The sequence below is a fragment of the Achroia grisella genome, unplaced genomic scaffold (assembly GCF_030625045.1).
Source record: "Achroia grisella isolate CSIRO2021 unplaced genomic scaffold, CSIRO_AGI_Agris_v1 utg1186, whole genome shotgun sequence".
Classification (NCBI taxonomy): Eukaryota; Metazoa; Arthropoda; class Insecta; order Lepidoptera; family Pyralidae; genus Achroia; species Achroia grisella.
In genome coordinates, this window is record NW_026712592.1 from 3,660,050 (window position 1) to 3,798,429 (window position 138,380).

General features: G+C 31.9%; 6 protein-coding genes and 2 long non-coding RNA genes across 8 annotated transcripts; all 8 read right to left on the reverse strand.

The window, feature by feature from the left end:
• Window positions 1-12,277: 12,277 nt before the first annotated feature.
• On the reverse strand, window positions 12,278-24,069 carry LOC131854500 (trypsin-1-like). Its single transcript, XM_059205631.1, has 10 exons — window positions 23,947-24,069; window positions 20,715-20,764; window positions 19,062-19,115; window positions 18,158-18,284; window positions 16,473-16,535; window positions 15,782-15,864; window positions 15,101-15,283; window positions 14,544-14,745; window positions 13,559-13,722; window positions 12,278-12,472 (listed from the first exon to the last, which is right to left on the reverse strand). The coding sequence occupies exons 1-10, from the start codon at window positions 23,978-23,980 to the stop codon at window positions 12,278-12,280; spliced, it is 1,155 nt and encodes a 384-aa protein (XP_059061614.1). The 5' UTR covers window positions 23,981-24,069.
• Window positions 24,070-33,153: 9,084 nt separating this feature from the next.
• On the reverse strand, window positions 33,154-45,537 carry LOC131854334 (serine protease snake-like). The gene is made up of 10 exons (XM_059205445.1): window positions 45,307-45,537; window positions 41,600-41,649; window positions 39,911-39,964; window positions 38,990-39,116; window positions 37,326-37,388; window positions 36,635-36,717; window positions 35,954-36,136; window positions 35,397-35,598; window positions 34,427-34,590; window positions 33,154-33,348 (listed from the first exon to the last, which is right to left on the reverse strand). Exons 1-10 carry the CDS (start codon window positions 45,338-45,340, stop codon window positions 33,154-33,156), a joined length of 1,155 nt encoding a protein of 384 aa, XP_059061428.1. The 5' UTR covers window positions 45,341-45,537.
• Window positions 45,538-46,534: 997 nt separating this feature from the next.
• LOC131854501 (serine protease snake-like) lies at window positions 46,535-53,609 on the reverse strand. The gene is made up of 6 exons (XM_059205632.1): window positions 53,582-53,609; window positions 53,021-53,106; window positions 52,597-52,776; window positions 51,561-51,762; window positions 50,319-50,482; window positions 46,535-46,729 (listed from the first exon to the last, which is right to left on the reverse strand). The coding sequence occupies exons 1-6, from the start codon at window positions 53,607-53,609 to the stop codon at window positions 46,535-46,537; spliced, it is 855 nt and encodes a 284-aa protein (XP_059061615.1).
• A 788-nt stretch (window positions 53,610-54,397) lies between these two features.
• Window positions 54,398-56,691, reverse strand: LOC131854350 (uncharacterized). Its single transcript, XR_009358048.1, has 3 exons — window positions 56,629-56,691; window positions 56,136-56,192; window positions 54,398-54,529 (listed from the first exon to the last, which is right to left on the reverse strand). It is a non-coding gene; the product is annotated as an uncharacterized LOC131854350 (long non-coding RNA).
• A 4,694-nt stretch (window positions 56,692-61,385) lies between these two features.
• On the reverse strand, window positions 61,386-68,576 carry LOC131854502 (serine protease snake-like). Its single transcript, XM_059205633.1, has 9 exons — window positions 68,511-68,576; window positions 68,084-68,140; window positions 66,509-66,638; window positions 65,804-65,866; window positions 65,344-65,417; window positions 64,909-65,082; window positions 63,923-64,124; window positions 62,887-63,050; window positions 61,386-61,580 (listed from the first exon to the last, which is right to left on the reverse strand). The coding sequence occupies exons 1-9, from the start codon at window positions 68,574-68,576 to the stop codon at window positions 61,386-61,388; spliced, it is 1,125 nt and encodes a 374-aa protein (XP_059061616.1).
• A 123-nt stretch (window positions 68,577-68,699) lies between these two features.
• On the reverse strand, window positions 68,700-72,519 carry LOC131854344 (uncharacterized). The gene is made up of 3 exons (XR_009358047.1): window positions 72,369-72,519; window positions 69,724-69,779; window positions 68,700-69,353 (listed from the first exon to the last, which is right to left on the reverse strand). It is a non-coding gene; the product is annotated as an uncharacterized LOC131854344 (long non-coding RNA).
• Window positions 72,520-77,155: 4,636 nt separating this feature from the next.
• LOC131854327 (serine protease snake-like) lies at window positions 77,156-86,519 on the reverse strand. The gene is made up of 10 exons (XM_059205433.1): window positions 86,402-86,519; window positions 83,315-83,370; window positions 82,407-82,460; window positions 81,473-81,611; window positions 80,727-80,789; window positions 79,940-80,022; window positions 79,190-79,372; window positions 78,453-78,654; window positions 77,867-78,030; window positions 77,156-77,361 (listed from the first exon to the last, which is right to left on the reverse strand). The coding sequence occupies exons 1-10, from the start codon at window positions 86,433-86,435 to the stop codon at window positions 77,170-77,172; spliced, it is 1,170 nt and encodes a 389-aa protein (XP_059061416.1). The 5' UTR covers window positions 86,436-86,519; the 3' UTR covers window positions 77,156-77,169.
• A 3,190-nt stretch (window positions 86,520-89,709) lies between these two features.
• LOC131854503 (uncharacterized) lies at window positions 89,710-105,293 on the reverse strand. The gene is made up of 15 exons (XM_059205634.1): window positions 105,217-105,293; window positions 104,590-104,772; window positions 104,064-104,277; window positions 100,928-101,091; window positions 99,752-99,940; window positions 99,377-99,422; window positions 96,749-96,888; window positions 96,167-96,220; window positions 94,623-94,755; window positions 93,907-93,969; window positions 92,965-93,047; window positions 92,325-92,507; window positions 91,500-91,701; window positions 90,689-90,852; window positions 89,710-89,898 (listed from the first exon to the last, which is right to left on the reverse strand). The coding sequence occupies exons 1-15, from the start codon at window positions 105,217-105,219 to the stop codon at window positions 89,710-89,712; spliced, it is 2,010 nt and encodes a 669-aa protein (XP_059061617.1). The 5' UTR covers window positions 105,220-105,293.
• Window positions 105,294-138,380: the final 33,087 nt, after the last annotated feature.

Sequence of the window (138,380 nt, forward strand, 5' to 3'; positions counted from 1 at the left end):
ATAACTGGAAATTAATCTTGTATTTGTTAAATTATACAACTGATTTAAAGTCAATTTTTTATCTCAGATAAGAGATATCTATAGATAGCTAGAGGAAATTATGTCTACTCGGTGACCTAACATACATAGGCTATATTCCAAATAAGGCATATAAACCTTAAATAATTATGAATTATAAACTCTATTGTGTATAACAATACTGCTTCTGATTCCTGCGACAGAAGCCTAGCTTAGTGCAGGGATTGCTGTTAAATATTTTGTCTATAGCCCTTGATGAAAAGTGTACAAATAAAATATTATAACGATAGATTTTATACTTCATAATATTATCTTTCGCGGGTCCCTCTCGGAAGCCATCTATTAATTGACCTGATTCGATGAAGTTTAGTCCTCAAATTTCCTTCCACTTGTGCTACGGTAGCGCATATCACTTGCGCAGGCGAATGTGGGGTTGTTAATCGATGATAATATATACCATTATCATCGATTAAGAACCCCACTGCCCTTGTACCATTGTCAGGTTAACCTACTAAAGATTCCTTCTGGGAACCATCATGCTAAATTCCTGGTGAATTTTTCTAGATGGGCTAAGTGAGCTGATCGATCGAGCTGATTGATCTTATTATCCTCCACTGATGCCCCGGCAGCGTATACCGTTAGTGGAGGCGGGTGCAATGTTCTATTAACATGCAATATCTCATTATCATATTTGGCAAAAATATATAAAGTACATATCACCTAGGAATGTGTATTATTTTTCTTTCTATGTATTTATACATGTTCTACATTCTTCTGCAAAACATTAATCATGTAAGCTAACGTTTGTGACGTGCTTCTTGTAATTAATTTAAGCGATCGACCTCATGAATGTTAAGTTTCGTATAAAAAGGTCTACTTACGGGTAAGTATCAAGTTCAAGTTAGTCGAAGAACGTTTCGACTTAGTGGTTTACAACTCATATTACGAACATTGTTTCTTCGAATCTGATCGATGCCAAAAAAGTTATGTATCCTATTTGGAGTAGCTTATATACATAAAACATCTTTGCTATTTGAGAAAGGATTTTTAAAGTTTCTTTATATATTATTTGTCTTTATATTTTATTCTATCCTTTCCGAAATTCCCACGGGAGGGAGGGGGGTTGGGGTGGGGAATGTTTGTAATGGGTATTTGCCTAGCATATGGTCACGTCTGAACACGCCGTCTGTACCTTGCATATGACGACGGGAAAACAGCCCGTTTAATATGTAACTCAGGGGGGAAGAAGGATGGTTAGTAACGTAGACTAATAACCCCATTGCTAACAATGAACCATGTCAGCTTGACCTCTACGTGGTTCCCCCTTAAACCCATTTGTCGCGATAAATTTATGGTGAATTTACGATGACCTAGTTAGTCCATTCATTGGGGCAGTTGCCCTACACTCATGGTCATCTTATGTGCCTTATCAGCGTCAATCGTTAGCGCAGGCGAGTCTATCATGAGCTATATTATCCATAAGAATAAAAATATATAAGTCAACCAAATCATATTCAAAATGGGCGAAATACCGAATCTTTTATTTTATATTCCTCATTACCTAGTACACCTCCAATAATTTTCGTCACGTTAAACCAGTAGTACTGTGACTCAAAATGGGCGAAATACCAAATCTTTTATTTTATAATTTTCAGTTCATAGTAGCCCCCAATAATTTTCGTCATGTTAAACAAAATTCCACTTGCTCCGAATCAGTTTTTAAATCAAATTACTTGCAATAAAAAATGGCGCGCGTTCAAAATTACGCGTCACTGTCAGCCGAATTAACTTGTCGTTTTTTGAGACGTTTTGACATACTCAATAGTCCTTTTTGATGTTTTTACTCTGAGGGTTTCAATAATAATAAATAAATAAGCCTGGACAATTAACACAGCACCATCTAGTCCTACGGTAATTTGAGCTTGTGTTATGGGTATGATTTAAATGACACAAATACTTAGATGTTTTTTATAAAAATATACACAATATATATAGAAAACACCCAAACCGATACAAACAGTCAAACTGAATACAGATGATTGCACCATGCGAGGAATCGAACCCACGACCATCGGAAGTAAGGCGGTATGCTAAACCGCTAGACCATCGAGACCGTCAAAACACTACAGTTTGTCATTGCTATAGATGGAGATCATGTAATAACTGTATATCTATCTTCGCATCAGATCCCCTTACATGGTAAACACATCTTCCTACTACACATTTATCTACAACAGTGACATATAGTTCCATTGAATCAGCGTCACTGGTTTTAGTCCTTGTATTAAACACTTGCTTCAAAGAGATTTATAACTGGCATAATGCTTGCATCGAATTTCGAAGACTTGACTCCAGTATTAGACAATTTTCGTCATCTTTGCTTATTTATTTTATTTAAAATTTATTGAATTTATGTAGCGGGTTTAGTGTTAATAGCATTATATAGCAGCCAACCTTAGGGAGTGCAGAGATACTCGAAGGCGGTTTAGTTCATTAAATAAAAATATATAATACTAGCAACTCGCCCGGCTTCGCACGGGTGTACATGTATTATATATATAAACCTTCCTCTTGAATCACTCTATACAAAAAATATCTGCTTCAAAATCTGTTGAGTAGGTTTAAAGATTTAAGATAATACATAAGGACAGACAGCGACAGCGACTTTGTTTTATACTATGTAATGATGATATAAAATAAATATATATTGGAAACAAACTACAGATATAAATAAGTTGATGATGATTATTATTATTACAGTTCTATGAGAAATGGTTTAAAAGGTACGCCTCATTTTTTTTTAACTACACTTGGAACAACTTGAAGTATACGAATATCTCTTTTTTTTAAACTACACTTTGTATGAAGTATACAAATATCTTAGCCTTATCCTCCCTTTGCATAATATATAAGTTACTAAAATATTTTATTTTTCTACAACTTTTTATATAATTGGAATTGTATTAGAAACACTATTTAATAGATTTATATACACTATAGAATACAAATAAATGAATAAATAAATAAATATTATCTTGTTCAATTCCATTACCATTAGCACGTGTGAGACGATAAATATTCAGTGTGGAAAGTTGACCACCGTCACTGGAAGTGTTATTCTCTATTGGTGATCAAATTCTGAGAGTTCATTAGTTCACATTTTATTTTACGACACCGGTTTCGCCTCTAAACGAGGCATCATTAGGCATTGAATGGATATCTGATATACCTTGGGAGCCTAGTATTAACTGTTCGTTATTGCTGGCGGGCACCTGAGCGGATATCTCACCTTACAACAGAAATACACCTCAGAAACGACGAGACTGAAAAATATTAGTTTAGACAGAGGTACCTATACCGACATCTTGTATCTCATTCGTATACTTGAACCTCAATAGTAAGTACCTTCTTTAGCATCGACACTCTTTCAAACTATAACTTTATTACTCCATTATTACGTTATTTATTTTTTTCTACCGACAATTCACACAGCGCCATCTAGTCCCAAGCTAAGCTGAGCCTGTATTAGAAGTATATAACTGATAGATATATAATTTTTCTTTAATTGCATAAATAGTATACATAGAAAAGGTTCAAACCAAAACAAACAATCATACTCATAAAAACAAAAGTTTGTACTGTGCGAGGAATCGAACTTGCCCATCCGAAGTAAAGAACCGTGCTAAACAGCTAGACCATCGAGGCCTTCGAGTACATTACTTACACTGAATCGAAATGAAGTCATTTGTAAGGTTCCGTACAAAGTTTATAGCTATGGAGGCTATAAGAAAATGGCAGTGCACAAGGACAATATATTTAAATACTTAATATATTAAGTTGAGAATGGCTTTGTAGAACCTTAAAGGCATAAATGTAAATTCATATTAATTTCATTTAACGTTTTCATGAAGTTCTAATGAAATTAGATCCTACCGTCCCCTTTATAGAAACTTATTCCTGTTGCAAAAAAAGTATTGGAGTATTTTATTATATTGTTTGGGGATCTACAATCTCATGTAAACTTTCCGATGGTTGCGGGTTTGATTCTTTCACATATAAAACTATTAATGAATATATCTGCTGGTGCATCTGTTCATATACATATAAGTATATATTAGTTAGTTAGTTATACCTATATATTTAGACGTGTTTGCGTCTAAATATATAGGTATAACGAATGGTTTGAGTTCCATAAGTTGACTTTGGCTTTTTAACAATTTATACCTATATACATACATACATAAGCAACGTATTGACAAACTGACTGACAGATCAATATAGAATATGCTAATAAACTTGTATATAAAGATTTATACCTATATATATTTTATTATTATTTCATGTCAGTTTGTAAGGTGTGTACATGCCATTGGTAGTCTGAATTAAATAAATTAACCGTGCCTGTAATTTAAGTTAGGAAGCTTCATTAATTTATCTATGTACAGGAAAGTAAGGAGGAAAAAACAATTTGACGGATTACTTTGAAAGTTGTTGTATTTATATTTTGCTTCGTTCACGAATAAGATTTATGACAGTGAGTTTTTAATACTTGAAGTGAATTAATTGTTTTTTTTGCTTATTTTCCTTGACTTGACACAAGGGTCTTTCTAAAAATTAGGCGAATCGTTGCGATGTACGTAATTGTATCACTATAGTTTGCTATTACTATGATATTAAATTTATATCCGTTTTGGATTGTGACTTCATACCGCCCTCTTTACTAATATTATAAATGCCAAAGGAACTCTGTCGGTCTGGTGCGCTAATACGTCAAACTACTAAATTTGGTACACACATAGTCTAGACCCTGAGAAAAGATACGTTTTAATGCAAAAATAGTTGTAAAAGGTTGAAAGATGAAAGGTTGTATGGAGGTAACAGTATTTTAAAAGTTCTAGTTTCTAAGCTTGTGAACCTATTTTTTAGGCTGTTGATTAAATATAAATAAATAAGACTGAATGTCATCATCTGAATATTAACAGTTTGTAAAAAATTACCCTTGAACATAAATAAGGGATGAAAATTTATCTGGAATCCCACACACTCTCTTGTTACTCGCTCCGGTGAGTGGGTGGTCTTTGGAAGAATTTTACACAAGATAAAAAAATTGGGATTGGAATAGTAATAGTAATAATCTTTATTCAAATAAACTTAATATAAACACTTTAAAAAGTCATATTTTTTTCATTCATTCATTCGGAAAAGACTCATCACTTGTGATGAGTCTGCTATAGGTAATAGTATCTATGTAATATACATAATATTGTGTATCACAGATACTCTCTATATTAAAATATAGAGAGTATAATAGTAAATAACTATAATAGATACTTGAGTAAAAAAAAATCCATCATAGTGAATTTTAAGTTTATTTTCTGGACATAACAGATTATGAATATCAGCATGATGGGCACCACTATGGTAACATAAATATATCATGTCCGTAGCACTTTTAATATAACAAACGATTGCCAATTTCCATGAGGTAGAACGTCGGTCTCCAGTTACATAAATTATGCGTATAAAAAACAACATTGATTTAAGCACAACCTAAAGGCAATGCTTGTGACGCGTTTATGAAAATATGGCGGCGGAATTATCATAGCTTCTTGGGGAGAGTTTAGTAATATGCTATGTTTATATTTTCCTGTGACCCCGCCCGGGGAATTTATGAGGGGCATAAAGGCGAATATTTTAAAAGTATCACCGTTGTGATTAGCATTTTTTTCTTTCGGACACATGTTGATGGCATCATTTGCATGTTAAAAGTTTTGGTTTTAATTTTTTTTTATTTTATCCGCCAAGTTAATTAAGGGCTTTAAGGTTCATTTTTAAGCTTTCTACCGTGTGTACAGTTTACTTGTTTTGATGATAAAATTAGATTATATTCCGTGTAATATTATGAACTCAGTGGTTTAACGAATTAGCACACCGCTGCGCTTCTAATGGTTTCGGGTTCGAGATCCTTGCATGAAGTGCGAGGTAACAAAGTATGTGAAAACTATTTAGTTTCATCTTAAATATTTTTTATTGATATGAAACTCGCATATACAGTAAACACCATCATTATTTTAACATTAATAATATTAGTGTGTGCACCAAAAATCCCTACAAAATTCAAGATTTGTCGAAAAAATCCACCATCTACCTATTCTGATGGTTATATTTCTGTATTTTAATACCGCCAGTTCTTAGTGCTATAATAGTTCTTTTGTTTTAATTTTTCTTTATACATTGTTTGTTTTAGCCAGAAGTTGTAGTGTTTTTATGTTTATATGGGCGTGTTAATAATCATTCACAACTTCCCCCTACTCTAGTTCAAATTCCCCTCCCACATATTTGTTTGCCCCAAATTTCCCGCATCGCCATAAAATCTTCCTAATACTGGGGTAAACCCTCAAGCTGGCATCACTGCCTAGTTGTTAGTATTTTCTCACACATAAGCATATCAATTTAACTTGCTTTCACAATAGATAAGTGTATTAGTTCTACGATTGTTAATAATACAACGGACGGATTCGGGAAGTATCATTATATAGTATAAAACAAAGTCGCTGTCGCTGTCTGTCCCTCCCTATGTATGCTTAAATCTTTACAACTACGCAATGTATTTTGAAGCGGTTTATATATATAATACATATACACCCGTGCGAAGCCGGAGTGAGTAGCTAGTTAACAATAAACTGTAAATAGTTGTACAGTAAGTAATAAAGTGAAAAGATTTTATTTTATTACATAGTAGTAATGTATAAATATCAGAAATATTTGTTTTATTAAAAAAAAATAAAGAAATGCACTATAATTGCATTGGTGGGTGTGATGGTCACAAATATATACTCATATTAATATATAGCTGTTAAAGTATATTACTTTGTTATTATTAAAGATAGGTATGTTTGAATATTTAAATAAATATCTTAATAGTATAATATGTGAATATTTAAGTATTATATAATCGCTATTTAGTGATAATTCTGCCCATTGTTACCTCTGTGTCTTATTGTAATTACATATTTTTATATTTATATTCATATTACTTTATGTAATTGTTTCTTTTCTATGAGAGGAATATTGAAGAGCGTTTTCAGTTCATTTCATTTTCACTATAAATATTTTTATACTTTAACTTTAAATATAAGAATGCCATCACGTGTGAATGGATCTTAAGCCGGCCCATGCGTCGAAACAGCCTAACTTCGACGTACATCACATTTGTTATTCTTTTTTTACGACGCATAAATTTTCGCAGTTCTCAGCTAAATCGGACCATGTCGCTGAAATGAATCTGCATATTTTTTACATATTATCCAACGATATTTGCGAATATTTCCATTGAGTCATGTAGGTATTGGGGTTCTGTAACAAATGGTGACTTCTAAATTTTTCGTATATTTTGTAACTACTCCGTCAGAGTTATTATCATTATTTCGAGTGAAATTACAGGATAAGAAGCATTTCATCTTGATTCTACGAAACGACAACGCATAATCGGTATTGCCTGCGTGACATGATAACGAGATGCTCATGTATATAGGCGACGACCGATTACAAATAAAATCCGACACCATAATCCAAGAAGGAAGTGTCTTGTGAAGGATGAATAGGAAAGCCAACAAGTGAAATGAAAAGAGAATAAGTTAGGTAGAGAAAGAGATTATTTTTAGTATAATAAGACAGTGATCTTAAACCAGTTATCTATAAAAAATTACTGTTGTAATTAAATATAACAATTTATTTTTAATAAGAGTACTAACACATTTGTGTAATTTTAAAGAAAATAAATTAAACAATGACATATAAATCCAAATAAATCGTATTAAGGTTTTAGTTTTAGCATTAAATACTAAGAGTATTCACATTATTTTAAAAAAAATGTGTTGTACTATTGAGAGTGGTATCAAAACAGTTGTACCACGTTTTTTTACTTTATATTTTATATTACAATGTGGATTATAATATGGACCAATAGTAGTGTGAATTTAATAATTAAATAAAAAAAATTACTAAATTAATTAAAGAGATTTAGACAATGAAAGTACCAGGAGAGCATAAGTTTGTCATAGTATATCGGACGAAAACAATACCAGAGAAGCGTGTACGAAGCCATAATCCAGTACATAGTTCCACATACAATTGCAATAAGCATTGCGTCTCGAAGCGAATGGGCGTGGATCATGGGCTTGGGAGAGACTACTGCTATCCGTCTACTAGACAAATCGCTCCCTCAAATGGGAGATTACTGTAAAGCTGGACTGCTGTGACACCGTTGTGTAATACAGATGTCCTCATGAAATATACATTACTTGTTAATTTGGATACAACATTGTTATAAAATATTAGGTATTAGGACATTTTGTTGTAAATATTATCGAATTTAGTTAGTAGTATATTTGTCGAGAGATTTCGACTTGATAATTTATCTAATACATACATATGGATAATGATTGTTTACGAAATTTTTTACAAAAAAATATTATGGATAAAAAAATATTAATGGATTTATAATATCTTGTATAATTCTGCTATTACTAGCATGTAGTCTCACCACGACAAGACTTCCTAGATATACCCGAACTCTATTTATTGCCTGAGTATGTTTCATTCAGAAGCGAAACACGTATAACGATCAACATTGCAATATAAAGGAAGTAACTGCAATGTAATGTAAAACCACTGGCTTCGTGTCTCATCTCGTCGCTTGTTTTTTTAATAGTATATATTTATATATATATCCTATATTATCTATATATTAATACGTTAAGCAAAAACTTTGTACCACTTTTTGGGAAATTTGCGTGAATATTGCAGTGTGAAATTTCGTACACTTATAAATTATGTAGAAAAGGAATGTAGAAATCCAATATTTTTTTAAAATTATGCGTAATAAATCAATAAAAAAGATTACATACATACCACGTACTCGACTCTCGTTTATTGTTAAAGTCTGTAGTCCAATTAATATTATTTGTCTAATATTATTTGTATATAATCTCACTGATTATTAAATTATTTATGATCGAATTTGGACCACTGTCTGGATCACCAATTTGGATGACTATTATTGTATTTATAATTTAACAATAAATACTTACAGGGTGGTGTCACAGGAGGTACAGATAAGCTTACGTCCTCAGATATCCAACTGCGTAGGCTAAGGCTAGTTTTATTGTTTGTAATGCTTATTTTACAAGGGACATTTGTAATATTTATTATGAAACCAGGTGCAACTAATCAGTTATAGTCAATCAATCATTATTACCAAAGGCGATCTTTATATATTTTTTTTGATAAATTTTATTTATCTTATATTATTAATATTAGAAATGCAACAGTTTGTGAGTATGGATGGATGTTTGTTACTCTTTCACGCAAAAACGGAATTTAATGAAACTTTACAGTAATATAGCTTATATCAGAATAACACAGACTATAAATTTCATGCGGGTAAAACTGCGGGCATATCTAGTATTATTATATTTTATTGACGGCCTCAATGTTCTAGTGATTAAACATATCGCTTTACTTCCGATTGTTGCGGTTTCGATTCTTCGCACAATACAAATATTCGTGTAATCATATTTTTGGGAGGACCATTGTTTGTATTGGTCTAGGTGTTTTCTAAGTATATACATATGCATTAAAAAAAAAAATGTATGTTAGAACTGGTATCAGTTGTCTAGTACCTATAACATAAGCTCTGCTTCCCTTGGGACTAGATGACACTGTGTGCCTCCCTATGAAAACCATCGTGGTGAATATCTGCTGATTGTGAATGCTGCTCCACGGTTGGCTATTTAGAATATATGGGCGCCGGATATGGGCGAGAAGATCTCAGGGTTTCCATGCTGTGAGTTAAAGGCCCTCTTATGGAAAGCTGTGTTATTTTGGAAAATACACAAAAAGTTTATGGCAACCCTAACTGCAAGGAATATACTATTTATCGTATTGGTACAGTTGATATATTTATAAAATAGCGAGCGGGCCACAGTTAACAAACGGCCACCCGGCCGTTTGTAGTGATTGCCACAAATTGAAATAGAATCTTTATTGAAATAAACATAATATATGCACTTGTGAATAGTCATATTTTTTTATTCGGAACGCAGGCTCATCACAAGAAGAATGAGCAATAAACTTACCTGTTGCTCTTTTAAATATATATTCAGAATTACAAAGTAGTACCCAAATAGCCTAGAAGATATATATGTATATACATAGTCAATTGAATGACAAAACAAATCAATCATAGCCTGACATAACTTCATCCTAATCCTATCATCCTCCGCTACCCATCAGCGTATATCGTTAGAGCAGGAAGATGCACAATTCCTCCAAGATCATCTATCAATAAATTGTTCTTATTTATCTTCAGCCATTGATAATCCATATAGGGATCCATATCGTCAACCTTGTCATAATTATAGAAGTAGAATGAAGTGGCGGTTGTTTCAAAACATTTATTTAATACTATCTGTGCTCGCGGTTTTACCTGCAGTAAATTTATAGCTTATATGTTATTCTGATACATAAGTTATATTCCTGTAAAGTTTCATCAATTTCTGTTTTGTAGTTTTTGCAAGAAAGAGTAACAATGTTCTATCTATATTCACAAACTTTAGCATTTATAATATTAGTAGATATAACGATTGAGGTTACGTAATGGCAATCAACTTTTGTTTTCGCGGGGCCTTGTTTTTATCCTTTTATATTTGAAATTTCGATGCTGAAGTGTAAGTATAAAGTGCAAAAGTTTGTGCCAATCCGTCATCACGTTTGGTTACATTAATCACTTTCAAACCACGTCGACGTTTAATATTTCACCTTTTTACGTCTGACCTTCGCTTTTTTGAATGATTAGTATAGGGAGGGAGTTGCCGTTACACCAAGTTTTTAAGAGGAGTGTGTCCACGTAATAAAAATAAGATGTAGGTATTCTTAATAAACTTGTTAAAAATAAAATCTGGTTGATATTAGCTGGTATATGGACAAAATTTTATAGAATTTAATTTGTCATTGTAGAAAACACAAAAGTTACTGCTATGAAGTTATATGTTTTGTGTGGAGAGGGCCAAAGGTATGCAGCCTTAAGGATGGAAGATGTACCAAATAGAAGCTGCTCCTCTTAAATTGCTGTGCTTCTTTGATATAAAAGAGATCTAAATATGTCCGTCATCTTAATACAATCTATATTCACGCAAAATTTAATTAAGATCAGTTTAGCTGTTTAGTCGTGAAAAGATAACGGACAGAGAGATACAGTTTTGTATTTATAATATTACATACACACATACATACTTCGGATGGAGGAAGATAATTGCAAGTAAGAGGATCTAGGGGCCCTACTGCTAGCAATGGACCATGCTAGGTCGGTCAGTCGATCTCCCTATGGAAACTGTGATTCATTTCTGGTATATTTGCCATGGATTGACTGACATGTCTTCGTCCTCGCCTTATCATTGTTGCGAGGTTTAAAAGAATAGACAGAGATACAGAAATAGTGACTTTGCCTTATTCTAGTATTCTGAGATAATTTATATTTGCCTACGTATCTTAGCGTAAAGATTTAGGCAGACGTACAAAAATAGCACAATTTACTGTAGCTATTTGAATGGAAAGGAAAACAGACAATCTCGCAAACAGTGAAGAGCGTGGCTCTGAATTCCATTTGGACTGATCCTGGCACTGCACGGATTTAGCATAATCTGCTTCAAGTAGCGACGATTCGTCACGCTTCCATGCCTCATTTGACGGAAGAGATTGCGTTAGGCACTCACATTTTTTTGCATTTCAATACTGGATTTGTTAATCTAGAATAAATATAGGACGAAGAGAAACAATACCGCTTCTGACGCCACGGCTTCGCTGGTTTCACACCGCCTTTTTCTTAATTCACGGTCGCGGGTTAAATTCCTCGTACAATTCAAACACTTTTACTATAATTGTTTGATTGGTTGTATTGAGCTGGGTGTATGAATGGCATATTGGTTGTTTGGTACCCCTAAAATAAGCTCTAATAAATACTAACTAACCCTGGGCAATTCAAACAGTGCCATCTAGTTTCAAGCCTAGCAGAACTTGTGTTATGGCTATTAGACAACGATATAAATATTTAAACAGTTTTTTTGTAATTACATACATAAGCGATAAAACCGCCTCTTGTGCCTTCATACTTTGTTAATTACGCTTATTGTAAATATACTACACTCTTAAACTCGTGAATAAGTAAAAATTAACAATGACACAAAAATTTTTAATACATTTATTCGTTTGCCCATACAATATTTTCGATCCAATCCAGGAAGCTGGACACTCTAGTGTACACTCCGGGTAAGTTTGGCCGAGCGCAGCCGATACCAAAAGACGTGACTCCAATGACATAGTGCACCTTTGCTTCACCTTTATTATATGGTTCTGGTAATGGAATCCTTACTTGCAATGGTCCACCTGAGTCACCCTGTAATTTTATAGTTGTAACGTAAATAATTAGAGTTCGAACAATTTACGCAGGTTCCTCTTTTTACTCATTTTGCAGAGCTTAAAGTCTATATAGAAAATAATCAACCCAATATACACACACATCGTTAAATGCAAATATCAGTGAGTATCAACGCTCGTTCACGCGCGAATCGACTTTACACAGAAAGACACTTTAAAAAATTACCATATATGTAGACAAACTTTAAATGGTCATTTTTGGGAAAGAAAAGAGAACGAGAAAGTTCACGCGTGCCGCCAGCTTACGCATTCCCATCAATCGGGCGTGCTTTAGCGCCATTTTGCAATAACTAATTACCATTGCAAAATGGCGGACTATTCCGCTATTTTGTAGAATAAAAATACAATTTTAAAAGTAAATGATATGACCCGTTAGTGTCATATAAGATGATTACCGTGATTGTGCTTATATGACACTAATAGGTCATTCGTTACAGTCGAAAGAGTGAACACAAAAACTAGTTAACTTAGAATTGCGCACGCTGGCTTTCCCGCGCGTGATGGAACATGTCCGTAAAGGCGATATTGTTAATTATTGAAATAATAGCCCTTATAATATAATATTCCTGATGAATATATGATATTATTTCACGATGAACGAATTGATTTGATTTTATACTCATTCTAACATCCTTTATTGGTGCTTCGCCAGTGTGTGCCGTTAGCACAGGCGGGTGTGCGTAGAAGATGGAATATCATCTTCATACAAATATTTCTATTGACAACGTCTCTGACTATCACATCTGACTTTAGAGTCATGAATGTAAACTTCCTATTTATCTGTACAAATCAATAAATTTGAAGTGTCTGTTTGTAATTTGAAATTAATAGCTTTTCACTAAATGCTTTTGAATATATATAGGATGTTTATATAGAATAGGAATAAACAAATTCTATCTGTCAGATTGTTCTTCTAAACTTCTAAAACAAAAGGCAAAGCTAAATGTAAAACGGCTAGACCGATTTCGATGAGACTTTCATTCGTAGATAGCTAGTGTTTTATGGAGTCAGTTTACAGTTATTTATTTAATTTATACCCAAGTACCTGACATGCGTCAACGCCTCCTTCCAGTTTCCCAGCACAGAGCTGATGGTCCATTAATCCAACCCAATGTCTGTTATTGGATGAACTTAAGTATTGATCACAGGCGTATGAATTGACGATATAGATATCACCTGCTTGCAGTTCAACAGATGTGTTCAGATTACCTGCATTAACATTTTTTTTACATAATAAGCCAACATTCCATACGTGCATTGTTTTATAAGATTAGTATACAATAAAATATATTCTTAAATAGATATATTGATTTGTTTTTGTTTAAATATATAACTGATTCTGGAGATGGGCGTAAATAACTGCAAAACAGTTTTTTGCAAGTAAAATTATTGGATTTGTTTACGATCCAAATCAAATTACATAAGTTCATAAATTACGTAATTTATCCATTTGATCCAGTATTCAAATCATCTAGGAATCCGTATATACATATACATTTTCCTTCAAATTGGTTTAGTTTCATTTAGGTATCAGACACAAGTACAGAATAATTATATATTTCTAGATAGGGCTGTAGAGGTATCATCTGACTTGAATATCAATACTGAACTGGACAGTAGGGAAAAGCTATAATACAAAAAAAATCACGTTCATAAGCGGCTTAAATGTCATTTTTATTTGATTTGATATTGTTTTGGGTTGTCACACGGGTAGTGTGACAACCCAAAACAATATCTATGCTCGGGAGCAATTTAATGCTACGTTTACATTCAGCCGCCGCTTCCCCTGCCACTCGCGCTGCCGGAAATTTTGCCGGGCGACAAGTGTGCGAGATGGCTGAATGTAAACACACGCTGCCACTCGCGCTGCCAGTCCTTTCACTCGCGCACGAAAAACCAACAGACGAGGGAGCGCTGGGAAGCGCCAATGGCATGGGAAGTATCGTGTTTACACACTTCCGTGCCCACTTTCTGCTCACTCGGGCTGAGTGTAAATTGGGTATTAAGAAACTCTCAAGAATTATACTTACCATTTATATAAACCCCCCAACCAGTGACAGTGGCTAGATTTCCAAAACTATCGTCGTTCTTACTCCACAAACAAGCCGGTTGTATGACATTACTGAATATCAGTGCTCCCGATAATTCCATTAAAGCTATATCAAAGTATTGCCTCGGAGGTTTATATTGAGGATGCGGTATGATTTTAGTGATAGATCTGTCAACGTAATCCTGTGAAAAAAAAATATTATCGATTAATTTTATTCTCATATCATTATTTAAGATCATATTAGAAAGGAATCATCAATCAATGAATAGTCACACAAATTTAAATATTTTTGACTCTGTGTGACATTTGGTATGTGACCAAATGTCACTTGTGAAATTCCCTCTTCTAAGTGTGATGTCATTTTAAATATGGAAATGAATAATTTGATACAATAAATAGCACTTTCGAAATTTGAAATACACTATTTAAAAGTATTTCCTTTTCTCTTTTATATTTGGAATATAAGATATGCTTAGCTTAGTATTAGATTTGGGAATTGTTATTATTATTAATCTCTTTCAGATCAGATTTACTTACATTAACACTTTCTAGGTTTTTAACACCGAACCTTATGATTTTAGGTACTAAGTCAGCAATTCGGGAATCTCTTGGAGAGGCTTTTATACAATGACCAGCAGTTAGCACAAACTTGGGGCTTATAAGGGTGCTCCCACAATTAAATAACCATGTGTCAGTGACACTTTTCCATCCTATAGCACCCTGTAGAAGAAATTGCACATTTGAATATACTGTAGTTCTAATATATTTACGTATAGGATATGGAGGCATGATATATGGAGCGGCTGAAGGCCAACTTCCGCTTGACGGATACTTGTTCTCAGAAATGGAAGTTCATAAGAATTGCGAACGGGTATTGCAATGTAAAGTACATTGCAATACCCAACTGACCTTAAAAAATGAGGAAGTTATAATTTTTTTATGTACGTTAGAAATGATTCTAGCTGAACCGATTTTGTTTATTATTTATTTGAAAGCAGATGCTTTCATCTGGTTTTGTTTCAAAATATTTATGGTAGTTTTTAAGTTATCCCTAATAATGAATATCCCTGATTATTGAAACTGAATTTGTCATGGTCTAAACACTATAGATATATTATGTTTGCATAATTTAAAAAAATGTAAAATCAAAAAATCCATTGTGTCTTTTTACTAATTGATGACTAACAAAATTCGTATAAAATATAACCACGTAATTACCATGTGAGGGAATTCCCCAGGTAGTGTAAATCGGCCTCCAATGACATATTTCTTGCCGAAATACTTAGTATTATATTCTAAACCTGTGAATTGAAAATTAGCATTTGATTAGTGTAGTGTTTCCCAAACTTTATTGTGCCATGCCCCACATTTCTAAAATTCTAAGGCTAGCTATTTTACAGAGATGACAAAGTCTCTTTTGGTAAAATGATGGAAATGTATTCAAGAGCTTTAGGATAGTTAAATCTAATCTGTGACTGTAATTGACTGAACTTGACTACTATTGCGGATACATGATTCGATGTTGTTGGTTGCGACGATGTATATTAAAGATGATAATAAACTGACAATATGTACGTAAAAATATTGATCTTATATACTAAATGACAATAGGATTATGTGAGGTGGGGTTGTAAGAAAATTACTTAATCAAACCATCGTCATAAATTTATAGCGAATTTACTACGATTGACTAACTGACCTGACCTCATGCTCATCTCATCCTCTGGTGTCCTGCCAGCGTTAACCGTTAGCGCAGGTGGGCACAATTCTATTATCATCCATAATATTTGTTTTTATATTTGGCGTACATATGTATTTTTTTTAAAAGCAAAACATAGCTCAGAGCAAATTATTTACAATATCACGGTATGTTTCAACAGTTAATTATTAATTAAATTTACATACTTACATGTCTTTGTTCTGTTAATATCATCATAACGGTCTTTTAACTGCCAGATATACTCGTAGCATTCTGTAAAATTATCATATGAAATTATAAAAAAATAATCATAACAATAATCTCACTTTCTTTGATCACTCTGTATATATTTAAGTTCAGAACTCTATTTAATATGATTATATACATGTATAATCAGAGATCATAACAGAGCGATCTACTGTATGAAGAGTCGTGACTCATTAAGAGAGAAATTCAAAGAGGCAAATATTCTAACCGTTGCTTCTCAATTTATATATTCAAATATCCTATATGTTCATAAAAATCTTGACTTATTTCCAAAAAACAGCGATATTCATAATATTAATACTAGATTTAAAGACAAACTTGCTGTCCCCAAGTATCGTTTAGAAAAAGTTAATAAATAGGTCTTTTAAGGGAATAGGTATAAAAATTTACAATAAGATACAAAAGGATATGTTGGAATTACCCTTAAATAAATTCAAAACATCTGTTAAATCATATTTACTGAGCAAAGCCTATTACTCACTAAACGATTACTTGAATGACGAGTGTGCATGGCAATAGTTGTTCATGCACTGAATTTTCATTTAATGAGATTATATTACAATAATAATTTTAAAAAATTTTTGAATTTTAGAGTTTCGTAGTTCACTTGGGTGGTCACATCTTGGTGGGGTCGGTCCCAAAGGTCATGAGTTCAATATGGCAATAAGGAAAAAACTGTATTTATCAATTTCTATTACTAAGTAGCTGTATTCGCGACTTCGTCTGCGTGGAATTTAACTTTATTTTTCTAAAATAAAGTTAAATAAAGTTACTCCTTATTACATCAGCCACCTGTCAAAAAGAGTCCCGTCATAATTCAGAGATTAGCCGGAACAAACAGATAGACAGACAAAAATTGTAAAAAATGTTATTTTGGTGTATGTACCGTATTTATATTCATATGTATGTAGTAAAAAACTACTATTTCAATATTACAAACAGTCACTCCAATTTTATTTATATATATATATATATATATAGGTATAGATCAATTGTCTAGTGATGGAAACACTGACAATAAACAAAAACAATGCTAGAGACGGCGGCAGAATACTTTCTGCTACGTTAATTTCAAGTCGTCATTACATCTCACAGCATTTGATCACGACGTTGATAATTGTTAATGCTTCTGATTATCCCCTTAGGTATAATAGTCGTGAAGGTGTATATTTTTATATACATACATACATATATATAAGTAATAAAAGATGTAAAACCAGAAAGTTTCTGAATATGATCGGATGAATGGATGGACTTACTTATTACTTATGGATGGATGGATTTTGATGAAATTTACTGTAATATAGCTTATATATCAGAATAACATACAGGCTATGAATTAAAAATAAATTATGTAAAGTGGGTAAAATATAATGAGAAATATCAAGTGTGATGCAGATGAAGTTAAGGGGGCAGCTAGTCATAACTAAATACTGCCAACTTATTTATATCGTTAACCGGGTCTTAATACAAATAATTCTGCGGAAAATAAAGGCCTATATTTTATGTCAATAAAACCTCTCACGACTTTTCGGCTAGGTTGCACTAGCCGTGGCCATGAGTCGACTGGAGTAATAATAAAAATGATGTATAGTAAACACAAAATTTTAAAACTAATTAATGCTAACTTGTTACACTTATTCTGCGTCCTGGCGCAGAGAAATCTGGCTGCACAGGCTTAGGATCCAGGCATGGGTTCGGTGGTAAAGTGGTTGTTGGTGGTAAAGATGGTAATTGTCTCTCAGCAATATTCAACTGTAATATAATAAAAAACATCTGTTTATAAAAATATCTTCAAAAAGACCGCGAATTAGGAAAGGCAGAATGCCCTAAAGCTAAGTGGAGCGACTATATACATAGACCTGCGGGTAATAACTATACAAAAATACGAGAGGGCTTAGAATCGTACCTTGAGAGAGACCTTTGTTCCATAGTGGACTGCAGTGGACAGATGATGATGATAATGAATACTAACTTATGGATTTCTATTCCAGAGGACTAAGGTTTCATGAATCCGGTACCCTGTAATTTCACTGTCATATTTCCCACTTTACAAAGCCAGCATCTTCACAGTTGATAAAAAGTGAGGCAGAGATACTCACGTGGATTACTTTGTACAGACTGAAGTTATTGCAGTGATCTATGATTCATCTTTAAAAATACACACATAGAAATTAAAATTATACATTTTATTAATGTTTTTGGGGCTCATCAATTACAAAAAAAAATACTCAGGAAACCATATACTCTCAAACTAAGCGAACATTTTACAATGAAAGCTAAACAAGTACATAACAGAAATATTTAAATAGTTCTATATAAATATTTACGTATTTCTATTATAATGTATAATATATATAACACTCAGAATAATAAAAACAATCATACTAATAAAGAAAAATGTTCATTCGTACGAGGAATTCTACCACGTCCATCCTAACCACGATCAGGTAAAGCGCTGTGCTAAACTGCTTGACCACCAATTTTTTTCTTTTAATATTTCTAATTAATGTAAAATAAAAAAACACTTACAGTAGTCGTTGTATCCAGGGAATCAATGTAGTCATAATTCCACTCCCCGTCATGCTATAAAAAATGTTTTCTCTTTAATCTTTAAACATACTTAAAAAGCGAATCTTATGATATAAACTTAGTTAGAGCATGCAGTCTGCATATCGTGATTATAATATAATAATATCCCTAAACAATTCACACAGCGCCATCTAGTCTCAAGATAGACAGAGCTTGTGTTATAAGTACTAGACAACTGATAGATATATTCATAAAACATCCAGACTAATACTGTTTGTATTAGTCTGGATGTTTTATGAATCATACTTTAATATTTATATCGTGCGAGGAATTGAACCTGCGACCAACGTAAGTTTAGCGCTGTGCTAAACCGCTAGATCACCGAGGCCGTCGATTGATTTTGTATCGGCCGTTGTATCTTATTATTGTTTATATAAAGATGATATCATGTTCATGAAGGTCAAACCTATTATTATTACATGTGGTTATTAAAATATAACGATATAATAGGTATATATTATAAATACTCAACTTTTGTGCTTTGTTTTGAAATATGTCGAAAGTACAATGTGATCAACATTTGTAAATAATATTAATAATATATTCAAGTAAATTTTTATGGAATATGTCAGTTTGTATCTCGAATATTCTAGTATTAATATATGATTGTATGTGTTATTTTAATTACCATTTTAATATATTATAATACATCACACTTACTTGACATTTATCATTCTACTATTTCGCTCAATTTGCATAATATCTTTTAAATTATATTCTATATGTTATTCTGATGTATAAATTATATTTCTGCAAAGTTTTATTAAAGTCCGTTCAGTAGATTTTGCTTGAAAGAGTACCAACATCCATTCATCAATGCTCATAAATTTTCTTGTTTATAATATTAGTAAGATTCTGTTTCATTTTCATATATCTCTCCAACCTCACAAACTTTCGCGATTATAATATTAGTAATAGATTTTCAAGCAATAGAAAACATTACTAACATTTTCAATAACATTATTATGTTGGTGAAACCCAATAAAATATATTGTGAACTAGCTACTTGCCCTGGCTTCGCCCGGGTGTACATCTATTATATATATAATCCTTCCTCTAGAATCACTCTATCTATTAAAAAAACGCTTTAAAATCCGTTGCGTAGTTTTAAAGAATTAAGCATACATAGGAACGGACAGACAGCGACAGCGACTTTATTTTATACGAGTATACTTTATATTATATAATGATGATTTAGACTAAAAAGGTCTATTACATTATTAATAATTTGATTATACTCATTTATATCCTTATGGAATGTGTCAGAAGTACGAAAATAAAAGAAAAAAAAGAATTTACAAACTAAAACTTTGTAAAAATAATGTGAATATGTTGCACATTGTTTTATACTATGTAGTGATGACGTATCATTACATACAAGGAAATATTACTGAGATTGAATGTTCTTTACATTGATATTATACTGTTAGGTAGTGTCACGATCTACCATGAACACAAACGCGATCTCTAGTCATTCAATTTCGAAAATTCCAATAAAGTAGTTTACAGTTTCTTACATACATTTTCAAGCAATTCAAATATTATTTGAGAATGTTTAATGAAACTTAGCTTAAAAAATTAATGTGAACTCACCCTTTTCAACCTTGAAAGTTTTGTTCCTTGCGTAACATGTATGACTGCAACTGAAAATTTTACATTTAAGTAAAAAAAGTAGTTTTATAGATATAATGTACCTGATGTAGTTGACTGTTGAGATATGATTACATATTGTAATTGATGATATCGTGATAAACTATTTATGGTTGATTGATGTTTTTTCAAAAGTTTTATTAATAACAAACAAAAAACCTTAAGTGCAATGACTCGAGTTTTTATTGTTTTGTGATTAACTAGCTACTCGCCCCGGCCACACGCGGGTGTATATATTATATATATAAGCCTTTCAATAGAATCACTCTATCTATTAAAAAAAACCGCTTCAAAATCCGTTGCGTAGTTTTAAAGATTTAAGCATACATAGAGACAGACAGTAACAGCGACTTTATTCTATACTATGTAATGAGTACTTAACTATCAGCTATATAGATAAATTTTTTTAATGCAATAAATAGTATACTATATTATTAATCGTATTAAAAAATCAGTAATAAACTAATTAAAAATATATATGTTAATATTGCTCATATCTCGTTATAATGAGATCTTAAACATGATGCATAATGCATCATGTACAGAAACGAACCTATAAGTCTGTTGTCACGATTTTTCCTAGGACGAACTTTAAATTCCTTAAAAACATTATAATATTTAAGGCGCAGTGTGCAAATTGATCCAACTTCATTATCATTACATAGTACTAGTATAAAACAAAGTTATTGTCGCTGTCTGTCCGTTCCATGTATGCTTAAATCTTTAAAACTACGCAACGGATTTTGAAGCGGTTTTTTTTCATAGATAGAGTGATTCAAGAAGAAGTTTTATTGTATAATACATATACACCCGGGCACTCGCCCGCGTGTATATGTATATAATAGTTATTACTTTCCTTAAAATGTTTTTTACAATAAAGATTGTCAGGCAGTGTATAATAATAATATTAATACTATTCAATTAGAAACCTGTTTTATGTTCAAATGCTATATTATCCGCTATATTGTCGTAAAACTTTTATAAAAAATTTACCTAACATGCTACGTTTAATGGTAAAGATCACAGGACATCACTATACCATACTACTTTTGTAACGAATAAATATTATTAAAACGTATATAAATATAATAGTAATAATAATGACCTCGGTGGTGTAGCAGTTTAGCACACCGCTTTACTTTAGTTGGTCGAGGGTTCAATTTCTCGCACGGTACAAACATTTGTATTCATGTGTATGATTGTTTGTATAGGTCTGAGTGTTTACTATGTACAATATATATGTAATGCGTCTATAAATTACGTGAGATGTTTAAGGGGAGGGGGTCGAGTAAAATCTCATTTAATCTTACGTTGGAGAGGGGGGGGGAGTTCTTTCTAGCTAAGTAACTTGGGTCTAGATGGCGCTGTATGAATTGTCTTGATATTATTATTATTTTTAATAGACCAATATGAATCAAGCGATATTGATTTTATTTGAACTAAATCCTAATATATACCCATTTATGTATGAATATCAGGTTATATGATGCTGTGATAACTATTAGCGATATATTATACATAGAAAACATCCAGACCGATACAAACAATCATACTCATGAATACAAATGGTCGTGCCGTGCGAGGAATCGAACCCGCGACCATCGGTCATAAAGCGGTGTGCTAGACCGCTAGACCGCTGAGGTCGTCGTTTAATATAAAATATTATAACTTGTTAAAAATGCCGTTGTTATATTAAAATGAGACCACTTCTATTGTTATTTATGTAATAAACAAGATACAGGTATCGTAAAATCCAGTTGAAATCATAGAAACTGGTTTTAAGGTATGAACATTTTTTAATGTACTATTATATATCACTTGTTACACTTAAGTAGTAGCCACGTGACGTGACTCATTTATGAATTGCAGTAATAATTTTAATTATATTGATTGCTCATAAATGTCATATTTATAGTGAGTACTCTCAGCTATTGTTAATAAACACGAATTAAATTAGATTGCCTACCTCAAATAGATTTGTGTAGCTACTATATAAAATAATGATTAGTCGGAAACTCGACTTATTATTGTTTCCACATAAAAATTTTAACTCTCATTTCATTCCATTAGGGATAGAATTTAGGATGATCTGATACATTCTTTAATTGAAAATCTTAAAATATATTGTACCTACTGGGAATTCAAGATAACGGAGATAAAATATTATCAAATAAATAACAGTCAGGGGCATTGTTAACAAATACTGTATATTATTTGAAAACTTTCTAATTGTTATACATACAATGCGAAAATTATAATTAAAAAAAAAATGGTGTTAAACAAAACGCATTACTGTAGCAGCAAAATTAGATAATACAAACAGCGCAGTGATACACAATGATTAAAAAAAGAATTATGAAAATAGGTTGAGATTTAGATGTCCTAATATACCAAAATACAGTTGAATATAGAATCCCTTTTTATGTCAAACTAGCTGTTCCCGCAACGTCGTCCGCGTGGAATTAAACTTTATTTTTCTAAAATAAAAGTAGCCTAAGTTACTTCTTATTACATCAGCTACTTTCAAAAAAAAGTTCAGTTCAGTGATTAGCCGGAACAAACAGACAGACAGACAAAAATGTGAAAAATATTATTTTGGTGTATGTAACATATTTATATTCATATGCATGTAGTAAAAAACGGTTATTTCAATATTGCAAACAGACACTCCAATTTTATTTATATGTTTAGATAAGTTAACGATAAGTGGCATCCGTCGCCTATATACATGAACAGCATCAGTCTGTAATAATAATAGCCTTTATTATCAACCTTTCTTACGTAATATTTATCATAAGTGAAGCGGAGGTATCAAATGTGTCTGATGAGTGAGGAGTGCTGAGAAAATACGGAGATAAAATAAAATGCGACTAGTATGACAGCGATATATAATATAATAGAAAGGTAACAAAGACAATATGTCAAAGAATATTATTATAAAATTTAAAAATGGTATAAAACCTATCAAGGAGTTCGCTACAATAAGCTTACTTGACACCGGTGACATGTAAATCTCGTGAGACCCTCTCTGTGCAGTCATTCCAGACTTTGATGTCATGCCTCTGTACCTTATAATTACACTGCCAAATCTCACCCTCCAATCAAAATACAAAGCACCTCCTTTTTGGGAATATTTCTAAAGTATTGCGAGAAATAATATAAAAAATATATTTACCCATGAAATGTAACTTAGCAATTAATATCAGCATGTTGATTGTTAGAATTGTTAGAATGCGTTTTAGACTAACACGTATAATATTTTTGTTAAATTAACGTTGAATAAATATGTGCGTCATACACAACAACTTAAACTTGAATGACAAGATTGTACGTTAAAATTAAACAGGAAAAATGTCAAGAATAAGTTTCAACAATAGTTTCGAGTGCCTGACAGATGGTTGCTTGCATGTGAATGTGGTGAGCAATTAGTAGATTTACTGTGGGTTTAATAAACTTTTAGTCTGTTATTCAAAGATGTTAAAAAATCTAGTACATTTGTTTTAAGTATTCAACTTACATTATTCTCTCGAGCTATATATTCTTTATTTGAAGCAAAGTGATGATACTTAAAATAAAGTATCATTATTTGAAGAATTACGGCAATTAAATTATTTGAAATCATAAATAAATAAACCTGAACAATTAACACAGCATCATCTAGTGCCACGGTAAGCAAAGCTTTTGTTACGGGCACTAAAAAACTGATATGAATACTTAGATATTTTTTTTGTAAATACTTAGAAAATACCCAGACCAATACAAACAGTCATGTATATGAATACATGGTATGCATCGTGCGAGGAATCGAACTCGCGACCATCAGAAGTAAAGCGCTGCATGCTGTGCTAAACTGCTAGACTACCGACGCCGTCGTAAATAATAATATATTCAAAGCTAGTTATTATTATTTTTTAACATGGCTAGCTAGTTGTTATTACGTAGCCTACCTGTTTAATCAACTTGGACTTGCTGATCTTATTGATTCAAAGTAATAAACGGCACATAAAATGTTGTGTATTTTTTATATTATCAGTAAGCAAAAAGTATCAACCTAACTTTGAGGGCCTCGGTGGTCTAACGGTCTAGCACACCGCTTTACTTCCGATGGTCGCGGGTTAGATTCCTCGCACGGTGGAAACATTTGTATTAATGTGTATGGTTGTTTGTATTGGTCTGAGTGTTCTGAAAATTATGTACATTTATAAAAAAATAATAGTTTATATCACGTAATTTATAGCCTAGATGTTATTCTAATGTATAAGCTAAATTACTGTAAAGTTTCAACAAAATCAATTTAGTACTTTTTCTTTGAAAGAGTAACAAATATCTGTCTATACTCACAACCTTTCGTGTTTATAATATTAATAAGATGCATGAATGAAACCAAAGTTTTAAAGAAGACGTTTATTCATTTGCCCATACAATATTTTCGATCCAATCCAGGAAGCTGGACACCCTAGTGTACACTCCGGGTAAGTTCGGTAGAGCGCAGCCGATGCCAAAGGACGTGATTCCAATGACGTAGTGCACCTGCGCTTCACGTTTATCGTATGGAGCTGGTATTTGGATCCTCACCTGCAATGGACCTCCCGAGTCACCCTGTAATATATACATATATATTAAAATCATAGAGGAGCGAAGAGCGAGCGAGCTGTGTCTGTTTTTATATAAAAAAACAATATGTATAGGTGATACTAGTGTTACCTACTTATGCTAATGAGGTTAAATTATTCATTAATTAGAATGACATAAATAGAATCTTACACATAAAATTCTCGTGTCACAATGTTACTTACATAATCCACATAAACGGCTTGACCAGTTTTTTTGAAATTTTACTATTACTATCTATTTTTCATACCCCTATGTGATAAGGGTTGTCCACTGGACAGTACATGGACAATGTCCACCCCTAATAACCGTTTTTTTTTCGCTGAATTTTTTATAATTTCACATAAAAATACAACCCTAAACTTTCGCCCTTCTATCATCAACCCCAATTTTTTAATAGCAGTTACCATACTCCTAATATATAGACCGATTTTTTTTTAATTTTAAATGCGTACTCATAAGGTCTGAGAATCGGTTAACTATCTATTTTTCGTATTTCTAAGTGATAAAGGTCCACCCCTAACTGTTTTTTCTTCGCTCATTTTTTTATAATGTGGCATAAAAGTACATTGACAACCCTGAACTTTCATTCTTCTATCATCAACGTCTATTTTTTAATGCTGGTTTTATTTATATGGCAAAACAACGTTTGCGGGGTCAGCTAATAATATACATATAAAAATTTACACACTTGTATGCAAGCAGAATATACTGGACAATATATTAATATTGTATATACCTAAAAGCACTGTATTCTGCAAATAAAAGTGCTTGATTTGATTTGAAAAAAGGTTTTATACATTTTGTCTATCTTTTTTTTTTATACTACTATGGTGGCAATCAAGCTTACGGCCCATCTGATGGTAAATGGTTACCGTAGCCTATGAACGCCTGAAACAGCCTAACTTCGACGTACATCACATTTGTTATTCTTTTTTTACGACGCATAAATTTTCGCAGTTCTCAGCTAAATCAGACCATTTCGCTGAAATGAATCTGCATATTTTTTACATATTATCCAACGATATTTGCGAATATTTCCATTGAGTCATGTAGGTATTGGGGTTCTGTAACAAATGGTGACTTCTAAATTTTTCGTATATTTTGTAACTACTCCGTCAGAGTTATTATCATTATTTCGAGTGAAATTACAGGATAAGAAGCATTTCATCTTAATTCTACGAAATGACAACGCATAATCGGTATTGCCTGCGTGACATGATAACGAGACGCTCATGTATATAGGCGACGACCGATTACAAATAAAATCCGACACCATAATCCAAGAAGGAAGTGTCTTGTGAAGGATGAATAGGAAAGCCAACAAGTGAAATGAAAAGAGAATAAGTTAGGTAGAGAAAGAGATTATTTTTAGTATAATAAGACAGTGACCTTAAACCAGTTATCTATAAAAAAATACTGTTGTAATTAAATATAACAATTTATTTTTAATAAGAGTACTAACACATTTGTGTAATTTTAAAGAAAATAAATTAAACAATGACATATAAATCCAAATAAATCGTATTAAGGTTTTAGTTTTAGCATTAAATACTAAGAGTATTCACATTATTTTAAAAAAAATGTGTTGTACTATTGAGAATGGTATCAAAACAGTTGTACCACGTTTTTTTACTTTATATTGTATATTAAAATGTGGATTATAATATGGACCAATAGTAGTGTGAATTTAATAATTAAATAAAAAAAATTACTAAATTAATTAAAGAGATTTAGACAATGAAAGTACCAGGAGAGCATAAGTTTGTCATAGTATATCGGACGAAAACAATACCAGAGAAGCGTGTACGAAGCCATAATCCAGTACATAGTTCCACATACAATTGCAATAAGCATTGCGTCTCGAAGCGAATGGGCGTGGATCATGGGCTTGGGAGAGACTACTGCTATCCGTCTACTAGACAAATCGCTCCCTCAAATGGGAGATTACTGTAAAGCTGGACTGCTGTGACACCGTTGTGTAATACAGATGTCCTCATGAAATATACATTACTTGTTAATTTGGATACAATATTGTTATAAAATATTAGGTATTAGGATTTTATTTTGTTGTAAATATTATCGGATTTAGTTAGTAGTATATTTGTCGAGAGATTTCGACTAGATAATTTATCTAATGCATACATATAGCTACTGATTGTTTACGAAATTTTTTACAAAAAAATATTAATGGATTTATAATATCTTGTATAATTCTGCTATTACCAGCATGTAGTCTCACCACGACAAGACTTCCTAGATATACCCGAACTCCTATTTATTGCCTGAGTATGTTTCATTCAGAAGCGAAACACGTATAACGATCAACATTGCAATATAAAGGAAGTAACTGCAATGTAATGTAAAACCACTGGCTTCGTGTCTCATCTCGTCGCTTGTTTCTTTAATAGTTTATATTTATATATATATCATATATAATCTATATATTAATACGTTAAGCAAAAGCTTTGTACCACTTTTTGGGAAAATTGCGTGAATATTAATTCGTGTGTAACGAACATTTTTAACTTTACAATTTTTTGATTTATGCTCGCAATATGTGGCATAATATTATGTTTTTTTGTTTTCCTATCAGTATATTTCATACTTAATAATGCCATATAACTCAATTGACAAGATTTTTATAAAATATTTTTATTATGCTATTTAAAACCAAAAATGTACCCTTGGGGCTAAAATTAACAAATCGGCGGGGTAAGTATAAACGTTTAACACGTTTATACTTACTTATATACCTCAGATATGGTGGCTAGTATTAACAAGGTATCCGACTGTATACCTATGTTTTATGTTCTTTTTTCTTACATTTTATTACATAATGAGAACATACAAACGTAAAACTACTCGAGGAACCAAATCCTTAGAGGTCTACGAGTTGGCTGCGAAAGAAGTTATGGAAAAAGGTAGAAATTATACACATGTCTAATATGTAAGTGATTTCACACATGTCTAATGAGCCGGTTGGACCATCAGGAATGCAGAGAGATGCTGGTGACTTCTCGGTTGAAACTGTAAGACCTTTAACTAAAAGCTCCACCACGAGCTCCATCTACTCGTAAAAGGGCCAAAAAATCTGCCATTCTCGCCGATACGCCCGAAAAAAAGCTCTGGAAGAAGAACACCATATTAAAGAACTGAAAAAGAGGAAAATAGCAGAAAAAAAACAGAACAAAGAGAACAAAAAAGATGAGGGAAAGGGTAAAGGGTAAAAGCAAGGCAAAGGGAGATAGAAAAATAAATAAAGACGAGAAAATAGAAAAGGCAAAGAGAAAAGTATTAAAAGAAAGTAGTGATTCTGAAGAAGACGAATCTCTTTGTATTGTTTGTGGTATTTCATATAGTGATTTCTCAGGTGGTGATTGGATTCAATGTATCTCTTGTAAAGCCCAAACTAAGTGCATTAAAGCTTAGCTTGCCTGAATTGTATTTCGGACGATGATGAATATGAATAGATAATTTGTATGCTCAATATTCTTAATCGTTAATATTTTTATAAGTATTTGCTGATTTTAATAAAAGTGACCAAATATTGTTGATTATTTATAATACTTTAAAGAATTTATAAGTTTTTGTTCATGTTTAAATATTCTGTAATTTGTAATGTCAATTCATATGAGAAAATGTGCTCTATACACTTCTATATTGATTTCACTTTCTTTAATAAAAAATAATGTCATAGATATATTTGTTTTTTTCATATTCGTTAGTATAACATGACGTTAATACTTACCTCAGAGCTGTTAATTCTAGCCCCAAACACGGGGTAAGATTTAACATACGACTTATTTAAGAAAAAAAAATCTATTTAAGGCATCGTTTATTTTACGTTCGATTTAAGTTAAAAATATGATACCTGAATAGTTACAGCACATGTGACCTAAAGATCAGGTCTAAACGTTGGAAAATTTCGGAGGTACAATGAAAAATGCAATTTTTGTTAATTGTGGCCCCGGTCTCCCCTACATACATATAGCTAATGATTTTTTACGAAATTTTTTACAAAAAAATATTATGGATAAAAAAATATTAATGGATTTATAATATCTTGTATAATTCTGCTATTACTAGCATGTAGTCTCACCACGACAAGACTTCCTAGATATACCCGAACTCTATTTATTGCCTGAGTATGTTTCATTCAGAAGCGAAACACGTATAACGATCAACATTGCAATATAAAGGAAGTAACTGCAATGTAATGTAAAACCACTGGCTTCGTGTCTCATCTCGTCGCTTGTTTTTTTAATAGTTTATATTTATATATATATCATATATAATCTATATATTAATACGTTAAGCAAAAGCTTTCTACCACTTTTTGGGAAAATTGCGTGAATATTGCAGTGTGAAATTTCGTACACTTATAAATTATGTAGAAAAGGAATGTAGAAATCCAATATTTTTTTAAAATTATGCGTAATAAATCAATAAAAATGATTACATACATACCACGTACTCGACTCTCGTTTATTGTTAAAGTCTGTAGTCCAATTAATATTATTTGTCTAATATTATTTGTATATAATCTCACTGATTATTAAATTATTTATGATCGAATTTGGACCACTGTCTGGATCACCAATTTGGATGACTATTATTGTATTTATAATTTAACAATAAATACTTACAGGGTGGTGTCACAGGAGGTAGAGATAAGCTTACGTCCTCAGATATCCAACTGCGTAGGCTAAGGCTAGTTTTATTGTTTGTAATGCTTATTTTACAAGGGACATTTGTAACATTTATTATGAAACCAGGTGCAACTAATCAGTTATAGTCAATCAATCATTATTACCAAAGGCGATCTTTATATATTTTTTTTGATAAATTTTATTTATCTTATATTATTAATATTAGAAATGCAACAGTTTGTGAGTATGGATGGATGTTTGTTACTCTTTCACGCAAAAACGGAATTTAATGAAACTTTACAGTAATATAGCTTATATCAGAATAACACAGACTATAAATTTCATGCGAGTGAAACTGCGGGCATATCTAGTATTATTATATTTTATTGACGGCCTCAATGTTCTAGTGATTAAACATATCGCTTTACTTCCGATTGTTGCGGTTTCGATTCTTCGCACAATACAAATATTTGTGTAATCATATTTTTGGGAGGACCATTGTTTGTATTGGTCTAGGTGTTTTCTAAGTATATATATATGCATTTAAAAAAAAATGTATGTTAGAACTGGTATCAGTTGTCTAGTACCTATAACATAAGCTCTGCTTCCCTTGGGACTAGATGACACTGTGTGCCTCCCTATGAAAATCATCGTGGTGAATATCTGCTGATTGTGAATGCTGCTCCACGGTTGGCTATTTAGAATATATGGGCGCCAGATATGGACGAGAAGATCTCAGGGTTTCCATGCTGTGAGTTAAAGGCCCTCTTATGGAAAGCTGTGTTATTTTGTAAAATACACAAAAAGTTTATGCCAACCTTAACTGCAAGGAATATACTATTTATCGTATTGGTACAGTTGATATATTTATAAAATAGCGAGCGGGCCACAGTTAACAAACGGCCACCCGGCCGTTTGTAGTGATTGCCACAAATTGAAATAGAATCTTTATTCAAATAAATATAATATATGCACTTGTGAATAGTCATATTTTTTTATTCGGAACGCAGGCTCATCACAAGAAGAATGAGCGATAAACTTGCCTGTTGCTCTTTTAAATATATATTCAGAATTACAAAGTAGTACCCAAATAGCCTATAAGATATATATGTATATACATAGTCAATTGAATGACAAAATAAATCAATCATAGCCTGACATAACTTCATCCCAATCCTATCATCCTCCACTACCCATCAGCGTATATCGTTAGAGCAGGAAGATGCATAAAGATGATCAATAAATTGTTCTTATTTATCTTCAGCCATTGATAATCCATATAGGGATCCATATCGTCAACCTTGTCATAATTATAGAAGTAGAATGAAGTGGCGGTTGTTTCAAAACATTTATTTAATACTATCTGTGCTCGCGGTTTTACCCGCAGTAAATTTATAGCTTATATGTTATTCTGATATATAAGTTATATTCCTGTAAAGTTTCATCAATTTCGTTTGAGGTTACGTAATGGCAATCAACTTTTGTTTTCGCGGGGCCTTGTTTTTATCCTTTTATATTTGAAATTTCGATGCTGAAGTGTAAGTATAAAGTGCAAAAGTTTGTGCCAATCCGTCATCACGTTTGGTTACATTAATCACTTTCAAACCACGTCGACGTTTAATATTTCACCTTTTTACGTCTGACCTTCGCTTTTTTGAATGATTAGTATAGGGAGGGAGTTGCCGTTACACCAAGTTTTTAAGAGAAGTGTATCCACGTAATAAAAATAAGATGTAGGTATTCTTAATAAACTTGTTAAAAATAAAATCTGGTTGATATTAGCTGGTATATGGACAAAATTTTATAGAATTTAATTTGTTATTGTAGAAAACACAAAAGTTACTGCTATGAAGTTATATGTTTTGTGTGGAGAGGGTCAAAGGTATGCAGCCTTAAGAATGGAAGATGTACCAAATAGAAGCTGCTACTCTTAAATTGCTGTGCTACTTTGATGTAAAAGAGATCTAAATATGTCCGTCATCTTAATACAATCTATATTCACGCAAAATTTCATTACGATCAGTTTAGCTGTTTAGTCGTGAAAAGATAACGGACAGAGAGATACAGTTTTGTATTTATGATATTACATACATACATACATACTTCGGATGAAGGAAGATAATTGCAAGTAAGAGGATCTAGGGCCCTATTGCTAGCAATGGACCATGCCAGGTCGGTCAGTCGATATCCACGCAGCGACTACCCTATGGAAACTGTGATTAATTTCTAGTATATTTGCCATGGACTGACTGACATGTCTTCGTCCTCACCCTATCATCTATCATTGTTTCGAGGTTTAAAAGAATAGATAGAGAAACAGAAATAGTGACTTTGCATTATTGTAGTATTCTGAGATAATTTATATTTGCCTACGCATCTTAGCGTAAAGATTTAGACAGACGTACAAAAATAGCACAATTTACTGTAGCTATTTGAATGGAAAGAAAAACAGACAATCTCGCAAACAGTGAAGAGCGTGGCTCTGAATTCCATTTGGACTGATCCTGGCACTGCACGGATTTAGCATAATCTGCTTCAAGTAGCGACGATTCGTCACGCTTCCATGCCTCATTTGACGGAAGAGATTGCGTTAGGCACTCACATTTTTTTGCATTTCAATACTGGATTTGTTAATCTAGAATAAATATAGGACGAAGAGAAACAATACCGCTTCTGACGCCACGGCTTCGCTGGTTTCACACCGCCTTTTTCTTAATTCACGGTCGCGGGTTAAATTCCTCGTACAATTCAAACACTTTTACTATGATTGTTTGATTGTTTGTATTGGGCTGGGTGTTTCTATATACAAAAAAAATGGATATATAAATGGCATATTGGTTGTTTGGTACCCCTAAAATAAGCTCTAATAAATACTAACTAACCCTGGGCAATTCAAACAGTGCCATCTAGTTTCAAGCCTAGCAGAACTTGTGTTATGGCTATTAGACAACGATATAAATATTTAAACAGTTTTTTTGTAAGTGCATACATAATACATAAGCGATAAAACCGCCTCTTGTACCTTCATACTCTGTTAATTACGCTTCTTATAAATATACTACACTCTTAAACTCGTAAATAAGTAAAAATTAACAATGACACAAAAGTTTTTAATACATTTATTTGTTTGCCCATACAATATTTTCGATCCAATCCAGGAAGCTGGACACTCTAGTGTACACTCCGGGTAAGTTTGGCCAAGCGCAGCCGATACCAAAAGACGTTACTCCAATGACATAGTGTACCTTTGCTTCACCTTTATTATATGGTTCTGGTAATGGAATCCTTACTTGCAATGGTCCACCTGAGTCACCCTGTAATTTTATAGTTGTAACGTAAATAATTAGAGTTCGAACAATTTACGCAGGTTCCTCTTTTTACTCATTTTGCAGAGCTTAAAGTCTATATATAAAATAATCAACCCAATATATACACACATCGTTAAATGCAAATATCAGTCAGTATAAACGCTCGTTCACGCGCGGATCGACTTTACACAGACAGACACTTTAAAAAATTACCATATATGTAGACAAACTTTAAATGGTCATTTTTGGGAAAGAAAAGAGAACGAGAAAGTTCACGAGTGCCGCCAGCTTACGCATTCCCTTCAATCGGGCGTGCTTTAGCGCCATTTTGCAATAACTAATTACCATTGCAAAATGGCGGACTATTCCGCCATTTTGTAGAATAAAAATACAATTTTAAAAGTAAATGATATGACCCGTTAGTGTCATATAAGATGATTACCGTGATTGTGCTTATATGACACTAACAGGTCATTCGTTACAGTCGAAAGAGTGAACACAAAAACTAGTTAACTTAGAATTGCGCACGCTGGCTTTCCCGCGCGTGATGGAACATGTCCGTAAAGGCGATATTGTTAATTATTGAAATAATAGCCCTTATAATATAATATTCCTGATGAATATATGATATTATTTCACGATGAACGAATTGATTTGATTTTATACTCATTCTAACATCCTTTATTGGTGCTTCGCCAGTGTGTGCCGTTAGCACAGGCGGGTGTGCGTAGAAGATGGAATATCATCTTCATACAAATATTTCTATTGACAACGTCTCTGACTATCACATCTGACTTTAGAGTCATGAATGTAAACTTCCTATTTATCTGTACAAATCAATAAATTTGAAGTGTCTGTTTGTAATTTGAAATTAATAGCTTTTCACTAAATGTTTTTGAATATATATAGGATGTTTATATAGAATAGGAATAAACAAATTCTATCTGTCAGATTGTTCTTCTAAAACAAAAGGCAAAGCTAAATGTAAAACGGCTAGACCGATTTCGATGAGACTTTCATTCGTAGATAGCTAGTGTTTTATGGAGTCAGTTTACAGTTATTTATTTAATTTATACCCAAGTACCTGACATGCGTCAACGCCTCCTTCCAGTTTCCCAGCACAGAGCTGATGGTCCATTAATCCAACCCAATGTCTGTTATTGGATGAACTTAAGTATTGATCACAGGCGTATGAATTGACGATATAGATATCACCTGCTTGCAGTTCAACAGATGTGTTCAGATTACCTGCATTAACATTTTTTTTACATAATAACGTAACCTAACATTCCATACGTGCATTGTTTTATAAGATTAGTATACAATAAAATATATTCTTAAATATAAGATATATTGATTTGTTTTTGTTTAAATGTATAACTGATTCTGGAGATGGGCGTAAATAACTGCAAAACAGTTTTTTGCAAGTAAAATTATTGTATTTGTTTACAATCCAAATCAAATTACATAAGTTCATAAATTACGTAATTTATCCATTTGATCCAGTATTCAAATCATCTAGGAATCCATTGATATATATACATATACATTTTCCTTCAAATTGGTTTAGTTTCATTTAGGTATCAGACACAAGTACATAAGAATTATATATTTCTAGATTATTGAGTTTATCATCTGACTTGAATATCAATACTAAACTGGACAGTAGGGAAAAGCTATAATACAAAAAAAATCACGTTCATAAGCGGTTTAAATGTCTTTTTTATTTGATTTGATATTGTTTTAGGTTGTCACTACCCTCTATGCTCGGGAGCAATTTAATGCTACGTTTACATTCAGCCGCTTCCCCTGCCACTCGCGCTGCCGGAAATTTTGCCGGGCGACAACTGAGCGAGATGACTGAATGTAAACACACGCTGCCACTCGCGCTGCCAGTCCTTTCACTCGCGCACGAAAAACCAACAATCGAGGGAGCGCTGGGCAGCGCCAATGGCATGGGAAGTATCGTGTTTACACACTTCCGTGCCCACTTTCCTGCTCACTCGGGCTGAGTGTAAATTGGGTATTAAGAAACTCTCAAGAATTATACTTACCATTTATATAAACCCCCCAACCAGTGACAGTGGCTAGATTTCCAAAACTATCGTCGTTCTTACTCCACAAACAAGCCGGTTGTATGACATTACTGAATATCAGTGCTCCCGATAATTCCATTAAAGCTATATCAAAGTATTGCCTCGGAGGTTTATATTGAGGATGCGGTATGATTTTAGTGATAGATCTGTCAACGTAATCCTGTGAAAAAAAAATATTATCGATTAATTTTATTCTCATATCATTATTTAAGATCATATTAGAAAGGAATCATCAATCAATGAATAGTCACACAAATTTAAATATTTTTGACTCTGTGTGACATTTGGTATGTGACCAAATGTCACTTGTGAAATTCCCTCTTCTAAGTGTGATGTCATTTTAAATATGGAAATGAATAATTTGATACAATAAATAGCACTTTCGAATTTTGAAATACACTATTTAAAAGTATTTTCTTTTCTCTTTTATATTTGGAATATAAGATATGCTTAGCTTAGTATTAGATGTGGGAATTGTTATTATTATTAATCTCTTTCAGATCAGATTTACTTACATTAACACTTTCTAGGTTTTTAACACCGAACCTTATGATTTTAGGTACTAAGTCAGCAATTCGGGAATCTCTTGGAGATGCTTTTATACAATGACCAGCAGTTAGCACAAACTTGGGGCTTATAAGGGTGCTCCCACAATTAAATAACCATGTGTCAGTGACACTTTTCCATCCTATAGCACCCTGTAGAAGAAATTGCACATTTGAATATACTGTAGTTCTAATATATTTACGTATAGGATATGGAGGCATGATATATGGAGCGGCTGAAGGCCAACTTCCGCTTGACGGATACTTGTTCTCAGAAATGGAAGTTCATAAGAATTGCGAACGGGTATTGCAATGTAAAGTACATTGCAATACCCAACTGACCTTAAAAAATGAGGAAGTTATAATTTTTTTATGTACGTTAGAAATGATTCTAGCTGAACCGATTTTGTTTATTATTTATTTGAAAGCAGATGCTTTCATCTGGTTTTGTTTCAAAATATTTATGGTAGTTTTTAAGTTATCCCTAATAATGAATATCCCTGATTATTGAAACTGAATTTGTCATGGTCTAAACACTATAGATATATTATGTTTGCATAATTTAAAAAAATGTAAAATCAAAAAATCCATTGTGTCTTTTTACTAATTGATGACTAACAAAATTCGTATAAAATATAACCACGTAATTACCATGTGAGGGAATTCCCCAGGTAGTGTAAATCGGCCTCCAATGACATATTTCACGCCGAAATACTTAGTATTATATTCTAAACCTGTGAATTGAAAATTAGCATTTGATTAGTGTAGTGTTTCCCAAACTTTATTGTGCCATGCCCCACATTTCTAAAATTCTAAGGCTAGCTATTTTACAGAGATGACAAAGTCTCTTTTGGTAAAATGATGGAAGTGTATTCAAGAGCTTTAGGATAGTTAAATCTAATCTGTGACTGTAATTGACTGAACTTGACTACTATTGCGGATACATGATTCGATGTTGTTGGTTGCGACGATGTATATTAAAGATGATAATAAACTGACAATATGTACGTAAAAATATTGATCTTATATACTAAATGACAATAGGATTATGTGAGGTGGGGTTGTAAGAAAATTACTTAATCAAACCATCGTCATAAATTTATAGCGAATTTACTACGATTGACTAACTGACCTGACCTCATGCTCATCTCATCCTCTGGTGTCCTGCCAGCGTTAACCGTTAGCGCAGGTGGGCACAATTCTATTATCATCCATAATATTTGTTTTTATATTTGGCGTACATATGTATTTTTTTTAAAAGCAAAACATAGCTCAGAGCAAATTATTTACAATATCACGGTATGTTTCAACAGTTAATTATTAATTAAATTTACATACTTACATGTCTTTGTTCTGTTAATATCATCATAACGGTCTTTTAACTGCCAGATATACTCGTAGCATTCTGTAAAATTATCATATGAAATTATAAAAAAATAATCATAACAATAATCTCACTTTATTTGATCACTCTGTATATATTTAAGTTCAGAACTCTATTTAATATGATTATATACATGTATAATCAGAGATCATAACAGAGCGATCTACTGTATGAAGAGTCGTGACTCATTAAGAGAGAAATTCAAAGAGGCAAATATTCTAACCGTTGCTTCTCAATTTATATATTCAAATATCCTATATGTTCATAAAAATCTTGACTTATTTCCAAAAAACAGCGATATTCATAATATTAATACTAGATTTAAAGAAAAACTTGCTGTCCCCAAGTATCGTTTAGAGAAATAGGTCTTTTATGGGAATAGGTATAAAAATTTACAATAAGATACAAAAGGATATGTTGGAATTACCCTTAAATAAATTCAAAACATCTGTTAAATCATATTTACTGAGCAAAGCCTATTACTCACTAAACGATTACTTGAATGACGAGTGTGCATGGCAATAGTTGTTCATGCACTGAATTTTCATTTAATGAGATTATATTATAATAATAATTTTAAAAAAATTTTGAATTTTAGAGCTTCGTAGTTCACTTGGGTGGTCACATCTTGGTGGGGTCGGTCCCAAAGGTCATGAGTTCAATATGGCAATAAGGAAAAAACTGTATTTATCAATTTCTATTACTAAGTAGCTGTATTCGCGACTTCGTCTGCGTGGAATTTAACTTTATTTTTCTAAAATAAAAGTAGCCTGAGTTACTCCTTATTACATCAGCCACCTGTCAAAAAGAGTCCCGTCATAATTCAGAGATTAGCCGGAACAAACAGATAGACAGACAAAAATTGTAAAAAATGTTATTTTGGTGTATGTACCGTATTTATATTCATATGTATGTAGTAAAAAACTACTATTTCAATATTACAAACAGTCACTCCAATTTTATTTATATATATAGGTATAGATCAATTGTCTAGTGATGGAAACACTGACAATAAACAAAAACAATGCTAGAGACGGCGGCAGAATACTTTCTGCTACGTTAATTTCAAGTCGTCATTACATCTCACAGCATTTGATCACGACGTTGATAATTGTTAATGCTTCTGATTATCCCCTTAGGTATAATAGTCGTGAAGGTGTATATTTTTATATACATACATACATATATATAAGTAATAAAAGATGTAAAACCAGAAAGTTTCTGAATATGATCGGATGAATGGATGGACTTACTTATTACTTATGGATGGATGGATTTTGATGAAATTTACTGTAATATAGCTTATATATCAGAATAACATACAGGCTATGAATTAAAAATAAATTATGTAAAGTGGGTAAAATATAATGAGAAATATCAAGTGTGATGCAGATGAAGTTAAGGGGGCAGCTAGTCATAACTAAATACTGCCAACTTATTTATATCGTTAACCGGGTCTTAATACAAATAATTCTGCGGAAAATAAAGGCCTATATTTTATGTCAATAAAACCTCTCACGACTTTTCGGCTAGGTTGCACTAGCCGTGGCCATGAGCCGACTGGAGTAATAATAAAAATGATGTATAGTAAACACAAAATTTTAAAAATAATTAATGCTAACTTGTTACACTTATTCTGCGTCCTGGCGCAGAGAAATCTGGCTGCACAGGCTTAGGATCCAGGCATGGGTTCGGTGGTAAAGTGGTTGTTGATGGTAAAGATGGTAATTGTCTCTCAGCAATATTCAACTGTAATATAATAAAAAACATCTGTTTATAAAAATATCTTCAAAAAGACCGCGAATTAGGAAAGGCAGAATGCCCTAAAGCTAAGTGGAGCGATTATATACATAGACCTGCGGGTAATAACTGTACAAAAATACGAGAGGGCTTAGAATCGTACCTTGAGAGAGACCTTTGTTCCATAGTGGACTGCAGTGGACAGATGATGATGATAATGAATACTAACTTATGGATTTCTATTCCAGAGGACTAAGGTTTCATGAATTCGGTACCCTGTAATTTCACTGTCATATCTCCCACTTTACAAAGCCAGCATCTTCACAGTTGATAAAAAGTGAGGCAGAGATACTCACGTGGATTACTTTGTACAGACTGAAGTTATTGCAGTGATCTATGATTCATCTTTAAAAATACACACATAGAAATTAAAATTATACATTTTATTAATGTTTTTGGGGCTCATCAATTACAAAAAAAAATACTCAGGAAACCATATACTCTCAAACTAAGCGAACATTTTACAATGAAAGCTAAACAAGTACATAATAGAAATACTTAAATATTTAAATAGTTCTATATATATCTATCTATATTTACGTATTTCTATTATAATGTATAATATATATAACACTCAGAATAATAAAAACAATCATACTAATAAAGAAAAATGTTCATTCGTACAAGGAATTCTACCACGTCCATCCTAACCACGATCAGGTAAAGCGCTGTGCTAAACTGCTTGACCACCAATTTTTTTCTTTTAATATTTCTAATTAATGTAAAATAAAAAAAAAACTTACAGTAGTCGTTGTATCCAGGGAATCAATGTAGTCATAATTCCACTCCCCGTCATGCTATAAAAAATGTTTTCTCTTTAATCTTTAAACATACTTAAAAAGCGAATCTTATGATATAAACTTAGTTAGAGCATGCAGTCTGCATATCGTGATTATAATATAATAATATCCCTAAACAATTCACACAGCGCCATCTAGTCTCAAGATAGACAGAGCTTGTGTTATAAGTACTAGACAACTGATAGATATATTCATAAAACATCCAGACTAATACAAACAATCATACTTTAATATTTATATCGTGCGAGGAATTGAACCTGCGACCAACGTAAGTTTAGCGCTGTGCTTTAGCACAGCGCTAAAGCGGTTTACCGCTAGATCACCGAGGCCGTCGATTGATTTTGTATCGGCCGTTGTATCTTATTATTGTTTATATAAAGATGATATCATGTTCATGAAGGTCAAACCTATTATTATTACATGTGGTTATTAAAATATAACGATATAATAGGTATAGATTATAAATACTCACCTTTTGTGCTTTGTTTTGAAATATGTCGAAAGTACAATGTGATCAACATTTGTAAATAATATTAATAATATATTCAAGTCAATTTTTATGGAATATGTCAGTTTGTATCTCGAATATTCTAGTATTAATATATGATTGTATGTGTTATTTTAATTACCATTTTAATATATTATAATTCTTCACACTTACTTGACATTTATCATTCTACTATTTTGCTCAATTTGCATAATATATTTTTAATTATATTCTATATGTTATTCTGATGTATAAGTTATATTTCTGCAAAAGTTTCATTAAAGTCCGTTCAGTAGATTTTGCTTGAAAGAGTACCAACATCCATTCATCAATGCTCACAAATTTTCTTGTTTATAATATTAGTAAGATTCTGTTTCATCATCATTTATATATCTCTCCAACCTCACAAACTTTCGCGATTATAATATTAGTAATAGATTTTCAAGCAATAGAAAACATTACTAACATTTTCAATAACATTATTATGTTGGTGAAACCCAATGAAATATATTGTGAACTAGCTACTTGCTTGCTATAATAGATATACACCCGGGCGAAGCCGGGCTTCGCCCGGGTGTATATCTATTATATATATATACACCTTCCTCTAGAATCACTCTATCTATTAAAAAAACCGCTTTAAAATCCGTTGCGTAGTTTTAAAGAATTAAGCATACATAGGAACGGACAGACAGCGACAGCGACTTTATTTTATACGAGTATACTTTATATTATATAATGATGATTTAGACTAAAAAGGTCTATTACATTATCAATAATTTGATGATACTCATTTATATCCTTGTGGAATGTGTCAGAAGAACGAAAATAAAAGAAAAAAAAGAATTTACAAACTAAAACTTTGTAAAAATAATGTGAATATGTTGTACATACATTGTTTTATACTATGTAGTGATGACGTATCATTACAAGGAAATATTACTGAGATTGAATGTTCTTTACATTGCTATTATACTGTTAGGTAGTGTCACGATCTACCATGAACACAAACGCGATCTCTAGTCATTCAATTTCGAAAATTCCAATAAAGTAGTTTACTGTTTCTTACATACATTTTCAAGCAATCCAAATATTATTTGAGAATGATTAATGAAAGTTAGCTTAAAAAATTAATGTGAACTCACCCTTTTCAACCTTGAAAGTTTTGTTCCTTGCGTAACATGTATGACTGCAACTGAAAATTTTACATTTAAGTAAAAAAAGTAGTTTTATAGATATAATGATGATAGCTGATGTAGTTGACAGTTGAGATATGATTACATATTGTAATTGATGATATCGTGATAAACTATTTATGGTTGATTGATGTTTTTTTAAAAGTTTTTATTAATAACAAACAAAAAACCTTAAGTGCAATGACTCGAGTTTTTATTGTTTTGTGATTAACTAGCTACTCGCCCCGGCCACACGCGGGTGTATATATTATATATATAAGCCTTTCTATAGAATCACTCTATCTATTAAAAAAACCGCTTCAAAATCCGTTGCGTAGTTTTAAAGATTTAAGCATACATAGAGACAGACAGTAACAGCGACTTTATTCTGTACTATGTAATGAGTACTTAACTATCAGCTATATAGATAATTTTTTTTAATGCAATAAATAGTATACTATATTAATAATCGTATTAAAAAATCAGTAATAAACTAATTAAAAATATATATGTTAATATTGCTCATATCTCATTATAATGAGATCTTAAACATGATCCATAATGCATCATGTACAGAAACGAACCTATAAGAGTCTGTTGTCATGATTTTTCCTAGGACGAACTTTAAATTCCTTAAAAACATTATAATATTTAAGGCGCAGTGTGCAAATTGATCCAACTTCATTATCATTACATAGTACTAGTATAAAACAAAGTTACTGTCGCTGTCTGTCCGTTCCATGTATGCTTAAATCTTTAAAACTACGCAACGGATTTTGAAGCGGTTTTTTTTTCATAGATAGAGTGATTCAAGAAGAAGTTTTATTGTATAATACATATACACCCGGGCACTCGCCCGGGTGTATATGTATATAATAGTTATTACTTTCCTTAAAATGTTTTTTATAATAAAGATTGTCAGGTAGTGTATAATAATAATATTAATACTATTCAATTAGAAACCTGTTTTATGTTGAAATGCTATATTATCCGCTATATTGTCGTAAGACGTATAACAGAACAATGATAATACCGTAACATTACTATATGATCATAATTGTGTAATGAAATATTTAATTAGTTGATTTTTATTAATGTAATTAGTAAAGCAAAGAAGCTAATGGCCCACCTCATGGTATGCGGTAACAGTTACATATGTATATATATACCTACATATATATCACGATGGACATCACTATACCATACTATTTTTGTAACGAATAAATATTATTAAAACGTATATAAATATAATAGTAATAATAATGACCTCGGTGGTCTAGCAGTTTAGCAAACCGCCTAACTTCCGATGGTCGCGGGTTCGATTCCTTGCACAAACATTTGTATTCATGTGTATGAATGTTTGTATGGGTCTGGGTGTTTCCTATGTACAATATATATGTAATGCGTCTATAAATTACGTGAGATGTTTAAGAGGAGGGGTCGAGTAAAATCTCAATTAATCTTACGTTGGAGAGGGGGGGGGGGGAGTCCCGGATAATATCAAGCAATTTTTTTTGTGATTGAAACAAAAAAAACTATTTTGGTCATTTTAATACGGATTGTACATGCTTAAGATTTAATCTCGTAATACGATTAAGATAAATAAAAGCAAGAAATATTTTTTTTTATTTTTATAATCAATGCGTTTACATAAGAAACCCACATTTCGAAAAATCTCACGTGAGATTGGGAGATGGGGGAGGGGGTTGAATAAAATCTCACGATATCTCACCAGGGGGGAGGACGGACACAAAATTTAAAAAAACACCTCACGTAATTTATGGATGTATGTATGTATGTACGAAAAAGAAAATATGTATTTGTATAGTGATACAAATTAATAAGTAACTTGGGTCTAGATGGCGCTGTGTGAATTGTCTTGATATTATTATTATTTTTAATAGACCAATACGAATCAAGCGATATTGATTTTATTTGAACTAAATCCTAATATATACCCATTTATATATGAATATCAGGTTATATGATGCTGTGATAACTATTAGCGATATATATTATACATAGAAAACATCCAGACCGATACAAACAATCATACTCATGAATACAAATGGTCGTGCCGTGCGAGGAATCGAACCCGCGACCATCGGTCATAAAGCGGTGTGCTAGACCGCTAGACCGCTGAGGTCGTCGTTTAATATAAAATATTATAACTTGTTAAAAATGCCGTTGTTATGTTAAAATGCGAGAATAAAAGAGAGACAAGATCCAGGTATCGTAAAATCCAGTTGAAATCATAGAAACTGGTTTTAAGGTATGATCATTTTTTAATGTACTATTATATATCACTTGTTACACTTAAGTAGTAGCCACGTGACGTGACTCATTTATGAATTGTAGTAATAATTTTAATTATATTGATTGCTCATAAATGTCGTATTTATAGTGAGTACTGTCAGCTATTGTTGATCAACACGAATTAAATTAGAATGCCTACCTCAAATAGATTTGTGTAGCTACTATATAAAATAATGATTAGTCGGAAACTCGACTTATTATTGTTTCCACATAAACATTTTAACTCTCATTTCATTCCATTAGGGAAGAATTTAGGATGATCTGATACATTCTTTAATTGAAATCGTAAAATATATTGTACCTACCGGGAATTCAAGATAACGGAGATAAAATATTATCAAATAAATAACAGTCAGGGGCATTGTTATCAAATACTGTATATTATTTGAAAACTTTCTAATTGTTATACATACAATGCGAAAATTATAATTGAAAAAAAAAATGGTGTTAAACAAAACGCATTACTGTAGCAGCAAAATTAGATAATATAAACAGCGCAGTGATACACAATGATCAAAAAAAGAATTATGAAAATAGGTTGAGATTTAGATGTCCTAATATACCAAAATACAGTTGAATATAGAATCCCTTTTTATGTCAAACTAGCTGTTCCCGCAACGTCGTCCGCGTGGAATTAAATTTTATTTTTCTAAAATAAAAGTAGCCTAAGTTACTTCTTATTACATCAGCTACTTTCCAAAAAAAGTTCAGTTCAGTGATTAGCCGGAACAAACAGACAGACAGACAAAAATGTGAAAAATATTATTTTGGTGTATGTAACATATTTATATTCATATGCATGTAGTAAAAAACGGTTATTTCAATATTGCAAACAGACACTCCAATTTTATTTATATGTATAGATAAGTTAACGATAAGTGGCATCCGTCGCCTATATACATGAACAGCATCAGTCTATAATAATAATAGCCTTTATTATCAACCTTTCTTACATAATATTTATCATAAGTGAAGCGGATGTATCAAATGTGTCTGATGAGTGAGGAGTGCTGAGGGTTTTAATGAGGAAAATACGGAGATAAAATAAAATGCGACTAGTATGACACCGATATATAATATAATAGAAAGGTAACAAAAATAATATGTCAAAGAATATTATCATAAAATTTAAAAATGGTATAAAAACCTATCAAGGAGTTCGCTACAATAAGCTTACTTGACACCGGTGACATGTAAATCTCGTGAGACCCTCTCTGTGCAGTCATTCCAGACTTTGATGTCATGCCTCTGTACCTTATAATTACACTGCCAAATCTCACCCTCCAATCAAAATACAAAGCACCTCCTTTTTGGGAATATTTCTAAAGTATTGCGAGAAATAATATAAAAAATATATTTACCCATGAAATATAACTTAGCAATTAATATCAGCATGTTGATTGTTAGAATTGTTAGAATGCGTTTTAGACTAACACGTATAATGTTTTTGGTAAATTAACGTTGAATAAATATGTGCGTCTTACACAACAACTTAAACTTGAATGACAAGATTGTACGTTAAAATTAAACAGGAAAAATGTCAAGAATAAGGTTCAACAATAGTTTCGAGTGCCTGGCAGATGGTTGCTTGCATGTGAATGTGGTGAGCAATTAGTAGATTTACTGTGGGTTTAATAAACTTTTAGTCTGTTATTCAAAGATGTTAAAAAATCTAGTACATTTATTTTAAGTATTCAACTTACATTATTCTCTCGAGCTATATATTCTTTATTTGAAGCAAAGTGATGATACTTAAAATAAAGTATCACTATTTGAAGAATTACGGCAATTAAATTATTTGAAATCATAAATAAATAAACCTGAACAATTAACACTGCATCGTCTAGTGCCACGGTAAGCAAAGCTTTTGTTACGGGCACTAAAAAACTGATATGAATACTTAGATATTTTTTTTGTAAATACTTAGAAAATACCCAGACCAATACAAACAGTCATGTATATGTATATGAATACATGGTATGCATCGTGCGAGGAATCGAACTCGCGACCATCAGAAGTAAAGCGCTGTGCTAAACTGCTAGACTACCGACGCCGTCGTAAATAATAATATATTCAAAGCTAGTTATTATTATTTTTTAACATGGCTAGCTAGTTGTTATTACGTAGCCTACCTGTTTAATCAACTTGGACTTGCTGATCTTATTGATTCAAAGTAATAAACGGCACATAAAATGTTGTGTATTTTTTATATTATCAGTAAGCAAAAAGTATCAACCTAACTTTGAGGGCCTCGGTGGTCTAACGGTCTAGCACACCGCTTTACTTCCGATGGCCGCGGGTTAGATTCCTCGCACGGTGGAAACATTTGTATTAATGTGTATGGTTGTTTGTATTAGTCTGAGTGTTCTGAAAATTATGTACATTTATAAAAAAATAATAGTTTATATCACGTAATTTATAGCCTAGATGTTATTCTAATGTATAAGCTAAATTACTGTAAAGTTTCAACAAAATCAATTTAGTACTTTTTCTTTGAAAGAGTAACAAATATCTGTCTATACTCACAACCTTTCGTGTTTATAATATTAATAAGATGCATGAATGAAACCAAAGTTTTAAAGAAGACGTTTATTCATTTGCCCATACAATATTTTCGATCCAATCCAGGAAGCTGGACACCCTAGTGTACACTCCGGGTAAGTTCGGTAGAGCGCAGCCGATGCCAAAGGACGTGATTCCAATGACGTAGTGCACCTGCGCTTCGCGTTTATCGTATGGAGCTGGTATTGGGATCCTCACCTGCAATGGACCTCCCGAGTCACCCTGTAATATATACATATATATTAAAATCATAGAGGAGCGAAGAGCGAGCGAGCTGTGTCTGTTGTAATATATAAAAAAACAATACGTATAGGTGATACTAGTGTTACCTACTTATGCTAATGAGGTTAAATTATTCATTAATTAGAATGACATAAATAGAATCTTACACATAAAATTCTCGTGTCACAATGTTACTTACATAATCCACATAAACGGCTTGACCAGTTTTTTTGAAATTTTACTATTACTATCTATTTTTCATACCCCTATGTGATAACGGTTGTCCACTGGACAATATATGGACAATGTCCACCCCTAATAACCGTTTTTTTTTCGCTGAATTTTTTATAATTTCACATAAAAATACAACCCTAAACTTTCGCCCTTCTATCATCAACCCCAATTTTTTAATAGCAGTTACCATACTCCTAATATATAGACCGATTTTTTTTAATTTTAAATGCGTACTCATAAGGTCTGAGAATCGGTTAACTATCTATTTTTCGTATTTCTAAGTGATAAAGGTCCACCCCTAACTGTTTTTTCTTCGCTCATTTTTTTATGATGTGGCATAAAAGTACATTGACAACCCTGAACTTTCACTCTTCTATCATCAAAGTATATTTTTTAATGCTGGTTTTATTTATATGGCAAAACAACGTTTGCGGGGACAGCTAATAATATACATATAAAAATTTACACACTTGTATGCAAGCAGAATATACTGGACAATATATTAATATTGTATATACCTAAAAGCACTGTATTCTACAAATAAAAGTGCTTGATTTGATTTGAAAAAAGGTTTTATACATTTTGTCTATCTTTTTTTTTTATACTACTATGGTGGCAATCAAGCGTACGGCCCATCTGATGGTAAATGGTTACCGTAGCCTATGAACGCCTGAAACACCAGGGATATCACTTGCGCGTTGCCGACCCTTAAGAAACCTTAATATACCCTTCTTGAAAAATCCCATGCTGTAGTCTCGTGGGAAAACCTCGGCAGGAAGTTCATTCCACAATCTAAGTGTACGCGGGAGGAAACTCCTCTGAAACCGCACTGTTCGGGACCACTTAGGTTCCAGTGTGTGGGGATGAATTCCATGTCGATGGCGAGCGGTGCGGTGGTAAAAGGTGGCTGTCGGCATCATGTCGAACAATTCCTCAGAACACAGTCCATTGTACAATCGGTAGAACACACAAAGCGAGGCGAAGTCTCGCCTCAAGCTGAGTGGTTCGATACCGCCAGAGAGATTGAGATCATCGACAATTCTCATAGCACGTCATTGAATCGAGTCAAAAGAACCGAGCTGGTACCAGATGCTCCCGCCCAAAGATGAGAGCAGTACTTCATGTGTGGCCGAACCTGTGACTTATATAAGAGAAGTCTCTGGTCCGCAGTGAAGTACCGCCTCGCTCTATTGAGCACACCGAGTTTCTTGGACGCCAGCTTTACCTTTTCTTTCAGGTGACTGCGGAACTCAACAGTACTAGAGATGTCGACACCGAGAATCCCAATACTCTTAGAGATGGTAACGGACGTGTTCTGGAATTGAGGAGCCACAGCAAAAGGGGTTTTCTTAGCGGTGAACGCGTAGGCTTGTGTCTTAGTAGGATTGAATTGAACTAAGTTCAGTCGCCCCCAATCGGAGACTCTGGTAAGAGTACTCTCGATTTCAGACACAAGCTGTTCGCGTTTTGCCTCCACAATGGAAAGAGGGATATTAGCACGGCCCGTGTAATATGCGTCCCCGGTACTGTCATCCGCATAGCAATGAAGGTTAACTGTGGTTAACAGACAATTGATATGCAGCAAAAACAGTGTTGGAGAGAGAACAGAGCCTTGCGGGACGCCAGCGTTAATGTCCATGCTATCGGAGCAATCACCGTCTACCACGGTTTTGATGCATCTGCCAGACAAAAAACTAGCGACCCATTTGCATAATCCCTCTGGTATTCCGTACGAGGGCAATTTCGATAGAAGACCTTGATGCCAAACCCGATCGAATGCCTTCGCTATGTCAAGGCCGACTGCCAACGCCTCACCTTTACTCTCTATGGCAAGAGCCCAGCGGTGTGTGATACGCTAAAAGATCACCAGTTGAGCGATTATGGCGAAAACCATATTGACGATCGCTCAATAGATCGTGATCTTCTAGGTATCCAAGGAGCTGTGTATTAATTACACGCTCCATCATCTTGGAGAGTAGAGATGCAATAGCGATAGGCCTGTAGTTCGATGGGTTTGATCTGTCGCCCTTTTTTGGCACAGGGTGCACAAGGGTGATCTTCCATGATTGCGGAAATTGCCCAGAGGAGTATGAAAACGCGAAGAGGCGCGTGAGTACGGGACACAACTGAGGAGCACACTTCGAAGATTTACGTCGTTATTTAGGTATAATGAACTATTATTGTTACTAAAGTGGATAACGTCTTAAATTTTACAGTTAACTTTTATAAATTTTTAGTTTGTTTGTAATATATATATATATATATATATTTTCTCTCAAGGGGGGAATATCTATGGGACACAGTCACCTAGATACATCAAAATAATAATTACATTTAATAATGTCTAGTAAGACAAATTCAATATTGTCTACTAGGCACTGCTGTATCTAAACTGTGTCACCCCACCTTACATTTTCCTATTTTTATTTAGTATATAAGATCATTATTTCTATGTACATATTGTCAGTTTATCATCATCTGTAATATACATCGTCTCGACCAACAACATCTTATTATTCACCCGCAACATTTAACACCAATGCCGGTATGCCGTCTGGCCCATTCGACTTGATGACACCAAGAGACAGTAACTCTCGCCGGACTCTCCGTTATGTTACGGATATTTCCGGCATAGAGCTACCACACCATGGGATGATAGTAGGTATGGTGTCCCTAGCGTCTAGAGTCGAATTTGAGGCAAAAAGAGCGCACAACAAATCGGCCTTCTCTTTTGCACTAAGTACCAAGTTATCATCCGGCTTCCGCAGTGCTGGTAAGGACGACTGACAAAAGTTACCTTCGGCAGCTTTGGCAAGCGACCAAAAGGCACGACTTCCAGAAGGATGTCGTGCTAGTCGCTCTCCAATTTTGCTGACGAAGTCGAATTTGGCTCTAGCAATTGCCCTCTTACTAAACCTAGATGCAGCATTTAAATTCCGCCTCGCATCAGATACGCCAATATCATTGTTAGAACGAGCCGTGGTCCAAGCCTGAAAAGCAGTTTGTTTAGCCTGTCTGGCTTGTCTGCAAGAACTATTAACCACTATCTGGGTAACTGTGCGATTGTGTACATTAATTACATGAAATTATTTAATTTAATGATTATAACAGCCTTCCATTAAATGCATTTAATATTTGTTTTATTATTCCTTAAACAAATGCCATGCCTAGGTATATATAGTTTTTGGATATTAATCCCAGACAATATTTCTCTTTTATCCTTACAAAGTAATGGGTAAAAGCTATGTTATATTATAAATATATAAATTTAATTTAATAGTTGTACAACTATTAAACTAAATTTAAAAACAACAGTAATGAAAACTGTTGGAAGTTAACAAACGGTAAATTGTACCTGACAGGCGTCAATGCCACCCTCCAGCTTCCCTGCGCAGAGCTGATTGTCCATAATTCCAACCCAAAGTCTGTTGGATGAGGTTCTTAACAGCTGGTTGCAATTACTGGAGTCTATTATGTTTATGTCACCAGCCTGTAGTTCAAGCGATGTGTCGAGATTACCTGATGTAATAGAACAAAATGTAAAAAGATAACTCCATCCCCCTTCTGATTGAGTTACTAAATGTGAGCACCATTTTATGACTAAACGGCTGATCGTGATGAAATTTAACTTGAAGATAAAATATATGACGAAGACGAAAGATAGTCTACTATCTTTCGTCTTAATGAATAGTAGACAAATTTGTATTCACATATTTCAACTAAAAAACAATGCTACAACAATTATTTAAAAGAGTAATGTGCAAGTTGCAAGTTTGTTGCTCTTCTTATTGTGATGAGACAGCTTTTCGAATGAGTGGTACATTAATGAAAATAACCATAGCTATTCAAAACTTCTTAAATCTGGAATGAAGAAACTTGTATTTTATTATATTCTTCGTTTACTAGTACCAGACTGTAAAAAGTGGTCTACATGATGCCAGTTCAATATATTTCAACTGCGAAGTAATATTGTAAGTGTATTTCGGTTGTAGAATGCAGGTTACCCAAATAAATTATAGGACAAGAGGCGCATGAGTAATGTTACAGGTGTCACATGATAACCTGATTTTTGTAGTGCTGTACATATATAGACGATGGTTACTGCTTACGACCAGTTGCGCCGTAAAGTTGTTTTGCAGATTTGTAATATACAAAAAAATTAACATATATAAGGAAAAAAAATACCGCTAGCTTTGTTATGAATATTTACATTTGTAAGATGTAAATAGAATATAGATTAACTGGAAGAGATAGATGCAATAAAAGAATAATTAATAAATAATAATAATAGTCACTATGTTCCGTATTTATAAGATCCCGACATTTCGATGGTATTACCATCGTCAAAATCGTAAATACCAAAACTGCATCGCGGTAGACTTTGTAAACAGTCACCTGCGTGGATATCTCGATCTCACCTATTATGGCCGCCTAGCCTCTCTGATTACATCTACGAGTACATCTATCCAATAGAGACTACAATAGATTCGCCCCCAGCTACGTCATTATTAAATAGACCCAGCAAAACGAGGGTCTGTTAAGTATATCGTTCATCACAACACTTAAAAAAAAAAAAATTGAATCAAAATATTTTTACCTTTTTCATAAAGGCCCCATCCTGTTACTGTAGCTTGATTACCAAAACTGTCGTCATCTTTGGGCCATAGACATGCTGGTTGTGACACCTTAGAGAAATCTACTTTAAAATCAACTTCCATTAACGCTATATCAAAATATTGTCTCGGAGGTTTATACTCAGGGTGCGGTATGATTCTAGCGATATTTCTGTCAATGTTATACTGAAAAAAATAATGGGCGGACTACGATAAGCTATATCATAATTAGTATAATTACCGAAGTGGAGTCTCACCATTTTTGCCGCCAACCAGCTTGTTTGTAATCTGTGTTTCGGTAAAAGATCGTCATTGTGGTCGGAGATGAAATTATTTATAGACTCCGAGTACGTAGATTGCAGTAAATTATTATCATTAAATACTAAAATTACTGTGTACAGGTAAGAAGAATGTATCGATATACAATGAAGTGGCGGGTAGAAGAAGTAGGTGAGACAAAGTATAACTTTATGACAATGAAATAAATGTAAGGGTCGAGAATGTAATACTCTATTCGTAAAATAAAATATATTAGTTCAGATGTAATTATAACTTAACAAACTGGTAGCAGTAAATAAGATTTACAATTATACACTAATTGTATTGTTATATAAATTATAATACTAGTAATAATAAAAAAAAATTACAAAAAGAAACGAATTAATAAAAAATCTGTATGTGATTAATTTATATGCCGTCGAAGTGGGAGCGAGAGATATATCAGAGAAATATCTCTAAAAGATCTTGGCTTGTCTTGAATTGCAGAGCGTTCTATATATATACTAGAACGTGTATGTAAAGCTGGGCTAGGAGACTCTTACCAGATTTGGCAGCGCAGAGAGAGAGAAACACGAGCGGTGAATGTACGCCAAAAATGTGGCTCTTAAACCTACACCCAGGTCACAAGTCCTAAGAATTGCTCGGAGTTTCCCTCTCTGCCACACCATCGGCCGCCATCCATAATCCGTGAATCCATGAAATGTTAAGAACTTCGTTTCATAACATATATTACTTACTTACACTTGAGTTGAGGTTCGTAGACCCAAATCTTATCATTTTAGGAGTTAGGTCAGCAATTCTGGAATCTCTGGGAGATGCTTTAATACAATGTCCAGCAGTTAGAACAAACTTGTGGCTAATTAGTGTGCTCCCACAATTAAATAACCATGTGCCAGTAACACTTTTCCAGCCTATAGCGCCCTGTGGAATAAAAATCATTACCTTTAATTACAATACTGGGTGTACGGAGTTCCTAGTCGAATTGGATGGTAGGGAAAGTGGTAAAACAATAGTTCATTACATTCTTGTACATTACATTCTTGTACATAATTTGCGTATCCGTATGCGTTTCTATTTAAAGAAAATCTATCCATGCATCATAGTCGCATATAACAAAGTACACGTTCGGTAATCTTAATAAATTAGTAGAAACCTCAATAATTACCATGTGAGGAAATTCTCCGGGTTTTGTATTGTAACCTCCATAGACAAAGGGGCGGCCCCAACCATGCTTAATTCGAAACTCATCACCTGTAATTAAATTTATTATTCAAATATTTATTTCCCACTTCATACCCGTGTATACGTGAGTATATCTGTTGATGGTGATCAAACTACAACAATAAATCTTACTAATATTTCAAACGCCAAAATGTAATAAAATCTTAAATATGAAAATTGACGGAAATATAGCTTATATTTCAGAATAACACATAGGCTATAAATTTCATTTAAAGACTCTTACCAGAATTAAATTAAATTAAATTAAAATTTAAAGTTAAAAATGAGGTAAGGTGAGTTATAAGTATATATTTAGTGTATAGTGAGGGAGTCAGAAGAAAGGTGTTCTCAGTATACTTATCCCAGGATGACAAGGAATGCCTATGATCGCATACGTACATCTTTTATTTTGATCCTCTTTGTGCACTCGATCTTTTAACTGCCAGATATATTCGTAACATTCTGTGAAATTAAAAAAAAGCATTGAGAGCACAGATCAGCTTACTTCTCTGTGCTGTGGTTGAAATCGTCATTGTTTAGCGGTAACTGCTCCGATACGTCGATAGTTCGTGAGTTCATACTGGCTGACTTATATAGTTTCATATTTAAAGAAATATTATAATAAAATTTACTCCCTATTTTTAATATTCTTATCGATTTGAAATTGAATTTGAATCTCTTAATAGAACTGTGACTGAGGAGATATTTTTTTTTTTTTCTAAATTCGAAATTTAAGTGGCCACAAAATTATATTGCAATAATTAAATCAATAATTTTCTTTGTTTTACATAGTTAAAAATACGGAGCATCCTTTTTATTCCAGTTCTTATTTTTAATTGTTTTTTTTTCTAAATTCGAAATATTAGTGGCCACATGTAATTATTTGCGGCCAGTATTATCTAGCGCCCTTTGCTTCAGTAAGCAAGCCGGTGATACAACCTGTTTAGACTAAGGAGGTTCGGATACGAAACAGGGGCTACTAGTAGCAATGCACAATATTAATTTGACAACCACGCCTTTTTGGACCATCATGGTACCATTCTTAGGGAATTCCTCACGATGCATCAGATCATCCATTAGATCTTTGCCTTGACTCCATCCTTATTTTATCATCCTCCAATGGAACCCCGTCAGTCAGGAGTATACCTGTTCCATAAGTACTTCTGTAAGTTTGAAGTGATGCACTATATTTTATTCATCCATACATAAGAACATATTAATCGTAAATCTAGATATTTGGCTGATAATGAATTGGAAATGAAGTGACAACTCAATTTTATTATGTCTGTATGAAGCGAGGTACATTACTTGTTACACTTTTTCTACGGCCTGGAGCGGTGAAATTTGGCTGGACTAACGGCGGTTCAAGACACGGAGAGACAGCATCAGTTGTTGTAGTTGTTGTTGTGGTTGTTGTTGGCTCGGTAGTTAATTGTCTCTGGCTAACAATTAACTGTAATAAATATGTTAATATAATAAATTAATCCCAGTTATTCATGCTGATGTGATTGCATAATTATGTGTAGGTAGGTAGGAGCTGATATAAATATAGTATTAATTTTTCAAAAGAAGACTATTCGCTCTATTTATCGTATGGGTTCTAAGGAGTCTTTGCGAGAATGCTTTAAGGAATCAAATTTTCTCATGGTTGCATCTCAGTACCTACAATTACAAAAATATGATGTGTGCCAGGAAAAATATTGTCAGTTGTAAAAAAGGTAGTTTAGACCAATAAAAGCTTACGTAAAAATAAGAAACTGGTTTTATCTAAATGCCATTTAACTAAAGTTAGTACGTCGTTTTATAGAAATTTCGTAAGGTTTTACAACGAACTGCCTATATCTTCCAGAAAAAAGATTAAAATGTTGTATAAAACACTTTATTTGTAAAGAAACATATTATAAAATGATAGAGTTTATAAATGATAATAATATTTTTTGTAGAATAAAAGCTTAATATTCATAGCTGCTGATTATATTATCTGATTGTACAAAGAATGATCAGGTAGCGGTTTCTATGTTGATTTAGCATGTTTCCTCCTTCTTTAATGAGTATTTAAAACAACATTTATTGAAAGAGTAACATGCAAGTTTTCTTCTTTCTTCCTCAATCTTCTTATGATGAGTTTGCATTCCGAATGAGTGGTAGAAGTAATAAAATATGACTAGTTAAAAGCTATTATATTAAGTTTATTTGAATAAAGATCTTTTCTATTACTATTTATACTGATATCTCAGATGATGTGGTTAATAATAATCGACATCATGGTATAAGCAACACTTGATATACTGTTTCAATCTAATGCGACGTATAGCGAGTCTTCTCTCGGATTAAATTTGACTTTGTACAAAGTCGTCTGCGTACCCACGTACTGTATCACCTATTTCAGCCACCAAGCAGCTTGGTTTGTAAATTGTCTTTCAGTCGAAGAGCCGAGATAAGGCGATGCATGAGATCTTAGTCTTCAGGAATACCAAAAAATGATGTTATGGGCCTGATCACGTGATATCGTATTTAGTAATTACTAAAAAATATGTTGGTGTTATCATTCATATATATGTATATAGGCGATGGTAGCCACTTAACCACCTGATAGACAGTCAGGTTTTTTTTAACTCTAGTACAACAATATTTGTTTTTAGAGTTTCTGTTAACAGAGAGTAAGTTAGAAATATAAGTCAACACTCATAATATTTTACACACGCGTAGTTTTTTCAAATCCTAACTTTTGGTGTGAATGTCGGTAAGTAAACCCAATCATGACGCTTTCTATTGCGTAGTATTATTTATATCATTAAATGTGAAATTAAATATAAAGTATAACAAATGTAAATATAAACTAGAAATAAGTATAATGGCAAAGCTTAACGTTAATATTAATCATATTGTGTATAATGTGTTACATCATACATCGCTTATTATGCTAAGAATCAAAGTTCTTTTTTAAAAAAAATAGAGATGTAATTTATTTTTATAATTTTTTTTGTTGATTTGCAAAGTCCCTGTAAGAGTCTAATTGCAAAAATATTTTTTTTTAATATGCATTTTGTTTTACTTACTGGCGTTGTGTCTAGCGAATCAACGTAACTCCAGTTCCACTGATATTCATCTTCATCCTGAAAAAGTATATTGTTTTTTGGATTTCTAAACTGATAGTCATTGTACTGTAATACATTTGACAAGAATTTTGAGAAGTTTCGCGTATACCATACAGGTATAACGTAGTTAATCAAATATTGTTGAAATATTAATTTCCATACTAATTCATAATGATGTTAGAAATATGATATGACGTGCCTTTTTGTCTATTTATTTGTTACCTTTTTAGATCTAAACCAGGTTGAATGGATGTTGATGAAATTAATATTCTATCTTTCATAGCAAAAAGTAACGGATAGTGTCCATCCTCGTAATTATATCCATTTATTGGTGAAAAGGTTACAGACATACAGAAACATATACAATATTTGTATTTGTAATTCTGACTTCATATAGTATTAAAAAACACATTAATGTGTTTGTTAATACTATATGAAGTTGAAATAGACTTACCCGTTTGGCTCTAGAAATATTTTCGTTTGTCGCATGTATGATTTGTATTGCAGCCACTGTAAATATCGATTACAAAATTAAAAAAAAAAAGAAAAATATCTTTATTCATGTAGGTCCATTACAGACTCTTATGATATGTCGAATCTACCGTCAGTTAAGAATTATTTGGAGATGAGAAGAACTGAAAAGAGACTCAGCTCGTATTCTTTTCAAATAATAGTTGTACATGTTTACAATATACAGATACTTTTTTAAATTCAAATTTGGGAGAATAGGGTGACCACCAGCATATGCTATTGTAAAAGCAAATAGTCTAATCAGTGTTCGTAACCCGAACAGACCAGTCCCCACAAGCAGCACCTATTCACAAGTATGACGGATGAGGCACCCATCATTGCACTCATACCATATTAGAGGGCGTACATTAAACAATTGGAGTGTATTCTCTGCATTTACGCTCTCGTCTAGGTCTGCGCGTAGAGCTCATAAAGTAGCAGTAGTAGACTACTAAAGTAGCCAGCCAAGCTTCTCTTAGAAGCGCAAAACTCTCCTGGTGTCTTCACAGGCAGAAGCCTGCTGAAGCCTGACCGGTCGCTCTGTGAACAGAGCGACTGTTCCGAGGGTTTGTGTTCCGTAGTATAATATAAAATACTTTTAATAATATAACTTGGCAAGTTATAATAAAATAATTGACAATATTTTCCTAACAGAAAACTAGAAAACTATTTTTGTTCTATAAGGAAATTTTTAATGCACTTAGGTATTAACTAGTATAATTTTCCTTATAGTAAAACAGCTAGTTTCATTTATATATGTGTATTATATATATATGTATTTCATCTTATCAATATGCATTATAAACATTTATTAAAGTCTATCTATTGATATCACCAGATAGACTAAAAAACCAATAATAAAAATGGCTACAATATATGATGACAATTTAAATGAGAAGTCTACTAGCGAAATCTCTCTACAATCTTCTAAGAGATCTTGGCCTATCTAGAACTGCACTGAGTTAGATTAAAGCGGACTAAGTAAGAGCCTGTTCTTATCAGATCTGGGTGGGCAGGGAGAGAAACACGAGCAGTGAAAGTGAGTGTAGACGTACGTGGGACAGAGCCCCCTAAACCTACATACACCCGGGTTACAAGTCCCAAGAACTGCTTGGAGTTTCTCTCACTGCCACACGATGAAGCCGGCTTTGAATCGTTCTGAAAAGTTTTATACTTACCCGATAAACATATTAGGTTTGAAAATAATTAGAAAATAGTCACTTTATTAAACAGCGATAAATTTAATCTATATTTATAATATTCGTATTCTAAAAGCAAATTTTGGCTCAAATTGCATGAGATATTAAATAAATTGTAAAAAATATGGTGTGTATATATATTATATACAAGAATAAAATTTGTCGCTTCTTTTTTAAATACAAGTATTGTTTTTAAAACAAACACTTTTATGATTTTTTTATTTTATTCTATTGCGCATAAGGAATACGGGTTCAACAAAAAAAAATAACAAATAGTTTAGTAAAAGTATTTATAATATTGAAACTATAATATTTACCTATAAAATATATCCTCAGCATAAACATGGACATGACGGTTTGCACTAGCGATCAACAAACTTATGGTTTCTTTATGTTAATTTTCAGTACAAGCAAATATGAGCGCCACAGATTAAATCTTAAACTTGAATGACAACATCGGATATTAACAGTGCTTGAACAGGAAAAATATATAATATTGAGCATCAAACACGGTATTATTCAATAGACAGAAGCCCACAAATACTTGAACTTCTTTTTTTGTGATTTTGATTCCTGAGATTCCTGATTTTTTATTATCTATCTATTTAAACGCTTTAATTCTGATCATCTATTAATATACAACTTTGAAGAGTTTGTTTACAATGCACTAATCTCTGAAATTATCAGTCAGATAAAAAACTATATTGTATTTGATAGGCCAATTGTTCAGAAAAATTATTAGATATTAGAGAAATCAACTTAAAATAAATAAAAGCAATAAAATGCTATTATTATATTAATCGTAATATCACTTCATGATCTTGTTGACGCATTCAACTCAAAATGTCCTGTTCGTATTATGTATGTATAATTTGTTTACGTACAACAAAGATGTTATATTTATAAATACATTAGTATAATGCCAGATTAGGCTTTTCATTCAGTCAATCATTTTGTCTTACTTTAAAAAAGAAAACCATTCAATGCTGAAGTGAAGGAATGAAGAAAATATTTTAAAGAATGTGTTACATATACATGTAGATGGATAATATGAAAGATCGTAAGAAAGGAAGTAAATAACATGATGACCTCGGTTGCCTCGCGGTCTAGCATACCGCTTTACGACCGATGGTCGCGGATTCGATTCCTTGTGCGGCACAAACATTTGTATTCATGAGTATGATTGTTTGTATCGGTCTGGGTGTTTCCTATATATAACATGTATGTATTTACAAAAAAAATCTATGTATATGTATCAGGTATCTAGTACCCAGAACACAAGCTTTAGCTAGCTTAACTTGGGTCTAGATGGCGCTGTGTGAATTGTCCTGAGATTAATATTATTATTAAATGTTTGCAGCGTGCAAGGAATCTAATCCGTAACTATCGGAAGTACAGCGATGTAGTAAATCACTAGATCACCGAGATAGTCGATTTTTAATAGGATTGAAAAACAATAGTATTAAAACTTTTTCAAAGTTAACAAACTGTAAATTGCGTTCCTTACAGGCGTCGATACCACCATCCAATTTCCCAGCGCAGAGCTGATTGTCCAGTAATCCAACCTAATGTCTGTTGGATGAGGATTTTAACAGCTGGATGCAGTTATTAGAGTCTATTATGTATATGCCACCAGCTTGTTGTTCATCCAATGTGTCACGGTTACCTGATATTATTGAAGAGATGTAGTAAATGTCGTATATGTGGGAGAGAGAAAGAAGCATTATATTGTCTTTAGCGCACACTGCTGGCATCATGGGGCCATTGAGCTGTAAATGGCGAGTGAGAACAAAGGTTTGTATTGAGGATGAGGTATGATTCTAGAAATATTTCTGTCAGTAGAATCCTGGGGAATCTTTGTTATATGCACTTTAATTTATACATATATAACTATTATATAATAGTAGTATATTTTCACGACTTTTATACCCGATGGAGTAGACAGAAGCATTATTAATTGCTGCGGTCGCCCGTGGTGTACGGTGTTAGAATCAAAGGGTGGTTTGATTGAAAATATATTGCATTTGAATAGCATATAATAACGTGAAGTCCGTAGTGCTGTTCATAGCAACTTACCATCAGAATGGCAGTCAGCGTGATTGTCATTTCAATTACTTGTGAGGCGCTCAATAAAAACAATAATATAATTGCATTTAGAAGAATTTGTCACTAGTCGGCACTTATCGGCCCGCAGTTTTCCGAACGCGAACACGTTTGTATGTATACTCGTACACTAACGAATTTTATATCGCTATCTTTACTAACAGTTTACATTTGATTTTTATGTATATTTGATTGCTTGTTTGTAATGAGTAGATACAGTATACGATTGACAGATTAAAAAAATCTTACACCTGGAATATGCTAGATTAGCAGTGAGTACAGTGTTTATAAAAAAACAGATTATACAATTAATTATATCGAAATCATAGAAACTATTTTTAGGGTATGAATATATTTTTTTAATGTGTTACCAATTTAGACGAAGGCGGGACAAATCCCGAAAAAAAGAAGTAGGACCGTGACGTGACTCATTTATGAATTGCAGTAATAATTTTAATTATATTGATTGCTCATAAATGTCATATTTATAGTGAGTACTCTCAGCTATTGTTAATAAACACGAATTAAATTAGATTGCCTACCTGAAATATTTTTTCATTCTTTCTTTCTTTCAAATAGATTTGGTGTGAAGCTTCTATATAAATACTAGACTTAGCCCGTGGTATCGCTAGCATAAATTACCTTAATTTAGAACTCACACTGCACCTACTGAGGTGTTTATTTAAAAAAAAATTACATAAGTATATATTTATTTAGTAGACTTTCCTACTAAATATTGTTTTCACATAAAAGTTTGAACTCTTATTTCATCCCATTAGGAATAAAATTTAGTACAATCTAATCTAGTCTTTAAATGAAAATCTTCAAAAATAATGCATTGGGATTTCAGGACAACTGATATAAAATAAATAATAATTAGGAAGATTATAATCAAATTGGATAATACAAACAGCGCTGTGAAACATAATGATTAAAGAATAATTATGAAAATTCGATGAAATTTAGATAGCTTAATATACCAAAATAAAATTGAATATAGAACCTTTTTTATATATAATAAGTTGACGATAAGTTGCATCCGTCGCCTTACAATATACATGAACATCATTAGGAACATCATGCAGTTATGTAAATCTCACCATTATATCAAAATACAAAGAGAGCTGCTTGGCGGCTTTATCATGCCAAGAATAAGGTTCAACAATAGTTTCGAGTACCTGGCAGATGGTTGCTTGCATGTGATTGTGGTGAGCAATTAGTAAATTTACTGTGGGTTTAATAATTTTTTAACTTTTAACTTCAAAGAGGTTAAAACATCTAATAAATTTATTTTAAGAATTATTTGAAAGAGTACCAAAAATCCATCCATATTCACAACCTTTCGCGTTTATAATATTAATAAGATGTATGAATGAAACCAAAGTTTTAAAGAAGACGTTTATTCATTTGCCCATACAATATTTTCGATCCAATCCAGGAAGCTGGACACTCTAGTGTACACTCCGGGTAAGTTCGGTAGAGCGCAGCCGATGCCAAAGGACGTGATTCCAATGACGTAGTGCATCTGCGCTTCACGTTTATCATATGGAGCTGGTATTGGGATCCTCACCTGCAATGGACCTCCCGAGTCACCCTGTAATATATACATATATATTAAAATCATAGAGGAGCGAAGAGCGAGCGAGCTGTGTCTGTTTTAATATATAAAAAAACAATACGTATAGGTGATACTAGTGGTACCTACTTATGCTACTGAGGTTAAATTATTCATTAATTAGAATGACATAAATATAATCTTAGACATAAAATTCTCGTGTCACAATGTTACTTACATAATCCACATAAACGGCTTGACCAGTTTTTTTGAAATTTTACTATTACTATCTATTTTTCATACCCCTATGTGATAAGGGTTGTCCACTGGACAATATATGAACAATATATGGACAATGCCCACCCCTACTAACCGTTTTTTTTTCGCTGAATTTTTTATAATTTCACATAAAAATACAACCCTAAACTTTCGCCCTTCTATCATCAACCCCTATTTTTTAATAGCGACAGCTAAAAAGCTAGTAATGTATAAAAATTTGGGACCTCTGTATGCAGGCTGAATACACTGGACATTGTATTAATATACTGTACTAATAATAGTGCTTTTAGGTACATATAACCTAAGAGCTCTTTATTAAAATCTATTATTACTAAACTATTTTTCAATCAAACTTTTCAATATAATCAAATCAAACTTTTATTTGCAATAAAAGTTTGATTTGATTTGATTTGAAAATAGTTTTTAGGCATTTTGTCTAAATGTGTACATTTATTACATGAAATTATTTAATATAATGATTATAACAGGCTTCCAATCAACGCTTTTAGTATTTGTTTTATAATTCCTTAAATGTCATGAGATACATGCACAGATTATTTGTGGTCGGCGTAATATGTTTTTCTCTTCCATTCATCCCTGTTCGCAGTCATCGCGTTATTTACTTCCTTTCTTACCATATCATCTTCCACACAGTCCATCTATCTCTTTTTCGGCCTTCCTCTGCCCCGTATAACCATCCACATTCATATGTAACACCTTACTTAAAATATTATTCTCATTCCTACGCATAACCTGTCCATACCATGATAGACGATTACTCTTCAACCTCTCTGACACCGGTGCCATTTTCATACTTCCTCTAATGTATTCATTCTTTATCTTATCAATTCTTGTTACATCACACATCCCACATCACATCACACATCATATATAGTATATAGTACTTGGATATACACATATAATACCAGACAATATTTCTCGATTACCTTTACAAAGTAATGGGTAAATGCTATACATATATATATATAGCTAGCAGCTTAAAACTATTAAATTTAAAAACATCAGTATTGAAAATTATTGGAAGTTAACAAACGGTAAACGGTACCTGACAGGCATCAATGCCACCTTCCAGCTTCCCTGCGCAGAGCTGATGGTTCATAATTCCATCCCAATGTCTGTTCGATGAGGTTCTTAACAGCCGGTTGCAATTACTGGAGTCTATGATGCTTAAGTCACCAGCCTGTAGTTCAACCGATGTGTTTCGGTTACCTGATGTAATAAGTCAAATGTGGGAAAGTAACTCCATCATTATTCTAAATGAATTAGTGCTACCATTTCATGACTAAACTTGTTCAGATCGTAATGAAATGACATGTAGACATAATGTATGACGAAGTACATGTACATAGGCTACCTTTTATTATAATGAATAGTAGGCAAATTTGTATTCACACATTTCAACTTAAAAACAAAGTTACAATAATTATTTAAAAGAGCAATATGCGGTTGTAGAATGCAGGTTACCCAAATAAGTTATAGGACAAGAGGCGCATGAGTAATGTTACAGGTGTCACATGATAACCTGATTTTTGTAGTGCTGTACATATACATATATAGACGATGGTTACTGCTTACGACCATTTGGGCCGTAAAGTTGTTTGGCAGATATGCAATATATAAAAAAATTAACATATGTAAGGAAAAAAAATACCGCTAGCTTTGTTATGAATATTTACATTTGTAAGATGTAAATAGAATATATATAGTTGATTAACTGGAAGAGATAGATGCAAAAAAATAATAATAAATAAATAATAATAATAGTCACTATGTTACGTATTTATAAGATCCCGACATTTCGATGCTATTATCATCGTCCTGGTTTATATTATAGAACTGCATCGCGGTAGACTTTGTAAAAGTCACTTGCGTGGGTATCTCGATGTCACCTATTATGGCCGCCTAGCCACTCTGATTAGACGAATATATCCATCCAATAGAGCCTACAATAGATTCGCCCCCAGCTCGTCATTATTAAATAGACCCAGCAAAATGAGAGCCCGTTAAATATGTCGTTCATCACAACACTTAAAAAAAAAAGAAAATTGAATCAAAATATTTTTACGTATATATTTATGTACCTTTTTCATAAAGACCCCATCCTGTTATTGTAGCTTGTTTACCAAAACTGTCATCAACTTTGGGCCATAGACATGCTGGCTGTACCTCTTTATTAAAAAATAGTTCATACTGGAGTTCTATTAACGCTATATCAAAATATTGCCTCGGAGGTTTATACTCAGGGTGCGGTATGATTCTACCGATATCTCTTTCATAGGCATCCTAAAAGAAAGAATGGGCGCACCACAATAAGATATATCATAATTAGTATAATTACCGAAGTAGAGTCTCACCATTTTTACCGCCAACCAGCTTGTTTGTTTCGGCAAAAGATCGTCATTGTGGGCGGAGAAGAAATTATCGATAGATTCCGAGTACGCTGATCGCAGTAAATTATTATCATTAAATACTAAAATTACAGATCAGAAGAAGTATCGATATGTAATGAAGGGGCAGGTAGCAGGTGAGATAAAGTATATCGAACATTATGATAATGAAATAAATGTAAGGTTAGATAGTTGAATACTGTATTGGTGTAATTTAAATCTATTAGTTTAAGTGTAGTTTTCTAACTTAACAATTGGAGTAGCAGTAAATAAGATTATAATTATACATTGTATTGTTATATAAAAAATATATATTACAAACTATAAAACTAATTAATGAAAAATGAGTATGTGGTTAATTTATATGCCGTCGAAGTGGGGGCGAGAAGTATATCAGAGAAATCTCTCTAAAAGATTTTGGCTTGTCTTGAATTGCAGAGCATTTTATACTAGAACGTGTATCTAAGCTACACTAGGAGACTCCTACCGGATTCGGCAGGGCAGAGAGAGAAACACGAGCGGTGAATGTATGTCGAAAATGGGGCTCTTAAACCTACACAAGTCCCAAGGTCACAAGTCCAATTGCTCGGATTTTCCTTCTCTGCCACCAGATCAGTAGGCATCCGTACAGTGAATCCATGAAATGCTCAGAACTTCGTTTCATAACACATATTACTTACATTTAAGTTCTTAGACCCAAATTTTATAATTTTTGGTATTAGGTCAGCAATTCTGGAATCTAAAGGAGATGCTTTTATACAGTGTCCAGCAGTTAGAACAAACTTCTTGCTAATTAGTGTGCCCCCACAATTAAATAACCATGTGCCAGTAACACTTTTCCAGCCTATAGCTCCCTGTGGAATAAAAATCATTACATTTAATTACAATACTGGGTGTACGTACTTCCCAGTCGAACTGGAAGATAGGGAAAGTGGTAAAACAATATGATTTGCATGAGATTATGACAGTGTCATATATGAATAAATTATTTTGATTATGAGAGAGTAAGAACAATAAATTCTTGTACATAATTGAAGGAAATCTATCCATGCATCGCATATAACAAAGTACAGGCTCGATAATCTTAATAAATTAGTAAAAACGTCAATAATTACCATGTGAGGAAATTCTCCGGGTGTTGTATTACGACCTCCTAAAACAAAGGGGGCGTCCGAATAATACTTACTACCTGTAATGAAATTTGATCGTTTAAGTGTTTATTTTACTTTTTTTATTTGTTTTCCACTTCATATACGTGTGTATTTGAATATGCCATCTGTTGATGGTGATCAGACGACAACAATAAATATAGAAATTTAAGAAGTGATTTAGTACTGTAGTATTTACTACTTGATCAACAAATTCATTGGTAAAATTGTTGGTGGTAGCGATTGCCTTGTGTTAATAAACCACCTATTTTATAGTGAAATATTAACACGGAAATAAATTAAAGAATTATGCAAGGTGAGTCATATGTATATAGTATATGTAGTGTGGGAGTCAGAATAAAGGTGTTCCCAGTTTACTTATCCCTGGATGACAACGCAGAATGAACGCCTATGATCGCATACGTACATCTTTTATTCGCATCTGCTTTATCCACGCGAGCTTTTAACTGCCAGATATATTCGTAACATTCTGTGAAATTAAAGAAAAGCATTAAGAGCACAGATCAGCTTACTTCTCTGTTCTGTGGTTTTGTGCGTCATGGTTTTGTGGTAATTGCTCCGACACGTCGATAAATCGTGAGTTCATACTGGATGACCCGATTACTTCGTATTTTTAATATTCTTACAGATTTTTTAACCTCTTAATAGATCATCAATCTAACACATCCATTATATATTTTTATTAATTTCTAAGATTAACAAATATATTAACTGGTGGTAATGGATTATTAGTAAGGAGAATTACGAGCCAGTGGGGCTACTATTGGTAGTAATGCACAATATCAAGTTGACAACCACGCCTCCTGGACCATCGTGTTCTTAAGGAATTCCTCACGATCCATCAGATCTTTGCCTTGACACCATCCTCATTTTATCATCCTCCAATGGAACCCCGTCAGTGAGAAGTATACCTGTGCCATAAATACTTCCGTAGGTTTGAAGTGATGCACTATATTTTATTCATCCAGACATAAATACATATTAATCGTTATTTAAACTATTGCTGATATATTGTAATTAATATCGTTTCTAAATTTAGATATTTTTCTTAGAATGTATGAAAATGAAGTGACAACTTAATATTTTTTATATCTGTATGAAGGTACATTACTTGTTACACTTTTTCTGCGGCCTGGAGCGGTGAAATTTGGCTGGACTAACGGCGGCGGAGGACACGGATAGACATCATCCGTTGTTGGTGTTGTTGTTGTTGGAGTAAATTGTCTCTGGCTAACAATTAACTGTAAAAAATATGTTAATATAATAAATTCATCCGAGATATTATACTGATGTGATTCCATAATTGTGTGTAGGTAGAATGAGTGACCACATCTTGCACTACATCGTAAAATATGTAGATACCACCGTTAGTTATATATCGATTAAATTATTATAGTTCTACGCACTATGAAATACATCTAAATGCATCTTCACTTTCACGACAACGGCTAAACTTGTCTACTTCAGCTATTTCTATAGCATTATGGTGTATGGTATTTTATTATGTTGTAAAGTAGCTGATATAAATAGAGTATGAATTTTTCAAAAACTATGCTTTAAGAAATTAAATTTCCTCACCGTTGCATCTTAGTACAATTACGAAAATATCATGTATGCCAGGAAAAATATTGTCAGTTGCAAAAAAGTTAGTTTAGACCAATAAATATTTGCGTACTAATAACAAACTGGATTTACCTAAATGCTGTTTAACTAAAGTTTATAAGTCGTTTTATAGAAATTGCGTAAGGTTTTTCGACGAACTGCCAGTCTACCCTATATCTTCCAGAAAAAATGACTAAAATGTCGTATAAAAAACTTTATTTGTATAAAAACATATTCTAAAATTGTAGAGTTTATAAATGATAATAATGTTTTTGTAGAATAAAAACTTAATATTCATAGTGCTGATTATATTATCTGATTGTACAAAGAATCATCAGGTAGCGGTTTCTATGTTGATTTTGCATGTTTGCTCCTTCTTTAATGAGTATTTAAGACAACATTTATTGAAAGAGTAACATGCAAGTTTTCTTCTTTCTTCCTCAATCTTCTTATGACGAGTTTGCATTCCGAATGAGTGGTAGAATTAATAAAATATGACTAGTTAAAAGTTTATTTGAATAAAGATAACTTCTATTAATATTTATTTGAAATCACGGTTTTTGGCCTGAATGTCCGTAAGTAAACTATATTATGTAGGTTTTTATTGCGTGGTATTATTTATATCATTAGATATAAAATATTTAATAAATGTAAATACAAACTAGAAATAACTATAATGGTTAAGCGTACCGTTAATGTAAATAGTATTGTGTGTTGCAAACTCTTTGCACATTTTTATATGTTTATTTTTCTATCGATTTTAAATGTATTTTAATTTAGAATTGTCATATATTTTTATTGTCACTTTTTGCCTACAACCGTTTGTACAAGTACCAATCTTCATTATAAGTATTTACCATTTTCTATCCATTGTTTGATTTACATGACACATACAGTTCACTCATTCTATCACCTTCATTTTGTATAATGTGTTACATTACCTATGCCGCTATGAAATAATTTTCTTATTAAAAAATTCTAGAGATGTAATATATTTGTATTTTTTTGTTGATTAATTGTAAAAGTGCCTGCAAAGGTTTAATTGCAAAAATAAATATTTTAATATGCATTTTATTTTACTTACTGGCGTTGTGTCTTGTAAACTAATAGAACTCCAGTTCCACCCATATCCATTTTCATACTAGAAAAGGCATTGATTTTTGGAATTTTAAACTGATAGTCAATATAGGTCATACATACATTTCGTTAGCTTAGTAAACATGAATTATTGTAATCTAACTTTACATACTAAACCAGAATCATATTATAAATGTCACTACATGTCTGTTTATCTATTTGTTTGTTACTTTTTTAGAATTAAACGAGGTTGAATGGATATTAATGAAATACATTTTCAGATCAAAAATGTAGATGAAGTCACGTGAAAGTGTCCTTTCTCGTGATTATAACCATTTATGAGTGAAAACAGACAGAAACATACATTTTTATTTATAATATTAGTAAGGATGTGTTTTGTAAGTACTATGCATATGAAGTTAAAATACACTTACCCGTTTGGCTCTAGGAACATTTTCGTTTGTCGCCTGTACGATTTGTATTGCAGCAACTGAAAACATCAAATAACAAATTAAAAAAAATTAAAATTAAAATTATTTATTCATGTAGGTCTATTAAAGACTCTTATGATATGTCAAATCTACCGTTAGTTCGGAATGATTTCGAGATGAGTGGTAGAATTAATAAAATATGACTAGTTAAAAGTTTATTTGAATAAAGATAACTTCTATTAATATTTATTTGAAATCACGGTTTTTGGCCTGAATGTCCGTAAGTAAACTATATTATGTAGGTTTTTATTGCGTGGTATTATTTATATCATTAGATATAAAATATTTAATAAATGTAAATACAAACTAGAAATAACTATAATGGTTAAGCGTACCGTTAATGTAAATAGTATTGTGTGTTGCAAACTCTTTGCACATTTTTATATGTTTATTTTTCTATCGATTTTAAATGTATTTTAATTTAGAATTGTCATATATTTTTATTGTCACTTTTTGCCTACAACCGTTTGTACAAGTACCAATCTTCATTATAAGTATTTACCATTTTCTATCCATTGTTTGATTTACATGACACATACAGTTCACTCATTCTATCACCTTCATTTTGTATAATGTGTTACATTACCTATGCCTCTATGAAATAATTTTCTTATTAAAAAAATCTAGAGATGTAATATATTTGTATTTTTTTGTTGATTAATTGTAAAAGTGCCTGCAAAGGTCTAATTGCAAAAATAAATATTTTAATATGCATTTTATTTTACTTACTGGCGTTGTGTCTTGTAAACTAATAGAACTCCAGTTCCACCCATATCCATTTTCATACTAGAAAAGGCATTGATTTTTGGAATTTTAAACTGATAGTCAATATAGGTCATACATACATTTCGTTAGCTTAGTAAACATGAATTATTGTAATCTAACTTTACATACTAAACCAGAATCATATTATAAATGTCACTACATGTCTGTTTATCTATTTGTTTGTTACTTTTTTAGAATTAAACGAGGTTGAATGGATATTAATGAAATACATTTTCAGATCAAAAATGTAGATGAAGTCACGTGAAAGTGTCCTTTCTCGTGATTATAACCATTTATGAGTGAAAACAGACAGAAACATACATTTTTATTTATAATATTAGTAAGGATGTGTTTTGTAAGTACTATGCATATGAAGTTAAAATACACTTACCCGTTTGGCTCTAGGAACATTTTCGTTTGTCGCCTGTACGATTTGTATTGCAGCAACTGAAAACATCAAATAACAAATTAAAAAAAATTAAAATTAAAATTATTTATTCATGTAGGTCTATTAAAGACTCTTATGATATGTCAAATCTACCGTTAGTTCGGAATGATTTGGAGATGAGAAGAACTGACAAGAAACTCAGCTCGTATCCTTTTCAAACAGTAGTTGTACATGTTTATAATATACAGATTCATTTTTTAATTCAAATTTGGGAGAATAGAGTGACTACCAGCATATGCTATTGCAAAAGCAAATAGTCAGTGTTCGTAACCCGAACAGACCAGTCCCCACAACCAGCACCCGTCACGAATATGATGAATGAGCCAGCCATCATTGCACTCAACCATATTAGAAGGCGTACATTATACATTAATATTAATTTATTAACAATATTCCTTAGTATAACAAAAATGTAAATATAAATTGGAGTCCATTCTCTACACTTAGGCTTTCGCCTGGGTCGTTGTGTTACTAAAGTAGCCAGCCAAGCTCCTCCCAGAAGCGCAAAAATCTCGTGGTGTTTTAACAGGCTTCATCGGATGTAACCTCACCGTTCCGAGGATTTGTGTTCCGTAGTATAATATAAAATACTTTTAATAATATAAGTTGGCAAGTTGTAATAATATTTGACAGTATTTTCCTAATAGAAAACCAGATAACTATTTTTGTTCTATAAGGAAATTTTCAATGCACTTATTAACTAGAATAATTTTCCTTCTAGGAAAAAAGCTAGTTTCATTTAACTTATCTATAATATTTCATGTTATCAATATACATTATAAATATTCATTGAATATCTTGAATATCTACATCGTGATATTACTAGAAAGACTAATACACCAATAATAGAAATGGCTGTAATATTAGATTGTAATTTAAATGCAGTCGAACTGGGAGCGACAGATATACTAGCGACTTCTCTCTATATTTTTTTAAAAGATATTCGTCTATCTATACTGCGATCTATTCTAGGACATATACTAAAGCACTCGCCTGGAATGTGTATTATAGCACTAGTAGGCTCATGTAAGATTTGTCTATGCAGGGAGAGAAACACGAACAATGAAGGTGAGTGTCGACGTAAGTCGGCAAGAGCCCTATAAACCTATACCCATGTTACAAGTACGGGGAACTGCTCGGAGTTTCCTCTCTGCCACATGATGGAGCCGACTCTCGCATTTAAATCAGTTTAGTAGTATTGACGTGAAAGCGAGACAGACAGACAGACAGAGTTATTTTCGCATTTATAATATTATAAGGATAATCTTATAGAATTATTTGACATTGGTAAAAATGGCGCCAGTATCGGAGAGGTTAAAGAGTAATCGTCTATCGTGGTATGCACATGTAATGCATTGGAATGAAGATAATATTTTAAGGAAGGTGTTACATATGAATGTGGATGATTATTGATAGAGATATTCAGTGGATTACGTATACAGTTGTAAATATAATTTATTTCGTTCCGATTGCAGTTGCACGTTAGACACAAACTGTTACTTAGCAACAATACTTATTTTAAATGTGATGGATTATACTTTTTCTACTTCAATCAATGTGCCTAATACGGTCCCTTAATCCATTACATTTAAGACATTCTACATCTCTACATTTAAATAACATACATAATATAAAACAATATACAGAAGAGTAAACAATAGAACTACTAGCAAAAAACATATCCAAAATTAAATCTGTTAAAATACTAATAATTTCTGTTGGACCTATACCGCCCCCTTTGATAGAGATATTCAGTGGATTACGTATACAGTTGTAAATATAATTTATTTCGTTCCGATTGCAGTTGCAAGTTAGACACAAACTGTTACTTAGCAACAATACTTATTTTAAATGTGATGGATTATACTTTTTCTACTTCAATCAATGTGCCTAATAATTATAAGGGATAGCAAGGCCAAAAAAGTGATGGATGGACTGTGTGAAAGAAGATGTGGTAAGAAAAGGAGTAAATAATGATATGATTGCGAACAGGGATGAATGAAAGAGAAAAATATATAAAGCCGACCAAAAATAAATGAGAAAAGGAAGAAGCAGATGACGATACGTGAAAGTTATCCTTCTGTTCAGATTATAGCTTCCCTAGAGTTCGCCACCGAATGCGATTCTGCACTTGTCTTTCCAGGTATGGGAACAATTAACGAGGGTTAAAATCTCAGTTAGATTATTGCGTGACATAATTTTCTTTGTGTCTATTCTGCATACCAGTTTATACTTACCCGATATACTAAACAATAGATTTGAAAATTATTAGAAAATAATCACTTTATGACTAGTGAAAAACTTAAGCTATATTTATAATTTATTAATTCTAAAATCAATTTTGGCAAAAATTGCATGAGATATTAAAATAAATTGTAAAAAATATAGTCTGTAATATACAAGATAGTCGCTTCTATTTTAAATACAAATATTATTATTCACTTCTTTATTCGAATAAACTTAAATTAAGCACTTTTATAGGGTTAATTCTTTTATTCTACCGCACATGAAGAATACGGATTCAACAAAAAAAAAATTAACAAATAGTTTAATAAAAGTATTTATAATATTGAAATTATAATATTCACCTATAAAATATATCTTCAGCATAAACATGGACATGACGGTTTGCACTAGCGATCAACAAACTTATGATTTCTTTATGTTAATTTTCAGTACAAGCAAATATGAGCGCCACAGACTAAACCTTAAACCCGAATGACAAGATCTGGCTTTAACGGCGCTTGAACAGGAAAAATACTCGTCGTACTGCATCAAACATGCAACTATTCAAAAGACAGAAGGCTACCAAAACTTTTTTCTGGGATTTTGATATCTTGTTTTTTTTTATTTATCTATTTAAATGCTTTAATTCTGATTGTCTGATTAATATATAACTTTGTACATTTTTTTTGAAATGCTGAAATTATCAGTCAGATAAAAAAACTATATTGTTTCTTATAGGTTTATTGTGCAGAAAGATTACTTGATGAAAAATGAAAATTAAAAATGTTTATTTCTTTAAAAAACAATTCGGTTACAATTACATAGTATTGGCATGATCTAGTAAGCATAGAAATACCTGTATCAGGAAAAAAGGTTTAAGATATTAGGGGAAAACGTAAAATTAAACAAAAGTAATATTGTGGAATACTGGCTCTCATAGAAATTTATAAGATTAAAGAAAAAAAAATACTTTATTGTTCTCCCCCAACTATTATTTAATTATTAAAAAATGATAATATTTTAATAATAAACTAACGTAGTATTTATTTTATAATCCATATAATTCATATAATCTATATGTTAATGTTATAATTCTAATATGAATTCACATTCAACAAATATGATTTTTTAATTGAAATCAATAGAAGATAGAAGTAATAATATTTTTTATAATATTCGAGTTCAAATTTTAACAGTTCTAAATAGTCTCATACTTTTTTAATCTATCTAATAAAGAGGCGTGTAAGAGTCAATATACGCGGGAACTTAACCGGACATACAGGCCGTTCTTGTACAAACTTGTATAGTCTCTGACTGCGCGGCAGTAAATACCCACAATATAACTGTACGCACTGACCAGCAATCACTGTTAAAGAACAATTGTCTAGGTATAAGATCTTCGGATAGCAGAGAACTCTTACGGGATATAATGAACGCCATGATACGCCGAAATAGTTTGTACAACAGTGCACAGACGGTATCTTCGTCTAGGAAAAAATAATTATTCAATGAAGAAAACGGCTCTGCGCCTTAAAATGTGTGTTTCTAGTTTATAATATTAACAATAACAGAAGACGGGGCGCGCGGCGGACGTATATTCTATTTTTTCCTCTTTTTTATTTAAAAGAATTTTCGCTTTATTTGCGGCCAGTTATATATTCCTGAATTCTAGTGCTTAATACGACCGAATTTTAGGCTATCGATGACAAATAGATTATAGGTATCTAAAGTTAATCAGTTAAGTAAACTATTGGTATGTGGAATTCAAATTAATATCTTAACGGCCTGACCACTATCAATGATTAAATCTTTCGCTTTTTAGTTAAGAGGACTATTACAAAATGATGCCGGTCAACTTTAGGTTTAATCGTATGGATTTACGCACACACACAGTAATACACGCACACAGACGCAAATAAACGTGTAGCGCAATCGGTGTGGATTTAGTATGAACCATTTTGATCCTTGTAATATTTTAATTAATAATGTGATATGTTTTTACTTAACTGAGTAACATAAACTATTTATTGGATTTTTTTAAATAACGTGATTTATATTAATTATCAAAGTGCTAATAATGACCATATTTTTTTATTATATTATTCCTAGAGGGTTGAAGTCAGGATGCTGGCCGATTGTATAACTAAAAGCCAAAACCTTAAGTAATATGAGTAACAAATAATTGGGATAAGGACAGGAAGATGAAATTACTATAACATAAATGTACTAATTAATTCTTATTATATATTAATTAAATTTATTTATTAATAAATACAAGATAATTTATTATAAGAGTCGGATGCATTATTGCCATATTCACTTGTTCTAAATATTAAACTTAGGCAAATAATTATTTTATTTATATATAATAGTTGTGTTTTCACGCCTTTGTTTCGATTTAAAGTTCCCATCCTTATATGTATATTAGGTGTGTCCGCGACTTCGTCAACGTGGTATAATGAAATTTACCAAATAAAGGAAATATATTTAGATTATAACCCAAAAAAGTTTCATTGTTTCACTTAAACAATGACGATACTTTTATACAACCTGTCATCTCCGCTTTCAATCCCTTACAACCCTTTTTCGCACTATAAAGTAGTCTATGACCTTTCTCAAGGTATACTATCTGTGTATATGTATATCTATCTATATAGACTATCTGTGTATATATATATGGCAGTGAATTTACAGGGTACAGGGGAATAACACCTCAGGAATAAAACCTCACATTCTCAGGAATGGCAATGCTTGGGGGACCGTCAGCTTGTTTGCCATTCTAAGTTGTATAAAAAAAGCTTCAACTGCTATCATTGCTGTTCCTGCATCATTGACGTCGCCGCATGATTGGCTGATATTGCAGATTCTCGTTCTTGGTTGGCCGGATCTTGATTCTTGACAAATAATTACGTGTTAATATCAAAACTTTTTATAGATTATTACAAGACGCCTCATTGCTTATATGGAATGAAATCACCATGAGCTATAGAGACTTTGGCCAGAACCTTAAAAGACCTTAGAAACACCTCTGCTCTCATTGGCGGGATTACTTTTATACTTTTGCTGGAGATTTCTGAAAGACTCTCTGTGTCATTAACATCGTCTCCCTTATGGACTTTAATTGAAAGTTTAAAACTACTGACAAATATGAGAGCCCATTTTTATGGAAGCACAGATAGTGATTTCCTACACTAACTGCTCAAACTTGAGGAAGGAATTCTCAAAAGCATGATCCAATCATGAAATTTAAGCCCGCCGAACATGTGCAATGGCGTCCCATTGGATATGTTGCTTACTAAAGAATTGAAAGACAATTTAATTGTAGACCATTATAACCGGTACGTTAGCTGGGCAACCAGCTCATATACCAAGAATACCGATGATTCCAAATGATCTGCCAATACCATTTTAAAGTTAAAATGTCTTCTACACATGTAATAGATCTATGTATGTTTTGATCTTAAAAAACTACGCAGATTTTGATTCGTTATTATTTAATAGACAGAATAGATAGACTCAAGAGGAAGGTTTATATATAACGTCCCAATACTGTACACGGATCTTTAAACGCGCGATAATCTATATATCCCATGTTCACGCGGGCGAAGCCACCAGCTGAAAGCTAGTCTCTAAATAAAAACATTTATAATGTTGTTGACTTATCACCCAAAGACACATAATTATTAGACTATTTGACATAACTGTACAGTAATGAAAGTCCAACGAGTATAATAACACAATGGTTGCAATTTAGAAATATCTGTATTGTGTAAAATAAAATAAAGTAAATTGGATAAAATATCTCTAAACATTAAGGAATATAATTTATATATAATTTGGTAATTTATTTACAATCCACATTGCATACTAGATTATATAACACAAGACAAATGTACGTAAAAATAATAATGGTATTTTTATAAACAATAACCCTATTTTAATTTAGAAAAAACTACAAAATAAACATAAAGTAAAATTCGTTTACATTTTCTTACATTTTTCTCTCAGATAAGCAGTTTTTTTTAAAAATACTAAAAATGGTTTTTTTTATTTTTAACAATTAATTGCCATTAGTGTGACGAAATACCATGCTCTTGTGCTTTTCATAGTGCAGCAGGGTAGGTAGGTTTTATCTGTAGCATAACTGTACTTTTGTCTTGGCATGCTAAAATAAATATTATATATATATTAAACAACAACTTTAAATTAATATTCGTAGAAATATAAGTATGTATTAGCAAAATTAATTAAATATTACTTAAATTATCAAAATTGTTTAGTCGCACTATAGTAATGTTCACTGACAAATGTTTACGAATGTCTTATCGTAGCGGTGTCGTAAAAAATGGCATAGATCCTACCTCGACGAGCGCTAGCGCAGCACTGAGAATTTACTTTTGGCGCAACGGAATTTATACAACTTTAAATTATTATTATTGTTTATTTTTTTCTTAGAAACTTATATATTTTTTTTATATTTCTAATTTACAAGTATATTAACTTTATTATTATGTTTTTTTTATGCAAAAATTTCGTTGTATTTATGAGAAAATTAGAAATGATTATGGCAAAGTTTTGTTGAAATTTCGGGTTTAATTATGATCAATTTTTTAGATATTTAAGTTGAAAATAAAAAAAAGGACGATGCTGTCTCAATTTATAAAGTAATTATCAAGTTTTAGTAAAGATATCATATCAATTTATGTTTGTTTATTAATGAACGACGACCCCAAACTTCTGTCTCTTAGCGTTTTTGAATAAACTATTTTAGAAATGAGGAAGACTAATAAAGAGAAAATTAACATTTCAAAGATGTAGTTTTTAAGATAAGATATCTATATATATAATTCAGATCAAATCAAAATGTATATCCGACTCTTAATTTCTTAGAACCAGAACCCCAAAGACCCCGCTTTTATGCCAAAAAATGTGAAAGGCCTCTTAACTACAGTATTATATTTGATTCGTGTAACATAAATTATATATTTTTTTTCCAAAAATTAATCTGTATTAGTATATTTGGTAGGTTTGGCTATTTTTAGTATATTTGATTTATATATACTTACATAGTTATTTTTTTATAACTCGGTGTTGAATAGTGTTTGTATGCCTTTTTGTTACACTATTTTTAATTAATAAAACCATGAGATTTCAAGATATATTTTATTGATTCCAAACAATACTTTCGATCCAATCGGTAAAGCTAGACACTCTGGTATATACTCCGGGTAAGTTCGGAAGAGCGCAGCCAATGCCAAACGACGTGATTCCAACGACGTAATGTACAGTCCCCTCACGTTTATCGTATGGTTCTGGTAATGGAATCTTTACTTGCAACGGTCCTCCTGAATCACCCTGTAATGTAATAATAAAAAAATTAAGAAAAATAATTAATCCATTGTTACTTCAATTCATCATCTTAAAAACATATTACGCCGACCCAAAATGAATGGGATAAGGAAGAAGCAGATAATGAGCAGGAAATGCTGATTTCCCTGTTGCTTAGAAGTTATAGAATACTAGTTGTATCCTATAACTATTATTACATTATGGTAAGTAATAATATTAATATATATCGCCATATAGTCCCAAGCTAAGCAGTGCTTGTGTTATAGGTACTAGACAACTGATAGATATATTTAAATATTTTCTTTTACCATAAAAAACACCGATACCGATACAAACAAACGTACTCTTGAATACAAATGTTTGAAGCATGCAAACAATTGAACCCACGACCATCGGAGGTCAAGCGGTGTGATTAACCTCTAGACCAACGAGATCGTCGATTAAGATAATAGGACTGAAAACAAAATGTTATTAAAACTATTTCAAAGTTAACAAACTATAAATTGCGTACCTGACAGGCGTCGATACCACCATCTAGTTTCCCAGCGCAGAGCTGATTGTCCAAAAATCCAACCCAATGTCTGTTGGTTGAGGATTTTAACAGCTGGTTGCAGTTACTAGAGTCTATTATGTTTATATCACCAGCTTGCAGTTCGTCCGATGTGTCACGGTTACCTGATATTATTGAAGAGATGTAGTAAATGTAGTATATGTGGGAAAGAGAAGGAAGCATTATACCGTCTTTAGCGCACACTGCTGGCATCATGAGGCCATTGAGCTGTGAACGGCGAGTGAGAACTTAATGTATGTCTGAGAGCCAATAAGTAGTAAAACAAACAGTACACAAATGTTTGTATCGTGCGAGGAATCAAACGATGCGACCATTGGAAACAGAGCGGTGTTATAAATCGCTATTTTTTTTTAACCACAATTTTTTTCGTAGTAAGACTCACTTAACCATATTTATTATAAAATGAATGATTTACTATTAGATAGACTGCTGCATTAAGCCTAATTCTAAAAAAAATAGAAATCAATATACGTGGTATTTGTAAATAATATAATTTTATTTAATAAGGTAAATAGTATTCATTTACCGTTTCTATAAACGCCCCACCCAGTGACTGTGGCTTTTGATCCAAAACTTTCATGGTTACTGCTCCATAGACAAGCCGGTTGTATCACCTTACTGAAGTCTACTGGACTTTCAATTTCCATCAAAGCGATATCAAAATATTGTTTCGGTGGTTTGTATTGAGGATGAGGTATGATTCTAGAGATATTTCTGTCAGTAGAATCCTGGGGAAATTAATCTTTGATACATGCACTTTAATGTATACATATATAACTATCGTATATGATCGTGGTATATTGCTACCGCGTGGTGCACGGTTAGCATTAAAGGAAGATTCGGTTGAAAATATATTGCATTTGAATTGTTTATAATAACATTACGTCCTTAGTGCTGTTCATTGCCACTTACCATCAGATTGGCAATTAGCTTGATTATCATTTCAATTACTTCAAAAATGGATTAAGTTAGTAAGGAGCTCAATAATTTTAGTAATAAATTCTTTTGGAAGAGTTTACCGCTAGTCGGCACTTATCAGCAAGCTGTATCTATGTAATTTTTTCGCTATCTTTACTAACAATGTTCATTTGATTTTTATGTATGTTTGATTGATTGTTTATAATGGGTAGATACAGTATATCATTGACAGATTAAAAAACACTTACTGTCTATCTGTAACAAGCTACATTTGCAGGGAGTTTTTTATTTAAAAAAATACAATTAATTTTACCGCGCGTAGTGGTAAAAAGTAAATATACTTACACTGGTATCTTTAAGGTTCTTAACACCAAATCTTATAATTTTTGGAACTATATCTGCAATTCTGGTATCCCTGGGAGATGCTTTTATACAATGACCAGCAGTTAGCACGAAGTTGGGGCTAATAAGGGTGCTCCCACAATTAAATAACCATGTTTCAGTGACACCTCTCCAACCTATAGCACCCTGTGGAATAAAATATTATTAGATAATAATAAACTTGTATGCATGTTTACTACCATTAATATTACAAAAAAAAAGTTATGAGCTCCACCTAGTCTCATACTAATCTGAATGTCTCCAATGAAAATCGTTGATACACTGCGGCACTACTGGAGGCCTTTTCATTACATAAGTTCTTTTAAATTATTAATATGTCATGGTTTTTATCCTCCAATTTTTCTTCTAATCACACCGAAGCACTGTTTAAAAAACAAGCTGCTTAGCGCCTGAAATAGGTGAGACTGAGGTACCCATATAAACAATTTCTTATAAAATCTACCTCTAGAGACTCATAAAGTCACGACTTTTTGTTTTGGACTACTCTAATGCTTTTGGCCGCAGTTGGCCTTTACAGATTCACCGGATGATAGGGGGCGAGTGCAGATGGCACTCCAAACCCGCGGATGGACTTATGGAGCGGCTGAAGGCCAACTCCCGCCTGACGGATACGACTTTAATCTGAGGGCACCGCTAGGCGGTGTCGTCAATCCTGTTCGATTTTAATAAATGAATGGAAAATGCAGTATGTACCATGTGTGGAAATTCCCCGGGTTCTGTAACCCGACCTCCGATTACAAAGCGATTTCCCCAAAACTTGCGTCGGTAGTTTGCACCTGTAAATACATAAATATTATAATCTAATATAATGTGAATAATAAATTAATTAAATTTTTATGAATACACACTGGATCTTAATTAAACACATGAATTTTGATAGACAAACAAATTACTAGATGCTACTTTGTTACTTGACACTTCCTAATTTATAACATTAGAACACAGCTTGAATTAGTAGGAATATTGTTCCTATATGTATCTATACATATAAATAAAATTAGAATATCTGTTTGTATTATTGAAATAACAGTTTTTTGCTACATGCATATGGAATAAATACGGTACATACACCAAAATATTGTTTTTACAATTTTTGTCTGTATATCTGTTTGTTCCGGATAATCTCTGAAATGGCTGGACCGATTTTGACGGGACTTTTATTGACAGGTAGCTGATGTAATAAGGAGTAACTTAGGCTACTTTTATTTAGACAAATAAATTTAAATTCCAGCTAGTATTACATAAAATTGAATTTACATTTTTTTAAAGTGCTCAATTGGAATGTTATACAAGCTGACGGCCTATCTGATGTTAAATATTACCTACATACATGAACAGCAGAGTTTACATCATGTTATCATGATGCCTGTGGTGGTACCAATCTTGCATTGCCTTTTTGGAGTGCTAAAATGTTACGTCTTATATCCTGTAGAAGAGTCTACAAAGTCTATCATTACAGTTCTAAAATTTTCTTACTTACATCTTTCATCCTTTTTTATTTGATCTATTCGATCTTTTAACTGCCAGATGTATTCATAGCATTCTGTGAAATGCAGAAAAAAATAATATAAATCAATATATAGTTTAAACAATGTCGCTGTCGCTGTCGCTGTCGCTGGCGCTGTCGCAGTCTGTCCGTAGCTATGTAAACATAAATCTTTACAACTACGTTAAAGAAGAAAGGAGGTTTATATATACATATATAATACATGTACACCCTAATTAATAACATAGGAAAGTAAAGAGATACTTGACGGTTTATTACAGCCCATTAATAGTAATAATTATATAAAAAATAACAAAAACAAAATACTTCATATTGCCATTCAATCAGTAAATTTAACTGCAGGTTTAACAAAATCTACCTTTTTAGTTATCCTAATCTGATAGATGAAGGTAGTTGATTGTTTATTTAGTCAATATGATAATATTAATAGTAGGATAAATCACACACCGTCATCTAGTCCCAAATAGAACCCCTTTATTTGTACTATATAACAGATATAAATACTTAAATGAACTTTATAAATTCATGCATAATATGTATAGAAAACACCCAGATATAAACAATCATACTTGTGAATATACTCATGAGGTCAACATGACATACATTGTTACATTGCTAGCTATAAGTTATTAGTCCATATTAATAAGAATTCCGTTCTCTACTTTGCTATATATTAAATTAAGGTATTATGTTATGAATAGTAAGGTATAGTGATTAACTTGTTGTGCTTATTCTGCGGCCAGGAGCGTGGAAGTTTGGTTGAACGGATGGTGGTTCAAGACACGGAGCCGCTGTTGTTGTGGTTGTTGTGGTTGTTGTTGTTGTTGTGGGTGCTAATAATCTCTGGTTAACGGTTATCTGTAATAAATATCTTATATTAATTCTAAAGACAAGGAAACTGCCCTTTAATTATTTCGCTCATTAATCATGATTTATTACTATTGTAAGGTATAATATTTATTAATTATGTATATTTGAAAAAATGATTTTTAAATCTATAATACTCTGTTATTTAAAATCTCAGCGATTTGTGACCGTTATTGTCATTACATAAAATTAAAAACCTATTAACATTATAATAGGTGAATAATCTAAATATTATAAAAAAGGAATCTTATTATATACATTATATGTACATACATATATATTATATATGTTTATTTATCAACTATTACTAATAAAACGTAGCGGTGAACACATGACATATCGAAAAAAAAATATTCTGCATTTAGTTCAGAAATATAAATAATACGTCGTTGCTAAATTCGAACTTTCAATCTTTAGATGGATCTAAAGATATGAACATCTTCCTTACTACCTCGTAAATATTATCAGGTAAAATAATACGTAAATATCATCCAAAAAATTTTATCACGGTAAATATCCCGTTTACGTAGGTATATATAATGTTATATACGGTTTTTTTTTATGACACAGGGACAAACGATCATGCGGCTCACCTGATGGTAAGTGATTACCGCCGCCCATGAGCACCCGCAACACCAAGGGAATTGCAAGTACGTTGTCGGCCTTTTAAAAAGGAATTAGCTCTTTTCTTGAAGGTTTCAACGCTATATATACCTATGTAAATGGGATATTTAATCTTGAATCTCAAACGATCGTGAATAAAGTTTAAATTACTTTATTACTTACAGAAGGCGTTGTGTCAAGTGAATCAATATAACTCCAATCCCACCCTTCTCCATGCTGAAAGAAGATTATGATAAAATAGAATAAAAGATTTAGTCTGAGAAGAAGAAGTTATTACATATTGAAATTAGATTAAATCTGGAAATAGTACATCTCCCGATATGATAGAAATTTTGAGAAATTGCTTAAGGCTTTGGGTTCCGCTATAGGTATGTATATATGGCCAACCATACTTGATTGCAGTCCAAACTAGATTCTCCTATGTTAAACCGGTTCATTGTAAGCGTTTCAGGACAAACTAGTTTAGCCTAGGTTAATCTAGTTTGACTTAACCACATTGACTTGACAAAAGTGTGTGTACATAAATCGCATACTCGATATTGAACCTCGAAAATGGGGGGAAGAGGATTGTTAAGAATATGAACTAATAACCCCATTGGTAGCAATGTCACGTTGACCTCCACGCGGTTACCCCTGGAAACCATCTTGATAAATTCTTGGTGAATTTGTCACGATGGGTTAAATGACCTGATCTAATGTTCATCCTATCATCCTCCACTGGTGCCCCGGCAGCGTAAACCGTAAGCACAGGCGGGAGCATTCTACCATTACCATAAAAAAATACCTCGAAATATATATATTTTGAAATATCGATTTACAAGTTTCGCTGTGATGTCGATTTTCTATTTTTTTTTTCTTTTCATAATATAATGCTGTTTTTACTAAGTATTTATACCTACTACTATACTAAGTATTCATAATTATTATACTATTATATATATTGATTGTATATATACCACTTTCAGAATGGGGAAAACTAAATTGATATGCTTCGAAATTCTTAATGTCTAGTTAAGGTTAATGCACTATTCCCTTTGCTTCTCATTTGGTCTATATTAAAATACACTTACCCGTTTAACTCTAGAAACATTTTCTTTTGTCGCCTGTAAAACTTGTATTACAGCAACTGAAATTTTTAATAATAAATCTATTATACACATTTATAAATAATATAAAAAAAATTCAAGCTTTTTCGAAATCACGCATCGAATTATACACTATACACTGTCTCTTTAAAAAATAATTCTGAAAGGTTAATTTTTATAATTGTTGATGCTTGTAGTCATACTACCTTCGTTAATACATTGTACACCAGTGCGATAGGTAGTGGTAGTTTTATAATCTATGACTTTATATATGTATATATACCTACTTACGCTACACGTTTTATAAATAATGCGACGTGATTATTCGTAACTGTCACAGAACAGAGAAGCCTTCTGTTCTGTGGTACCAGTAGTAAACAAACAAGAATCGAAATTATTACAATGATATAATTTCATTAAACGTTTAATTCCACATCACTATAATTATAGTAATTACATAACGTCATACAAACAAAAAACATCAATCATAACACGACCGAGGTCATTGAACATTATTTCGCATAAAATTATAGAGCCTTAGAGGTTATAAAATATTGCGTGAGTAAAGTAACAAATACAAAATACTGAATCCACTATACTGTTTAGTTGCTCTTTTGTCTCTTTCGTACTTATGGTATTACTAATTAGTTAAAAATAAATATAGTTGTTTATGTACATGTGTACTTACCTTTATTACTACTTGCCTACATTATTTATAATAGAAACTGGTTTCGTTAGTGTATCTAAATTAAACTGGATTTAGACATCGTTAAGTTTAACGAGTTGAATGCCAGAAACAGGTTTATTTGTTATAAACAATGTAATTTACTAACAAATTACAAGAAGGCGTAACTTATGTACTAGTTGAGCATGTGACTTGGTACTCTTGGTGTTTGAAATAACTTACGTTACATTAGCTTGTTTTGGGATTAGATGGCGCTGTGTGAATTACATTATTTATTTATTAAGTTATTATTACTTTATTTATTTTGAATTGATAGGTAAAAAAAAAATATATGTTACGAAAATGTTCCTACAATGTGACAGTGAAGATCGCATTCACATTAGTTTGTTTCTAAAATAGAATAAACTGCACAGACAAAGAGACAAAAACCTAACAATATATATGTTTTTTAATTTCGTAAAGTTAGCTTGAATTAATTTTTCATATTTCAAAAATGCAATTCTAAAGAAGCACTTAAAAGGTATTGTGGTAATAATATTGTAAAATCTATTATAATTCATAGTTAGCGGTAAATAAATATGACTTTATATATATGCATGGATAGATGATGTAACGGATAAATGAGTCAGTCATCTCGTGTAGTAGATATACCTTCTCAAGTACTCATTATTTTCACATTAATAGCAGTGCTCGATAATCAACTGACGTTTCGAGTCGTTGAATAAAACGATTCAAAAATAAATAACATGTGTCAAGAAGGGTTGCCATCTCTAAAATTTAGAAACCAAGACAAGACGCGTGAGAACCCCGGGTTTTACATGTCACCAAGTTTTTTAGTATATAGTGTAATAAAAAACAGTTATTAATATCATGAATCATCTCTGTATTTATCTTCTGACCTTAAAATTGAATGTAGTAATTTAATAAATAAGGTAACCTAACAAAACAGAATGTTATTACAGTTTGTTATAAATTTATTAATTATGATTTAATAATCAGTTCGATTTTTTACTTTAATATTAAACCTAAAAAATACGTCGGAAGATCCCCGAATGCCCTCTACTACTAGGACAAGTCCAGGAAAGCCGGACGGATGGCAACCCTAGATTCAAGTATCGCGGGTTCGTAGTGAAACTAGTTATTTCCAGTTCTCACTACTCACTAGAAATATTTTTAGTTTTATTAACATCTTGCAAACGGTTTGTCGCAGAAGCAATTGTTGTAAAAATCTATTTTTAATATGTTTAATATAATAATTATTATAATCTTAGGACAATTCACACAGCTCCATCTAGACCCAAGTTAAGCTAGCTAGAGCTTGTGTTATGGGTACTAGATAACTGATACATATACATAGATATATATTTTTTGTAAATACATAAATATTATGCATAGAAATCACCCAGACCGATATTTTAAAATGAGTAATAAATATGTTCATTTTGACTAAAAACAAAAAAATATGTGCTAAAAATTTATACGGAACCACTCCATTAAAAATAGGTATGGTATTAATATTATATAGTTTTGGCAAATATATCGTGTTATATACACCCAAAGAGAATTTCAAAATCATATAAAGAATCTCACTATCACTCTTATTTTTAAACTTTCGTGTTTAATATACATTATTAATGTATTATATATTGTTACCGGGTCTTAAAATTTGAGATAAATGGCTTTATTTATCTTAAAATTATTCGTGTATTATCTGGTGACGAATATGCATGAAACATCTTAGTTGTCAGGACTGTTAACGTATGAGTACTATCACAGGTGTCACGTGATGATATCAGTACGGTATTACATATACCGTCATACTATCCATACAAATACGTATATAATACAATCCATATCACCATCAGGTAGCTTGTCAGCTTATTTGCCATTTTATTCTACCCGGTCCTCATTGATTTCAGTTAATAAAACTTATAAACTTATATAATTGGTCGTAACATGAAGCTAACCTTATTGTGTTGGGGAAAGGGGATTGTTAGTAATGTGGACTAATAATCCCATTACTATGCTAGCTATGTACCATATCAGGTGGACCTCCACGTACTTCCTCTAGAAACCATGATAAATTCATGGTGAATTTACTACAACGGGCTAACTGACTTGACTTCATACTCATCTTATCATCCTTCAATGGTGCCCCGCCAGCATAAACGGTAGCGCAGGCAGGTGCACCATTACATTATCATCCATAAGATAAAACCTTATTGGGTTAAATGGGTTATCTAATACTAAAACTAAAAGAATTGTCAAAATCGGATGAGTAGTACCGAAGAATTTATCCCGAACATCCTAAGTAATAAACTTTACCTGTTTACAACGGTACAATAGTGTCGTATTAGTATAGTAATATAAGTATAAAATATATTCACCTATTAAATATATCCTCAGAATAAACGTACACATAATGAATTGTACTTAGTATCAATGGACAAAGTGAGTCCTGATGTTAATTTTTACTACAAACAAGTATGCGCGTCGCTCGCAGACTAAATCTTGAACTTGAATGACAAGATCAGACATTAAAGGCGTTTGAACAGGAAAAAGGCACATAATATTGTTTAAAATGATATAATTAAAAAGACGGGAAACACAGTTGATACAGTTTTTTGTAGTTTTTAATTGTTGTGGTTTCGATTGATCAAACATTTGTTTATCTTAGATAAACCTGTGGTATAAATAGATTAGTAGAAAGTAAGCTTTAAGCGGTAAGGTATTTATTACCTTAACCGTGGTATAAATACCAATTTATTTAATCTACATGTTTGTTATAATGGTTTTTCAAATGTATATATTAATTATACAAATATCTTTATTAAATTATTTTCTAATATTATTCGTTTATGGCCCAGGTTTCCCCACAACATGCTGCCCACCTTTATGAAGGAAGACTAGTAGCTGTAGGGGTAGTGATATCATCAATGTCGTAACCACAGAGACTGTGCTTTGTTTAGATTTAGATTTAGATGCATTTTGTTTAAATTTAGATATAATTCTTTTATATATGTGCTAGTCTGCAATGTATACAAAATATGGGGACCACTAATGACTACAAAATAATATTAAGTTGCCGGAATTAAAATAAATAAATAAATATCAGCGTGCTATTTAATTCTGTACAATAATAGTATTTTTATTCATTGATCCAGACAATACTTTCAATCCAATTAATAAAACTGGACACTCTTATGTATACTCCGGGTAAGTTAGGTTGGTAGAGCGCAGCCCACATCCACGGTAGTGGGATTTATACTTGTAAAGGTCCACCAGAGTCACCTTGCAATAAATGAATAAGAAGAATAAACTTAGTGAATTAGATTAAGAAAAAAATATGTGACTTAGTGCAATAAGCCCGTTCTTGTTTTTTCTGTAGAAAAAATTAAATAAATATTATAAATTGTGGAGTAGTAATACCACAGATAACGTATAATACTAATCTACAATTACTATGTAATGGAACTACTACGTTAACTAAATATTATTATATGGAAGGATTGGAACAGAATTAGAGTAATGAAAGAGTGGACATATGAGTGAAGTGAGGCACGAATGAGTCGAACGCGGGAATGATTGAGAAGGGAACGATTTTTATTGCTTCTATGAATTAAGTTTTAACGAAATAAAACTTGTAACCACAAAAATTTTATCAATTGGACAAAAATTCAACACAATAATAACTGAACTGTACCATTTACATCGAGTTCCAAGCTAAGTTTGTGAATATTGGAAGCAAAGGAAGAAATAAAAATTTGTTTACTATGCAGGCACATTCCCCGACTATTGTTTTGCAAGCACGACAACAAACCGAATGTGTGTTAGATTTCTGATAATCTCCCGACCTGTAAAAATAGATCTTATTGAAAGAATATTAATAATATGTGTACTTCATTTCACTGTAAAGGGGTAAATTATAAATTACTTGACACGTTAAGGAGGTGGCAAGGAGAACAAAAGTGTGTCAAATACTAGTGAGTGTAATGTTTTTTTATTGATTTAATGTTTTTTATTTATAATTATAAAAATGTATATTAGCATTCTACATTTCTTCTCTGTTTAAACTATACGTTGGGCGAAATTAATAATAGTATCTATGATACAGTCACGGCCTAGTTTAGATAGTGCTCGTAAATTCTCTGTATGCTACATCATCATCTTCTTCTTCCTTATCCCATCTATTTGGGGTCGGCGTAATATGTTTTTCTCTTCCATTCATCTCTGTCCGCAGTCATCCCGTTATTTACTCTCTTTCTCACCATATCATCTTTCACACAGTCCATCCATTTCTTTTTCGGTCTTCCTCTACCCTTATATCGATCCACATTCATATGTAACACCGTCCTTAGGATCTTCATTCCTACACATTACACTCTGTATGCTACATATTTAACAAAAAAATAATAGTTTATAACAAGAATAACTAACTTTAACTACGTAAATTGGTAGCAATAAATATTATTATTATTATACATATGTTTTATATATCTCCCTTTTTACAGGGGTAATACATTCAAACACACGGGCCTTAGCCAAGCGTGGATGAGTTTAAAAGTTATATAAGGATGATGAAAGTGAAGACGACAGAAATTTCCGTACAATACGGCATGTTATGAGAATGATGGCTTTTTGTAATAGGTCTATTGTAGAGGAGGGGATTTGCAACATGTTATAATTCCTGTGGATGACAAAACTATGGGTACTATGTGGATGGTGTGTGCTTTCCATTGTTATTATTATTAATTTCATACTTCTCAGTCCGCGCAATTTTTGTAAAAAGGGGTACAAAGTTTTACTTCACATATTAATATAATAATAAGTTTTTATCTAAATTAGAAATGCCATTTACTTATAAAGTAACACAAGTTGCAAGTTATCATTAACGATATCGACACTGACTTTTTGAAGATCAGCATGTTGGTTTTATTATTAAACTAGTGGTCAGCCGCGGCTATGACTAACTCAGAGCTTTGCGAATTTTTATTTATGTTAATACCTAATACATAATCTGTGTGCAATGAAATGATAACGAAATTTTTTCATTGTTAGAAAAATACGTTAAATATGTAATTAGTATTTTATTAAGGACATACTATTATTTTTATACCTATTAAATATATTTTATAACTTTATTGAAAACTGAACCGTCGAGTATCTCTGTACATGCTAAAGTTGTCTGATAGAGAATGCTAATAGCACTCTAGGAGTAATTTTCCAGAAAATTTGTGTTCTATAACGCAAAATTTTACGTAGATAAAAAATATTATTTTAAAAAGAAAAGCGTAGTCCAAAAATAGCTGTTATTAACTTATTTTACTAACAATACTCGTAACAAGAGACGGCGGTCGTGTATTCTCTTGTTTCTTCTTTTTTATTTAAAGAATATTCGCTTTGTTATCGGCGAGTTACATGTTTCAGAACTTCAATGCGTATCACGACTGGAATTTAACTAATAGTTGATCGATATATAATATTATATGTGTCGAAAATTTATCAATTAAGTAAACCTTAAAATACTTTTAAAGCTATTTAGTAAAATACAGTGTAGTATTTAATTCGTGTAACATAAATTGTAATTGTTTTAATAGTTTATTTTTCTTATATTTCGGTGTTGAATATAGTTTGTATGCCATTTTGTCTCATTATTTTGAATAATTAAAACTACGAGATTTCAAGATACATATTATTAATTCCAAACAATATTTTCGACCCAATCGGTAAAACTAGATACTCTGGTATACACTCCGGGTAAGTTCGGCTGAGCGCAGCCAATGCCAAATGATGTGATTCCAATGACGTAATGTACAGTCGCCTCACGTTTATTGTACGGTTCTGGTAATGGAATCTTTACTTGCAACGGTCCTCCTGAATCACCCTGTAATGTAATAATAAAAAAACTATACAAAAATCTCAATCCATCGTAATTTTACTTCATCATGTTGTTGACACATAAAACTCAAAATGTCCTATTTTTATTATGTATGTTTAATTTGTTTACATACAACAAAAATATTATATTTATAAATGCATTAGTACAATGCCAGATTAGGCTTTCTTTCAGTAAATCATTTCGTCTTACTTTAAAAATAAAAATTTTTTAGGGCAGGAAATGCTGAAGTAATGAAGAAAATATTTTAAGGAATGTGTTACATATAAATGTGGATGGTTATATGGGCATAGGAAGGCCGAAAAGAAATGGATGGACTATATGAAAGATGATATCGTAAGTATGGGAGTGAATGATGACTACTAACAGGGATGAATGGAAGAGAAAACAAATTACGCCGGACCAAAATGATTGGGGTAAGGAAGAAGCAGATAATGCTGATGTATACAACTAGTATTCAATAACTTATAAGACTGGGTCAGTAATAATATCTATCGCCATTTAGTCCCAAGCTAAGCAGTGCTTGTGTTATGGGTACTAGACAACTGATAGATATATTTAAATATTTTCTTTTAATATAGAAAACACCGAGAGCGATACAAACAAACGTACTCATGAATACAAATCTTTGCAGCGTGCAAGGAATCGAATCCGCGACCATCGGAAGTAAAGCGGTGTACTAAACCTCTAGACCATCGAGGTCGTCGATTAAAATAATAAGATTGGAAAACAATGTTATTAAAACTTTTTCAAAGTTAACAAACTGTAAATTGCGTACCTGACAGGCGTCGATACCACCTTCCAATTTCCCAGCGCAGAACTGATTGTCCAGTAATCCATCCCAAAGTCTGTTGGATGAGGATTTTAACAGCCGGTTGCAGTTATTAGAGTCTATTATGTTTATGTCACCAGCTTGTAGTTCGTCCGATGTGTTACGGTTACCTGATATTATTAAAGAGACGTAGTATATGTGGGAAAGAGAAGGAAATAATATATCGTTTTTTGCGCACACTGCTGGCATCATGAGCTGTGAACGGCGAGTGACAATAGTGGTGTATGTCTGATAGCCTATAAGTAGTAAGATGTTTATTTTGCTACTTATACTAGTACTTCAATATTTGTATCGTGCGAGGAATCGAACGATGTGACCATTGGAAATAAAGCGGTGTACTAAGTCGCTGTATTTTTCTACTTAAATGCCTAATCACAGATTTTAATTATTTTTATTTATCATAAAATTATTCTCAGAACCATTGAGTGCTGCGAAATGCAAGGTGAGGCAGAATTAATGCGGTTCTGACTTAATACCGCTTTACTGAGCATGAAACGGACCTCAATTCGTAATAAGACTCATTTAACTATATGTATGATAAAATGATTGATTTTTGATTTAATTGATTGATTTATTAATGAATGATTGAGAAGACAAAAACGTGCTGGCGGTGTCTAATTAAATTAAATTAATTAAATTACTAGCTATACATAATTATACTATATAATATTTCAGCATAAAACTTGGTAAAAAAAAAAGATTGAAATCAATGTAAACAATGTAATTTTATTTAATAAGGTAAATAGTATTCATTTACCGTTTCTATAAACACCCCACCCAGTGACTGTGGCTTTAGTTCCAAAACTTTCTTGGTTTCTGCTCCATAGACAAGCCGGTTGTATCACCTTACTGAAGTCTACTGGACTTTTAATTTCCATCAAAGCGATATCATAATATTGCTTCGGTGGTTTGTATTGAGGATGAGGTATGATTCTAGAGATATTTGTGTCAGTAGTACCCTGAGAAATTAATTTTTGTTATATGCACTTTATATATGTAACAATGGAAAGCTAGTATATTTTCACGACTGATATGCCTGATAGAGTGGACAGATGCATTAACAATTGCTGTACGCAATACCCGATATCATTGATATAGTTATTTGCCTCATAACAGATTCGGTTAAAATAGATACATATATTGCATTTGTACTGCATAGTTACATCAGTAGTACTGTTAATAGCCACTTACTTAATAATTATATCAGAATGGCATTGCAGCTTGATTGTCATTTCGATTACTTAAAAAAATGGATCTAGTTCATGAGGCGATCAGTAATGTCAATAATAAAAATGTCTTTGGAAGAATTATCGCTAGTCGGCACTTATAGGCACGCTTTTCGAACGCTAATACGTTTGTATTACTTATACTGGGTAGGTATTTTATTGTGTTGTAATTTTTATTTCATTATTGTACTTAAAATGAACATTTGTTTTGTAAGTACACTGTACCTATGATTGATAGATTTAAATATTGTTATACTTATAGCAAACTACATTACCAACTATTGGGCTGATTGAAAAATACACAATAAATTACATCGTGAAGTGGTAAAGGGTTTGTAAATAGCAAATATACTTACTCTGGGATATTTGAGGTTCTTAGCACCAAATCTTATAATTTTTGGAACTATATCTGCAATTCTGGTATCCCTGGGAGATGCTTTTGTACAATGACCAGCAGTTAGCACGAAGTTGGGGCTAATAAGGGTGCTTCCACAATTAAATAACCACTTTTCAGTGACACCTCTCCAACCTATAGCACCCTGTACAATAAAAGAATATTAAAAATAATCCAAGAGAGCACACACAGCTCCATCTAGTCTTATACTAAGTAAATTGTCTCCACTGAAAATCAGCGTTGCATTGATACGCTGCGGCACCAACTGGGTTGCTGGCCTTTTCATTAAGTTCTTATATATTTTCCATATTATAATGTGCTATGATATATAAGCTAAGTAAATGATAATAATAATAATTAATATATCGTGCCTTTTATCCTTTAATTTAATTTCTTCTAATCACACCTTACAACCGAAGGACTGCTGAAAAAGCAAGCTGCTTGGCGGCTAAGATAGGTGAGGATGAGATACTCATGAAGACGATTTCTTACAAAGTCTATCTCTAGAGACTCATGAAGTCATGATCTATACGATTATATTTTAATTTGCAGCGTAAAATCCTGTTGGATTTAAATAAATGAAAGGAAAATGCAGGAAATACCATGTGTGGAAATTCTCCTGGTTTTGTACCCCGGCCTCCGATTACATGGCGATTGCCCAATGACGGGCGTCGGTGAGCTACACCTGTAAATACATGTATAAATATAAACGGTCCGTGGGGTCCTAGCGCTATAAGACTTTTCAAAGAAATAATGAAAAGGTTAGTCGACATCACAGAAGACCGAAGAGCTGGCAGCTACTTCGGACAAAGAATTAGTCTAGCTATTCAAAGAGGGAACGCTGCCAGTATCTTCGGAACTTTGCCTAAAGGGACCCCTTTTAAAAATATATTGTAGTTATTGTATTATATTTTTTAAGCTTTTTAATTTTAGGTTGTAGTTGTATTATTAAGTTATGTAAATAATATAATTAGTTAATACAATTTAAGATTATTATATTAAATATGTATGAATATATGTATTCGACAATATAAATATCTTATATTATGTGAATAATGAATTGGCATATTACGTGATATTATAAAATTTCCCTTTTACAGGTGTATTTTGTTATATTTTCTTGAATATACAGCTAAATAAATCATAATTGAGAACATTAATATTGACAGACAAACAAATTACTAGATGATACTTTGATACTTGACACTCTAATCTATAACATTAGTACTAGTAAGAATATGGTGCCTACACGTATATTATATAAATAAATTTACATTAATTTTTTTTAAAGTGCTTAATTGGAACGTTAAATAAGCTGACGGCCTACCTGATGATATCGCCTACATACATGAACAGCAGAACACGTTATCATGTGATGCCCGTGGTACCAATCATGCATTGCCTTTCTGGAGAACTAAATTTTTATGTCTCTATAACCCGTAATTTCACTGCCTTGTCTCACCAATATATAGGTGAGACTGAGGTACTCCGTAGACGAGTCTACAAAGTCTATCACATTACAGTTCAAATAATATATTACTTACATCTTTTATACTTGTCTGCTTTATCTACTCGATCTTTTAACTGCCAGATGTATTCGTAGCATTCTGTGAAATGTAGAAAAAAAAACTAATATAAATCAATAATAATAAAAAAAAGTAGAGAGATGCTTGATGGTTTATTATTATAGGGCCCAGTATTAGTAATAGAAATAATAATATTAAAAAAATTGCAAGAACAAAATATCTCCTATTTACAAACGGCCAGTGAATTCAAGGTTTAACAAAATCTACCTTTTTTCTTATAGTAATCAGGTAGATGAAGGTATTTATATAATTAATGTATTATTAGGTTTGGTTGTTTATTTAGTCAATATGACAATGCTAATAGTAATAACCCTGGTTAATTCACACAGAACCATCTAATCCTAAACTAAGTAGAGCTTGTTTTCTGTGTACTAGACATCAGATATAAACACTTAAATGCATTTTGTAAATATATACATAATATATATAGAAAATCAATATCAATACAAATCATACTCTTGAATATAAATGTTTGCACCGTCGAGGAATTGAACCTGCGACCATAGGAAGTAAATCGGTGTCGGCCATTACATAATAATAGCAAACAACCTTATTAACCAGCCGGTACATTGCTAGCAATGTGCTATTAGTCCACATTACTAACAATTCCCATTACTACTTTGTTATATATTAAATTAAGGTATTATATTATGGATTAAGGTATAGTTATTAACTTATTGTGCTTATTCTGCGGCCTGAAGTGTGGAAGTTTGGTTGGACGCCTGGTGGTTCATGACACGGAGCCGCTGTTGTTGTTGCTGTGGTTGTTGTTGTTGTGGGTGCTAATAATCTCTGGTTAACAGCTGTCTGTAATAAATATATTAGGTCCTAACATATCAAATTGTCATTTTGTAAGGGAGTTACCTAAAGTCGATTTTTTCGACATATAATATATTTATTTAATCAAAGTATGTACCATTGCTATTTATGCACTTTTGCCATCTCATAGTTCATTGATACCTTTACTAAAAAAACCATACGGACGGGAATTATCAAAATTTTGAAGGCACTTTGGACTGCCCTATCGGAATTAAATTTTTTCCTGTCTATTGTGCAGCGTGTGATTTAGCATTGCAGCAGTCCTACGGCGATTGACTAGCCTCGGTTGTTTAGCAGCTAGCTTTTCCATCATGGGTTGCAATTGCTGACAATACATATCTGCTATAATCGTCTGGCCAGATTTAAGAAAGCTGAAGTGAACAACACCGGCACTAGTCCTCCAAACGCTCACAAGTAACTTTTTTTGAGTGAATTTTCGCTTCCGTTTCTGCAGCACTGGTGCCACAGTGGAACTCGTACTCGTAAATAACGCGATATTTTAAGTTCTCTATTTTGTACGCTGAGTGACGCAAAGAAAAAATCAAAGATGAAAAAAACATATGTATTACGGTTTTAGAAAAACAAATGCATGAGTAAATATATGTATAAATTTGAAATTGGAATTCCTAACCAAAGAGGAGATATTTGAGATCAAAGTGGCCAGTACAACAAAACGTCAATTTCATATGTACCTAATAATAATTGAATTCGAAAGACAAGGAAACTGTCCTTTAATCATTTCGCTCATTAATCGTAATTAATTACTACTATAAGGTATATTATAACATCTATTAATTATGTTTATTTGAAAAAATGTTTTTTAATTTTGTTATGTACTAGCTACTCGCTCGGGCCTCCCACGGGTGTACATGCATTATATATATATATATATAAACCTTCCTCTACAATCACTCTATCTATTAAAAAAAATACTTCAAAATCCGTTGCGTAGTTTAAAGATTTAAACATATATAGGGACAGACAGTGATAGCGGCTTTATTTTATACCATGTAATGCTTATGTACTCAGTGATTCTAAATCTTAGCGATTTGTGAGTATGTTCGTCTTCGTCTTCGTCATTATATAAAACCAAATCTATTGTTATCATAATTGGTAATAATTTATATTTTATACAAAATAAATCTTAGCATATATTATGAACGTTTGTTTGTCATCTTATTATTCGTAACGTAATTGTGAACTTAAAAGGCGACATTTCGAAAATAATTAATTCCGCACGTTTTCCTTATTACCCCGTAAAGGCCACAGAACATGTAACATTATCAAAATATTGGGTTCATAAATAATATTATTCCTGTAAATATTTCGTTTACGTATATATAATGTATACACCAATCTCGGACAATCGTGAATAAAGTTTAAATCATTTGATTCTTACAGTAGGCGTTGTGTCAAGTGAATCAATATGACTCCAATCCCACCCATCTCGGCGCTGAAAGAAGATTATGATACAACAGAATAAAAGCTTTCGTCTGAGAAGAAGATGTTATTTTACTGGAATCTGGTTAAATCTGGAAATAGTATATCTCCCGATATGATAGAAATTTTGGGAAATTACTTAAGGTTTTGGGTTCCGCTATATGAATAGGGCAACCAAACTAGATTGCTTGAGTTTAAAATAGATTCTCCTAGGTAAAACCGGTTACATATATATCACAGAGTCCATGTGGAACAGTAATAATAACTCGAAAATTATAAATTTTGGTATATCAACTTCTAAGTTTTGCTGTAATGTTGATTTTATGTTTTTTTATTACTAATTATGCTATAAGCTATATATGTATACACTCTTAGGATGAAACGGTTTCAAATTGGTTCTGTGATAGATAACATATATTTTGAAATGAGAGAAATAAATTAGTCTAAACAGATAAGGTCTAATTTGGGTTAATGTTATCAATGTGAATTTATTCTACTCTCTGCTTATTGTTTTGTTTATATTATACAATAATACACTTACCCTAGAAACGGTTACTTTTGCCGCTTGTATAATTTGTATTACAGCAACTGAAATTTTTAATAATATATCTATTACACATAAACAGTACAGTACAGTTCCTTCGAAACCACTTATCGAATTTTGTATAGTTTTCATTGTAACTTTAAAAATTCATACTGAAAGGGTAATTTTATTATGATTGATGCTTGTAGTCATACTACTTCCATCAATATCTTGTACACCAGTGTGATGGGTATTGGTAGTTTTATAATCTATGACTTTATTAATATGTATATATATAATAATAATAATTCCAGTAGTAATTATATAACATCATGCAAAACAAACAATCTTAACATGACCGAGGTCATTGAACATTATCTTGCATAAAATTATAAAGCCTTAGAGGTTATAAAAATTTGCATGAGTATAGAAACAAATAAAAAATGCTTAATCCACTATTTATCATAGAAACTGGTTTCATTAGTGTATCTAAATTAATCTGGATTTAGTTATCGTTAAGTTTAACGAGTTGAATGCCAGAAACAGGGTCATTTGTAATAAACAATGTAACGTTAATTTACTAAACATTTACTATCAGATATTTTATTTGTGTACTAGTTGAGCATGCAAATTGTACGCTTGGTATTTGGAATATCATTAGCTTAGACTGCGTCTAAATGGCGTTGTGTGAATTGTTCTGAGTTATCATTATTATATTATTTATTATCTTTAAATTGATTATATAAAAAACAGAAAATGATATATAAATTCCTATAATGTAACAGTGAATATCGCATTCACATCGGTTAATTTGTTTCTGAGATTAGCTTGCTGAATGCACAGATAAAACAAAACAAAATCTCAAAAACTGCACAGACATAGAGACAAGAATCTAACAAAACATTTTTTTAATTCTGTAAAGTAAGCTTGTATTAATTATATTATTTTAATAATGCAACTTAAAATAAGTAATTAAATTGTATTGTGGTAATAATATTGTAAAATCTATTCTAATATAGTTTATTGTGAGCGCTAATTAAACATGATTATATATATATGCATATGTAAATAAATGATATAACAGAACGGATAAGTGATTTATTCATCACGTGTTGTAGATATATTCTTAAATACTTATTATTTTCGCATTAATAACAGTTCTCGATAATCAAGTGACGTGTCAAATAAAATGTGTGAACATGTTTTAATACTGTATCCAAGTATCGCGGGTTCGTAGTGAAACTAGTTATTTCCGGTTTTCACTAGTTATTACTAGAAATATTTTTAGTTTTTTTAATAATTTGCAACCGGTTTCTCACAGAAGCAAATGTTGTAAAAATCTCTTTTTATTATAATACAGTAGCACCCCTATTACTTATAATGTAACTTACTATATTTTTATTTTTATATGTGTGATGAATATGTACTTAAACTACTTTTCAAGTTAAGACATCATCACCGCGCTAAAAAATTGTACGGAACCAATCCATTAAAAATAGGTAAACCATTATAGTATATAGTAAGTTTTGGCAAGTGTATATACACCTAAACAGATTTTCACACACAACAATATAAATAATGTATATTAAACATGAGTTTAATATAGGTCGGTTGTCAGTTTATTTGTCATTTTATTCTACCTAAAACTTTTTTTTTAATTACTAGCTGACCCACGCGGCTTGGTCTGCGTCGCATTTTTTTCAAGTTTTATATCCAGAACTATTCCTTTTAGTCGTAACATGATGTTATATAACTTTATTGGGTTGGGGAAAGGGGTATTGTTAGTAATGTGGACTAATAATCCGATTGCTAGCAATGTACCATATCAGGTGGACCTCCACGTGGTTCCCCTGGAAACCATTGTGATAAATTCATGATGAATTTACTACAATAGGCTAACTGACCTGACTTCAAACTCATCTTATGATCCTCCACTGGTGCCCCGCCAGCGTAAACTGGTAGCGCAGGCAGGTGCACCATTACATTATCATCCATTATTGGGTTAAATGGGTTATTCAACCCTAAAACTAAGAGAATTTTCAAAATCGGATGAGTAGTACCCAAGGATTTATCTCGAACATCCTAAGTCACAAACTGTACCTGCTTATAACGGTACAATAGTATCGTAATAATACGTAAGTATATATATATATATTTATATTCACCTATGAAATATATCCTCAGAATAAACGTGCACATAATGATAATGATTGCCGTAATATCAATGGACAAAGTGAGTGGTGGTTAATTTTGGTGTTAATTTTAACTGGTATTAATTTTCACTATAAATAAATATGAGCGTCTCTCGCAGACTAAATCTTGAACTGGAATGACAAGATCGGACATTAAAGGTGTTTGAACAGGAAAAAGACACATAATACATGATTACAATCATATATAAAAGACGGGAATCTTTAAAACACAGTTTATACAATTTTTTATAGTTTTTAATCGTTGTTGAAATTATGGTATGGATTGATCAAACATATTTGATTTTGTTCAGTATAACAATTTATTTAATCTTGTTCTCTCTGGTTAATCAGAAATATATTTTTAATTCTAAATTTCTATTTAAATTTATTATTCTTTAATAGTACATTCTTGTTTTAATAAATCATTCTTTCATATCAATACTTTTATATTTACTTTCTGAATATATATTCTCCGTACACCTAGTCTTTTTTCGTTTTACCTATATATAATAAATAGAATAAAACTATAACAAATCAATTTGTTAGAATGATTTTAAAAGGTATATATTAAAACAAATCATTTCATTAAATCGTTTTGTAATATTATTCGTTTATGGCCCAGGTTTCCTCTCAACATGCTGCCCACCTTTATGAAGGAAGACTGGCTATAGGGATAGTCTTATCATCAATGTCTTGACCACAGAGACTACGTGTTCTTTTATATATATGTAAATTACGTAATAAAAATAATATTAAGTTTATAATATTAAAATAAATAAATAAATATCAATGTGCCATTTAATTCTTTACAATAATAGTATTTTTATTGACTGATCCAAACAATATTTTCAATCCAATCAATAAAACTGGACACTCTTGTGTATACTCCGGGTAAATTTGGTAGAGCGCAGCCCACGCCGAATGATGTTACTCCAATTATATTATACATAGAACCTTCTCTAGCAGTGAATGTTTTTGGTAGTGGGATTTGTACTTGTAATGGTCCACCAGAGTCACCCTGCAATAAACGTAAAAAAATAATTAATTTTGTTAATTACATTAAGAATAAAATTATGATAAGTGACTTAGTGCAATAAACCCGTTATTACATTCAAGACAGAACTACGTAAATATTATGAATTGTGAAATAGTAACACTAATCCGGAATTCGTATGTAATGGAACAACTAAATTAACTGAGTGTTGTATGCGTGGTTTGGAACGCAACACGTGTGATGCGATAGTGGATATATGAGTGAAGTGAGGAACGAATGAGTCGAACGTTGGAACGATTGATTAGGGAACGGTTTTGTATAATTCCAAATTTTATAAATTTTTAGCGAAACTAATCTTATAACTATAGAAATTTTACAATTGGACTTCTCGGCTGGTCGATAAAAATTCTACACATAATAATTAGAATAACACTGAATAATCAACACTGCATCATCGCAAGCTAAGCAGACCTTGTGTTTATAATAGATAGAGTACCTACTTAGACAGCTCATAGAAATGCTTAAACATTTTGAATTTATAAATACTTACATAATATATATAAAAAACACTCAGACCATTACAAGCAGTCATTACAAACACAAATGTTAGTAACGTCCGAGTAATCAAATCCACGACCATCGGAAGAATGCGGCGTGTTAAATCCGCGAGATTACCCAGGTCGTCAAATTACAATATGATATTAATATATATAATAAAAACATAATTAATTGCCATACATGAAGGATTTATCCTCATATAAATTATTATTGAGAGACTTTAGTAACAGAACTCAAAACAATGATAGTGCATTACGTGAGTTCGGTGCGCGCTAATTACAGAATCAGCATAACCGATTAGGATACAGTTTTAACTAATGCATTGTGGTAAGATTAATTTCAAATTTTGTTAACGGTTTTTGTTTGTATACCACAAAAGAAATAGCTTATCAGCTGTTATTCAGTGTTGAAATTTCGCAAGCATTTCTTGCAAATCATTCTTGAAATACACACCTGACAAGCGTCAACACCACCTTGCGGTTTTCCAGCACAAAGCTGGTGATCCTTTATTCCGTCCCAGTGCCTGTTGGATGAGGATTTCAGCAATTCGCCGCACGATGTAGAATTAATGATGTTAACATCTCCGGCTTGTAGTTCTGCTGATGTATTGCGGGCACCTGAAATTACATATACGTATCTATACACACTCCATATTTATATAATAATTGCCTTTCCTCCATGATCAATGTTCTGTTTTTATTCTCACGGTGATCGAAAATATTTTTATTTTAAAGTCAGGTTGTTTAAAACTGGCTCTTAAAAATAGTTTCAGTTTCCTGTCAGTTCTTCTCAATTGAATCTGTGTAATGAACTGGACGGTAGGACAAAAATTATTAACACAAACTTAACGTGCATATGCGGCTAAAATGTACTACATAAATAAATTATTTTTTATTTTTATTTTTTTATGAGCTGAGCCTAGGCTTGGATTTATAGCAATATCCTTGGACTAAAGTCATATTCGTCAGGCAGGAGTTGGTATTTAGATGCTTAATATGTTCTTCCTTGTGTTTGCAACGCTCTCTTCACTAAGCAATATTTTCATCCGGTGAAGCATCTACACGATTAGACAATTTCGACAAAACAGCAAATTGTTATAAACCTTAGTATAACAGCTTGTGATTACAAAATTATGTACCCTAAGCCTCAGGCGTAATAATATTTAAAAAAATTGGTACTATTAAATTCGACCTTGCAATAGCTTTTAATAAAAAATAATTTAATAAAAATTGATATAAATAAAACCAATTGTGAGAATATAATATACTGTAGTCTATAAAAAACTACGCACCATCAGCATCACCATCAGTCCAGTATTGTAAATAAACTTATCTAAAGGTACATGGCAAATACATTGGCTCTCGTTATTTGCTTCGAATAAAATTACGTCCTCCCTCTTAGCTAAGGTAGTCATGCACTATGTTTACCTATCTAATCTCTCTTCTAGAATAAGCAAATATTTAATCGAGGTATAAACTTGCCTCTATGTAAAGTTATTTGCATGGGTACACACCTAACCTATTTCTACTGGCAAACTTGCTTTATATTTTCATGATTTTAATGGTCAGATAACACAGTGAAATTAACAACCGTATTTGATCCGATTCTGGCCTGAGAAAGCATGACTATGTTTTCAAATTTCGCTCACAACATAAATGGTTATTAATTCGTGGCCGCAAAGACTAACTTTGATACACTAGCATTTTCGACCTTTCCTTTCCCATTTATTTGAATTCGGTTTATCAGCAACTCCCATTCACGTAACCTCTGTTCAGTCATAACTTTTTATTGTGTAATAAAAAATAGAATAAAAAATAAGAAATAAATTACAGTGTTTGAAGGTATGATTTGGACTTAGAGTCCAGGCTGAAATTGGATTATTAGTAATGTGGACTCATGACTGTATTGCTACCAATGTACCATATCAGTTTGATGTCCACGAGTAGAAACCATCGTGATAAATTCTTTTTGAATTTTTCAAGATGGGGTAACTAACCTGACCTCATGCTCGTCTTATTATCCTCCACTGGTGTCTCGCCAGCATAAACCGTTAGAGATTTTATTATCACACAATAAAAAATATATCTTACTCCTTACGATTAGTCGCATGAGGGTTAGCATGAAGTCACCATGCGACCATTCTTACTCATGGTGACGATTACCCCTTACCATCAGGAGGTTGAACAGCTTTATGCTATTTCAATTTCTAAGGCACAGGCACGGTATAATTAAGATGTTAGTGGTTGTTTATGCATTAGTATTCAGAAACTAATACATTATATTGCGAGATCTCAATGTTAATCGAGTTTCTTGCTAGTTCTTCTCAATTGGATTTGTATACTGAACTGAACGGTAGGGAAAAAAATATAATAATAAAAAAATTGATGTTCATAAGCAACTTGAAAATTATGAAAATTATTAATAATTCATCTGACTGTGACGAACTACAAAAAGACTTAGACAGATTCTCCACATGGTGTATTAAGATGCAACTTTATTCATTTCTCACGTCCAAAAAAAACTATTTTAATTCATATAAGTTATGTAACAGTACATTAACAGAGGCAGAAGTTGTACGAGATTTGGGAATTTACATTGATAATAGGCTACATTTCAACACTCATGTTAATCATTTGGTAACTAAAAGCTTTAAATTGTTGGGTTTTATGTTGCGGAATTGGAAACAGTTCAAATTGGCGTAAACTGGCACTAAAATCTCCATATTAACGCGCTTATCAGATCTGGTCTAGAATACTGTTGTCAGGTATGGACCCCTTATTATATGGTACATAGAAATCGCATAGAATCCATACTCAAACGTTTTATCTGGCACCTTTCTTATCATAGCGAAATGGCAAAGGAATTAAAATCATTTAATAAACGTTTGAAATATTTCAAATTAACGAGTCTCGAAGATAGGAGACAGTTGCTTGACGGTGCATTTTTCCATAAAATTATAAATGGTGTCCTTGATTGCCCTGCATTGCTAGAACAAATAACTATGAACGCACCCTATAAATTACCTCGCAGTAAAAAGTATTCCTTATTTGCAAAAAAGCAATTCAGAAGCAATTTGGGACACTTCTCCACCATTAATAGACTAGAAAATAACTATAATATTGTAGCGAAGAGTTCGGATATTGACGTGTTTTCTGGTTTCTCCAAGTTCAAGTCAACCATTCAAGAACACATATTGAGACAAAAGTTAAACCCGTTTCATTAACACAGTTAAAATTAAAACTATAATATTTATACACATATAAATATATAAATATAATATTAATACATATATAAATATAATATATATAAAAAAAAAATTGTATACATATATATATATATAAACTTCTGAAAACAATATCGCATGCCGTGTAATTAAGTCAACACTCTATACCTGAACTCTTTGCAAGTTATAATAATTGTAACCTCATAGTGTATGTTTTGTTGGTCGCTCAAATAAATAAATAAATAAACTAAAATATCCTACATGAATTTCAATTTTATGCAATGCTAAAAAATAATGTGTGCAAGATTGTATAGGATAATTAAATATATTACCAATTTAATAATAGTAGATAATAAAATTATTTACCAGCTTTTAAAATACCCCATCCAGTCACAGAAGCCAAATTACCAAAGCTGTCATCTGGTTTGTGCCAAAGACAAGCTGGTTGTACCATCTTATTGAATTGAACTTCAGTTTCTAATTCCATTAAGGCTATATCGTAATACTTCTTTGGAGGTTTATACTTTGGATGTATAATAACTCTGGATATTGATACGTCAGCTTTAAGAGATGATACTTCCTGTGGAGAATTATCTTTACATATAATGAAATCGTGACGAGGTGAATACCATTTATATTTATTGAATTTATTGTTTTAAATTTATAACCCCTTTAGGGGATAAAGTTATAAAAATCAATGTTTTGTTTAATGTACACGCGCACTAAGTCACGGGCACAGCTAGTTGTGTATATGTAATAGGTGCCTTACAGTTACAATTGTCGATAGTTAAATATCGATCGGCTAAAAGGGTTATGATCGTGAACACAATTCAATGATATTTAGAAACAAGTAACTATTTGATATATATAAAATTAATTATATATTACTTACATTGTCTAAAAATATGTTTTTTGTGCCAAATCTTACGATTTTAGGATCGATATCTGCAATACTGGTATCTCTGGGTGAAGCCTTTGTGCAGTGGGCGGCAGTGAGCACAAATTTCGGGCTAATGAGGGAGCTTCCACATTTAAATATCCAAGTATCGATGGGAGTTTTCCAACCGATAGCCCCCTGTTGAGAACATATTATTACACAATATTTAAATCACTGAGGTCGACAATGTAAAAAGACCTTTGTGTGGATACGACTGTCTATCCATTTCAGCCGTCAAGCTGCTTGCTTAGTAAGGTGTATTTCGGTTGACGAATGAGTTGTGACAGTAAATAGCAACGCATGAATCATTGGCGTCATGATAAATTATGCCTCATTTATGTAGGTGACTTTTAGAATTACATAAAAAACTTGAATATATGTCTCTGACGTATATATCTCTCTTAGGCTCTGACATATCGTCAGTTCGAATCTGACCAATATAAACACCTTTTGTGCCAATTTATATTTCTATCTGGCAACGGAAACGTTGATTAAGAAATAAAATTAAAGATAATTAAAATTATCTGATTAGGTTGTGAACATTATTTACAGATAAGGAAAAATAAATAAAAAATTTTTTACCATATGGGGAAATTCCCCGACTATTGTCTTGCGACCACCGACAACAAACCGAATGCGAGTGATATTTCTGATAATCTCTCGACCTGTGAATATACCTAGATATTATTGAAAGAATATTAATTATGTACGTACTGCATTACGTACATTTTACTATAAAGTGACTATTTATAATGGTGACAAGGGGAACGATGTGTGACAGTGTGTTTTTTATGTATATGATAATGAAATGATGCAATAACGGTTTTCGCTGACGGGGCACCAGTGGAGGATAATAAATGAACTTGAGGTATCAATTAGCCCATCGTGAAAAATTGACCAAGAATTTATCACGATGGTTTCCAGGGCGAACCACTTGGAGGTCAATCTGACATGGTACGTTGCTAGTAATGGGGTCATGAGACCACATTCTAACAATCCCCTGTCACAGGGGGACAGTGTGTTACAGAGGGGGGAGAGCTAAAATCTGCAATATTTGTATTAGAACGCGAGTTCTTCACGCCATAGTACACGCTTAATTTGGAACAAAAAGTCGCTGTGTGAATTCTCTTCAGTTATTATTTAAAGTTATCTATTCCTCTCTGCCTCACTTTTGACATAGCTTTTTAGTCCTCTAGAGTAGTATGTATGAGGTACGTGATCTTCGGAGGTCACTGTATATTTTGTGATCACCGTTGTGCTTTTCATATTTATAGACAATGATTTCCATCAGGTGGAACGACAGACTTTTTCGATTTTAGTTACCAAAACCATACTGTAGTAAAATAACAAAAAAATGAAATTGACGTATACAGAAAGAAGAATTTTGATGTATTTTGTTGAATCTATTTACCACTCCAGTTACAATAAAATACTTTAATCAAATGTGAAAGAAACTGATGATTAAATGAAACTAATGCGATTACAGAATTATACATTTTATTACATCAATTTTATGACCTTCTCCAATGTGAATTTAGGACAATACATTCTTAGGGAATATGGAATATAATGAATGTTATATCAGGATGTTATATTTAAAACCTCAAGTTTCTAACAGCAGGATTATTTATATACATAAATACTTACATTTGGCTACCTTCTCATTTTGATCAAATCTATTTTTTAATTCCCAAATATATTCATAACATTCTGTAAAATAAAGAAAGAAAATGCATTAAATAAAATTTATTCTTACTATTTCACATATCGTAACACTATTTAGTAGATTCGTGATGAGTTCATAGAATACTACATTCCTATAGAGTAGTGAGTGAAATATATTTTTTATATTATAAAATAATACAAAATTCTTATTCTTACTAATATAATAAAGCAAGCAAAAGGTTGTGAGTATAGACGGATGGATGTTTGTTACTCTTTCATGCAAAAATTCTGTATGGATTTTGATGAAACTTTTAAGTGTATATCTAATACATTAGAATAATACAGGGTATAATTTAAAAATATATAATATAAATTTGGTTAAATTTAATGAGAAATATAAAGTAAATGCCATGAACTTCTATTTATTTATTTATTTAGAAACTCTATATTGCACCAGGCATTTTACTCAAGAATTATACAGAAAAGATATAAAGATGTACAAAAGCCGGTCTTATCACAAGAAGCAATCTCTCAATCTCAATTATAAGTGGACGAAATGTTCCTTACCTATATTATTCAAATATATATAAACATTATATACAAATAACTAATTCTTGTTTGTACCATTTAAATTTTTCATTATGAATCTTTATAATTATTCTAAATATTAGCTCAAAATACAAATAACTCTTTTGAAGAGAAGGTATGCCTTTGTTACTTTCTATACCAGTATAAGAGTGTATTCTAATAATGAATACTTTAGAGTTTAAGTTTCAGTGTTTGTTTTTACCAAATTAAATCTTTGTATACAGTCGTCTGCGCGGGTACCTTTGTCTCAACCATTTAAATTGCAAAATAGACTACTTTGTACCTTACAAAGCAAGCTTGTTATTGTATTATCGGTTGAAAGGAAGAAGTGGCAGCGGAATTGCAGTGTACAGAGATATGAAATCCTCATGGGTGATACCGGAGGCGTCACATGATGACGTTATGTCCGTAGTGCTGTACATGTTTATTATTAGATGCCCTCGGTTGTACAGTAGTTGTACACACCGCTTTACATCCGATAATCGCGCGTTGGATTCCTCGCACGGTACAAACATTTGTATTTATGAGTATGATTGTTTGTATCGGTCTGGGTGCTTTCTATGTATAATATGTATGAATATAAAAAAAAAATATTTATGTATTTGTATCAGTTGTCTAGTGCCCATAACACAAGCTTTAGCTAGCTTAACTTAGGTCTAGATGGCGCTGTGTGAATTGTCCTGATATTATTATTTTTTTTTTTTTTCCCAAAAATTCTCATCTTCCCTCTTAAGGAGAGGAGATGGCAACATACCCCCGGCAGAAGCACAGTCGGCCGGGGTTCAGGGCCCCAGGGAGAGAAACCGGCGTACAATGCGGGCAGAATCTAACAGCACCGCTTTTGTTTGAGCCGCCCCGGAATCCCAACCGTCTGAGATGTTGTTCCAGACTGGTTGGGATAAGACCGGACATATTAACCCCCCACATTTCGGTCACCTCGTGAGCCAGGTCGAGTCGTTTGTCTTTTAAATGGTGATGTCTGAAATGCCCGATCCATCACCACGATATCAGGTTTATTCGCAAGAACGGTCCTGTCCGTGATGATGGATCGGTCCCAGTCTTGATGTCGCTTTCGAGGACCGGTTGTTTACGGCAACCTCTCATTCGCGAGGCCGTATTAATTAGTTCTTCATGGAGTATTTTGGCTACCTGGTTGTGTCTGTGCAAGTACTCAGTGTTGGCAAGAGCTGAACTTATTATTATTATTATTATCATTATTATTATTATGTATATATATATAGTTTTGCTAACGACCGACATACTTGCTTTACTAATTCTACGTCCTGGAGCTTCAAAATTCGGCTTGTTTGGTTCCACTATGTTACATTCGGGTATTAAAGCTGCAGAGTCGTTTGTCGTTAAATTGGTCTGAAATAAAAGCAATACATTAAAAGTCTACTATTCTTATTAAAACGAGTAGTTGTTTAGACCCAGAATTAATTATCCGATTGCTACCATTCTAATGGGGAATGTTTGAGTTTTGATTGCGTTTAGAAAATTTATTTACTTTATTAATATCATAAACGCGAAAGATTGTGATAGGGATTGATGTTTGTTACTCTTTCACGCAAAAACTACTTAACGGATTTTAATGAATTTTTATAGTAACTAATCTGTACATTAGAATAACATATAGGCTATAAATATCACGCGGATGAAACCGCGGGCACAGATAGTATTTATATAAATAACTTAAGTGTTGGGACCCAGGGGTTGACTACCTCTTTTTACACGTAAAAAGTCAGAGTTGAAAGCCCAACAAAAAAATATCTCGTGTGCCAATTTATATAAATTTATATAAATCACCGAATATTTACCTAGAAATATTTCTAGGTAAATATTCGGTAAAGAAAATACCTTTATTAATTAAAGAAACAAAACACTAACGAAATGGGTTGTCAAAGATTGCTGTTACAATGACAATCCAAAAACTCATTCATTCATTTTAGTCGCTTATGAACGTAAAATTTTTTATACTATGTTTTTTCCACTGTCCATTTCAATTGAGAAGAGCTGGCAACTCAATTGAATTTTTTTTTTAGTTTTAATTGATAATGATTATCTATCCTAAGATAAATTCGTGACGCTATGTTATATTATTAATAAGATATTATTATAACTAATAGTCGTCCATTATAAATGTCATAATAAAAAATACAAAACGATCTTTAACCAGCAATAACAAAAGAGTGTATACACGCTAGTGAGTGTAATGTTTTTTTATTGATTTAATGTAATTTTATGCAGAATTAAAAAAATATATATTAGTATTCTGCATTCCTTCTCTATATCTATATATATATATATATATATATAATTATGACATAGAGATCTATCAACACATAGTTAAACCGCTGGATGAATATTATTATGGCATTCAGGTAGATGTTATGACGTACGCATCCGCTAAGAAAGGATTTTGATTAATTCTACCCCCAAGGGCATAAAATAGGAGATGAAAGTTTGCGTGAAACTTTGTCAATTTTTTGTTTATGCATAACTATACATACTTAAGAAAGGATTTTGATAAATTACTAAGGGGATAAATTAACGTGAGCGATGCATAAATGATGTAAACTATAAGTGTGCGAAATTTTATACTCATCCGTCTGCGCAACATTTACAAAAAGGATTACAAAGTTAATTCTCGTATTTATATAATGAATAAGTTTTTATCTAAATTATAAATGTCATTTACATATAAAGTAACTATTATATTTATACTTTGATTTTAATATATTATTAAACTAGTTTATTTAAAACCAAACGAATTTTTGTTTATGTTTACATACCTAATACATAGCAAGTGTGCGATGAAATGATGCTGAAATTCTTTCATTTTTAGAAAAATACATTAAATATAGTATTTTACTATGTATACTATTATATTTATACCTATTTAATATATTTTAGAAGTTTATTTAAAACCAAACGAAAAATTAAGAGCATTCGAATATCTCTGCATGCTCTAAAGTTGGTAGAAAATACTAATAGCATTAAGTCCGCTTTTTTTTTTAATTTTAATAACGTTTAAATAAAATATGTAAATAAATGTATTTTACAAATCAGTCCTGGTTCCTGAGTTTACTTTCCTTATAAATCTATATTCTCTTTCTATATATATATTATTAGTATAGATATAGTATAAATAATTGAATGATATAATCTGGTCATGTGACCGAAACCGTAGGCAATGACTCGTATCTTATCTTAATAATAATATTATAAACGCGAAAGTTTGTGAGTATGGATGTTTGTTACTCTTTCACGCAATAACTACTGAATGGATTTTGATGAAACTTTACAGTAATATAGCTTATGCGTCATATTAACACATAGGCTATATTTTTTATTGAAATTTATATACTGATTTTCAACATGGGTGAAACTACTGGCACTGCTAGTTAATATTATAAATGCGAAAGTTTGTTAGTGTGGCTATCCACGTTTGTTACTCTTTCACGCAAAAAGTACTGAACGAATTTTAATGAAACTTTACAGTAATATACTTATACATAAGAATAATACATAGGCTAAATATATCAAGCGGGCGAGGCCGCGGGCATGGCTAGTTATACATATTTATATCGCAACTTTGCAATGATGGAAGAGGTACATTCCCAGTGACCCAATGAACTGCAAGAATATTGCGATACGTATGTACAATGCATCGTAAATGTATGTTTTCCTTGTACGTAGGTATGATAAATAATTAATAATACTTGTCTGGTTGACATGACCTTTCTGCAATGCCATTCTCGAATAATATTTTTAACCGACGCCAAAAGTCGAAGGGACTTTTTTATTTACACGTATTTTTAATTTAGGATTGATTACATATAATGAAGGCGTGATGCATGACGACCTCGGTGGTCTAGCGATTTAATATAGTATTTTACTTCCGATGGTCGCGGATACGATTCCTTAGATGTTACATTGTTTGTATCAGTGTGGGTATTTACTATGTATGTAATTATAAAAAATATAGCTATATTATATCAGTTGTTTAGTATCCATAACATAAGCTTAGCTTAGCTTAGGTTTACCCTCCTGAAAGTATTATATATTACGCATAGATTTTCTTAAAAACAAAGATGTAACAAGTGCCTTCTGTTGTAGAAATATATTGTAAAAGAATGTATAATGAGATAAATATTATAATAGCATGTAGTATATATATATATATATATTATAATATAAAATAAAATAAAATAGAAGCTTTACCTGGTTAACAGTTGTTTCAGTTTGTGCTAGAGTAATATGTATAACAGCAGCTGAAATGATTAAAAAATATTTTTATTTGTTACATATTATACTTTTGTTATATCTTAAATAATTATACAAAATATTTAATTAAAAAATATATAAATAATATTTATTACATATATTTATAACATTTATAAATTAAATGATAATATTCATAAATGCAATTAATGTTATATTGTTTATCTAATATATAAAATTCTCGTGTCGCAGTGTTTATTGCCATTATTCTTCGAAAAGCCTCAACCGATTTTGATGCAATTTTATATAGATATACTCGGTAGATCTGAGAATAGGTTTTATCTTTTCATTCTTTGGTTAATATTTTTATTTTTTAAACATATGGCATTAAAAATACATACACTTTTAAATTATCACCCACTATACCACCTACAATAGTAATATATTAATATTTTAATGTAAATGTTAAAATAAACTTTGCAGCTAACTCGAGTTGGAAACACTTAAAAAATGTGAAACTATCAATTATTGTTTTTAAAAATATGGATTAATAAAAAATATATTTACCCAAAACAAATATTTTCAATAAACTGCACATTGTACTCTTTAAAATTATGTAAAATATATTTCACCAATTTCTTTCACACGAGCGCCTGATATTATGCACAGAACTTAAATGACATCAAGTTAAAATATAAACAGGAAAATAATATATACGTCTCATCACCAAGGTCTCGCCTTTATCTCATTATTTCGGGTCATCGCAGTATGTCATCTTCTTCCACAGATTCCTTTCTGAATATAAAGTCCCCTTTTATACATATCATCTTTCACACAGTCCATCCATTTTTTTCGGTCGTCCTTCTCCCTTTATGTCCATCTATATCCATATTATATAGTAATTTCTTTAACACATGTATAATGTTATTTTATTATTAAATAAACAAATACAAAAATTATGACAACGTAATTTATATGTAACTAGCTACTCTAGAATCCCCCAATTCCTCAATTCTTTTTAAAATTTTTGGTTGTTTTGTATGTTTAATGCGCGCCAATTTCAGAATCGTCTAATGAATATATTGTTTTAATTAATTTAAAAATTTAAGTAAAGCTTTAAGTAAAAGTAGGGCAATGTACTTAAAAACTAAGTTGAGCTTATAACTGTACTTATTTTTTTTCTGTTCTTATTGGCTTAGAAACAAAAAGATGTGTTGTCAGAATCGAGATACGATTACTAGGTATAAAGTCCTGAGCTGATACCCATAACAATACTATGTATTTGTGTGTGTCTGTGTATGTTATATCCGAGTGTATTTATTACATTATTAATAGCTAATAGTTATGAATAATGTAATAAATACACTCGGATACACATACAGTATTGTTATCGGTATCAAATTATTACGTTTATAATGTTAGCGATACTCGTGTACGCTGCACGTCAAACTTGTAATCGTTGTCGGGAATTCGGTCGTTATTATATCCAAAACTTAACGTGCACAGTGTCGTCGAGGTAGGAAGAACAGTTTAGTAGAGAACTGTTCATAGATATTCTGTATATTATAGGCATTACGGTATACTTGTCCCCCTTAATCGTAATAGTATACATATGAGACCTCATAAGTTTTTACCCGAGGTAGATTTTATAGCGTTTCTGCGTGGTGTCTCCTTTTCCACCCACTAAGCAGTTTGCTTTTTAAAGTGTTATTCTGTTCTGTACCTTTATTCCTGTAGGTCCATTACAGATATGAAGAAAATCAATCACAATCTATGTGGTAGATAATCAGTGTTTCCTCTACGTAACGTAATGTAGACAATACAGCCAAAAAATATCAAAATTCTAACCTTACAGGATAAAGACAATAAACAAAACAAAATAAAACTGTGGCAGGCATCGCTTTGTGTGTTCTACCGTATATACAACGGACTACCTTTTACCATCGCACCGCTCGCCATAGACAGGGAATTCATCCCCACACGCTGGAACCTAAGTGGTCTCGGATAGTGCGGTTTCAGAGGAGCTTCCTCCCGCGTACACTTAGATTGTGGAATGAACTACCTGTCGAGGTTTTTTCGAGAGACTATAGCATGGGGGTTTTCATGAAGGGTATATTAAGGTTTCTTAAGGGTCGGCAATGCGCATGTTGCATGGCATCCATAGGCTGCGGTAACCGTTTACCATCAGATGAGCTGTATGCTTGTTTGTCACTTATTTATTAATAACCTAGTAAGGACACCTGTGACACAATGTAATGTTGAGACTTATGTAACATGTAACTTCGTATTTATAAAATTTATTTTACTGATATACATATGCATTCTTTATTGTAGTTTTAAATATAGTAGTAAACATAATTATATACAAAGTGAGCATATAACTAATACTATAATATATACAGATGCACATATATTTGAATGAGGTATAATTTGATATCAATGTAAAAATTTTTTAGATAGGTTCTTTAATAATGTATCATAAAATTTATATAGAAATATAATATATCTTTGTAACGATTGAAAGGTGTTACATATGAATGTAAATAGTTATAAGGGCAGAGGAAGGCTGAAGAAAGAGATGAATGGACTGTGTGAAAGATGACATGGTAATAATGGGAGTAAATATTGATCGAATGACCGCGAACAGGTATGAATGAAAGAGAAAGACATACTACGCCGAACGCCGACCCAAAACAAATTGGATAAGGAAGAAACAGATGGTGATGATTGTATCGATCGAGTATAAACAAACAAAAATATATACTAAAAATAAAATGTCAACTCCATTGCTATCCTGATCTCGGTACGGAAGTGGTAAGTATGTTGTTTGAGCGACGCCATAGTTTCTGAGTTATCGCGCTCCATACTGCGACACTAATTTCAGTTTAGTCAGCTCTATTAGGTAAGCAAATACTTGAGGTAAGTGCTCTATCTTTATTGATGTCTATATTGGTCTACCGAAGTAGACTTTGTACATAGACGTCGGTTTAATGAAATTAAGTTGACGGCCTCGATGGTGTAGCGGTTTAATAAATTTGCTTCCAATGGTCGTAGGTTTAATTTCTATAATATACTTACAATATTACTTACTTACAATATTCTATACATACATATATATATATATCCTATATTATGTATGTATTTAAAATATATATATATATCAGTTGTTTAGTACCCATAACACAAGCTCTACTCATCTTATGTCTAGATAATGCTGTATGATTCGTCGACGGATTTTCTTATGTTTAAATGATTTCACTTTTAATTTCGTATATTTTTTATAAGTGAAGTTGCGGTAGAGTTTATAAAAAGTCGTCTACATATTATGTACGTTAGTCTCAACTATTTCAGCCACTAAGCAGCCTGTTTAGGTAGCTATATGGTAACCCATAAGACGGAGCCATAAGACACACAGACGACGTGATGCCTGTGCTGTTAAAATTTACTAGGTTACTACTTTCCATCCGGTGGGGCGTCATTACTCATTTGTGCTTCCAGTTCCATAAAAAATCGTAATATTATTAGTTTGGATCGATAACATAATATTACATAGTTTGGATGTAATTTTATTGTTAAAATAAAAAAACTTCCTTGTTACAACTTAAGTAGAATTATGTTATGTATGTTACATTGTAATAGTTAAAATGGCTTTAAATTGTCTATATTAATATTAAAACGAGGATTTGTGGACTTGTATGACTTAAACGTATTTGAGTTAAACGTAATGATTTATTATGTGTCTTTAGGTTGAAAGAGTAGAAATTAGTTTTGTCAAAATTAGCATAGTACCGTTTCGAAAGATAATAATTTCGCGTAACAAAAATTATATTTTATTCACAATTGGCTCTTTTTATGTATGATATGAAATCTGTTAAAATAAGATTTATTTTAAAACATATCTGCCGGCAGAGAGAATATGAACTGAGTTGATTGAATGTGGCCGCCGGCGGCCTTTTCCGTTCCATCCGGTCACGGGGATTATCCCGGGATGAAATTCCGTGACACAGTTGAACCCCAATCCCGGTATGAAATCCTCGAATTATCGAAATGCAGTAGCCGATTGATCTGCTGATTGCTTAATTTATTGTCGCGAATTGTATTCTGTTGATCAATCTAATAAAAATAATGAAGTATTTCTAGAGAAACAAAATTGAATCATGTTTATAAGTCAATGTAAACATTTTATCTCCGGTGACGTTAACACTGAGAACAAAACAATATCAATCCGAAAGGTGTCGGTAAGCTCAGCACCTATTGAAAATACTTATTGAATTAAATACAACCAAAATAAGAAATGTTCTGTTCACTATCACGTCGACAATTGATAATGTCTGTGATTACCCCATCTGTGATAAAAGTCGTAATGATATCTTTATATCTTTATAGCAGAAAACAGATAATGGTATAGTATGTTTTAGCAACAAGGACGTAATGAAGCCTTTTGAATAAATTCAAATAATTTCTTTTGATAAGTGTTTCTGATAGGTTATTGTAAATCTATGTAGATGCCATTCCCAATATACTTTTGGCAATTGTTCTATGTGGTTTTGTGTAAATTAATTGTAATTATAAAGACATAAAAGATATATATTATTTTGTATAAATACATTTACGCTACATTTCTGATACCTGTTATTTGTAAATTTAATAAATAATTCCCAATTTGCTGAATGTAATTCGAGTAATTGAAATTCAGCGTGTGCAATACGAAATACCAAATGAAATCGTTACTGTTCAATACGATACTGAAATCAGCGATAACTGCATTCCAAATGCGTATTTGAGTACTGTAATTGATTCAAACATGGTATTCCATATGATCTATGTTAATCCAAACCTATTTATTAGCTATACTCGCTTATTATTGTTTCAACTGAAAATTGAAAGTTTCCGAATTCAGTAGTTTCTTTTCTATAGATCTAGGATGGCAAAATAAGCTGTAGTAAGTGGAAATCGTTGTCCATATACATATATGAATAGTACAGGAATAAGATAACCAAAATATAGTTTTAATATCTACTTTTTATGAATTAAAAAAGAATATTCTGAAATACGTATTGAATAAAGCATATTATATACTCTGTAAATGAGTACTTTATATGGTGTAAGATAGGGGATTTTTTATTTTTAATATGTTAGACATTCTAAATATGTTTGTGCTTGGTTTCTCTTATAATCTAATGTTACACTACTTAAACGCTATATCATCATCATCGTAGCCCGGAACACGTCCACTGCTGGACATAGACCTCTCCCTAAGATCTCCACGACGATCGGTCCTGCGCTGCTCGCATCCAATGCCTTCCAGCAATCTTGAACATCGGTCATCGGTCCACCAAAGGCTATGTGATATTTAAAAATTGAGACTAACTAAAAAAAAGTACTAATTGAATTTTTTGCCAGTTCTTAAAAAGCTAGCCAAACTGGACGGTAGGGAAGTGATAGAAAATATTATGAGCATAAGAGGAAAACAATCACGATAAATTTCTAGTGAATTTGTTACGATGGGCTAACTGACATGATCTTATGGTTATTGTTCTATTGTCATCCATTTAAAAAAAATCCTAATATTAATAGCTACTTAATCTCTTCATCTGATTTCGTAATTTACCATATTCCACGATGTGGATCATCAGCTTCTTGTTTCTATTTCAAATTTTTAATACCAATATTTACTTCAGTTCTAATATTTAATATTCGAAATTATCTGAGAACAGATGAATGCAAATAACGGTCAAAGTCGTAATAATCTTTGCTTCGCCATAGTTTGTTAAAAAGCGGTGGATTTATGTTATACACAGTTATATATTTATTTACTTCTACTTAATTATCTTGTACGAAAAAGAAGCGTCACGGTTTGCCATTTTGTTTGAAATAGCTTTTGGCTTTTGCTCACTAATTAAAAGAGAGAATAGACTAGTCTTTATTTACTCCCCTAGAAAATTACTCAACGCCTTTTAATTGTTCAAATATAAAAGCGGACTGGCTATTTAGCAAAAAACCACTTACTGATTGACAATATCTGAAATAAAAACACAAGGTAATCTCACTTAGCCACGGTATTGTGGGGACAGAGGCAAAGAAAACGAATTTATTACTACACAAAAGACGTGATAAGCCCCGAGCGAAAACAATTCGAGATACTGACGAGATAACAGCAGGGTTGACGTATTTTTAAATGCAATATCATGGCGTAATTGTCCTTGCAGCCGACTTCAAAAGGAGCAGATTTTCAATCTAGACACGACTTAAGTTTTTGTTGATTCTTATGTTTTATTATACACGATATCTTTTTGATTGCAATCATTTTTTAACAAGTTAGTTATCAGTTGTATGGTTTATCTATAAAGTTATATAGATATTAATACATTTTTCTTGACAAAAATGTCAGAATAGTGGTCTAGGATTTAGTAATTGTGCTCTTTTAAAGTAATATAGGTATGTATATGCCTACAATATACTTAAAAATACTATGTGGCTATTATTGGCAATGATAAAATAAGTGGCAATGGCTATTATTTGTAATATTGTCGCTTTTGTTGTATTTTGACGAAATTTTAATTTTATCTAGCTATCAGTATTTATAATTAAAATAGGTAAAGTAAATACGTTCTCATATATAACAAATCTTACTAATATTATTAACGCGAGAGTTTGTGATTATGAATGGATAGATGGGCGGATGTGTGTTAATTTTTTTCGGGCAAAAACTACTGCACGAATTTTAACGAAATAATACAATAATATAGCTTCCACATGATAATAACATATAGGCTATAAATTTCATGCAGATGAAACCGCGGGTATACCTAGTTAACATAATACAATAAGAGATAAATATTTCGTAATACAATTTTTCAAGACGAAATTGTCATATTTGTCAAATATGACAATTTAATAATAATACCTGACATAATATATAGAACTGATATATAGAATAATATATAGACACACAATTTAATGATTTATTCTTCTTTCAATGTTTTGTACTTATCGTGGATGGCCTGCGTTCTTTCAGTTATTCTGTAAAACCTGAATAAGTAGTACTGTGCCACCCCTGAATAAGACTGCTGGAGTTTTTGCGCAGATTTTCGAGTTGAAGGCAGAGTGGAAATCGCCATAATCTTGGATTGTGACGTCGCGCCGAGGAGAGGCACAGCCGTAATAACTCCCACTGCTTTATTTGCTTTCATTTTCAGTTTATATTTATCTGTATCTTGTTTTTTCAATACGAGAAACATTATTGTACTAGTTGGCCCGGAAACACGATGTGTCTCAGTAGTTCTAATAAAATTAACTTTGAATAAGACATGTATATGTATGCCTACAGTATGTTTATGAAATGTGTTGCCGATAAAGACGAAATAAAGATCACGTTATCCCCAAAATAAATATGTAATACCTGCTTATTAGTGTTAAAATAAATAAATATTTTCTAAGTGGTGTATTTACCATCACATATCGACTGTTGACTATGTTTTGGAAGTATAATGCTGGCCATCGTAGAATTAATTATTTGTACATTTTTATACAATACTAGCTGTCCCGGCAAACGTTATTTTATAAATTAATAACACTATAAAAAAATAGGGGTTGATGATAGAAGGGTAAAAATTTAGGATTGTATGTATTTTTGTATGTTATCATAAAAAATAGAAACTAATAATTTTGTCTAAAAAATAAAAAATAATTAGGGGTGAACTAACATTTAGGGGGATGAAAAATAGATGTTGGCCAATTCTCAGACCTTCTCAATACGTTCACAAAATTTCATGAGAATCGGTCAAGCCGTTTCGGAGGAGTATGGGAACGAAAACTGTGACACGAGAATTTTATATATAAGATGTTACTTTTAATATTTCAGTAATTTTATTATGTCAACGTGTAAACTTCATCATTTTAATATTTAATCTACTGCCGATTTCTCTTATTTCCAAAACTATGCCTCTACAAATTTAGGATAATAGTGATGAAGGAATATTATTATTATTAATTATATTTGATTATTTTTATATTTTATTATATATTCGTTATTTTATGTATAATAAATTAGACATAATAAAGACCAGTGGTAATTTATTCAGAGTTTCTCTCTCATTCTCAGAACTTCTAATTACCTTTAACCAGGTCGTTTAAACATTTATGCTTCGGAAAATGTCTAGCACATTTTCCGAAGCATAAATGGACATAATCATGAGAAGTCCGTTAAAAGTCAGCTCTTGGAGAGTTGTTGGCTCCTTAACAAGAAAACTTAGAGTTTACTGGGCTCCAGAGATGTCTACAGCTAACTAGGACGGCCGTTATCACTGCATAGGAATTATGGCGCAATTTGTATATATAAGTAGCTACACGCCCTGGCTTCGTACGGGTATAAAATAATAATAATATCTCAGGACAATTCACACAACGCCATCTAGTCCCAAGCTAAGCAGAGCTTGTGTTATGGTTACTAGATAGCTGATATAAATACATGGATGCATTTTTTGTAAATTAATACATATTGTCCATAGAAAACACCCAGATCGATATAAAACAATCATACTCATGAATACAAATGTTTGTACTGTACGAAGAATGGTACCCGCTACCTTTGGATAGTAAAGCGATATGCTAAACTACTAGACCACCGAGGCTGTCAAAAAATTATAGAAAATATTGTCTATACAACGATATAATAAATTCAAGTAGGTTATATGTCAATTCCGTAATATATTATTATAAGTGGTTTTATAGGATAAAACAAACTTCTCCTGGCAATAAAAATACAAATGTAACAAAAAAATATTAGTAAAGCCTTTGTAAAGTTTTAGATAGATAAAAATTTATTCACGTTAAAGACACACACACACACACACACACACACACACACAAGGCACTGCAATATTAATAACAAAAATAAAAACAGATATACAATTACATTAGTCAAGTCAAACAAAATACAATACACAACAAATATACAGATAAAATAAAACGCACTACAGTTACAAAAAAAAAGGTATGTTTACATTCAGTCGATGATATTTCTTTCAATTCAATTGAATGGAGTATTTCGCATTTTTTTATACTCTTGAATTAAACACTAGTGTCATTTAAAGAAATAGCTAACATTGCAATCCATTTAATATTATTTTTTATACTACGATGACGTCAAACAAACGTATGGCCTATATGATGGTAAACGGTTACTGTATCCTATGGACGCCCGAAACACCAGGGGCGTCAAGTGCGCGTTGCAGACCCATAAAAAACCTTATTTTTTAAAAACATATGTTGTCTCTCAGTTTAATCTCCATAACGCTTCAAAAGAATAGTACAATAATGGTATTGATTGAATTTGATATATTAAACTGAAAGATAGTCCTGCTGGATTTTATTGTTAAATATTTCATTTGTTTTATGAATACAAAAATAAAGACCATTTTCAAAACAATCAGTTGTAAGACACATTCATTAATATACAGCGTTAGGACACACAAGGGAGAAAGCTGATTACTGTTGATTCCGAAACAAGTTGAGTGACACTGGTAGAGCTAAACTTGCAAATTTTCTCGACGCAGCAAACATGCAAACTATACAATCCTCATTCATGGAAACCGTCAACTGTAACGCTCGGGTAATCAATCTTGAGCACTCGCCAGCGGTAAATACTCTGCGCACTGGTGAGTCATTAACTAACAGTTGTTTCGAAGTGAAACCACTCGCCGACAATCGGGGGAGACTTAATCGAGTCCACAATTGCTACTCGAGGGTGTTAAGTTAAGAAATTAATCTTAGGATGGAATTATTATTGGGTTGGCAATATAAGTTTACTGTTTATTTATAAGAGACACAAGATTGACTCTAAATACTTTAAAATATATTATCCAATAAACTCACACAAAATATGAATTTATAATATTTTAGCATGTTTATTTATAAAAGATATAAGATGGACTTTATATAACATATTTTTAAATATATTATCTAATAAACTATTATAACATACGACTTTATAATATGCTAGCAATCGCTCTGGCTTCGTACAGGTCTAATTTATGTAGAAATCCATTTTTTTTAATATATATTTTTTTATCATAGTTCATAATACTCGCTTTATTCTTATTTATTTTAAAAAGAAAATATAGATGCTTTTCACTTTAAAATTTTTGTACAAACATTTAGAGTAGGAACTTGGGAAATTATACCACATTATACACGCATACTAATTGTTTGAAATAATGAAGGTGAAAAGAAAACCATCAAACTGTTGAAATTGAACGCCATGAAACAAAAAAAGAAATTGTTTTAATTATTTTACATTACTATATAGTATCTTTTTTATTTTTTTCGTGTCGTTCTCGTCAAGGTGTGACATCCTTGATGCTACGCTATACACAGTCGGTACCTACTCCGTATATTTGTCTTCAGAAATGTTACCCACCTCGTAAATGATTTCTGAATTCGCACCCTACTTCTCTTTATGATTACAGACCTTTAGCTGAAGGAGGCGCAAAAACGCGATGTAGCCCAAGGGTATATCGAAGTTAATACAATAGCTCTCTTTTATCAAAGATACTAATGAACCAATATTATTGTGTGGTGAGGAAAAAACCTTCTAAAAGTACTATCTATACGTGCTAGAGTTCCGTGAATATTTTTATGTTTAAAGAAATACGTAATCTATATCTATATGAATATTATAAAAAGGAAAGAATTGATTGTCTGTTTGCATTGGATAGGCTCTGAAACTACTGGAGGTATTTGAAAAACGCTGATACCATTAAAATCCCACATTGCCACTAATGACCTATGAAATAGATAATAGAATATTTTCAAAAACGATAGATTCGTAGAAAAAATTCGATAATGTGAAAAAAGTTTTTGACAATATAGTACAGTAAGCTATGCATATGTAACTTATGTACTACAGTTTCATAGAGGATATTAATATCAGTATATGTGCGTGTGTGTGTGTGTATGTGTGTGTGTATGTGTGGTATGTGTTGAAATATATAATATCAATATTTTGTTATATACCTGTGAGAAACCAGGGTGGGCTGCTAATGTATATACACATATATACCTGGAAAACTTTGTTTTCTTATGTTGGAGTAATGTTTACGAAAATTACTCGGGCGGGGGAGGAGTTTATAAGGAGAATGAGTGCGTAATGAAAATATTGTTTGTATTGTTTGCAAACAAAATAGACATCACATATAAAAAAACTTATTTTGAAAATGTAATATCGAATGTAACACAGAGTCGTGAGATTGTTGAGTTTTTTATACTTTCTTCTCATATATTTCTGGGCATCACAAATAAATAAATTTATCAAGTGTATTCCTCCATCAAACTTATATATGTTTAAAAATATACAAAATTTAATTGATAAATTCTACATGGACCACTATATATATGTATATATTTCTGGTCCTTGAGAACCTTAATACTCGTATGGCAGATAGTTAATATATAATTAAATAATTGTTGGATATCGCCCACTGGGCAACCAGTTATGTAAATACTTAATTGTGGTAGATTGTCAAATACAAGATCATTTGATTAGCTAAATTTTTATGCTGTGTTTTGGAGGAATTTTGATACATAATATGTGTAAATAAATGGACACAAAACTAGGTTTCCTTGAATAAATGCATTTGTAATGACTGATTTTAAACTTTATTTCAACTTCATTTTAGTTATTTCATGTTTTTTTATTTATATAATCTAACGGCCTCGGTGGTCTAATGGATTAGCACACCACTTTACTTCCGATGCTCGCGGGTTCGATTCCTCGCATGGTGCAAACGTTTGTATTCATGATCGGTCGGTTTTTTTTGTAAATACATACAAAATATTCATAGAAAACACCATTTTCTATAAATATTTTGTATGTATTTACACAAAAATATACGTATTTATATCAGTTGTCTAGTTCCCATAACATAAGCTTTACTTACCGTGGGATTAGATGGCGCTGTGCTAATTGTCCAAGGTTATTTATTATCATCATTATTATTTATATTTATATTGTGAGTAACTTTATTATGCCGTGGGATTCCGTAAGTTCTCAACGGAATCCTAAAGTAAACCTCCTCAGGGAACAGGCAATATAGTGAAGCAAAAAGTTGATGACATAACAGAGGTCATAATAAGATATACGATTCGTTTACTAAACGTTATTTTTTATGTCCCGTCTTTTTTAACCAACTACGAAACTAGGACCTTTCGTTCTAGACTGCATCATGTTTTCCGTGTTTTTATGTTTTAATCTTATATTAATTCAACTTATACGATTAAACTTATAGAAAACATAATAATAAAATAAACTTATATATATTCTCATGTCACAATGTTAGTTAAGCCAAACGGCTTGACGGATTTTTTTATAGGCATGTTCCGTAGGTCTGAGAATTGGCTACCATTTATTTTTCATAACCGTAAGTGATAAGTTTTTATTTTATTTTTTTTTATAAATAAAATAAAAACTTATTACAATAAGTTTTTACAATATACAACAATATACATTTTAACTTTATACAATATATAATAAAATTGGAGTGACTTTTGTATTGAAATAACCGTTTTTACTACATGCATATGAATATAAATACGGTACATACACCAAAGTAACATTTTTTACAATTTTGTCTATCTGTGTGTTTGTTCCGGTTAATCTCTGAAATGGCCGATTTTGACGGGACTTTTTTTGGCAGGTAGCTGATGTAATAAGAAGAAGTAACTTAGACTACTTTATTTTAGAAAAAAACGTTATATACCACGCGGACAAAGTCGTGGGGGCAGGGACATAAATATATATGCTGATGTCTACTGTGATGGCAAAAGGATAGAATCTTTGTTTTGTTTATGAATACAAAGCGGCATAATGTAAGGATTACGATAAACAATAGGTCTCAATTTCTACGCTTCTATGTGCAGGTTACATATGGTTTTCAATGTAAATGGGACACGAAACATTTTATTTTATTTACCAGGAGATATTTTAAATAGATTTTAGACTTTATGTTTTAGTTCACATAGTTTAAATTAGATCTTGCAGTCTACGATAGTTTTCTGAAACCTGCATTATTTTCGCGAGATTATTTCTTGCATTTCTGAGTTTTCTTTGTAAACTTATGGATATGTAGGTAGAAATTAGGGAAATGACAGGATAGAACGTTTCTATTACACAAATGCTTATACTTTTTTAATTTGTTAAATGTAAAACAAATACATTTTATTATATAATATTATTATAACAATTATTAGCATATTTGAAAAATATATCTTATATGCATATTATAATGCAATGTCACTCACCTTACCGTATCTGATAGTAAGTTTGCTATAATCTGAAAAACTATTGAACGGATTTTTATACGGTTTTCAAAACTCTTTAATTTAATTATAAACAAAAAATTTAATTATATAATTCCATAATGTTTTGTATAAATTAATAAAGAAATACCAGCGTAAAGTCAGGGCGGATCTCCAGCAAGATGTATGACGATACCCATCTAGATATATCACTAAAATATTGTTTCCTTAATATTCTTTAGACTGGACGTCAAAATGTCTGGTCCAACAGATAGAATATTCTTTCTTTTTTTTCTTTTACTTTCTTTCGGCAGTTACGTAATGAAATGCCATCAATGAGTGCCCGAAACACCGGATCAAGCAGCAGCATTGCACCCTTGAGGATTGAGCTCCCATCTTCCTGATTCTATTCCTATGAAACTTCTCACTTAATGCAATAAAGCATTAATCGAATCGTACATTCTGTTGTTCTATAACAATTTGTTAACAAAGCAATTAACGAGGCGGATGTAATCCCTAGATAGGGATCTTGTGTCGTCGAATGTGTCATATATGTAATAATTTATTGTTCTGAATATATAAACTGATTGGATAAAAACTCGTTAATTTTCATTTTTATTTTATAGTAGTGCGGCGTCATTTGTTCGTTCATAACTTTGTCATTTTGTCTACGAAGTCAAAAAGTTTTCACTAAGAAATAAATGAGAAAATATTAAATTAAGTTTTGAACTTTTCATACAAAATTGATCAAGTGGTCTTGCAGTTTGTGTCAAGATTTAAAAAAAAACTAATCTAAATTTTGTACTTTAGCGTTATGAATGTCTATCACGGTATGATCTACGTCATTTTTGCAACAATGAAGCTTTCAGTGAACGGATTCCAGAAATTCCTCAGAACAATATTCGTTCTCGCTTTCTATAGTAATAACATATTTATTTATAGATTGGCGATCCATGTGGCTTCACACTGGTGCAGTTATAATAATATATAAATTTTACTGGGGTCGTTATTAGTTAATTTGTTATTACATATATATATGTATACACAGTTCAGCTACAATTCTCAAACCTGCTTGCAACAGATTTATGTGTAGATTGATTCAAATGGGAGATACTGCGCTATAATTGTTATTTTACATAGTGTGGGTACGAACTAGAGAATTCTATGGTATTGTAACGCTGATGGTTACCCCAGCTATGCTTATCGTGCTTCAAAACCACACCAAGATAATAATAGTCGCTTAAGCGAACTATTCTAACATAATTTGCTCTAAAATCCGGGGAACGCTGAAAATTTAGTGTGTGTTTATATCAAAGTAGAGAGTAACGCTGAACTTACGTCGTCTTCAAATTTATTGTTCGTGAGCTATTTTGAATGTTTGTTTTTAGGTTCCAATTATTTTGCTGGCGGTGGTAACTGTTTATGTATATAATCGGCAGTGGAGAGTTCCAATCAAATAATATTTGCCTAAATTAATAAATAATAACATATGTGAATATCTGTGGACATTGTACGTCTATTTGGCGTACTCAGCATTGCCAAACGCCTGTTCTCTTTAGCACAAAATGTTGTACAAATGTCTTTAAAATTACATTTGTAAAATCTGTCAATAAATAATAGTTTATAGGCGCATATTCATAACTATTCTACAAACAATCGATATTGTTTATGATATTAATTTGTAATTTTTTTACGCGTACGGTCTTGTTTTTTGTCTGCGCGTTATTATTTATTTTGTAACAACGATACTGGCAATTGGTATACAGGTTCTAGATAGGTTATTCAACAATGGCCAAAGTATTTAATTTAATTTTATAATATAATATTCGAATTGATAAAACTTTCAATACATGTGTTTATAAAGACATTAATAAATAAATAAAATTTGACATATAAACACAGTTTGTGTGACAAAGACATCGTTTAAAACATTTAGTATTTAATTAGTAAGTTGTGGTAACAGTCAGTTGCATAATGAAACTAAACTATTGTTCATCAGTTTCCACAGGGCGTTGCATTGTCTCGGCGATTTTAAATCAAATTCAATGCCTTCAACACTGAACGAAATTAAAGTAGAAGCGCATAAATTAAAACGAGTTAGAGAAACTTCCGTTTGCAAGTTTCATTGAAAGAGGTGAGATCTTTTGAAGGATTGTACCTATTCAACCCCAAGAATAACCTCTGCCAAACCAAGTCGTACTATCGACAAATTTGTCTCTACATTATTGTCAGAGAAATAAGGTTTGGAATTCTATTGTGCGCTGATACTAGATGGAAAATCAAATTTCGACGAGCTATATGCTAATGTACGGCTCCCATCGGAAAGATTCTGGAGCCGGCCGAATTGGATGGCGAATCATTGGAATATTTATTAGGCTGGGGATTTAAGTTCTGGTCTCGGTTTCTTTGGTTTGTTATGGTATACGTAACACTTGTAATGCAAAAGCAATTGCGGTATATTGTAATTGTTTTAGGGTTTCTTGCTCAATAGGGAAAATAGAGCGCAGTTCTACTACCCAGACTGTATGTCACTATACTGTTACATTATCATATATTATTTATAAAGTTAGGTATTCTTCTAGTATTTATTTATAATTTAAGAGCCGCGTTCTTATAGAAACGAGGACTTTACTCGGAGAGGAGAGGAGGAGCACCTCTTGCCATTTACCACGATTTTCCATGTATCTCTTTAATTGTTCATGAACAATCACCGGTACAACATTTTTCTTGCATTTATCTGCTTTATAACTGTGTTTTGGTCTTCCACTTGCCTTTTAATTTTTCTTCGTTGATAATATCCACAAGTTGAATGACGTTGTCGTATCATGTGTACCAAATTATTTTTCCATGTCTTCATTAAATTAATTTAACAGTTACATGAAAATTATTATATTGAATAATGTCAATAATTCTGTCTTATCCTCACATTGGAAGTGCAAGATCAAAGCTAGATATTTAGAAGTTGCCACGATTTATATATAAATAAATCTGCCATAATATGTAGTTTATGGGCAGTTTATAGCAGCTGGCAAATAATTCAATGTTGCCACTACAAAGCGGGGAGCAATTTAACTTAGAATTGAATTGCAGATGTGGCGGCCATGTTTACTTCGCAGCGGACTAGACCAGATTAATCCGGTTTCCAATAATTTTGCTTTTTGATATCCGTAAAAAGTGGAACGGAATTCCATTTTTGAAATTTATTTTATTAATCCTTCTATAAATATATAATAGGTATGTATTTATGAGTACTATCTTTATAACAATTACGTTCTTATTAGCAGTTATTTAATTAAGAACAGTATTCCGTGACTTACTAATCAAAACTTGATGGGTAGATATTGTTTCTAACATTTTATGAACCTTTTCTAACATTTAAAAAAAAAAACTTTCGATTGCCCCCGGTTTCGCACTAATGTGACAATTGTACGAATCTCAAATAAAAATAAATATAACATTGCCAATGTTACTCGCTGGTAATATAGTTTTTATTGAGGAAGGGTATGGTTGGTGATATGGATTAATAACCCCATTGCTAGAAATAGACCATGTCAACTTCACCTCCACGCGGTTCCCCCTGAAAACTATCTTCAAATTCCTGGTGAGGGTGCCAGGCTAACCTGACCTCTTACTAATCTTATTCTCCACTAGTGCTCCGCCAGTGGAGAACGTGACCAGGTGGGTGACACCATTCCATTATCATCCATTATAAACAGAACATCTTTATGTAAAAAATATATAAGGTAATCTGAGAATGTAGAGTTTTTCTTTTGAAGTAGAAATAAAATACAAGATATGTAGTAAATAATACTGATGTAGTTAGACATCTTTCATTTTTTCTCACGAAATACGATGATGTAAGTTATCGCTATTCACAATAGGGAACATGGAATTAAAGTATATAATTTTTTTTTACTTTTTTTATGTCTCAAATCACGTCACTTACGCATTATACACGTTATGCGTGTCTGTCTCTTATCGCTGTCTAACACTATGAATAATTTTTTAGGCTGCGGACATACAGTCGGTTAGTCTTAAGGTTTTTTTTTATTTAACTGGAACGCAAATCACGATCTGTCTGATGGTAATTAGTTACAATCTTTATAGGTACATAAACGATTGACAAAATTCATGCGTAAGCATCCTGGAGGACTCAGATGTAATGCTTTCGTACCCAGTAACTTCACTGCAAGGTGCTTTGTGGGTTAAATAGGTGAGTCAGAGGAACAAATTGTACGTCGTTTGAATGTAAGTACGACGATGTATTAAACCACCGTGGCAGTTTGACTATTTTTAATTTTATTCCATACCAATACCATAAATATGAAAGTTTCTCTATCTGTTACCATTTGATTACTAAACGGCTGATTAAATCGTTATGAAATTTTAAATGAATATAGAATGTATTACGAATATGTATATAATATATTTTAACCCAACAAAAAATAGTTAAAATTAATACTTAACATAAAGTTACAACAATTATTTAAAACAGCATCACGCAAGCTACTTGCTCGTTCTTCACGTAATGAGACAGCTTCTTGAATGAGCGCTAGATGAAAAAACAGCATGATTATTCAAAAGTGTATAAAGTTATGTTTTATTGAACAAAGAATTTTCAAGTCTATTCTATACAAATGTACCGATTAGAGCTAGTTAAATGTTTAAAGACATAAAAATTATTATTTCGCTCATTAGGCTGTTCCATGTAATGAATATCATAGATATAAGCTGCAGAAGGCGATGAACTGAAACTTACAAGATTATTCCCAGCTATGTCTGTCACTTGAGAAAGTTTGTTGAGGCGGGCGCCAAAGTTATCCACAGTTTATCTACAAGTTGTCGACGCTGTTGATGCTTATACGGTTATGATATCAAGTTTATGGCGATATATTTCTTCATACAGCTAATCACAGACAAAAAAATATCAATATATAGTCTGTTGGTAGTACAGTACTTTTTTTATTTTGTAAACCATTTCAAACTCTTTGTTATGAACTTATAGTAATCGTATGTAATATTATATTATCTGTGATAATAGTATTCATAACCCTAGACGGTGTGCTTAACTGACAGAATATTGAATACAAAACATAATACATGAATATTAAATAATTACATATGTACATAATATTTATAAATATAACTACATACATGATTTTGTCCCAATCGATGTTGAGACCCTTGGTCCGTGTGCTCCTAGCGCTTTAAGGGTTTTTAATGAAATAACAAAAAGATTAATCGACATTACCGGAGACCGAAGAGCTGGCAGCTACCACAAAGAATTAGTATAACTATACAAAGGGGGAACGGTGCAGTTGTTATATTATATTAATAATGATAATTACAAGTTTTTCATGTCAATTTCTAATAAATTTAGAATTATTAAAATATAAAAAAACGTAGACGACTTATGTTAAGAATACTACATGCATATATATACTAATACAAACACATACAATAATTATCAAAATCAAAAATAAATGATCAGATGCATATTAGGTGGAAAAAAAATAATACCATTTAAATTTGGAATTGGGAAAATAATTATTCTGTTTAGTAATATCTGTGGTAATAGAATATCTTTTCTTTTAACGTCTATATAGAATTGTGGTATTTTTATTAGTGTAACAAACATATCACACCTATAATACTTTAAAGTATTGCGTTGTTTGTCTCCATTTATGTCTGTGGTTAAATCTATATTTTAAACCAACGATAAAGTTTGACGATCGCCATATCTGGTCATTGAATTTGCGACCAGTCTATATAGATCTATCCACTATTCATTGGCGTCTCAACGCTTGAAGTCGGGCATTCACGAGCCATTCAAACAGCAGATGTACCGTCAGTAACTTTTTATGTAGTCAGATTTTAATGTTCTTTATTAAAATCATAATATATTTATTTATTCGTGTAAGTCTATTACAAACTATTATGGTATGTCAAATCTTCCGACAGTTTGGAGTGATTTCGAGCTAAGAAGAACGGACAAGAAACTCAGCTCTTATTTCTTTGAAATAAGCTTTTACATGTTTACAAAAATACAAATTCATTTTTATTTCAAATTAGGGAGAATAAAGTAACCTACTGCATATGCAATTTTGTCAGGAAATAATCTATTCAGTGGCATCGCAGTATCGGTTCACGAGTATGACGGATATATTATATAATGTATAACGCATATTTCGAAATTAGTTTTTTAACGGCTCTGATGCCACTAATATTTCAAAACGTATTCCTTTGTAGCAGCCAGAAGGTGGAAGGAAATAAACCAATTGTAGTTATTTACAAAAGTGTATTGTAGATAGTCGATATGTACTTAAAAGAAACAATATCACATCTAAGTTTATAAAAAAATAAGGGAACGATTGATTCTATAGTTAATAAAACAAATTATAATTATATACTTTGTTTTAATTCTACACTTCAGTCATGATCATCACCATCTCCTTCTTCCTTATCCCATTCATTTGAGGCCAGTATAATATGTTCTCTACCACTCATTACCGTTCGCAGTCATCTCGTTATTTACTCCCTTACTTGCGATATCGTCTTTTTCAATTAAATAATTCTACATTACAATGTATTTTCAGAAATCCCATGTAAATAATTTAGGAACATTTATTTTCGGCTGTTGACGTCATAAATATTTATGTTATTTATTTACTTAAATAACTTTAATGCACGTTATACACAAGCAAAAAGTACATATCGTCGGTTAAATAGAAAAATGTAATTTTTTAAAATTAGAAGCTAGAATTGCCTCCTTTTATATAAGTAAATTAAATTAACCACGCCGTCTTAATCAGTATCTAAATACTTTTAAAATGTTATATATAGTACTTCTGTGTAAATTTTTATTAAAACTTAGAAAAAAAAATTAATGAATAAAATCTTATAATTTTTAATGCTTAACTTGTAAAAAATGCACATTTTGAATACTGCCATTTTTCTATTTAACCGACAATATAGCGGATTTATTATTCCATCCGTTATATATTTATAATCAATCTCATATTATTACATCTTATATTTCTCATATCTTATACCGCTCTCATCATTCAGTCGTTAGACCACGTCTATGTCGCAACACCGTCGGTCGCTTGTATCGGACGTACTTAACGCTTATATATGCTCATAGTTATTAAAGAAATCATCAAAATAGGACTACTCTCATACATGTTAATTATCCAGTATTATCCATATGGTAGACATCTATGTAGAAGTATAATTATGTAACTATGTAGATATTCCCCGCGAATCCGCCTGTATAATCTTTCATCCCCATGTAATATGGGAACTCCCTTCTTAGTGTATACAATAAATAATAGCTAAGCTCCGTTCTTGTGGTGGTACTGCAACTTTATGGGATATTTTATTAAGATCCTTTTTGGCGTTTAGTCGTGAAAAATCTGTACCCTATGCTATGTGTTTGTAATTGGTGTATGAATAATTTATCTGTCTATCTAAAATCTAACAAACACACAGACATACTGTATAATATTAATATGGATACCAGGCTAAAAGACACCAAAGATGGTTGGAACCGATAGATCAAGTAACAGTGGCCACTTCGTCATATTTACCGCTGTCACCGCGACCCGGTTGTTAATTTGACTGGATTCGAAGCTGGACAGACTGATTTAATTATACCAATGAAGTGTTCAACTTCCGGAGCTCTGTATTTATTTACCATACACATACATAGTTACTAGTGATCGCCCAGTGGTCGAAATTCGACCATAATAAAAATACAAAAAGATTTTTGAACTAGCAATAACAATAAAAAAGTATATATACGTGTGTGTGTCAAATGTATGGTAGTGTGCGTAATATTTTTATGCATAATTAAAAAAAATATTAACATTCTGCACTACTTTTCTGTATAAACTATGTGTGCCAAATTTCATACAAAGTATGTCTGTCTGTCTGTATATTACAGATTTCATACTAAAAGGCTAAATGGATTTTAATAAAACTCGATGTGAAAATCGACGTATTACGAGGATGGACAAAGGGTATTTTTTAAAGTAAAAAAAGCACATCGCCTTTTTTTTCGCAACTAACAGGTAGACTCTTAACACGTATCATGTTCATATTTTAACTACGTATCATACGTACGTTCATATTTTAACCTCTATCTCACATATTTCAGCTGCTAGCGGAACTTGCTTTCTTAGCATACAGCTATTCGGCTGAAGATGGAAAAATGGCAGTGGAATTATTATGTACGGACGTATGATACCCATTCGTGGTGTCTCAGGCGTTCAGGTCATCGAGATGCTGTTCAGTGGTAATGTATATAGGCGACTGTTACCATTTACTATCAGATAGCGCGTCAGATATAGCCATTACTGTACAAAACTCATTATATTCATTACATTATTGTTGACTTCTGAATAAAGATATCTATCACAACCTAATTAGATATATTTTGAACTACCTCTATCCATTAACTTCTTAAGCCTACATGCTATTTTCACAGTAACAATTTATTAGCGTGATAGTCTAAAATATTAAAAAATCTCAATAATATCACTGCTCAATATTAGTCAATATAAATAATACTCAAGATGCCAAGAAAAACAAATAAAATACACATTCATATCTGTAAATACAGATTTATGCATATTCAGATCGTCTGTTTTTTTCACACATAAAGAATACTATGATAAAAAAAGTATTAACAAATTAAAATTTATTGTAAAGAAGAAAGTCTATCGCCTTAAACACACAACCGTTCTACTCGACGTAGTAGGTTAAACCCAACTTGTGATTCAGCACACGAAGCTGTTTTAATGGGCTGCGGACTCTGTATAAACTAGGGTGCCATTCCGAGGAAATATCATTTTATTTCTAAATCGAATTTTCAACATGGTGTTAAATCGAGTCGAAATTCACTTTGTAATTAAAGTCTAGAAATAACAGTGTTGTATCTACTGATAGCATGTTCTAAAAATTTTGATTATTACTATACTTCCGCTTCTTGTCTTGAGCTTGTATTGCCTTTGTTTAAATAACAAACGTATAAAATACATTTGTAGTTTTATTTGACAGTACAATCAAAAGGTATAATCTGCTATTTGAATAACGAAATTCTATATTTAAAATCCCAAAAGGTTATACTACTATAGACTCGACTATTTTTTTTTAAGTAATTGAAATAACTATATAACGGCCCACCTAATATATAGCTACCAACACCTATATGTACCTATAATTAAACAGCGTTATGAACATAATGCTCTCATGTGATATACATAGTATCATTTATTTACTTATTTCGGACTTAACAGTAACTTTGTAATTTTCAATTAAATTTAATATATAATATTATTTGTTTTTTATCGCCCTTCGGCTGTAGACTTTTTATCTTACATATATAGAAAACGTCCAGACAAATACAAACAATCATATTCATGAATACAATGGTGTGCATCAAGAGAAGAATCGAACCTACGAGCATTAGATGTAATGCGGTGTAACCGCTAACCGTCTTAGATAAACTAAAAAGAAGCAAATTTTCCGTTGAATGAAACTAAACTAGTAAGTGAAATTTATTTTTCAATTCATTGTTATCTTTTCACAAGTCATTATTGTAGACAAGTAATGCAATTGTAAAAATGCCAAGTCAGGTCGACCTCCACGAAGACTACCCTGGAAATCGTGGTATTTAATTCCTGGTAAATTCTCCACGACCTGACTTCATGCTCATTCAGTCAGTCTAAACTGGTATCATACCAACATGTACGGACGGATAAACTACTTCATATACATTCATATGTATAATGTCTCTCTATTTGGCTTGAACCTAATATCTACTAAAGCCGTCGTCGAAAAAATCTATTCAACACTGAACCAACGAACACCCATCTGGCACGAATTAAAAACGTCGCAGACAGATAGACAAAAACGCGTGCAGTTCAAGCCACGAACGATTTGGACCGATGCCAATATCGTGTACAACGGCACTGAACCCACTACCCGGTTTTTAATCACCACTCTGTCACCGACGAGCGGTGGTGAGTGTTTGAAATTCTTGAATTTTTGTTAGCACTGCTTTTACAGAATTTTTGTTCGGATAGGCAGTTATATTGGCTTTTTAACCGACCTATAAAAGAGAAATGCCCAAATTACACTACTTAATACTTAAACCTTTACCAATTAAAAACTGATTTTTATGATTCTTTTTAATCGAAAGGTAAGAGTACATTTTTATTCATATTTGTTACATGAAAAATAGACTGTAGATTCTAACTATATATATAGTTTTATAGAAATGATGAAAATGTTTCACAAAGGTGGTAATGGGATTCGGTTTTATTGCTGTAGTCGATACAGCACAACTAATTAAGTAATAGGTCAGTTTGTTTACCATTTCAGTTAAGAATAGTATAAAAAGTTATAAAAAGAAAAGAAACACACAGAACAATGCATACAATGATATTAATGAATCAGATGAATTGAACCTGCGACCATCTGAAATATGTAAAAGGATTTTTTTGTAACTGTAGCAGTGTTTTAAGTTTTATTTTGTTTTTATTGTGTGTCTTTTATTGTATAAGTTCATTGTAATTGTGAGTGTCATGTATTTGAGCATCTATCGAATATTTCATTTTATTTTGTATGAAAATCCTGTTTCTCCTTTTATGATATTTGTATACATGTAGTTTACAATTTCATCTAAAACATTGGACTATATTTCATTACTGTACATGAGCAAACTACTACATTATTTATAGCTGTCTAACCTGTGATCTAATTGAATTAAAATTGCCCATTTCGAAGTCAATACCTCAGCAGCGATCGGTCAGCGATGATGAATAATTCAAAGCACGAATAAATATACTCGTATCTCAACTCAGGATGGCACTGGCCGATTGGAAAAACGTAGGAAATGGACCGTTTCATGGGAAATTTCGTGTAAACCTTTGACATTATTGCGTTTCAAATGAACTACTACGTTTGGTAATTATACTTTTATTAGGATTGCATCTAACATGTACCGCTTTACTTCCGATGGTCGCGGGTTCGATTCCTCGCGCGGCACTAACATTTGTATTCATGACTATGCCTACACTTGTAATATTTCTGTCAACTTAAGACCCTTTCATTCGTACCTCTCCAGATAACATAGATATAAGTATACTGTAATGAGTTCACGTTTCCACTGCATGCCGAATGTACCTACGCGTTTCTAATAAGCCATGTAGCACACTACCAAATAAACTTACTAATGTACAAAAAATTGTATAATTATTTCACTTGTATACTCACTACCTAAATACTACAATAAACGATCAATTACGAAGCGACACTTCATCACATCATATATATCGCTACAGTGGTGATGTGATAACCACCGCGCTACATTATTTGTATCGGTCTGGGTGTTTTCTATGTATATTATGTCTGCATTTAAAAAAAAAGCTAAATATTAGTATCAGTTTTCTAGTACAACATAAGCTTTGCTAAGTTTAGAACTAGATGACGCTGTGTGAATTGTCCAGGGAGATTAATAATATTTATGATTCTATAAATACGTTGTTCTTGCATATAAGTTTCTCTTGATTTTATAGCGGTTCAACAGATTGGATTAATTTTAGAAATTATCAAGTATCTATATGTTTTATATTGTATTATTTTATAGAGATATTTAAAAATTTTAGTATGTTTTATAAGTAAATAATAAAACAGTTACATTCATTAATACAAACTACATATATTGTATATATTAAAAATAAAACAGGAAATATTATTACGTTACTTTATTGAAATAACCAAAGTTACATTAAAAACATGACATTCAACATTAAACAGCTACTAACGTTTAACTAGTGTAGTACTTATATACCAAACTAAACGAATTTATTAATAAACAGCAAATATATAAGACTAACACAGCCATTATCATGAGAAGTCTTAATCACTAATAATCATTTATACGTATAATTAGGAAAAATAACAGGATCTCATCACGTTCTATTTATTGTTATTGAGTTGTCGATATATCGGCAACTGCCATGATCACGGATAAACTGAAGAGCAGCGAGTAGACGGCAAATAAAATCTTTTATGGGCAGACGTATTCGTCCACCTTCACACGTCTTCGTTTGTTGCTACTATTGAAAATTGAACTAAATATCGGGGACTCAAAATAAATACGTGATAAGATTCCATAATTTTTCCTATTTATACGTTAATAATAATAATTTTGTTTTTAAATAAGTAGATTATTTTTGTATCTAGGCGCATATCATAGGCGCTATGTCGATAGATAGTCAGAATGAAAACGATGTCGTATACACAATATCTATGTATCGTTTCAATATTTGATATTGGATGGAATGGAATTGTTAGTAATGTGAACTAAGAACTCCTTCGCTATTAATAGACCAAGTTAAGTTGACTTCCATGCCGTTCCCCCTTGAATACCATCGTGATAAAAATTCTTTCCATCTGCTTGGATTTTCTTATAATATTTGTATTGTCAGTCTATGTTTTTTTTCTTAATTTCAATTTGAGTCTGTACTTACATATAATTTGACTGTCATATATTTTTTGTATATGTTTTTGATATATCTCATTTATATTGTGCACCGCCAATAATCCTTCTCTGATTCATGGTGATATAATTTGTATACTATATTATCGTCAAAAATATATGCTTTTTTATATCATTCTAAAAAATATTATCTAGATATCGCTTACGATATATCTCATTTATATTTGTGGTATAATAATATATGTTGACCGATATCACTGATTCATAGATATTGGAATGCATAGATTCTGTATCGGCTACTGAAAACCAATACAATTCAATATCGACTAAGATCGATAATACCGATACATACATACCTAGTGTACTAATAATCCTTCACCTGTTTTATGTTAATCGTACCCTATTCAGAAGTAGCAAGTGGCTACAAACACCATGAATATATACGTTTTTCTATTGACAATATATTATTGCATAATATTTTTTCGATATTTGTCTTAATTATACATATTATACCAAATATATATTACACAAAATATATATTATGCCAAATCAGTCGTTTAGAAACGACTGATTTGGTATAATAAAATTTATTAATGAATATAATAAACTTACAAATAATACAATACTGAATACATTAATCATAAACATCACTAATATTATTAAACGACTTTTCAAACAATTTCTTTCCAATCGTTTTCCAGAGCACGTATTCAACTATCATTCGAGAGATTTTGATATTGTTTTGATATAATAATAATAATAATTTAAGAAAAACTTAAAAGCTAATATTGTAACTGAAAGGCCTCCACTCGGCTGGTGCCGCAGCCTGTAAAGGAGCGCTGATTTTCATTGGAGCCACTACTAGAATTCGTGATTTTTTTTATCTTAAAAATTTAATATAGGTGTAAGTTAAATAGATGAATTAGAAGTATATGTAATCAATGGAAGAATATATCAACGATTTATTTAATAAATCTATAAATATCATGAAGAATAATATACATAAATTTTATAGACACTGAGAAGAAATCACTAGATGAAATCTCAGGATATTACGTCTGAGAATCGCTCTGATTTCTAGTTTTATATTTACTTTATTATCCATAAAGCAGGTTGTCTAAACTAAAATATTTAATGACCATTTCCAGAAAATGGATACTTAAAATTTCAAGACATATTTGTATATGCTTAGTATGTAATAGTGGGGTATATATGAGTATATTATCCATTTAAGGAAGTTCAATAGGATACTTGATCCTGCTTTTTCCCTTCAATATACTGTGATTATTACACTAAATATTATACTTTCACTATATAATTAGTCATAATATTAAATTCACAGCCAATTTTTGGCTCTTATATGGTTATTCTAATATTTGTATATAATAATTGCCTATATCTAGCCACGAACATACATTGAGTCAAACTAATGAGTATATTTAGAACCTCGATATACTCACAGAGA

Coding starts and splice junctions, on each gene's coding strand:
- LOC131854503 (XM_059205634.1), bottom strand. Junction 104,278..104,589: donor AAAACATATTTTTAGACAAT/GTAAGTAATATA, acceptor AATTCTCCACAG/GAAGTATCATCTCTTAAAGC. Junction 90,853..91,499: donor GTGGGGTGTTTATAGAAACG/GTAAATGAATAC, acceptor TAATAATATCAG/GTAACCGTAACACATCGGAC.
- LOC131854334 (XM_059205445.1), bottom strand. CDS start 45,340: ATGCTGATATTAATTGCTAAGTTATATTTCATGG. Junction 36,137..36,634: donor CTGGGGAATTCCCTCACATG/GTAATTACGTGG, acceptor TTTCTTCTACAG/GGTGCTATAGGATGGAAAAG. Junction 33,349..34,426: donor GAGGCGTTGACGCATGTCAG/GTACTTGGGTAT, acceptor ATAAAATTACAG/GGTGACTCAGGTGGACCATT.
- LOC131854500 (XM_059205631.1), bottom strand. CDS start 23,980: ATGCTGATATTAATTGCTAAGTTACATTTCATGG. Junction 14,746..15,100: donor AAAACCTAGAAAGTGTTAAT/GTAAGTAAATCT, acceptor TTTTTTTCACAG/GATTACGTTGACAGATCTAT. Junction 12,473..13,558: donor GAGGCGTTGACGCATGTCAG/GTACTTGGGTAT, acceptor ATAAAATTACAG/GGTGACTCAGGTGGACCATT.
- LOC131854502 (XM_059205633.1), bottom strand. CDS start 68,576: ATGTTTTCAGTTGCTGCAATACAAATCGTACAGGCGACAAACGAAAAT. Junction 65,418..65,803: donor AGCAGATGCGAATAAAAGAT/GTACGTATGCGA, acceptor ATTTCATTACAG/GTAGTAAGTATTATTCGGAC. Junction 63,051..63,922: donor ATGGGGTCTTTATGAAAAAG/GTACATAAATAT, acceptor TTATTACATCAG/GTAACCGAAACACATCGGTT.
- LOC131854501 (XM_059205632.1), bottom strand. CDS start 53,609: ATGACGATTTCAACCACAGCACAGAGAA. Junction 53,107..53,581: donor TTCAACCACAGCACAGAGAA/GTAAGCTGATCT, acceptor ATTTAATTACAG/GTGATGAGTTTCGAATTAAG. Junction 51,763..52,596: donor CTACGAACCTCAACTCAAGT/GTAAGTAAGTAA, acceptor TATTTTTTTCAG/TATAACATTGACAGAAATAT.
- LOC131854327 (XM_059205433.1), bottom strand. CDS start 86,435: ATGTGTACGTTTATTCTGAGGATATATTTAATAG. Junction 82,461..83,314: donor ATGTTTCTAGAGTTAAACGG/GTAAGTGTATTT, acceptor ATCTTCTTTCAG/CATGGAGAAGGGTGGGATTG. Junction 80,790..81,472: donor CCGCAGAATAAGCACAACAA/GTTAATCACTAT, acceptor TGCATTTCACAG/AATGCTATGAATACATCTGG.